Here is a 144,179-nt window from a genome sequence, read left to right on the forward strand (position 1 = left end):
CCCCCTGCCTGGCACCGTGCCATACACGACCTATCGACTGACCGATCCATCGGTGGGCGGGTAAGTAGCTATTCACTCATGTCCCTGGTTTAACCTTCACTGTGGCTCAGAGAACATCCACACCCTGTGCACCCAGGGCAGGCGGGGACCAGGATGCCTGATTCACTGCTCAAGATGCTCTCCCCCATCCCCCTGCCTTTTCTGTTTCTGGTCAGGGGACGGCTGGTTTGGCAGCCTGGTCTTTTCTTTAGAAAGCCTTCCCCTGTGAGGTGGCGTGTCGGATGTCCCAGGACAGCAGGTCAGGAATCCTTCTGCCCTAACTCTAGGGAAGAGCCTTGGTTCCGCACAGAGGAGAAGGGACTCAACAGCCACCGGCACAGTAACCACGCCACTTGGACACCAACTTGCTCCTCCACCTCTGACCCCGCCCTGAACTGATGCAGTTGTCAGACCTCCAGTGCCTCATCAGGTACAGGAGACGGCGGTGGGCGCGAGCCCCCTCTCTCCACTAGGGGTCAAGCGTGAGCAAAATGAATGCACCCCAGCCCAGATATCTGCTGGGGCTGCAGAGCCCAGCCTGAAAAGCATGCTGCAGCAGCGTTGGCGCTTTCTATGAGCAGTACTCATTCCAAATGAGTGAAATGCACGTCAGTGCTTCTGGGTACGGACACTGTTCCATGATGGGGCTTATCTGATCCACCAGTAATAAACACCTGGTCCGGGGCTTCCCTGGTGGTGCAGTGGTTAAGAATCTGCCCGCCAATGCAGGGGACACAGGTTCGAGCCCTGGTCCGGGAAGATCCCGCATGCCGCAGACCAACTAAGCCCGTGCGCCACAACTACTGAAGCCTGCGCACCTAGAGCCCATGCTCTGCAACAAGAGAGGCCACCACAGTGAAGAAGCCCGTGCACCACAATCAAGAGCAGCCCCCGCTCACCACAACTAGAGAAAGCCCGTGCGCAGCAACAAAGACCCGACGTGGCCAAAAATAAAATAAAAATAAAATAAAATAAAATAAACACCTGGTCCTAGGAGAGGGGACCAGGGCTCACAGGTGTGGTTAACACACGGGTGGCAGGAGCAAGGGGTGGTAAGCAGCCTGTTTCCCACCTATTACTTCCCTTCTGCTCGGTCCTGGGCTACTATTCTCCAAGCAGCAGCCGCACACCGTCTGTGTCAGCCGTGTCCCAATCCAACACGGCCAGCGGGTCACGCAGGTTCTCTCCTGCTTCCTCTCCCCTAGCCTCTCGGGTTTCCTCTTGTCTCTTCTTTCCCCAGCACGAGGAGAAGGCTACTGGTTGTTTGCTCTTATCACCCTATCACTTTCCAGCCAGCATCTCAGGCCCTGTCCTACCACGGCCTATGTGTCTAGGTGACGACACCAATGCACGTGGCCTTCGCAGCTCTGGGTGGGGCTAAAATCACTCGATTTGAATTCCTCGTCATAAATGTTCCCACGAGACCCTAGGAAATATTCCTTCAAATGTTGGTTGATAGTAAAAGCCCTTTGATCTTGAGTTTTAGGATTATGCCCAGAAATCCAGAATGATCAAGCAGTTTCCTCATTAATGTGTTGGTTACCCAACATTAGCTCAAGGGATAATTTAATGTAAGCTTTCATCTTCGTTAGAGCCGTGGTGGCATTTCATTCTAACACTTTTTTTCATAAAATTATTTCCATCACACTAGTCAACATCACTAGCTTGATTATGAAGCCCTGCCGCCTCCGAGAGAGATTTTAAAGCCTGACTTTGTGCAGGTACAACTTCTCCCGGCTAAGGAAAGAAGGAGGCTTTGTGAGAGAAGACATACGGTGAGCTTGGGATAGACTGGCATCCCAGGAGAAGCAGGTGCTCGGGCTGCAAAGCCTTCTCCCCAGAGGAAGCACCAGGCAGGACAACTGTGGGGTGAAGCCAGCGCCCAACGTGCAGGGTCCTTTTAGTGGCTGTAAATGGGCTTGTTCCTGTTCCTGAGCAGTGCGCATGGAAACAGACATATATCCAATAAATGTGGGCAGAGAGCGGATAACAGTGCCGTTCCTCTTTTTTACTGCCTTTGGCTCTTTTCCAGTTATTTGTCGAAAAGCTCCTTGGGCCCCATAAAAGGTGATACACTTAAGTCAACAACTAAGAAGTTACTGTTCTTATTCTGTTGAAAGTTCTGAACATACATCATCTGTACAACGTAGTTTAGAAACAGAGTCTGCTCCTTCCTCCATTCAGAGTAACCAGAGATCTTGATTCTCCATGAGACTCTTGAAACTTATATTCCCGAGTCAAGGGGATTTGTGCATTTATCCATTCATCCCGTAGTTATCGATGCCCCGGCTCCCAGCAGGCTAGGCTCTGGAGCGTCTCTGCAGGAGCAGAGTCTGGCTCTCCCCCGGCGGGGCTGGGTCTGCTCCTCGTGGCTTCTCATCTGGTCTGTTTCTGCTTTCGGAAGGAGACAGATGGTCCCGCAGGGAGGTGCATGTCCCTCTGCGTCTCCCCAAATCTGGGGGCCTGAGAGAGGAGCTCACACCTGAAGGAGGGGTGGTGGACGTCGTTCAGCCCTGGGTAACTTCCAACAGAGGCAGACGGGGCGGGTGGAACGCGGGTGGCCAGCAGCCCCCAGCGCCTGGGCTTGGGTAGGAGGCAGCAGCTCGGCGCCCTGACCTGGCAGAGGAGGAGAGGAATAAGCTCCTGGGTTCGGGTTGCGGATGGGAGGTGTCCTGGAAGGAGCGATCCTTCAGGACGGGCTTGATGAGTCCAGGTCCCAGGCAGGAGCTGTACCGGCAAGAACCCATCTCTGGGCGAGGACATGGGGTCACCTTCGCTGGAGCACTTTAAAGGCAGGATTCGTTTCCCCCGTCTGGGGCAGGTGAAATCGGTCCTTCCAAGGGGCAGGAGTGATGGTCAAGGTCCTTCCTAGCTCCGTAATTCCGCGGTTTCACCACTGCTTGAAGTAAGTAAGGAAGGTACAACTCTGAATGCATTTGGAAAACTGAAAAGTCTGGGCGGGCTTTGCCAGAGCTCGTATGTGATCTGTTTGCACGTGCAGAGGTGATTCAGATGAAGGGAAATGCTCTGTCTGGTCTCTTCTAGACACCGGTTTATGAGAACAGCCAAACTCTGTAGGTCATCCAAACAGGTACTGGAGGTAGATGTACAACTCCAGCATCCTCTAGGACAAAGCACGTTAACTCCACTCTAGAAATGCTGGGAAAAGCTCAGACACTACAGCCCGAGGCACAGAGGAAGCATGAGAAATACTGAGAGAAGACCAATAGCAGTAGTCACCTCTTGGGAAAAAGTAAGCTAGAAGGACAGAAATAGGAAGCCTTCAAGGGCAAGACTGAATTCTGTAAAACTGTGAGGGTCAGAGGCAGAGTGAAAAGACTGCTAAACCCAGATCCCAGAACACGGATGGGGGAAGCTTCCTTTAACTTGGAAGAGACAAATTTACTACTTTTCAAAGAAGGCATTAATTTTTCACAATAAGTAAATTCACGGAACTCCCGATCCTATAATTAACACTAGGAAGGTTTAGAAGGCTTAAAGAGATGAATTGGCGATCGAGACACACAGTTCCACAGAGGAAAGCGGGGTTTTCACCATCTGCTGGTAGCTGTGAGAACACTGGCATGGCCCACGATGTAGCCCTTGTGCCATGACTGTGAGGGCACAGCGTCCTGGGAGGGTGGACCCTGGGGTGCTGTGACGACGACTTTTAAGGGACCTTGTGGGGAGAGGCTGCCTCCTTCTCCAAGGAAACTGCATTCATTTGAGGCAGATTGAAGGCCTTGTTGATTTGAAGAAATACAATTTTCAAGTTATTGGTTATTTGCCAAAGTAATGAATATCAGACATCACTTCAGTCATCTCCCGAGGACACAATGAGGGGTAAAGTTGCCTTTTCTTAGGCTCCTGAAGTGCTTACATGTGCTTCCTACTTGCCATATAAATATTTATGATTCGCGAATGGTCTTTCCCCTAAGTGCCTTTTGAATCATATTGAATCAGCTTTCATTTATTTATTCATAGCAAATACTTATTGAAAGGCAATACATCGGTATTAGGACACAGGTATTAATAAAGCGTGGCCTCCTCCCTCCAGGAGCCCCCGGCGCGATGGATGAGCCACACATTGGGAGGTGAGGGTGCTGTGCAGAGGGCAGGCTCAGCCCCCGCTCCCTCAGCCCCGCGCTGACCGTTCCTGGCACCCGACACCCCTTCCCAAGGGCTCCTCTGACGCCCAGAAGCGCATCTCCAGCCCGGAGCTGGTGGATGGGGGAATGAACATACTCTGTATACATAGATCGTAAAAGCTACACATGGAGACAGGGTGAAAACCGGGGCGATCTACTCAGTAAGGGGTGGTGGGCGGGGCAGGAACCACCGCGGGAGGCGAGAGCAGGGATGCATGAGCTCCACGGACCGGGGTGGGAGGACAGCTGTCCTGACTCCAGGGAGACAGGGTAGTCCCACTGGGCGAGAACTGAACACGGCTGGTGACCTGGGCGGCTAGGAGGTGATGGAGGACCCGGACCAGGGTGCCAGAGCACAGGAGGAGCCCTGGGAAAGCATCGCACACGTGGACCCGTCCGTGACAAGCCGCCCTGAGGTCTGTCCGCGGGAGCGGTGGCTGCTACTCAGTGATTCAGCGTCTTAGCGCCTGGAAAGCGTTTTGCGGTGACTGTACGGACTACTCATCACAACCCCGTGAGGTAGACCAGGCAGCTATTCTTCTCCCCAGCTCCACAGAAGTGTCCACAGTACAAAAGAGTGCTGAGTTTTAAAAAATTGCGATCATTTCAGTTGCATTTGGCATTTGTTTTCCCAGTTAAATATCAACCATCTGCCTAGACACTGCAGGGTGAGGTGACGATGGTGTGACATTTGAGTCTGGCTTCAGTCATCCTGGGGAGGTGTGGGCCTCTGATAACTGGGGTGTCAGGGCTAAGGACTCGGGGTCAGGGGTGACATCTAGGGAGACCGCACAGCAGGTGCACGCAGACCAGAGGCAGGCAAGCTCTTCTTTAGAGAAACAGGAGTCAGAGATTAAAAAGAAGAATTGAGACCCGGAGGCAGTTAAGAGCAAAGCCCTGTGAAGAAGGAAAAGCAGGTGGCGCTGGGCCTCGGGGGAGGATGGGGCTCATCTCTGTGCTGCCCCAACGGGGAGGCCGTGGCTGCACACAAAACACCCATCCTGGGCCCAGGCCCCAGAGATCCTGACGGGGTTTCAGAGATTTCTTCATGCAATTGTGCAGCTGGGATTGGGAACCACAGACGGCGTTGGCTAGCATGTTCTCGGGCATTTCTGGGAAGGCAATTTACATCTACATAAAGCACCTGCACTTAGTAGGTACACGGTGAATTCCGGTTTCCTCTTGTCTCTTTTACCTCTTTCTACATCATTTAAAAATATGACAATGGCTTTTCTTTTCAACCATCTCCTACGTATTCTACAAGACTTGCAAGAAATGTGTCCTTGATTACAATGTTGTGACCTATGAGATCACTGCAGAAGAAAATCATTTTTTAACCATCATTTTATTTATTTTGCCAAAATTGCACTTTTGAGTCTGTTGTTGGCAGGGACCGCAGCACCATTTCTAAGCATTATCACACAGCCGACACTGGCGAATGGAAACCTGATATAAAACACCCCTTCTATCCTGCTTTGATATTGATTTAATATCAGAGTGCCATTTTCTCTTCATCTCTACCAGATGCTAAAAGGAACTTGAGGTGGATAGAAAGGACATTTCCTGAGCAAGGTAATGCTCATTAACTTAAAATAAAAGACAGCTTTTTTCCTTCCTTTGAAATATCTTGTCGCATTTTTTTTTTTTTTTTTTTTTTTTTTTTTTTGCGGTACGCGGGCCTCTCACTGCTGTGGCCTCTCCCACTGCGGAGCACAGGCTCCGGACGCGCAGGCTTAGCGGCCATGGCTCACGGGCCCAGCTGCTCCGCGGCATGTGGGATCTTTCTGAACCGGGGCGCGAACCCGTGTCCCCTGCATCGGCAGGCGGACTCTCAACCACTGCGCCACCAGGGAAGCCCCTTGTCGCATTTTTTATATATGTATATACAGAAAGGAGTTTGTAGCTGTGTGCTGAGACAGAAGGATTCTAAGTGATAAAAATAAACCAGAAGGACACAGTTTTGCCTCATTTTGCGTATCCTTCATTTTTTCCAGTTTTATTGAGCTATAATGGTCAATAACACTGTGTAAGTTTAGGGTGTACAACGTGATGAGATACATACATACATACATATATATATATAAATGTTTACCACATCGAGGTCAGTTAACACCTCCATCATGCCGCACAGTTACCTTTTTTGTGTGTATGTGGGGCAAGAACATTTAAGATCTGCCGTGTTAGCAAGTTCCAAATATCCGACACAGTGTCGTTAACTTTAGCCCCACGCCGTACATCACATCCGCAGAACTTATTCCTCTTACAACCGAAAGCTTGTATCCTTTGAGCACCACCACCTCCCCACCCCGCTTCCCCTGTCCCCCTGTCCCTGGCAACTACCATTCTGCTCTCTGTTTCCATGAGCTGCACTTTTTTTAGATTCCACAAATAAGTGGGATTATGCAATATATGTCTTTCTCTGTCTGACTTATTTCACTTAGCACAATGCCCTCAAGGTCCATCTATGCTGTGGGAAATGGCAGGATTGCCTTCTTTCTCTTGGCTGAAAAACATCGCTTGTCCATTCATTCATTGATGCAGACTTAGTCGTTTCCATGTCTTGGTTATTGTGAATGAGGCTGCATTGAACATGGGGTGCAATATCTCTTTGAGATCCTGATTTCATTTCCTTCGGATATATACCCAGAAGTGGGATTGCTGGATCACATGGTAGTTCTGTTTTTAATTGTTTAAGGAACCTCCATATTGTTTTCCATAGTGACTGTACCGATTTGCATTCCCACCGACAGTGTACAAGGGTTCCCTTTTTTTCTACATACCTGGCAACACTTGTTATTTCTTGTCTTTCTGATGATGGCCGTTCTGACAGGCATGAGGTGATCTCTCATTGTGGTGTTGACTTGCATTTCCCTGATGACTAGTGAGCAACTTTTCTTGTATTTGTTGGCCATTTGCATGTCTTCTTTGGGAAAACATCTATTCAGGTCCTTTGCCCACTTTAAAATCAGATTATTTGTGTGTTTTTGCTATTGAGTTGTAGGAGTTCCTTATATATTTTGGATGACATCTGGTTATACTGGGTTCACAAAACATTCCCTTCTCTGCTGTTTGCTAGAGGCAATTGTGTAATCATTCTTAAAATGTTTGGTGAAATTTTCTAGTGAAACCATCTGGATCTAGATCTGACTTTTTCAGAACATTTAGTGCCAGGTCAATTTTTTTAAAAAGGTTATATACCTATTCGACTTATCTATTTCATCTTGGCTGAATTTTGGTAGTTTGTGGTTTTCGAGGAATTGGTCCGTTTCTTCTGAGTTGTCACATGTACGAGTGTATGTTGTTCATAGAATTCCCTTTTTATTCTTTAGTGACCACAGGATCTGTAGTTATATTTATTGTTTTATACCTGATATTGCTGATTTGTGTATTCTATTTATCTTTCTCAGACTTTCTAGAGGTTATCAATTTTGTTGATTTTTTTGGGGAAAAACTGACTTTGTGTTTCATCGACTTTCTTGATGTTTTTATGTTTTTAATTGTATTGATTACTGCCTTTATCATTTTTTTCATTTTTCTGTCTTTGGATATATTTCGGCCTTCTTTTTCTAATTTGAGTTGAGAACTTACGTTATTGATTTGAAACTTTTCTTCTTTTCTGATTAAGCGCTTAGATGTCAGCACTGCTTTAGCTGCATTCCACAAATCTTGATATGCTGTATGTTCATCTTCCTAGAGTTTACATATTTTCAACGTTTCTTTTGAGACTTCCTCTTTGGTCCAAAGATTATGTATAAGTGTGTAGTTTAGTTTCCACATGTTGGAGATTTTCCTGTTGTCTTTCTATTATTGATTTCTAGTTTGAATCCATTTGGTCAGAGAACACACTCTGTATGATTCTATACTTTTAAATTTGTGACTTAGGTTAAGGTTATTGTTTATCTTGGTCCTTGAAAAACTGTGTATTCTGCTGTTATTGGGTGCAGTGTTCTAAAAATGTTAGATTCTGTTGGTTGAATGTATTTAGTTTTTCTATATCCTCACCGCCCACCCTCCCTATCCCACCCCTCTATGTCATCACAAAGCACCGAGCTGATCTCTCTGTGCTATAGCTGCTTCCCACTAGCTATCTATTTTACGTTTGGTAGTGTATATATGTCCATGCCACTCTCTTACTTCGTCCCAGCTTACCCTTCCCCCTCCCCGTGTCCTCAAGTCCATTCTCTATGTCTGCATCTTTGTTCCTGCCCCTAGGTTCATCAGAACCATTTTATTTTAGATTCCACATATATGTTAGCATGTGGTATTTGTTTTTCTCTTTCTGACTTACTTCACTCTGTATGACAGACTCCAGGTCCATCCACCTCACTACAAATATCTCAATTTCGTTTCTTTTTATGGCTGAGTAATATTCCATTGTATATATGTGCCACATCTTCTTTATCCATTCATCTGTCAATGGACACTTAGGTTGCTTCCATGTCCTGGCTATTGTAAATAGTGCTGCAGTGAACACTGTGGTACATGACTCTTTTTGAATTATGGTTTTCTCAGGGTATATGCCCAGTAGTGGGATTGCTGGGTCATATGGTAGTTCTATTTTAAGTTTTTTAAGGAACCTCCATACTGTTCTCCATAGTAATCATATCAATTTACATTCCCACCAACAGTGCAGGATGGTTCCCTTTTCTCCACACCCTCTCCAGCATTTATTGTTTCTAGATTTTTTGATAATGGCCATTCTGACCAGTGTGAGGTGATACCTCATTATAGTTTTGATTTGCATTTCTCTAATAATTAGTGATGTTGAGCATCTTTTTATATGCCTCTTGGCCATCTGTATGTCTTCTTTGGTGAAATGTCTCTTTAGGTCTTCTGCCCATTTTTTAATTGGGTTGTTTGTTTTTTTGATATTGAGCTCAATGAGCTGTTTGTATATTTTGGAAATTTATCATTTGTCTGTTGTTTCATTTGCAAATATTTTCTCCCATTCTGAGGGTTGTCTTTTCGTCTTGTTTATGGTTTCCTTTGCTGTGCAAAAGCTTTTAAGTTTAGTTAGGTCCCATTTGTTTATTTGGTTTCTTTTTGTTTTGTTTTGTTTTTTTGCGGTACGTGGGCCTCTCACTGTTGTGGCCTCTCCCATTGCAGAGCACAGGCTCCGGACACGCAGGCTCAGCAGCCATGGCTCACGGGCCCAGCCGCTTCGCGGCATGTGGGATCTTCCCAGACCAGGGCACGAACCCGTATCCCCTGCATCGGCAGGCGGACTCTCAGCCACTGCGCCACCAGGGAAGCCCAGTTTATTTGTTTTTATTTTCATTACTCTAGGAGGTGGTTCAAAAAAAGATCTGGTTCTGGTTTATGTCAAAGAGTGTTTTTCCTATGTTTTCCTCTAAGAGTTTTATAGTGTCTGGTCTTACATTTAGGTCTTTGAATCCATTTGGAGTTTATTTTGTGTTTGGTGTTAGGTAGTGTTTTAATTTCATTCTTTTACATGTAGCTGTCTAGTTTTCCCAGCACCACTTATTGAAGAGGCTGTCTGTTCTCCATTGTATGTTCTTGCCTCCTTTGTCATAAATTATGTGACTATATGTGTGTGGGTTTATCTCTGGGTTTTCTATCTTGTACCATTGATCTATATTTCTGTTTTTGTGCCAGTACCATATTGTCTTCATTACTGTAGCTTTGTAGTATAGTTTGAAGTCAGGGAGTCTGATTCCTCCAGCTCTGTTTTTCTTTCTCTAGATTGCTTTGGCTATTTGGGGTCTTTTGTGTTTCCATACGAATTGTAAAATTTTTTGTTCTAATTCTGTGAAGAATACCATTGGTAGTTTGATAGGGATTGCAGTGAATCTGTAGATTGCTTTGGGTAGTATAGTCATTTTCACAATATTTGTTCTTCCAGTCCAAGAACATGGTATATCTCTCCATCTGTTTGTGTCATCTTTGATTTCTTTTTTTAAAATATATTTTATCACCTAACATTCTTTTTAAAATTTTTTTAATTTTTAAATACATTTTATTTATTTATTTTTGGCTGCATTGGTTCTTTGTTGATGTGCGAGGGCTTTTCATTGAGGTGGCTTCTCTTGTTGCAGAGCACGGGCTCTAGGCACACGAACTTCAGTAGTTGTGGTGAGCGGGCTTCAGTAATTGTGGCACATGGGCTTCAGTAGTTGTGGCTCATGGGGTCTAGAGCGCAGGCTCAGTAGTTGTGATGCACGGGCTTAGTTGCTCCATGGCATGTGGGATCCTCCTGACCACAGCTCAAACCCGTGTCCCCTGCATTGGCAGGCGGATTCTTAACCACTGTGTCACCAGGGAAGCCCCTTGTCTTTGATTTCTTTCATCAGTATCTTATCTTGATCCTATTCAAGTCTCCTGTTTTATTAGGCAGTGCTTCTGGTTATGTTTCGTGTGTAAGGCCTAGCCTGCTTCTGAGATCTGTAATTCCAATGACAATGTAGTTTTCAGGGCCCTTTCAATGCTATTCTGGTCTGCTTATATTTCAACAAAGTTCAAAATTTTACTAAGCATGTATTAACTTTGTAATTAGAAAAGTGAAAATTCAATGTGGACATGTATTTTCTACCCCATGTATTAGCATGGAAGACACCAAGTCCAAGTTAACAAAGAGTCGAAGGAATGGCCGAGAGTCATGGCCAGGAAAAGAGGAAGCAGATGAGAAGTTCTGGGGTTGGAGGAGAGAGGGCAGTTTGACTGTATCCCAGGGAGCAATGGTTTGCTGGGGTGAGGTCTCTGTGGTCACTGGGTTAAGATATGTCCATCTCAGAGATGCTCTCCAGCATCTGGGAGGGGTTTGCCCAGTGGCCAGACTCAGATTCAAATTTAGGGCTTCAGGCTCTGAGGTCAGAATGCTTTCTTTCAGCAAGTAAGATGAAAGACAACACAATCTTAAGTAACTGACAAATTAGTTAATTTTCCACATTGAAAACATGGTTATAGGGATTCCACCTTATATATGTGATCTCATTTGTGTCTCACGTGACTCAAGTGGACAGCAGTGCTCTTGACAGTGACCAGTGTACCATGTAGATAAAGTCAATAATCTCTACAGACCAGACCTTTGCTCACTGGTTACGACTATTGAAATAATTTTATATATTTAGGCCTTTGGCTACTTTCAAATTATCTTTGATTAGTTTTTAATACATATGTGTAATGCTGAATTAGTTTCATTTTAAAATAGATTCAATGTGATAAAAACGAATCTCTTTGTTGGCCCTTTTAATGTAATCTTGAAAAAATTCAGATACTGAAATCTACTAGTAGACATTCCATAACCTCCCTTACAAACTGTAATTTTCAAATGTTTACCAGGTTGGGTTTTTTTTTTTAACATTAACTTGTTGAATCCTCTCAAAGTCTGGCAGGGTGAATATGTTCATTCTGTTTGGAAAATTAGAAAATTGAAGCTGGAAGAAATAAGTTGCTTGGAGTCACACACCTGGTGGTAGGGTTTGAGCCCCAGTCTTTCTGAAGAACTCTGCAGTACACTTTGATGTCTCCCATTTTCTCTTACTGAGGGCAGATGGAACAGTCTCAGAAGCATTCTGAAAATGAGACAGACTCTTCCAACATCATTTTTGAAGATAGCATTTAATTCGTTTGATGCAGAAAAAACACACTCCGGATTAGCTTTTTGCAGTAAGGCAAAGACTGTGGACCAGGATAGAAAAGTTAAGGATACAGTGCTTACTAGGTTTATTCTCTAAAACCAGTTGATGGGATTAAGCTGCAATTTGGCCCATCCGGCCAGCAGAGGGCAGCACTAGGCCGGCACTCGGAGGACGGTCCAGCAGTGACCAGCAACACCTGGCCTCGCTCTCCTGATTGATTACCTGGGTGTAGCCCATCCCAGGCCCCTTGCGGGGCACTGGTGACCTGGCGCTATTAAATCGTGAAGGGCCTAATGGCAGAAGAGGGGATTCCTCTCTGGTCCTCTGTGGGTTTACAGAATGGAGAGAAGAGCTGAGAAAATTCTAAACCAAATGCACATTTTCCCCACCTAGTGATCCTGTCAGATTTCTGCATCAAATGTATTGAGTGCTATCTTCCAAAACATTTCTGATTGTACTTCTTGCAGCAAGAGTTCCAAATGATTTCCCAGGAGCTAGATAACAAGATACAGAGAAACTTAAATTTCCATGTAATCCACCAGGGAATTTTGGGAAGGAAACAGGGTTCATTGGGAGGAAAAAAAAACCCCCAAAACGTTGCTTTTAAAAAGCGTACAGAGACAGCAGCTTTGACATGGTAGATGTCAACTGGCAAAGATTTTTTTTTTTGGCCACGCCGCACAGCTTGTGGGATTTTAGTTCCCTGACCAGGGATTGAACCTGGGCCATGGCAATGAAGGCACGGAGTCCTAACCACTGGCCTGCCAGGGAATTCCTGCAAAGGTTCTTTTAACACACGATTTTGTACTGAGTTTTTATCTCCAATTTTTTTAAAAATAAATTTTTATTTATTTATTTATTGTTGGCTGTGTTGGGTCTTTGTTGCTGTGCGTGGACTTCTCATTGCGGTCCCCCTAATTTTTAAAGTGTTAAAATAAGAAGTAATAATTCATTTTAGGGACTTCCCTGGTGGCCCAGTGGTTAAGACTGTGCTCTCAATGCAGGGGGCCCGGGTTCGATCCCTGGCCAGGGAACTAAATCCCACATGCATGCCTCAACTAAGAACTCACATGCCACAACTAAGGAGCCTGCCTGCCGCAACTAAGACCTGGTGCAACCAAATACATTTAAAAATTTAAAAAGAGAAGTATTAATGCATTTTATAGACCATCAATAATCAAATAGAGATTTAAAAATACATTCTAACTGGTAATCCAAATTTCTATTACAAAGTTACTATTAGGTAGTGTGCTAATAACAGAAACAGCCTCAGCCTGGAAGAGACATGAATCCTAGCCCCTGCTTGGCCATTTACTGCTGTGTGAGCTTAGGCAAAACACTCAACCTCTCTGAGCCTCAGTCTCCTTATTTCTAAAATAGGGATCATAACCTCCACATCAGGGAGGCTTGGTGAGGCAAACTGTCTTATCTGTAGCTCCTGGTTAGGAGCATAGGTATAATGAGAATTATCGCTCCGTGTCACGAAGAGGCTCAGTTTGCGTAGCATTTCGCAGTATGTTTACCTTCGCAGTGTGCCTGCCTCCTCAGTACGGACCAGGAAGCCGTGACTCGAGTGTGTCCGTGCCTTTGCGATGTCCACACGGACGGTTGACAGCGGAGCCAGGATGGGAAGCTCTCATCTGGCTCGAAATCCTGCTCCCTTTCTTCCTCGTGGCACTGCCTGGTCAAATCTGTGAAGGGCCAAGCAGAGGTGGAAAGGCCGGAATCATTCCCAACTCGCTCTAACTTCTGATGAGATGGCCTGAGAGAACGTCATCCTCGAGGAAACCGTTCTGCTGAAGACTTAGAGTGCTTGTCTACTCCAAACTGATGGCTTTACAAATGGACTTCAGCCAGTGTTTGGGGTCCAAAGCTGTTTTTATTGGTTTTAATGCTCTTTGCATATAATAACAAAACATTTGCAAACAAACAGGACATCCAGGATCATGAAGAGGGAGATTAATCACATAAATTGTGACACATCCATATGATGGGATATTATGTAGTCATTAATGATCAGGCTTTAGCCTATTTGATGACATAGAAAAACACAAGATGTGATATTGAGTGAAATTGGAGGTCACAAAATAGTACGAGTAGTACAATTGCATGTATATAGATGTGCACACACACAGAGGGAGACTGGGTGTATAGATGCTAAAATATTAACGGGGAAAAAAATTAATGGGGGCTGTCCCTATGGGTGCAATTATGCCTGATTTTTATCATTTAGGTATTTTTGTCTCTTCTCAATTTTTCCCATGTACATTTGTTATCTTGGGGGCAGAAAAAAGTTTATTTTTAAATAATTGTGTATATATAACACTGCCATTAAATAAAAACAATTTCATAAGTTAATATATGGAGGCCATTTCCCCAACTAAAAGATGCCAAAAGAAAACCTTAGAAAGATAAAATGAATGATAAATTGAAAATAAGAGGTCATAATGCCAAGACACTAAGGAAAATGCAGTAAAACTTAATAAGACCTGGTAGAAATTAGAACAAAGCATTTGTAATTGATTGGATTGTTTTCTCACAGGACAATAAGGGATCCGATCAGTTTACCACCAAAATCCTTTTCGGAATTCTGGAAATAGGGCTTAAGCAGTGACGTCTTTGCCCGGAGATCTGCTCTTAAGATCTCAGGGAGGAAAACTGATCTGAATAGAGAAGGTGGACAGTTAAAGATACAGTTACAGTTAAAACAAGAGAGTTGGAGTGTCGATTTGAAGCAGAGCCAGCATAACAAAATTATGGATATAAAGTGAGCAAAATCAATCTCTTGGGGCTTCCTTGGTGGCGCAGTGGTTAAGAATCTGCCTGCCAAGGCAGGGGACATGGGTTCGAGCCCTGGTCCAGGAAGATCCCACATGCCGCAGAGCAACTGAGCCCGTGCGCCACAACTACAAAGCCTGCGCTCTAGAGCCTGCGAGCCACAACTACTAAGCCCACATGCCACAACTACTGAAGCCCGCGCGCCTAGAGCCCGTGCTCTGCAACAAGATAAGCCACGACCATGAGAAGCCCGTTCATTGCAATGAAGAGGAGCCCCCGCTCGCCGCAACTAGAGAAAGCCTGCGTGCAGCAACGAAGACCCAACGCAGCCAAAAATAAATAAATAACTTTAAAAAATCTCTTTCCTTTCCTCCTTCCTTTGCTTTCCTTTATGTACTTGTTACCTTTGACCCCATTTTATAAACCAAAGATAAAAAATTAAGCACGATACGTTTGTGGATGTTATTAACATTTAAGATTGTTATACTGAATTCTTAATGGCTTCTGAGTTTAAGAACAAAGCAAAACAAAGCTACCAAACATAGAGAATTAATAATTAAGTAAAATTACCCCCAAAGAAGAAAGACCCGGTTTTAGGGGAGAAAATTCTGAAACAACCCCCTTATAATACAAAGAAAGCCTTGAAAGCTACAAAGATGTCGCAGCCGTTCTTGGGATGCAATTTCTGCGAAGGCTGATGGGGGACCCTGAGGTGTCACGGTCAGGCAAGGCCAGGGTGTACGGGGTGTGATCCACTCCGTTCTTTCAACAAGACTCTGAAATTAATAAAATGCTGCAGTTTTTGTTTTTCAGATCAGAAAGCAGGCAAGAAGAAGTTAGACGATCCGCCCGCATAAGGACCAGGGACGTCAGGTGATCCACCTCTGGTTTTGGTGTTCTTCCTGTGCTTTAGTGAGTCTGCTGCTTTTTTAAAAAAATTAATCAATTCTTTTTATTGAAGTATAGTTGATTTACAATTTGTGTTAAGTCTGTTGCTTCTAAACTGTAAATTGAGGTTGTGCACAGGGAGACTTTAGAATTGCAGACCTTGCCTTGGGAATATCTACACAGTAATTTTATATTTACATTATACACTGAATGTGAATGGCAGCGAGGGATTGTGGGAGAGTGAAATTGGTGTAAATTGAAGAGTTAATGTGTTAGCACAGGGAGATCAGCTCGCTGCTTGGTGACCACCTAGAGGGGTGGGATAGGGAGGGTGGGAGGGAGACGCAAGAGGGAGGAGATATGGGGTTATATGTATACATATAGCTGATTCACTTTGTTATAAAGCAGAAACTAACACACCATTGTAAAGCAATTATACTCCAATAAAGATGTTTAAAAAAGAGTTAATGTGTAAGACACAAGATGGGGGGATTTTCTCAGCTTTGATTCTGTGCTTCATATTATACAGACTCGCCTCGTGTTGATATATTCCAGCTGTGTCTTTAAAAATATATTCAAGCAAATTTTATGTAAAACGAACAAACAGTGTTAGTTGTGCATGATGGGTCATGGGTCCATCCCATTGTCTTCTGAGGCACAGCAAATATAAAAACGTGACAAACAGCAAATGTCTTTTTCCACTATGCAGAGATGAGCTGAATTCTGCCGCTGCCAAGGTAACATAGGATAGATATTTATAGAAATAAGCGAGCTGTCCAGTCATTCACGTGCTTCAAATCAATCCCTGAGCACAAAGCCCCAAGCCCGGCAGAAAGAGTGTTAGACCTCAGCGGCCACAACGGCTCCTTGAAGAGTTTGTGGCTCAAAGAGGCTCCCTATCTGCCCATTGTGAACTCCGCGAAGCATTTGTTCAAGCAAACGGGGACTAAGAGCTCTAATCATCTGGAAAACTAATTAACTTCTTTTTTCAAAGGCTTTATCAGATTTCTCCTTGCAGCGTTCCTCAAATTCCTCAGCACCGAAGGGCTGAAGACCCCGGAGAGCAGCTCTGAAATATACCAGTGATCAGGAGTGTCTGGAGGAGAGGCTGAAACGCACCGTCTCGGGGTCCTGTGACCCAGATTTGAATCATGGGTCTGACCCTGGCCGTGAACTTGGACAAGGGATTGAGAACTTCAGGTGGCAACGGGGAAAATCAGATCAGGCTTGTGATGATTAGAGATGGGCTAGTCCACTCTGCACACGAAGAGCTGGTCGTGGCACCTCTGTAACCCAGCAATGCTGGGCCAGGTGGCCGTGGTAGCCTGGTGGACATCGTGACCCCCGCAGCCCCTGCGGATGGGCCCTGAGGGCCCGGGAGTGATGAATGGACAAAGGCGGTCTGGGTCCCAGAAGCTTCACAGACTTTGGGGGCACAGGGTATATCCTGCCGTGGAATCGAACATTGTACTAGGGCCAGCCTGGGCCGGCGAGGGCTTTAACCCAGGTTTCTCAGCCCCTGGAGGAGAGGAAGCCTCAGCCAACCTCATGTGCCTGGGGTGATGAGCGGCAGGCGCAGGGCATGGAGGGACCCACGCAGGAGGCAGCCCAGCTGTCACCTTTAACCTGACTCGAAAAGGGCATCCAGTCCCTAGTCCTGGAGGCAGGTTCTATCTTCCAAAGATCAGACGCCAGCACCACGTGCCGAGCACTGCAGACGCGATGCACCAGCTACGCGGACAACCTGCCCCACTGTGCACCTTCTCTTTCTTTACTCCTCACAACGGCTCTACTTAGGCTTGAAGAATCTCTACAACTCTGTTCAGTCTTCTACCAAGAGAGTCCACCTATTCCCAGCCACCCCTAGACGACAGCATAAGAACATTCAACCAGATCATAAGTAAACTGGGAAGGTAAAGTTGGTAAATCCACGGTCAAAGGGGAGAGATGAGGGCAGGCTGGAAATACTAGTCACAGAATTTTGTACCCAAACAAGGATATTTCATTCCCATTATGAAAAGTCATTTGTATTCTTTTAAAATAGTGTTTTAAAAATTAATTTAAAATACTTTTAAAATCAAAGAAAGAACGTGCCGGTTGAACACCATACTAAAAAACGTGATATACTTCAAAAACTGTGAATATAGACCGGAGAAATAAGATAAAAGAACTCTGACAAAAACAATGTTAGAAGAGAGGAGAGTAGGGGCTCCTGCTTCCCAAGGCGGGGAGAAGGGCAAAGGTAACACTCAATCCTGGTGGTATTTATAGTAAGGCTCCGTCAGATGTCAGCCTTTGAAAACTGATTACAATTTTTTAAAAGTATGAGAAGAAACACTACATACTCACAAAACAAGATAACAGAAAGGACAGTGGCTCAAAAGACTTCTTGACTTCTAAAGTAATTCATCCATCCACTTACTAGGGTTAAATGACATGTTCCTGAAATATATGAGTTTTCAAAGTCTAATTGGAGTTTCTTTCTGTTGATCTGATGTCAGAACAGTAAATTATTATGGTCTCAAAAAAGAAAAGTGAATATCAATTTAAAAATTCATTGTAATTTGAAAGACTGTTCACTAGTTTTAGTCCATCAATCATTACCGATCTTTATAATCACTGAGTTGGGTGCTGAAAGCTCGTTAATCACAAAGCTTCCAACTGAGGCAACTTGAATGGGTTTTTTCCTACAATATCAAATGTGACATAAGAGATAGAATGTGAAAGAGTTTTCAATGTAGCCCATATCAAGGAGACCTGAGACAGAGCAGCAGATCACACGGGGGAGGAGGGGACGTGAAGAGCCAGATGTGGACACTCTCTACCGTGGTGTCCCACATGACTGCCTCACCGTCTTACAGAAAAGTGGAGACGGGGGCACCTGACCACAGAATTCGCTGTCTTACCACAATAACCCACCGCCCAGAAGCACTGGACTAACATAAACTACGGACTTTAGTTAATAACAACATGTCCATATTGGTTCATTAATTGTAGCAGATATACCACACTCATGCAAAATGTTAATAATAGGGGAACCTGTGCCTGGGGTGGATGGGTGTATGAGCCTTTCTGTACTATTTACTCAACTTTCTATAAATTTAAAATGATACTGGGCTTCCCTGGTGGCACAGTGGTTAAGAATCCGTCTGCCAGTGCAGGGGACACGGGTTCGAGCCCTGGTCCAGAAAGATCTCACCTGCCGCGGAGCAGCTAAACCCATGCACCATAATTACTGAGCCTGCACTCTAGAGCCCGTGTGCCTAGAGCCCATGCTCTGCAACAAGAGAAGCCACTGCAGTGAGAAGCCAACACACCACAGCAAAGAGTAGTCCCCACTCACTGCAACTAGAGAAAGCCCACACGCAGCAACAAAGACCCAGTGCAGCCAAAAAAAAAAAAAAAAAAAAAGAAAGATACTAAAACCCATTGTCTATTCACTATTTTTAAAGAACTCATAGCCATGAGGGAGTGTCCAAGGGATACAGGAGCCAGCTGAAACAGCTCCCAAGAGCCAAGGCTGGAACAATTTGAGTAAGAAAATAAGTGATGCATTATTGGATTATGACCCAAAGTATAAAAATAAATACCCACAAATGCATACTGATATAAGTAAATTGTTGAAAAACAAGTAAATGGGGGAGAATAAACAAATCTCCATGCAGAAAAATTTTACATAAATCTGTGTAGGTACCCCACACTTAGGGAAGGGGACCATAACTACCCACTCCCTAGGTGTGGGCTGCACAGTGACATTCTTCCAAAGAGCAAGAAAGGAAAGAGAAAAGGAGTAACTGTACGAACACCACTGGAGGGTAGTTGACCAAGGTCCACACCAGCAGTGAGATGTCCAGTCAATAGACTGCAGCCTTGATGGGATGTGATTAGAATTGTTCTTCACCTCTGTGGACTTACTGCGTTTATATTTAATGTACTTTGTGAGCTACTTTGGTTTCAGCATACCATCTTAATATGTTTTCTCTTGTCCCTCCTGTTCTATGTTCACTTTTATTTCTTTTTTTTCTTTAAGTGGATGAAAATTTTTTTATTGTTTTATATTCTACACTATCATCTATCTAGAGTGAGGGAAAGAGATTGAGTTATTTTAAGGGATTGGCTCACATGAGTGTGGGCATGGCAATTCCACAATCTGCAGGGTGAGCTGTCAGCTGGAGACCCAGGGAATAGTCGATGCTGCAGCTCAAGTCTGAAGGCCGCCTGCTGGCAGAGCTACCTCATCCTTGGGGAACTCAGTCTTTTGTTCTATTCAGGCCTTCAACTGATCGGATGAGGCCCACCCACGCTACGGAGGGCAATCTGCTTTACTCAAAGCCTACTATTTACATGTTAATCTCATCCCAAAACACACTCACAGAAACACCTAGAACAACGTTTGACCACACATCTGGGCACCATGGCCAGTCAAGGTGACAAAAGTCACCCTCGGCATTAAAATCCTGGTGGGGCTGCCACTTGTACCAAGTAGGCCCCCAATCTTGGGCTACTGTAGCTGCAGTGTCACCCTGTTCATTTCCTACCAAGCCCCTTTTAGCTGGTGAGCCATGGCTTTTCACCTCCTGCCCCAAATTGAGCCCACCCCTTCTGGGACCAAAGCTGATGGTCGGGCAGCCACTGTGCACTGGGAGTACCAGGGCTCTCCTGGGTCAAGCTGTGTGGTGGGGACTGGAGCAGCCCTGGCAAGAAGACCATAGATGCACGTTTTTCTCCCTAGAGGCTCCATCATTTTTTCAAGACTGAATGCTTTCCAATTTGTGGTCTATCTTTGGTTGATTTCCAGTGCCCTGGCTTGGTTCATCTTGGCAATTTGGTCCAGTTTTCTGATTTTTTTTTTTTTGGTGAAAAGGAGTTGCTTGCATTCTCACCCATCATCTCTGGAAGTCCCTCTGGCTTCATGTATTTTGAGGGTCTGTCATCAGGCACACATGCATTTACAGTTCTGTCTTCCTAAGGAAGTGACCCTTTTATCAGCACGAGATGTCCTTCTCTGTCTCTGGACACTCCCTGTCTCCGAGTCTATTTTACCTGATGTTAATGTGGCCACTCCAGCCTTGCTATACTCACTGTTTTTTTGGTATATCTTTTCTCCACCCATTTACTGTCTACCAACTTTTTATATTAAAATATGTCTTAACCTGTAATCAGGTCCTGCTTTTTTCCTTCACTCATTCTGGCAATTTTGGCCTTTTAATGGAGCGTTTCATCCATTAACACTTGTTGCAGTCATTAGAGTGGTTGGATTTAGGTACACTGTTTTAAAAGTTTGTTTTCTGTTGTCCTCTTTGATTTTTTGTTTCTCTGTCCACTCTTTCACTCCTTCTTTTGGATGACTTGAGTCCTTTGGAATTCTGCTTCACTTGCTGCTGAGAAGAGCCAAACTGATTCTTCAGAAAATGGAGGAAAGATCAGACTCTGCACACACACACGAGGAGGGGTTTCCTGCTGTGTTTCAGAAGGTTCAGGTGACTTGGGTTTTCACGTTTTACCCAAACGTCTCCATCTCAAACCGCAGGGTGCACTTCTTCTCAGTTAACCATCCACCCTTAACAGGAGAGACTTGGCAGGACTGTGTGTTGAACTTGCATCATAGCTGGAGTCTGGTCCTCAGTTCTGATGACTTTGCAGGTACAAGAATAAGAGATTTCCTTTAGGGCTGTTATAGACGCCCTCTGGTTCTGCCTATGGCTGAGCCTCTAGCTAGAAATGCAAGGACCCCAGGTTTCCACATGTACCCCAGCACAGTCCACCCCACCTTGTGCTCTCTGTAGCCATCATTACCCCCGACCGCAGCAGCTGCTTAATTTCCCCAAGTCTTGCCATCAGCCAGCCCTTTTCCCCAAGTAGCCACACGTGACCATGTAACACATTTTGGTGGTCGACCTTGCTCCCTTCTCTCGCTCTTGTCTGACTGACTAGTTACCTGGGGCTGGGGGTGGGGAGGTGCCAAACAACACTCTTATGAAAAGCTGGACAATGTGGCCGGTGTCGATGGTCAGCCACGTGTCGAAAATCATAAAACCCTTGTACTTCTATAAACAGACTTCTCCACCCAAAGTGTAAGTAGAACCAATGATCTTTTTAAAAAAATTATGGTCTGTGAAAGCGCTTCAGGGCACCCACCACTCTCACAGCAGGTCAGGGGCCGTCCTGACCCTCTGCTGGGGACGTCTGGGGGTCGGTGCCGTCCTGACCCTCGAGGACACCTAGGGACGTTTGTGGGTCTGAGCACCGCAAGCAGCAGCGGCTGGGGCGCCTGGTTCCGGAACTTTCCTGGCTGGGCCGCAGTTGTCGGGAGGAACCCTTAGGCCGGCGCACCCGCGGCCCCAAGCGCCCGGAAGAAGCGGGGCACTGTGGGAGGGGCCCGCATTTCGGCGGGTTCCGTCAAAATGGCGCCCTTCTTGTCGGCGCTGCCCGCGGCCCCTTAGCCTGTGGGGGACCCGGGAGCCCGCGGGACGCGGGGCGGACGCGGGCGGCCGGGCCTCCCGAGCACGCAGGGCTCGGGACGGGGCGGGCGAGCGCCGGGGGCTCCGCGGGGCCCCCGCGGGCAGCCCCGGGCTAGGATGGCGACCCCGGACCAGAAGTCGCCGAACGTCCTGCTGCAGAACCTGTGCTGCCGGATCCTGGGCAGGAGTGAAGGTAGCGGGGCTGGCCGGGCGGCTGGGAGGCGTCCCCGGGGCTGGCGAGGTCGGGGCTGGCGGGCCTGCGGGCGCTGCAGCCCCCTGGGCGGGGGAAGGAGACCGGTCCCGGGGCGGCTGAGTCACCGCTGCCCAGCGCGGTGCCGGGGTGCAGCCCGGAGGACGGTCAGCCGCCGCGCGTCAGCCTCCTCCGGCCGCAGGGCCGGGCGGGCGCTCCCGCCCTTATCCGGATGGAGAGAGCGGCGGGCTGGCCCGGGTCACACGCCCGTGACTGCGCGGGGGCGACGCCGCTGAAGGGGTCCGGGTGGTGGAGCCACACAGTTTCCCCTTAACGTTAGCAAAGGAGCGGATTTGAGGGTGATGCAAAGGTGCCTATGACGGTTACCTGCCACGTTTTCCTTCGATGAAGGGCTGAGGGTTGCTTTTGATGTAAAGCCATTTCTGCAGGGTTCACATGGCGAGTCCTGCTACCAGACCGGTCCCGTGCGGTAGGTCAAGCCATTGTGTAGTCCTGGAACCGTAAAAATACGGCACAGTTTGTCGTCTCTCGATGTTTGTTTTGGCGGGAGGTGGGGGGAAGAGGGGATGCACTACGAAGGGATCTTTTGGGTAATTGAAGCAACTGGGTTACTTATTCCTTGAGCACCATAATGTGGGAAAGAAAGTGTGCAGTTTTTGCAGGAAGACTTAAAACAAAATTAAAGAATTGAGACTGCATTTTAACCTCTCATGATTCCTGACAATTAGCGTACATAATTTATTTGATGGTCTTAGGAGCAAAAAGATGAATTTTATTTGGTCAGTCTGTTAAATGACACTGACTTTACACAGTTTTTGCTCCAGCTTTTGAAGTTTCATTCTTTTTCTTTGTTCATCTAAGAAATCTTTGGGCTCCCCCCACCTCCAGGCACTGTGCTAGGCGCTGGTGATGCAGAGGTAGAGAGACAGGTAATTCCTCTCATAGATCCTACATTCTAGTGGAGGATATGTGATAAAATCAGTAAACTTACGGGCTTCCCTGGCGGTCCAGTGGTTAAGACTCATGCTTCCAATGCAGGGGTGCAGGTTTGATCCCTGGTCGGGGAAACTAAGATCCCACATACCATGCGGCGCAGCCAAAAAGTTAAATAAATAAATAAAAATTAAAAACAAGAAGATTTTCTCTCATCGTTAGAGTGGAAGAAACGTTCCTTATTTTAAAAAAAATCAGTAAACTTATAATGTTGTTTAGTGGTGCTATGATGAAAAATAAAGTAGGGTAAAGGGATTTTTTTAAATTTACAAGTTATTAGACTAGATTTAATCTTTTTTTAAAAATTATTTTTGGCTGCGTTGGGTCTTAATTGCTGCAAGCGGGGCTACTCTTTGTTACGGTGCACGGGCTTCTCATTGCAGTGGCTTCTCTTGTTGAAGAGCACGGGCTTCAGTAGTTGTTGCACAGCACGGGCTTCAGTAGTTGTTGCACATGGGCTTCAGTAGTTGCAGCACGAAGGCTCAGTCGTTGTAGCTCACGGGCTCTAGAGTGCAAGCTCAGTAGTTGTGGCTCACGGGCTTCAGCGGGCTCAGTAGTTGTGGCTCGTGAGCTCTAGAGAACAGGCTTAGTAGTTGTGGCGCATGGGCTTAGTTGATCCACGGCATGTGGGATCTTCCTGGACCAGGGATCGAACCCGTGTCCCCTGCATTGGCAGGTGGATTCTTAACCACTGTGCCACCAGGGAAGCCCAGGGTAAAGGGATATTGAGGAAAAGCTGAGGATACCTAAACAGAGACCTGGGTGGAGAGAGGGAGGGGCCCTGGAAAACCTGTGCCAAGGTCTTGAGGAGGGCGGGGCCTGGCTGTTTTCTGTTTTTATCTCCAGCTCTTCTGTGTGTGTCTGAGTTACCTTTCTGATTTGATGTTCCTGATCATAGGAGGCACCAGGGAACTGAGATTGTTGGTCATGATTCACTCATGTTAAAGTCAGGGTTTGCGTTACACACGTGGGCCCTCAGTTTTCCTCTAGGAATAAACCACACATTCATCCGTTTCCATCGTCACAACTAGACTTTGAAGACCATTCATTCATTGCGAGGTGTCATCATGTTTCTCAAATTTTTTTTTAACATTTGAGGCTCCTTTTGATTGACTTAGTTTCACCCATTCCAGGAGGTTGAAAAACTTTTCAGAAAGTTCTGCACTGTCCTCTCTCTCCATGTAGAATTGTGTCTCAATTAAGAGTAAATTGGCTCCTGTACACCTTAAACTTATACAGTGATGTATATCAGTTATATCTCAATAAAACTGGAAGGAAAAAAAAGTAAATAAGCTGTCTGTGAGATCCTGAGGGGTCCTCTCAGAGTAAAATATATCATAAAATCCACTAAAATGATGCTCTCTTTATCCTGTTCTGGACAGCTAGGATTGCCAAACAGTTGTATTCATAATTCCAAATTATGCTACTACTTACTGAAGAATATATGTCTTTAATAGCTTGCTTTGTTCTGTTTTAATTTATTCTTCCTTAGTGAACAAAGGAGCAATGTTATTGCTGCCTTTACAGTGTTTGAGATTTTTAAAAAATTTCTTTTCGTTGGTGGGTATTTTATCTGTTAACTTAGTAGAACATTTGATTAACTACATTTTCTAGTGACCTTACAAACAATTGGCCTTATGCTTTTATAATATATTGCTTTTTTAATACTGTGAAATGGAGGCATAATAGACACTTGTTACTTTTAATGTGAATTTCATATGAATCAGTTTTTCATAAAGTTTTTTTTTAAATTTGTAGTTAGCTTCAAGGGACCTTCAGAAGCAAAGCACCTAGCTATAATGATGCTTGACACTTTTATAAAGTTAGTGTAACCATTATTTCCCACCTTTTCCAGCTTATAACACTTGTGAATTTGTTTGAAACACACAGTGCCCGTCAGTGAGAGGAGAATTCTCTCTCCACAGCCTTGAGCCTCTCCTGGAGAACATTTTACTTATTATTATATCTTTGGATAGTCATTATTTCTGTCTTTGGAAACAGTGTACTTGATGTTACAGTGTTTCAGCTCTGCCAGAGGCAACATTCCTTTTCATACTTTGTAATCCTCTTTCTAACTAGCGATTAAGAAGAAATACAGGAGTTTTTGTTAGGTAAGTGTTTTAGCACAAACGCTTAGGTAGGACTACAGTAGCCCACATACTGAGGTCAGACGATGGCCCTGACTGGGAACGGCCATGTGAGGGCAGCGTGAGCCATGGTGCAGGCAGGGAAAGGATGTCATCTTGGTGGTTTGTGGACCACAAGTGGTGTTGCTGTGGGTTTTATGGTTTTTTAAAATTGTGAAGCGTTCTTGATGAAGTTCCAAACAAAGTGTAGTCTTTATCTTGGGAAAATCAATGTGTATTAAATATACATCAAAACATATTATGTGGGGGAAAAAACTTATTATGTGTATGTTAAAATGTACACTAAATGTTTATTAATGTGTATATTGAAATTTTAAAAGTTTAGGCTTCATTTGAAAATTGTACTTAATGGGTTTATTATTGCTATTTTAAAATGAATTCATATTTTAAAATGATCATGGTTTATGTTTCTAATACAGTAAATATAGATTGATGTAACCCACATAAATAAAAAACTTTTAGGGGTCCTCAATCTTAAAAGTGTAAAAGGGGCTTGAGACCAAAAAGTTTGAGAACCACAAACTAGAGCAATGATTTTTATTTTGTTTTTGTTCAGAGCATTGCTTTTCAACTAGCGCTGGGATCAGAGTCATCTGTGATCTCACGAGAACCTGATAACACTGGCTGCTTTGGGGAGAGGAGCTGGTGGCCAGACAGCAGTGGAGGGGGAAGACTTTTTACTGTGTGCAGTGTTACGTCTTTTCATTTTGAATTCTCTAAATGTGGCACTTATTCACAACTAATATTGTGGGCCCCATCTCCAGAGATACTGGTCCTGGCGGTGTCTGTGGGAGCTTGGCGTCTGGAACACAGTCATTCCGACCTGTGTCTGGGGTGGGGATTGCTGGTTCAGGTTTCTGACCTGTTGGCCTGTCCTTTACAAAAGCAGCGTCACGTGTACACAAGCCCACAGGTAGAGGAGGCGCAGGAAGGCAGAATCTTACCACTTGGACAGTTTGTCCTCTGTCACTTTCTGAATCTCTGGGAAGCACACGCCTGTAGAGTTTTTGTAATTCCTGGGGACTCGCTTATTTTTGTGCACCTTGAAGTTCAGTGGTTGTCGTTCACCTGAACGTGTGGATAATAACCCTTCCAGGATGCAGAGGGGCCGTCTTCCATCTGAAACCTCTCGGGCCCACACCTGCGTGCTCTCTGGGCCTTCGCGTGTCGGATTGAGATCCTGTGGTCCCACGGTGTCGCCGACCCTGGCTTTGCACCTCCTCCCAGTTCTCCCACCCTGCAGCCAGAGGGTCATTTCTAGAAAACAGTTTAATCAGATCTGTTGAAGGCTGGTTTTGTTCCCTGTCTGTAACCTACAGGATGAAGACCCCATTATCTTGCTTAAAGTTAAAAACTAAGGGTGCTGTGTTGAGTTGTAGTTTTGATGGCTATGCTAGACAAAAGGTACATTTAAATGACATTTTCAGGTTAATAATAATAAAGATAGCTAACGTTTGTTGAGTCCTTGCTGTGTGCCAGACGCTCTGCTCGCCCTCTGAGAGGTTGCGGTGGTTCCTAGTGGCCTCGTTTTATAGCCGAGGCCCCTGAGACCTGGAGAGGTGACGAAGCCGGCTCGCTGTCCTCCGGCTGCGGCGGGCAGGGCCACGCCAGGAACCCAGGCCTCTGATCCCGGACGGAGCCTCTTGTCTTGTCTGAGTAGAGGCGGGAAAGCCGTGGCCCTGCCTGTGGGGTGGCCTCTCACCTGCGTGGTTGGAAGTGTGTGTGTGTCAGGGCACTGCAGCGGCTCTCTGGCGCTCGTCAGACAGCATGTCCTTGAAGTCACTGGTGCCATTGCTTCTCAAAGAAACGTCGTCAGAGGCTTGGCGGGGGGGTGTACCGCCCCTTCCCCGCTCCTGATAACCGCCCACCCATGGCACATACCCAGAGCAGATTGGAGGCGACAGTGCTCTGGTACTTTGTGGTCCAAAATTTGAATACTCCTATTTTTAGTCTTGGGTTAAGCCAGATCATCACAGAGCTACCGTGGGCCTCCTTGTCTGGGACTCTTGATGGAGTGAGTTTGGCTTTGATGATTTGGATTTTAGAATCCAGTGTCATTGGCCTCCTTTGAGGAACAGTGTCCCGAGTAGCCCTGTGCATCCCACTACTGTGTCCTTTCCACCTGGTTCTATGGCTTTTCACCTGGCAGCTCCTCCCTGTCTTAAAGGTCACTTCCTCAGAGGGGCCTTGCTTAGCCAGCCTGTTTCACGAAGTCTTCCCTGTTATTTGCCATCGTAATGTCCTGCTTATTTCCTAGTAGCTCTTGTCACAGTCTGATTACCTTGTGTATTATTTGCCTCATTTTTTTGTATTCTCACAAAGGCTGCCTTCTTAGCCACTATTTCTTGTCTATTCTATTCTTAAGGCCTGTACTGTTTGGCATGTAGTAGGTGCTTTGGAATTATTCATTGAATCACTGATTGAGTTTACTTATACTTTAAAAATTGAATGATGTTTTGGGAGTGTTACAGGAGAAATTCGTAGTTGACATTGTTTGATATTTTGCACTGTAATCTTTGATGATAGTCGTTATTCAATGATACTCATTGATATCATATTGATGATAGTCATTATTAAAGAAAGAACAACTGCCTCCGCTGATTTCTTTCATAGTTTGGATTCTATGCATCTACCTTTGAAGCACAGGATAGGTAGATTTGATTTAAGAAATAGCTGATGGGTTTTTCAAATACTTTATCATCAACAAGAAAGATAGACTGGAAATTTGGCTGGCAGGCAGATAGGGAAACTGCAGTGTGGCTGCAGAGGTGGGAGGGATGTGGTAGACGTACAGAGGTGTGGAGGTGTGAAGACAAGGAAGAGGAGAGTGTGTCTGGTACTGAGGAGGTTTGAATTTGGGGTGGGAGAAAATTCCAAAGTTTATGAAACTTTTAGAGTGGGGATTTTTCTGGGATGTCCTTGAGTTTGTTGTTAATGAACTGTTGTTTGTAGAACTCAGGGTCGTGGTAATCTAAAAATAATTTTTAACTAAAATAGTTATACAAGCACTCCTTTTAAATAAGTGATGTTCAGTGACATGTAATATTTATGAAATTAATGTATACTTGGTGTAGAAAATTTTTAAAGTGTGGGAAAACATGAGGAAGAAGATCTCCCCTCTAATCCTGTGACTCCACAGAAACAGTTTGAGTTACTTCTGTTTGCTCCTTTCCCCCATGTATACACTCACCTTCTGTGTTGTGGTGCAGTGGTGTTTAAGGAAGACTGCGCACGTGCGTGTGTGTGTGTGTGTGTGTGTGTACGTGTGCTGGAGGTGGGAAGGTGGTCTGAGGAGCTGGGGGTGTGTGTGTGTCAGGGTTCTCAGCTGGACGTGAGTGAGGCGTCCTCAAGGAAGGGCAGGACCGCAGGGCGTGGCTGGTGTGTCGTGAGCTGGGCCCGGAGATGTGGCAGGTGGCAAGGGGCCCAGTGTTGTCGGCCTTCCTCAGGATCAGCCTGACTGCGTGTGGGTAATTTACTCCAGGGGCAAAAGGAGGAGTAGGTTACCAGCTACTCAGGAGCCTTGTTGAGATGGGCTCGTGGCTATGGAGGGATCATAGTGGGACACACTTTTAGAAGTCGAGTCAGCAGGGTTTACTGATCTGCCTTGTTCTCTTTGCTCTTGTAGGTTTATGCCTTAGAAAAAAAAAGATCCCCTTTTCTCAGTTTAGTGGGGTTTTTGAAGGGCGTGGAGGCACATGTCTGTGTTTAAGCCATCTCTTTACCTGGAAGTGCACACAGGGTTCATAAGTTATTGCCCGTTTTGGTTGCTCGTGGCCACTCCTGCTGTGTGTGTGCACGTGAGCCCTGGCGCTCCTTGTAGGCTCTGCTGAGCAGGTGCCGTGGTTTGGGCTGGCACTTTTCCTGCTCCTGTTTTAATGTGTATCAGTCCAGTCTGTTTTCTGTCTCCTAGGAGTTTTCAGGCTTTCTGTTGCTGTCTCCCTCACTTTGTCTGTAAAACCGTCATTCTACTCATTTAGTCGTTCATTCTGCCTCTTTGTGGCTCTTCCGTCCTCTCAGTTAAGCCCTGGGGAAGGTGGACGGTAGATGCACGTGCCCAGTGCACTGTGTTGAACTGGAAGCTTCAGGGGATCACAACGTAACGTGATGGTGATAACTTGCATCCTTTTATCTACCTTTCAGCCGATGTGGCCCAGCAGTTCCAGTATGCTGTGCGAGTTATTGGCAGCAACTTTGCCCCAACTGTTGAAAGAGATGAATTTCTAGTAGCTGAAAAAATCAAGAAAGAACGTATGTATTTTTCTTAAGTGTTATCATGTGTTGCATTCTTAAACTTGTCAAAGCTTAAGTTTATATATATATACACACACACACACACACACACACACACGGATATATATACTTGTGTATCTCTTTATATATGTATGTATTTCTTTGTATGTGTATGTATATATGTAGCTCCCAAGCACATCTTAATTATAGGTACTATTACAAATATATAAAAATATATATTAAAAATAAGGACAAGAACATAGTGGAAGGGGGTTGTTTTAAATACTATTGTAACAACATAATCTGGGTTAAGAATGTGAGGAAGATAAAAGGACTTCATATAACTTGCTGCTTATCTTGTGATTTGCAGTATTTAATCTTATGCACCCTTTGACCAGATAACAGAGGGTATTATCTTGGCAGTTAAAACAACTCAGTGAGTTAACTTGCAGTACTTTAGAGCTTACTGTTGAATGTTTTAATTCTGAGATGGTCCTGAAAGCTTTCATACACAGTGTTTGTCACCTTAGAGAAGGAAGCTTTCCACGTATTAGCCCCCGGTTAGGAATGGTTGTCCGACTGTGCATCCCAGCAGCATCTGAGGGAGGGGCTCTGAGCACCAGGACCCACTTGAGAGAGCTGCCCCTGTCCCGGTCGGAGGGTGGTTCTTCTCCAGGGGCTGGGTCCCCTTTCCTCACAGTTCTCCAGACTCAAGAGCCTGGCCCCAGCCACCTAAGCAGCAGCCTGGCACCTAAGAAAGCAGGTGCGTCCTCCCTGCGGGCCCGGCTCTTAAGCCGCCCAGGTGAAACGGGCTGTCGCAAGTGGTAATGCCACCTTCTCCGAGGTAGTTCTCATGGCACCGTTTCCTACCTCAGCTGTTGCATTATTAACCGTTTGGCCAGGGCTCTGGGTGAATGTCCTGTTTCTGAGCTGGGTACCTGAGCTGGGTGGTGTGGCAGCTGGGGGTAGGGTTGAGACCCTGGCGTGTGAGTGGCTGGGTCTGGGGGAGGCTCGGTGAGCAGTGCAGGACTGGGATGATTCAGATCTTGGGGTTACCTGGCATGTAGCTACTGTGTAAGGTGGGGGGTGGACTGTTCATCATACTGTGGAGACTTATTTCCTTTCTTGTCTGTAAAAGTGAACCTGAGAACATTGTACTCGCTTCTTGGTCCCTGATGATGGTTACATTTTAGATTATTAGTGAGAACCCCAACTACCAGGCACTGTATGTAACAGACCAAGCCCTTTATGAGTGTACAGACCCAGGCCCGCTGGTGAGAGCACTACACATGCTTGGAGTAGCTGAAGATGGTTTGTCCTCAGATCTACAGGACTGGCAGCCACGTTGTTGAGTGGGTCCTGAAGGATCCTTTTTTAAGAAGAAAACTGTAACCGTGCGCAGTTTATTGTTCTGTGTAGTCCCTGTACCTTTGAAATGAGGCTTGCTGTGTAGACGCAGTGCGTCTCTTCTGCCCGTTATCACCTGGTGTCCGCGGCTGCTCCTGGGCCCCCAGCCCACGTCCCCAGCCCTGACGTGGCCCAGCTGTGGTTGAGGTGTCGGTGATGGTGCGTGGAGTGGTCACCAGTGGTCTATCATCTTTCATTCATTCTTAGACATAGTTTTTACATTTTAATATTTTTGAAATTTGGTAATTGTTTTTGGTATATTAGATTAGTTGAGTTATGGTAGTTCTGCCCTCTGGAATAGCACAGAAATGTTAACTTGCCATTTTATATGGCTGGCTTCAGATATAAAATGCTAGTATGTTTTATATTGACACAAATTGCAAAACTCATCGTGTGTGACAAAATTTCACACCTATTGGTTTCTTCATTTTTCACATTGGTAAGTGAGGTACATTGTAACTCAAGGCTTGTTTTCCTTTATTTAGCAGTGTATTAGATAAAACATCATTTTTGGGGTGAATATTCTTTTTTTTTTTTTTCCACGGCAGGGCTCCCACTGCCGTGGCCTCCCCCGTTGTGGAGCACAGGCTCCGGACGCGCAGGCTCAGCGGCCATGGCTCACGGGCCCAGCCGCTCCGCGGCATGTGGGATCTTCCCAGACCGGGGCACGAACCCGCGTCCCCTGCATGGGCAGGCGGACTCTCAACCACTGCGCCACCAGGGAAGCCCCTGGGGTGAATATTCTGTGTTCATTTTTATTAGTATCATTTACTATATTTTATTGTCCTGTGACTTTTATATCTGAGTTAGCATTAGTCCCATTCTGTAGAAATAACATGTAAAAGTAAATTATATTGAATTTTTAACTGCATTCATTTTGTTGAATGCATTTTGTAATAATGCATTTTAAAGAGAGCTTTACCATTCTGCACAGGAAGGCTTGGAGGTACAGCTTTGATTAGGATGAAGCGGTTTCTGGTATGTCCATACGAGACTTGCTGGTCCATACAATCAGTACATGATACGGGGACCCTTTCCTAGGTGATGAATATGAAAAGGTATTGGCTGTCAAGTCAGTCATTGTCTTTCTAGAGAAGAATTTGAACATTTAAACTAAGTGAGCTTGGCTGATGAGATTTTAAGAAAGCAGTCCTGCTACACTGGGGTAAACAGACGCAGAGATTCCTTGGAGAATAGTGAGGCTGTGGCGCTTTTATCTCGGCTGTAACGGGACTCCTTGGAGAGGCACCTGTGCACAGGTGGTCGTGCAGCGTGGTGGATGCGGGTGAGCGTCTCCTCCCAGGCCCACGTCCTCCTTCACGGAGCCGAGTGGCGAGTGAGCTTCTCATTGGTTCCCTTGGCTTCTAGAGAATGTGCTGTGGCCGTGAGCCCTGGGGACACGCAGGCATGGAACGAATTCCTGGGTGAAGATTAGCCCCTTAGCTGTTTCGATTTCGATTTTGAAACAGTAACTGACTATTACATCTTACACCAAAGCAAGATGAAGCACTGCATATATATTAACAAAAATGCTTAGAAGGTATGGTTTTTAAGTCACACTGTCATGAATGGAGCACTTCTTTGTTATTGCCTTTTGCAGTTAGGATCCCAAAGATGTTTTCACTTCCCATCCCTCCCTCCAGGTGGCCTCTTTACTAACTAGCTAAACTTGTGGTACTTTGCCTCACTGGGCCGTTTGTTACTATTTATAGATAGGATCTAAAAAAACCCATCATTTCTGTTACTTTAGCTAATTTTCACATAAACTCTTTGATTACAGCCTAATTTTGTCCATATTTTACAAATCTCAGATCCAGTGACCTGATGAAATATATGGAGCTGAAGTGACGTTGCCTGGTTATTTTGATTCTTAAGCTCAAGATTCGTTGCAGACGTCAGAGTTATCCATTACTGTGAATGGTTAAATAGTATCATAAGAATAAACTTTGGTGTGTGTCATTAACATGCTCATTTTCTGACTTTCCAGTTACCCGACAGAGAAGAGAAACAGATGCTGCATTATTTTCAGAACTCCACAGGAAACTTCACTCACAGGTATCACACACGTGTCTGAAAGCTGCTCTGCCATTGGCGAGACAGTTAGTGTGGCTGGGGGCACGTGGTACCTTCTCTGTGTTGGGTAGTGGCTTTCAACTCTAGATAGTGTTTGCTTTTCAAAGACGTTTGGTGTTAGAAGTAGGTTCTAGCTGGGTTGAATGTGAAATTGCTTATAAAGATGAATGAAGCTACAGTGAGAAAGTGATCAGACTTCCTGGGCAGTGAGCATGTCACCGAAGCCTTAGTTACGTCCCTGGGAGGAAGCACATCAGCAGAAGCTTTGACGTGTCTACACACAACAGCAGAGGCTTAGCTGGTTGGTGCATCTCATTGGTCATCAGGTGCAATTCCTGCTGTTACTGTGAAAAAATTACAGGAAATTACTGTCACAGTAAATAAATTAAAAATTGATTTGAACATTTTGTGCTTGGATGTTGATACTTGCACATGAGTGGTTTTTCTAACCTGTTATTTTTATAAAAGACTCTGCTGGCCTTTATACCAGTAAACTAACTGAATCCTAGGGGGAGATTTTTGTGATTCAGACCATAAAGGAAGCTAGACAGCTAGGTAGCTGTCTCCCTTCCCTTACAGAGAAGAAAGTGAAATCCTGAGAAGTTTACTGCTTTGCTCAACAAATACTGGGTTAGCCTCACGATGGTGAAATCACGGAGCAGTGCCTGATGCTGCCAGTAGTAGAACTCGTGATTCTTTCAAGTCTTCCTCTTTGTTTATCTGTTGTACCCCTAAAAAGAAGCCTAACCTATTTGCTGACCATTTTGATTCCTTAATTCAATTGGATTTACTTGGATTCACTGCTTTAAGTATGTTTTTCCATCTTTGATGATATTTATGAAATTAAGAAATGACCTTGCAAGAGATATGATTTAAAAAAAACCCTTTCAATATGAATATAATCTAACATTAAATTATAAAATCCAAAAAAAAAATGAGGAAACTTTTTTTGTACAGTCGTTTCCAGGCAGATAGTTTCAAACTGCTGGATTATTTGGTTTTCTTAATCTTTCTCTATTTTTAAAAACAACTTCACTTGTGCATTGAAAATTACCAAGATCTGCTTATCAGATGTCACATTCCTGAGATGCTCATTAGCCTTCCTGAGATCCCCAAAGGGAGATTTCATCAGTAAGAGCTGTTATGTCTGTTAACACTGGCCGTTAGGTGAAAACATATTTAAGGCGTTTCTAGTTTAAATGGCTGTTTTCCACAGTTCAGTTTGGAACACCAGATGCTTATTCCTAAAGCGGCGATGTTTCACAGAATAGCCGGCTTCCTAGGGCTGGAGGCTGAGCCTGATGGAAGATGGTAGCGAGCGGCCTGAGCCGTCCCTTCTTGTTGCTGAAACGTCTGCTTCTTTGGAACCACAGCCGTGGTCGGTGTTTTGTGCTCCCTCCCGCCCGTCAGGGCCTTCCGGCAGTGTGCCCGTGGGCACCAGGGCGGGTCCGAGGAGCCCTTTGCCGTTTGCCATTGTGTCCTTAGACCCCAGGCGGGAGTCAGGGAGCAGAGGTGTGGGCAGCGTGTCCTGGGCTAGAAGCTGGACCGTGGCTGGCGGGGCAGAGCTGAAGACGAGGAGGGGCTGCGGGCGGGGGAGGAAGGCGGGGCTGTGCGAGAGGAGCCGGGGCCTCGGGAGGGGTGGGCTGGGGTACGCGCCGGCGGAAATAACTGCACGTGCAACGCTTGTTCCGATGCTCCTCTAGAGCTTACGGGGCCCTGATACGTGCTTCCACATTTAAAATTCAGTGTGTGCACAGTGTTGAACGTCTTATGTCTGAATTGAGGTCCTTTCAGTTTCAAAGTCTAAGACAACAGGGTCTGAAGTAGTTTAGAATCATCTGAAACGTGTGCTGCTGGAGTTGTTGATTCTGGTGGTCCCACCAGCTCTGTTCTCTCCTCCTTTCTGCTGCTTCGGGCTCCGGGGGGCTGACGGGTGTGGATCGCAGCCCCTAGGCTCCCTTGCTTCTGGTTGGCTTCCCCTGGAACAGGCGGAGTAGGAAAGAGTGAGCCCCTCCTGCCGCGCTGCAGGGACACACGTCTCTGTTTCTGAGAGATGCACGTCTCCTTGGGGGGTCCTTTCGAGAGCCTGGACCACTGAGCGATCCTCCTGTGTCTGGAAGGGCACTTCATGATACCAAAGTGTATTTGCCCGAACGTCTGCTTACCACTGGGCTGAGGCCTCGGCCAGGGCTGGCCTCTTTCTTCCTTGCTGTTGTCCCAGCTGGGGAGTTTGCTGTTTCTGAAAAATTCTGTGTGAATCAATTAAATACCTGGAATGAGCTTATTCTTTAAAGAAACTTTCTAGGAATATTTTATACATATAATGAAGAACTTGTGCAACGTGAGTAGCTGTCCCATAATTTGTTTTGTAGATAAAGTATTTATAGTTTCTAGCCTATGCATAGGAAAGGTAGGAATACAGGAATAGAGTGGAATGCGCTGTAGATTTGGGATAAAGCGTATCGAGGGCGGGCTGCTTGCTGTTAACGGTTGTGAATCGGGGGGGGAGTGATACATGCTTGGAAATTAATGAAACCGTTATGATTACCTTACATAGAAACCTAGGGGTAGTTATCCTGGCATCTAAGTGCTTCAGAACCTTGAGTTTCCCAAGAATGCATGATGCCGAGACCTACGTCTTATACTTTGGAATTATTTTCTTTTTTCCTAATACTCTTTTTTTATGGCTTAAATTGGACTTAAGGCAGGGAAAGCATTCACACATTTTGTGATGGCATTATTCTTATAATCACTGTGTTTGGGAAGTTGGTTATTATAAGAATTATTTCAGGGAGGAAATACCATTAGACAGGAATAGGGTAATTGAAAAAATGTTCGCGTTGGGACTTTGGAGTTAGGTTTCAGGGGGTTAAAGGTTCCAAGGGTCTTGACCTCTTGAGAACGTTCTCTTGCCTTCTTCTCATGGATAGCACTATGGTAGTGCCTGAAAAATCGACAAATTTAGGTTTGATGTTACCAGGTGAATTTTAAAATGCTTTTCTATTTTGGAAATAAGGGTAATTTAGGAGAGAGGAAGATAAAATTGGGAACTAGTACCAAGTTGTTCTTTTAATGTTTTCTTTCTAAACAGGGAGTTTTGAAAAATAAATGGTCAATTCTCTACCTCTTGCTAAGCCTTAGTGAAGATCCACGCAAGCAGCCTAACAAGGTGAGAGGCTCTATTTTCACAGCTCGATGCCTTTTTAAAGCACAGTGTCTTTTGCTGGAACAGTTATACCAAATTTTGATAGGAATTAGTGTCCATACTTAAGAAAATAGTAGGAGAAAAGGAAAAAAATTTGTATAGTTTTCTGGGCAGTCATGAGGGTCAAGAGATTTCTTTTTCTTTCTTTCTTTTTTTGTTTTTGTTTTGTTTTTAAGGGCATTTTTAGTCAGTATGCTGTGTTTCCTTAAGATGTTTTTGAGAATCATGTTATTACTTCAAATATAACAATGTCTGGTTAAATAGAGCATAAACTATCAGTTTTCAGATTTTCTGTAAAGTTATTAATATTAGCACAGCTTCATTATTCTTTGGGTTAGAAGACCTTTTAAGGTTTTCTTGGGTTTTCAGATATCATGATGAACATTAATTACTCTTATACCATGAAAAGCTTGTTGTCAGTGGGTTCAGTTTTTGACCCGTGTGGTGGTCGAAAGAGCCATTGGGCTGCCGCCCGGAGCCCCAGAGAGTCTGGTGTAATAAGATGCTCGACCACAGAAATTTGAGTGTTTAGAGAGTTGAAGAATGTGGGTGAAAGAGTCATATTTACCTTTAAAGCCTTAGTCTGAGTAATGAGCATTCTTTCATTACATAATAATGCCAGACTTTTAAAAATATTTGAGTAATTACTTGAGTTTCAGTTTGCTTGGTTTCTGAGTAAAGTGTTTAGTTATCAGACCATGTGGGAGTTTTGAGATTCAGAAAACTTGCCAGAACTTTATCAGTTCAGGCATATTTCAAAACTATAATTGATTTATCGTTTAATAAATACAGGCACATCTCGTTTTATTGTGCTTCACAGATACTGCATTTTTTACAAGTTGAAGGTGTGTGGCAACTTTATTGTCAGACGATGGTTAGCATTTTTAAGCAATAAGGTATTTTTAAATTAAGGTGTGTATATTGCTTTTTAGACATAATGCTATTGCATACTCAATAGACTACGGTATAGTGTACACATAACTTTTATATGCACTGGGAAGCCAGAAAATTCATGTGACTTGCTTTGTTTTACTACTCATTTTATTGCGGTGGTCTGGAACTGAACCCACAATATTTCTGAGGTCTGCCTGCACAAAATCCAGTTACAGAAATAGAACCAAAGTCTGAATGTAAATTATCTTTGCTGGTGTGGGAAAGCATTCTGTAATTTTGTACCCATATTCGTGACACCTTTATTTTCAGGTTTCTAGCTACGCCACGTTATTTGCTCAAGCGCTACCCCGAGATGCTCACTCCACGCCCTACTACTACGCCAGGCCTCAGACCCTGCCCCTGAACTACCAGGACCGCAGCGCCCAGCCGGCCCAGAGCTCTGGCAGCCTGGGGAGCAGCGGCATCAGCAGCATCAGCGTGTGCGCCCTCGGCGGCCCGACCCCGACGCCTCAGGGGTAATCCAGCTCGCGCGGGAGGCCTCACACTGTAGGAGCAGGGGGATGCTCGGCCTTTAGTCAGGCATTTCGTCTTCACCGAAACTGTCTCCAGAGCCTCGTATGTGCCAGGGATGTTCTAGGCACTGAGGTGCTGATGTCTGAGGTGCTTCATCTAGGAGGTTCCCTTTCAAGCACTCCCTCTGTTTCAGACCGGAGCTCTTCCCACGTTTAGTCCTAGCTGCCTGTGAAGGGTTGGGCCACTCCTGCCTGTTACGGCGCAGGCCCGTCAGCAGGGGCCCTGCTCACGCGGCGGTGTGCAGAGCCTTCTCTGGCCGTGCCTGAGCGACGGGCTCTTGCTGGGCTCTCGCACTTCTCTCAGTGCACGTTGTCCCCTTCACGGGTGTGCTGTTCTTCTCAGTTATTTAAAACGTCAGGAACGTAAGATAAAGCTGTCTCATCCTCAGGTGCTGAGGTCTGCAGACTGAGGAGTGTGGCACCTTACGGTGCTTTCATCAACGTGCTGTCACATCCGGTTACGCGCAGAGCTCATGGCTGAGAATAAAGCAAGTGCCAGTGCCAGAATGGCCTTGGGACTTGATCTCCTGTGTGTTTTTCCATACACATTCCTAGAAACCACATTAAAGCAGACTATGCTTTAAAATATCAAAAAGTGGATATTTTTCCAGGAGAACAAGTGACCAAGGATTTACCATCAAATGATGTTTTCCATATGAGCGTAATACAGTTATAAGTTATTGTGAGACTTAATCAAATTTCGTTAAAGTTATTAGAAGATAGAATGTGTGTACCATACATGTGGAATAAATGGGGTCTAGTATTTTAGACAGACAGCACAATACATCCCAAAATTTAATCTTAAACTCATATTCTGGCTAAAAGAATAAACAGATGTTCTTATTTTCACCTTTAAAATAACTATTTGAAATAATTAGTGTCATGATATAAAAAAAAGCTGTATAGAGAACTTTGAACTGAAGTGGTCTTTTAGAATTTTTTCTTAAATTTAGGACTATTCAAAAACATAGTTTTAATTTAGTGTTGTTGATGACTTTTCCCCCCGTCAAAAATAGGAAAAAGTCAGGGCCATTTCAGGTTTTTCTTTCCTCTCTTACTTGACCAGTTAAAACCAGAGCTCACCACTGGAAGCAGTAGTGCCACTGAGATCCTCGTTTCTGTATTTTGCGGTCCCAGGAAGCGCTATTTTTGTTGTGGTTGTCAAAACATGTCATTAGAAATCAGCTGTCAGCGTCCTACATCTTCAGGGAGCAGCTTTTGCACGTTCTCCAAATTATTAGAGGCTGTCTTGACCTTGGATGTGCCTTTGCCTTATATTTTATGTTTGTGCATTTTTAAAACTAATTGCAGATTACGATATTTCTTTTCGTATCAAGTGCTGTGAAGACGGAGGGACAGGGAGGACAGGGAAGGGGGGCAGTGTTTCGGGTTTTTTAACTCAGCAAATGTTGACTGGTTGAAAGGTGTTAACTTTCAGGGTAAAACCAGTCGTGAATCTCAAAGTGGTTTTAGCTGCGTGGTGTGTGTTATGTATTTGTAAAGAAAAGTCCAGTAGCTTGTGACTTGTGTGTTGAGAAGTCTGGGGGGGTGGCCGGAAGAGCCCGAGAGCCACCGCGGGAGCCCAGGAGGCCTTGGGCGTCATCACTGGGACACGGGGGTGCGGTGGTGGTGTGGCCGCTCGGGCGTCTCAGGTTCTCAGGATTAAGTCACTCAGTATAGCACCTCAAGCAGTGTGTCTGCGGCTGTCTCAGCGTCCTCCGTGAATAGCCGGGCATTTGAAGACACAGACGGTCCCTTCCTCTTTCAGACAGTCTCACCCAGCTCCGGGCGTGGGAGATTGTCTTCGACAGCAGCTGGGCTCACGTCTTGCGTGGACTTTAACTGCAAACCAGCCTTCTTTACAAACCACTACCTCGAAAGGTGTCCCCAGCGCTGTTTCTCGCAACGTGACGAGGCCACGGAGAGAAGGGGATGCAGGTGGTGAGTAGGGATGCACCCCTTGTTTTAAACGCCCACAACCTTGGCCTGGTTTCTCATTCTCGTGACGGGGTTCAGGAGCCTCAGTCCTCCCGGCTGGCCTTGTCACCCTGTCACCCTGACCGTGCCTCCCCAGAGCCGCCCACTCCTCAGGTCCTTGCCGAGTGCTTTCCTGGGTCTGCTCTCCCTTCCCCAGTGACGATGGGCCCGGTTTGCTGCAATCTGATATTTATAGACCATTATCGCCACAACTGAATGCAGCCCTGGAGTGGGAGCCTGACCCCGCTGGGCTCTGACTGTGTCTCCTCCCACTGAGACCTTGGATCTGTGGGCTTTGCCTCTCGTCGTGACGTTGGGTGATACCTAAATTCTGAGTTAGCTTTTGTTCCAAGGTTTGTGGAAGTCATAAATCCCTTTCTGCTGTGTTAACTCCTTTCGTCATGGTGATGGAGATGGAACCAGGTTTGCGTGCTTGCTGTGTAGCCAGTTTTCTAAACATCGTATGAAATAATTATCCATCCTTTTGTGACTGATTTGTGCTGCTCCTTGATCATATATTAAACTCCCACATATTGCTTTGTCTTTTTAAAAGACTTTTGGAAGAGAAGTTGTATGATCTCCATATCCTTTTCAGAAAATCCTTTTTTCATATAACTTCATATTCTTTCTCATCTTAAACTCATTTATTTAGTTTTTAAATTTTGTTCTGGTTGCAAATATGTTACCTGAAGTGAATTGTGTTGTGCGATTTATTTCACCTTGTAAAAACCGTGTTACAGGTGCTGTGGAAGTTGCCGAGGCAGCCCTAGTCAGAGATATTCTGTACGTCTTCCAGGGCATAGACGGCAGAAATGTCAAGATGAGCAACACTGACAACTGTTACAAAGTGGAGGGAAAGGTACGGTCACTGAAACCCTGTCTGAAGCGTTCAGAAGTCAAGACAGATGGCATCAGGACCAGGCAGGCACGGTTGGTTTGTGAGGCAGTACTAGGGTCACGGGGGCTGGTGTGCAGATTCGGGAGTCCTGGTCAGCCTGCACCATGGAACCCTGGTTTGCTCCCTGGTTTGATCCTCAGCGCGTTGCCTCCCTTTCCTCCTGTGGCGGTGGTGCCCGAGTTACCTGACGGCCAGGTATCCTGGCATCTTTGCTTCTGTCTTCCAGAACCTGCCTTTCCCACAGTCCTTCTTGTTGACCCTCTGTCCTTTTGTGACTCTTAGCCGAGTCATGAGGCCACTGACGTCACAGACTGTCCCAGCCATAGCCACGCCGGCACCCCGGCCAGTCACTCCTGGGGCGGTGGGATCCAAGCCTAACACTTGCTCAGAGGTGTCTTACTTCCCTGCCTGCTCTGTGATGCTTTTTGTTCCCTAGAGTCTCACTGCTTTCACTTTAGTGATGGTGTATTAGTTATCTTTAAGTTTCTTATGTTGAAGCCTAAGAATTATAAAAGTACAAATGGTTAAAAAAATAATAATAATTAAAATCCTAGTGTTAAAAATTTTTTTTATTTTAAACTCTGGATATATTTACTTTTTAGGCAAACCTAAATAAATCTTTGAGGGATACGACAGTCAGACTTGCTGAGTTGGGATGGTTACATAATAAAATCAGAAAATACACTGACCAGAGGAGCCTAGACCGTTCGTTTGGACTTGTAGGCCAGGTATGTTCTTTGTTACGGAGACACGTGGGGTTTTGGGGTGACATTCACCTCGGGAAATGCTTAATCCCTTTAGAATCTTATAAGAAAGTCATTCTGAAGAGGGTTCTTTTTACATAAAGAAGGTTTGAAAATGGACTGTGTCAGTCACGGTCAACTCAAGAAAAGAGAAAACATAGTGGATAGTGACAAAGATAATCAAATATAGCGATCTTTAAAAATGTTTAATGAATACTTAGGAACACTGACCATGTATGAGTCACTTTACATATTTTAGTGTGTTTTCCCTTTGACTTGATTCAATTAAAAAAAATTTTTTTAAATTGAAGGATAGTTGATTTACAGTGTTGTGTTTCAGGTGTATATCAGAGTGATTTGGTTATACGTATATATGTATATATGTGTGTATTTTTATTACCTTCCATTGTAGTTACAAATATTGAATATCGTTGCCTGTGCTATACAGTAAATCCCTGTTTATCTATTTTACTATAGTAGTGTGCATCTGTTAATCCCATACTCCCAGTTTACCCCTCCCTCCCTTCCCTCCCTTTCTCCTTTGGTAACCATAAGTTTGTTTTCTATGTCTGTGAGTCTGTTTCTGTTTTGTAAGTAGGTTCATTTGTATTATTTTTAGATTCCACATTGAAGTGGTATCATATGGTATTTGTCATTGTCTGACTTACTTCGCTTTGTATGGTAATCTCTAGGTCCATCCATGCTTCTGCAAGTGGCATTATTTCATTCTTTTTTACAGCTGAGTAATATTCCATTGCATATATATGTGTGTGTGTGTGTGTGTGTGTATGTATGTGCACACCCCCCCCACACCACATCTTCTTTATCCAGTCACCTGTTGATAGACACTTAATGTTTCTTTTACGTTCTCTAACGTTCTTCACTAGCGATATTTTTAAATTGGCAACTCCATGCCAGTTCCCCCCATCTTCGTGAGGGGAGTTGTACCATCCACATTATTAAAAACTGCCTTGTACCTTTTCAATCTGAAATTCTGAAAAGGTATCAGAAGGACCTTCACATACTCCTGTGACTCTGGAATGAACTCTGGGCGTAAGCCTGAGGACATGCAGGAGGAGAGCCTGTGACAGAACCTGCAAAGGACAGACAGGTTTCTCAAGGACATAGAGAACATACTCATGGTTACCAAAGGGAAGGTGGTGGGAGGGATAAGTTAGGAGTTTGGAATTAGCAGATACACGGTACTATGTAAAATAGGTAAACAACAAGGACCTACTGTATAGCACAGGGAACTATATTCAGTATCCTGTAATAACCTATAACAGAAAAGAGTCCAAAGAAAAGAATATAGATGTATATATATATATATGTATAACTGAATCACTTTGCTGTACACCTGAAACTAACAGAATATTGTAAATCAACTATACTTCAATGAAAAAAATTAGAAGGAACGTAATCTGAAAATAAAGCATCAGTGTCTAAAGTGAATGCCCTTTAGCTTATGAAAAATGCACTGTGTTTCTCCCCTTCTCTCCTGCAAAGCTCATGCTGAGGGACAGCCCTTTCTGGATGCTATTAAATGCGTATATTGTTGTGGGTACACCTGCATGGGGACTGTGGACAGAAGCAGACTTTCATCTCGCGGACACCCGAACTTTGTCTCAAGGCGTCGTCCTGCGAGGTCCCCGTGTGTTGTGGTGTAGTGACCGTCGTGTGCAGTGACCGTGTCCTGCTTTAATTGTGCTCTGTCCTTTCTCCACAGAGCTTTTGTGCTGCGTTGCACCAGGAACTCAAAGAATACTACCGATTACTCTCTGTTTTACATTCCCAGGTAAATACCTTATTTTTAATTTCTTCAGGATTTGAAGTGTTAGGAAATGCCATTATACAGAATTTTTAAGTTTCTTCATACATTACTTTTAAAAGGTAAAAATCTGATAATCCTGTAGGGAAGGATTGGGTATCCGTAAAGTTTCAGTGTGTCCTAGAGCCCGGTCATTGCTAATTTTCAGGGTCCTGTCTGCCACTGAAACAGACCTCCTTTGTAGCTTGAAGGAACTGTCGCTGTCTCAGAGGGACCTTCTGTTTCATTTTTATGAGGATAATCCTTTCCCCGTGTCTACTTCACATGGATTAAGACATGCTTGGCCTGTTTGGTGACCTGTACTTAACACATTCTGTCTTTCCTGTTTTTCAGCTACAGTTAGAAGATGATCAGGGTGTGAATTTGGGACTTGAGAGTAGCTTAACGCTCCGGCGTCTCCTGGTTTGGACCTATGACCCCAAGATAAGACTGAAGACCCTGGCAGCCCTGGTGGACTACTGCCAAGGTCATTTTGCTTTATTTCAAAGCAGGTTTTAGGGAGTGTCACCGAGGTTTACTTTTGTGCCTGCCCTTTTGTATGCTCAATAGCCAGAAGGATGCTGATTAAATACAAATTAATAGACGTGAAATTATAGGGGAGAATAACCAGCTGCCCGCATAGGCCAGTTTATGCTTCAGAGGCTCAGGACTTCCTTGAGGAGAAGGGGGCGGAGTCTAGTTTTCAGAGATTTTGCCTTTTCCTGTGGCCCACGATGTTCCAGCTGCTTATCTCTGTTCCTCTTTTATTTGTCTTTCAATTAGCACCCTCTTCTAGCGCTTCACTCCCCCCAGGTTCTGGCCCACGTCTGGGCTCAGCAGCTGTGTCACAAGTTCCCTTGTTTGCGCGTCTGGGTGGGGCCTCCCCTGGGCTCTCGGCCTGTGTTTCTAGTTGCTTCTCAGCATCTTTCTCACTGTGTGTGCTCCCTTGGCCAGGAAGCCCTTTGTCTATCCTCATCTGTAACCGTGGGCACTGGGCGTCCCTGCCCCCTTGGGGTGGGAGGGCCAGGTGAGGTGTGGGGGCTGGTGACCACTCTGCCCTCCTGGCTGCGCGTGCGCTGCCCCCCTCCCGTGGGATGGTTCTCAGGGTCACTGATTCCAAGGGCACGGTGTGGGGGGCACCTTCCTCAAAAGAAGAAAGAAGTCGAATACAGTGAGTAAATGCCTCCTTTCTCTCCAGCTACCGGCAGCCCCCCAACTGTCTTCCTGCCGACCCCCATCCCTTTCATGGTCCTGGCGCCTCCAGCTCCTCCCTAGGCCCCCAGGCTTTGCCCTCCCGGGGATGCTGGGGTCCCCGCTCCGGGCCTTCTTCATGCCCTGTCCTCATAACCTGCCAACTGGCTCTGTCTCTGTTTGTGCACACATGCCAAGAGGGATCTTACTAAAGTCAGAGCACATCAGTCCTTTCCTTAAAATCTGTCTGCAATCCGAAGACGCAGACGTAGAGAATGGATGTGAGGACACGGGGAGGGGGAAGGGGAGGCTGGGCTGAAGTGAGAGAGTGGCTTGGACATATATACACTCCCTAATGTAAAATAGATAGCTAGTGGGAAGCAGCCGCATAGCACAGGGAGATCAGCTCCGTGACCACCTAGAGGGGTGGGAAAGGGAGGGTGGGAGGGAGGGAGAAGCAAGAGGGAGGAGATATGGGGATGTATGTATATGTACAGCTGATTCACCTTGTTATACAGCAGAAAATAACACACCACTGTAAAGAAATTATACTCCAATAAAGCTGTTAAAAAAAAAAAACTTTCTGCAATCTAATGAACTCCAGAATTATTCACATGGGAAACTCTTCGTGTGCTTATACTATTGGATCTGGTTTTTGTCACTCCCGATATTTTATGCTGAGCTGTGCTCCTGGGACACCAGGCACTGTTAACACAGGGCCATGTTTTCAAACTGTAGGGCCACCAGTTAGTTAATGGGTTATGACATCAGTCTAATGAGTTGAGACCAGCGTATTATACCAAAAGAGAAAAAGGAAAAAATAGAAAATCTTAAATTGTAAATATTGTTTGTAAAACTCTTGTTTTCTATATATGCTTATTTGTGTATTGGATTGCGGTATAAAGTGTGAGTCTCGATGTGGGTCTCAGTCAAGAAAAGGTGAAGAATTGTGTTCTCGATCGTATCTCGAGTCACGTTTTCCATAGAGGTCGTGGAGAGTCACGTGAAGCCCAGGTAGAGCCTAGGCCTCTGGGCTCCTGGTCCGTCACATGTTGACTGCTGCTTCTACGTCCAAACTGTCCTAAGAGAGCAGCCACACTTTATCTCCGTGACTTGGCCGTTTGCATTAGTGTTCAGTTGTTGGTTTCTGCTGTGAGTATCAATGTGGATGTTTTGCTGTGTTCCCAGGAAGGAAGGGAGGTGAGCTGGCTTCAGCCGTCCATGCCTACACCAAGACGGGGGACCCCTCCATGAGGTCCCTGGTGCAGCACATCCTCAGCCTGGTGTCGCACCCTGTCCTGAGCTTCCTTTACCGGTGGATCTACGATGGGGAGCTTGAGGACACGTACCACGAAGTAAGGGACGCGGCCCCTTCTCAGGCGTGGCTTTGAGGAGCATGGGAGCAGTTACTCTCTATTGACTTGTTTCCAAAAACGATTTCCTCTTCACGGTGATGCCACCACACTTCATGTGCATGCCTGGCCTATTTTGCCAGTTACCTCATTGATCAGAGCCGTATTTGGTTAGTAAGAAATTGTTAACCTCGTTTTGAACAGTGGGAAGCTCAGCAAGGTCGGATCGCTTGTCCCTGTTTATCAGCAAGTTGGCGGCAAAGCTAGGACTAGGTGTCCCCAGTCTTAGTCCGGTTTTTCTGGCAGGGTGGTGTTACATGTTCTGATGCTTTGCACCATTATTGTATGAACTAAACTCATTCTGGTTAACTGTGGTGCTGACAATTTTAATGACACAAGTTATTTGTATACGTGTATATGTATATGTACCTATTGAAATACAGTTAGTTCCGCCAGAATGTAACATATTTGTCCCTAAAAATCACTGCCATGCAAAATCATACAGTAAAAACCAGACTTCTGACAAAAAGTAGAGTGAGGGGCACCACACTCAAAAACCTTGTCATTATGTTACATTAAAAAAGGATAGGAATTAAATGGAAGCTGTAGCACAGTTTTTAACACATATTAAATGGTTAAGAAATGGGTAAATTCTAGAGTAAATATGGCATTGACCTTGACAAAGCCCTGGTATTAGCTTGTGGGCAGAGGCAGGACGGACGGTCGTGGCTGCTGGAATGCATGGGTGAAGGCGGCAGGGCAGTTTCAGGTGCGTCTGTGGGGATGTTCGTGTGGCCCGTGTGGCTGGGCTCCTGTTTTCACCTAGTTTTTCGCAGGTGAAATTGCACGTAAGCAATCATGGCAGCAGATCTGACCGTAGGTGGTACTGTTTTGTGCTTTGGGGACACACACGGCATCCACATGTGCGTGTGTGCTGTGGAGGCCCCCAGAGTGCCCTGTAGGCCTCCCGTGCAGTGTTGGGCTTGTAACCTGCTGCCTGGACACAGCCCTTTTGCCCAACAGCTCTCCTGTCCGAGCAGATTATGTTCTTTTAGTTTTAAATCTTACCCACGTTATTAAAGTGAACACCACTTTATGTGCCTCCCTGGGAGTGTTTATGAGCTTCTCTGAAGTCAGTCCTGGGAGATGGGCTGGCTCGGCTGTGGGGAGGGCACAGCTGTAGGTTTGACTCCGTCTCGAGCGCTGGGTGGCTTTCCCGGTCCCCACACCCCATGCGCCCCTGTCGGCTTATTCCTCCTTCCTGTGTGCACTTCGTGTTACCCAACCTGAGTAAAAGTGTTTTTAATCTAATGTATGAGATGTGATGTCTCCTATGGTATTTATGTATTTGTGTTTCACTGGTTACTACTGAGATTGACTGGCTTTTCATGTGTATTGGTTATTTTTATTTGTCGTACTAATTGCTGTTTGTATTGTTTCCCCATTTGTCCTGTGGATTTGTCTGACTTTTTAAGAGTTGAATCATGGGATGGGTTTATACATTTGGATATCTTGTATCTGTAATTGCACTTTTTCCCTTTAATTATTTTTCTTCAACCATTTGTTTTCACATTATTTCAGTCTTAGGTGAAAGAATAGTACCGAGAATCATAGGCTTGACAGATGCTTTCCAAATGTTGGTTTTGCCATGTTTTATTGTATACTGAATTCCCATTTACACCCGAGTCTCCTGGACTATTTTTTTCTTTTTTTTTTTTGGTTTGCTATTTCTTTGTCAGTAATACTTAAACATAGCTTTAAAGTTTGATATCTGGTAGGAGCAGCTCTTTTCACAATCGTCCTTGTTGTTTCTGCACATTTCTACTTACATATAGATTTAGAATTAGCTTGTCGATTCTGCCAGATAAAACCTGAGAGAGTTCCTAGAAACACAAACTATCAAACTGACTCATGGCAAATAGAAAATCTAAATAGACCTATAACAAGTAAAGAGAATAAATGAGTGCTCTGAAAACCTTTCCAGTAAAGAAAAGCCTGGGCCAGATGGCTTCACTGGCGGATGTGACTGGAGTGGGGCCGGGGCCGTGTCTGCCCCTGTCTGCCCGGCGGGGCTCCTGGACCTGCTTCTCTGGCCCGCCGTCCACTCCTCCCCAGTGACTTCCCTGCCTGCAGCTCCTGGCGGTCTTTGTCGGCGGCTCTGCAGAGCTCACTTCCTGTGTAACGTGGCTTCGTCCTGTGCTCCTTCTGGGAAGCTCTTTCAAACGCCATGTTTACCTGGTTCCCGGGAGGCTTTTCTCTCCCCGCCTGCTGCAGAGCGACGCTCAGTGTCCCACCTTGGCTGCCTCTGGGTTTGACTGACTTGCAACCCAAGGATGAGTTTCCAGTCCTTTTATCTGAAAGAAAGACTTCCAGGTGGCCTCTGAGCTTTGCTATTTCTGTGGCGTCATTAAAACTGCCTCTGGGTCCACCAGTTGGGATTTTACTTTTATTTTATTTATTTATTTTTAATTACTTAATTAAGTTTTGGCTGTGTTGGGTCTTCGTTGCTGTGTGCAGGCTTTCTCTAGTTGCGGTGAACGGGGGGCTACTCTTCGTTGCGGTGCATGGGCTTCTCATTGTGGTGGCTTCTCTTGTTGCGGAGCACGAGCTCTAGGGTGTGTGGGCTTCAGTAGTGTGTCACATGGGCTCAGTAGTTGTGGCTCACGGGCTTAGTTGCTCCGTGGCATGTGGGATCTTCCCGGACCAGGGCTTGCACCCGTGTCCCCTGCATTGGCAGGCGGATTCTTAACTACTGCACCACCAGGGAAGACTGGACTTTTCTTTTAATTGTTAAAAAGATATGATCCTTTAGTCCAGTGGTGCAGGGATTAGTATCCAGCTTTTATTTTGTTTATCTTGTATTAGGATTAAGTGCAAAGGCAGGCAAGACTAGAGCCCTGTAAGAATTTACAGATGTCCTCTGAATAGACATTTTTCCAAAGAAGACATACAGATGGTCAACAGACACATGAAAGGATGCTCAACATCACTGATTATTAGAGAAATGCAAATCAAAACCACAATGAAATATTATCTCACACCTGTCAGAAGTGGCCATCATCAAAAAGACAAGAAATAACAAACGTTGGCGAGGACGTGGAGGAAAGGGAGCCCCGTACACTGTTGCTGGGAGTGTGAATTGGTGCAGCCACTGTGGAGGGCTCTCAAAATAATTAACAATAGAACTACCATAGGAGCCAGCAATTCCGCTCCTGGGTATATACCTGAACAAACGTAAACACTGATTTGAAAAGATACATGCACCCCGATGTTCATAGCAGCATTATTTCCAATTGCCAAGATATGGAAGCAACCTAAGTATCCATCAACAGATGAATTAATAAAGAAGATTAGGTACATATACACACAATGGAACACGACTCTGCCATAAAAAGAATGGAATTTTGCCATTTGCAACAACGTGGATGGACTTGGAGGACATTATGCCAAGTGAGATAAGTCAGAGAAAGACAAATACTGTATGCTATCACTAATATGTGGAACTTAAAAAATACAACAAACTAGTGAATGTAACAAAAGAGAAGCAGACTCAGATGTAGAGAACAAACCAGTGGTTACAAGTGGGGAGAGGGAAGGGGGAGGCAAGATAGAAGTGGATGATTAAGAGGTACAAACGGTCATGTATAAAACAAGCTAGGGCTTCCCTGGTGGCGCAGTGGTTGAGAGTCCGCCTGCCGATGCAGGGGACGCGGGTTCGTGCCCCGGTCTGGGAGGATCCCACATGCCTCGGAGCGACTGGGCCCGTGAGCCATGGCCGCTGAGCCTGCGCGTCCGGAGCCTGTGCTCCGCAACTCGAGAGGCCACAGCAGTGAGAGGCCCGCGTACAGCCAAAAAAAAAAAAAAAAAAAAAAGCTATAAAACAAGCTACAAGGATATACTGTACAGCACAGGGACTATAGCCAGTATTTTATAATAAGTGTAAATGGACTTTTAATCATTGTGATTCAATATGTTGTACACCTGAACTTATATAATAATGTACATCAACTATAGCTCAGTTAAAAAAAAAGATTTTACAGATGCACTGAATGATTAGTGTAGAAAGCAGTTTCAGTGTTTGGGGAGAAGTTTCTAATTATTTTTGGTTCTTACAAAGTAGTAACTGTATACATATGTTCCCATATCCCCTCCCTTTTGCGTCTCCCTCCCACCCTCCCTATCTTGTGATAAAGCAAAAAATAAAAATAAAAAAAAAAAAATTAGAAACTTGAAAAAAAAAAACAAAAACAAAAAAAAAAAAAAAAAAAAAACAAAGTAGTAACTGTAAAAGGAAACCAGAGTTTTTCATTTTGCTCCAAGGACTATCTAGGGAAACTCTATCATGAGGCATTTAGTGGCTCACATGGGTTCTCTCCCCGGTAAGCTGAGAGAGGTAAACAAATTATGCCAGTGTGTTCAAGGTAAGAACATGATAGCTCAGTGTTCATTTGTTTTATATTTTTGCCTTTTGGATAAACCTGTCAGAGCTATAAAGGATTGGGGCCTTCAACTAGGAACAGGAAAATAAGGGAAAAGTTAAAAGTCAGCACTCTTGCTTTCAAAATTAGAAAAATTTCAGACAGCAATCAAATGTTAGCTGAAATGCTCTGATGATGCTCCCAAATCTGCGTCCTTGGATCGGAAGGTCAGTGCACTAACTAGAGAGAATGCAGGGGCTGCTTTTTGGACTATCTCTGTGGATGCCTTCAGCACTCTCCTTATTTTGTTTCTCTTACACTTTTGCTAGGAATTATTGGATTTAAAGGTTGACCATATACCTGTCTTACACTTTGGCACTTTCACGTCCACCCCTGAAAGCTGTCGTCTGCCAGTCTGCCTGGTCAGCTCCCTCTGTCCTTCCCCTGGTCCAGAGCCTCCGGCTTCTCTCCGCGTGGCCAGTGGGGGGGTCTCTTGGTGGCGGCCTGCCTGTTGACCTGTTGAAGTTGGGGTCCTTTGTGGTCTGAATGAATGGATCTGGTCTAGAAAATAAGTCGCTTGCTGAGGAAATTACCCTCTTCATTTCTGTTTTTAGCAGGAAGGCCTTGGCATTTGTCCAGCACTTCATGAGAAATCATGGTTCAATTATGCTTTATATTTTCCCTCACTTCTTTCTGTGTTTGACGTAGTGGTGAAAATTAAAGAGCCTTGAGTGGAAAGTGCATCAGTAGAATAAAAGCATGTTGCACTTATATTCTGACCTTGATTCTTCTCCTCTGTAACTACATGTTTTGCAAGATTAATTATGCCCAGGCCTCTCGGTGTTTGCTTCTAGGTGTTTGCTAGTAGGGTGATTGAGTGCTACTTTGCCCTTAGATGAAGCGATGCTTTCATAACTTCTAAAGATGACTGAATGCCTGAGTTCTTTATCTTTTAAATTAAATTTTCTTATTGTTCATACTGATAAAAATCCAGCTGTACTCCAACTATCAGGATAAATTAGTGTGTTGTCTGTAGAAACTAGCTCTTCTGTTTAAGTGAATAACAGATAAATAACAATTTATATGCAGTTAATCTAATCTGTTGAATGGCAAGCCACAGAGCGGACCTACTGTGGTGACCGGGTAACCTCTTAGATTGTTCATGGTGAGCTTTAATTTCTATCAGGGCTGATTTGAGTTGATGTTAAAGTGGTGATAGCCTCATTATAATAGTACTGAAAGCAGTTGTTAGTTATGTGTTTAAAATTAGAAAGGGAATATAAATCAAAAAAAGTCTAAAAAGAATATCAATAAATACTTTCATAATTTAAATTGATATCTAAAGATAAGAATATGAGTTGGAAATAAATGTAGCAATCTCATCCTCATGGTCATAAAAATGTTGGCATTTGTTCAGATGCCTACTTAAAGGAAACTGGCTGTATTTGATCCTAGATGGCTCGATACCATCTAGGATCAAATACAAGGATCAAATATAAGACCTTAACATTATTAGAAATTTTGTTTCCTTAAATAGTTACCCTTGGGAGCAGATTTCCGTGAACAGGAAAAAAAAATCTTTTTTAGTTGATCGCCTTGGGAAAACTGTTTCTAAAAAAATTCTTACTTGTACCATATGTTCACTCATTGGCTTGAATTACTCAGTTCTTTTGAACAGTATTTTTTTCTGATTTACAAATGTGCAATTAAAACGTTTTTGAGTATGTAAGCACAGAGGGGAAAATTAAAATTTATTGAATCTCATCATGAACCTATAACCTCTGTTAATATTTTTGTATATCCCTTTTTTACAGTGTATTCTTATATATTTTTATGTGTGTGTATATCATACCACGCATAGTATTTTGTAACCTCTATTTTTTAAAAATAAATTTATTTATTTATTTTTGGCTGCGTTGGGTCTTCGTTGCTGCTCACGGGCTTTCTCTAGTTGCGACGAGCGGGGGCTACTCTTCGTTGCAGCGCGTGGGCTTCTCATTGCGGCGGCTTCTCTTGTTGCGGAGCATGGGCCTGCGGCACGTGGGCTCAGTAGTTGTGGCTTGCGGTCTCTAGAGCGCAGGCTCAGTAGTTGTGGCACATAGGCTTAGTTGCTCCACGGCATGTGGGATCTTCTGGACCAGGGCTCAAACCTGTGTCCCCTGCTTGGCAGGCGGATTCTTAACTACTGCGCCACCAGGGAAGTCCTGTAACCTCTATTTTTATTTGAAGTAAATAAAGAAAATAATTTCATGCCATTAAACATTATTCTTCTATACCAAGACTTCTTAAAATGTGATCTCTGAAACTCCTGAATAGCACATAAAACTGTGTATTTTGTGGATATAAGCATTTTTTTCCTGGGAATAAAATCTGTAGTTTTCATCAGATTCTCAGAATGCCTTCTAATAGTTAACAAACTTCATTTTAATTAATTAATTAATTTTTTTCCAGCCATGACACATGGCTTGCAGGATCTTAGTTCCCCGGCTAGGGATTGAACCCAGGCCATGCAGTGAAAGTGCTGAATCCTAACCACTGAACTGCCAGGGAATTCCCAGACTTCATTTTTAATGACTGCATGATAATATTCTGTAATTCATTTTTACACATTTAGTGTGTATTAGAAGTATGTTGTGCCCCAAAATACTTTATTCCAGTAACGCAAGGATAATGTTTCACTCAGACTTTCTTCACAAATGAAAGTGGTCTGTAGTTTCCATTTGGGGCATTATTTTTATCAGGATTAGCTTGTGTTAAACGAGATTCATTAAATAAACAGGTACCACACATTCTTCTGTGGTCTATAATAATATAAGAAAGATACCTTTTTTTACAGTTTAGTAGGCCCCATGTCTTTACATTTCTGATTTCTTCTACAGATACTGCTCTTTTTAGAGCCTTCTCTCTCCCTCCCTCCTCTGTTTCTCAAGCCCCTTCCTTAGGTTTATTTTGGTTATTTACTTTTTGCTAGGAAACTATTAATTTTATATTGCTATATATTTGCTAAAAATATTTTTAAAATTCTTTAAATCCATTTTGTATCTACAGACACACCTTTGTAGCCAGGGTTGTGTGTTATTCACCAATTGGTGATTTGGAATTTATGTAAAAATCAACAAAAAGGCATTTAGGTATGTTAGGACTTAAATGGATTTTACAGTCCAGTGGGAGGACCAAGCTGCCATGTGTAACGAGGCCAGTGCTGCGTCTCAGACATCCAGCTGCTGACTTAAAGTACTGCCAAGTACTCAGGCTGTGGTCCAAATGCCATTTCTCCTAAAAGGGACTGGGGCTCCTTGGAGAAGCAGCTGATTCTAGGTCGGGGGAGAAATGAACGCTTAGGAACCTAGAGCCTGGATCAGGCCAGCAGCAGGGAAGGCACCTTGCGTGGAGTCTGAAGGACGCAGCGTCAGCTCAAGGCACTCCACCCTCCCAGGATGGGCAACGGGACGCTGGGAGGGATAGTAACCGAGATGGATCGAAGCACCAGATGCGCTCCAGTCCATCTAACTAGTCGCCGTGGACGGGTGTAAACATACTATCAGACACTCCTCAGCGTCTCTTGGTGGAGTCAGTTTTTCCCCTTTTAATCTTTCGATGTAAGTGACTGTAATGATCGCTCCTGGTGAGCATGCTAGCTCAGAGGAAAGGGTGCTGTATTACATAAGAGGTGCTGGCCTGGCCAGTAAAGAGAAAATGCAGCCCAGAAGGAAACAGACCCCAGTGTCTACTGTGTGCAGGGACGGAAGATCTAAGGAACGAGAACAGCGCAGCGGGAATACAGCTGCCCCTCGGTATCCATGGGGCATTGTTCCCAGGACCCTCGCAGATAAACGTCTGCAGATGCTCAAGTCCCTTGTGTAAGATGGTGTGGTGCCCACCCTACCTGCATCCCTGGGTTCTGCATCCGTGGACTCACCCAACCATGGATACAGAGGGCCCAGTGTGCTTACTAAAATTGTGGAGAATATTTCTGTAATCTAGGATGGGGAGCTCTTAGGAAGACAGGAAACCCAGAAGCCATAAAGGAAGGCAGTCACCAATATGACCCAGAAAGAAAAAGACAAAACATGGAGCAGACCGTAAACAGTGGCAGATCATTAATTTGGAAACATTTGTAATTCTTAATGATTCACAAATGGTCGCTCTCCCTTATATAACAAAGAGCCTCTGTGTATTGGTAAGAAAAAGACAGTAGAAAGATGGGATGAAGATATGAAAAGACAATTCACAGGAGAAAATCATGTGGTAATCAGCATTATGAAAATAGGCCCAACTTCCTTTGTTGTCAGTAAAAGAACAGTACAAGCAACCATGATTTTGCCTGATTGGCAAAATTCAAACCGAGCAAGGATGCAGAAATGTAGAGCTTCCTTTGGTGGGAGGGTCAGTTGACAGGGCCATTTGGAAGGGAGATCTGGCGTTGTTTATAAAAATTAGAAATTACTTTGACTCAGCAGTTCTGCTCTTAGAGATCGAGTTTATAGAAATAAAAGCACAAGTCTGTTAGGACTATGCCTGGGAAGGGGGAGTGGCCTCTGTAGTAGCAAATGAGCTGGACACAACAGCAGCCTAGTTTTCTCCTTAACACCCGTATGTACCCTTTTGGATGTCAGGGAACAGGCCGGTGGGCGGGGTTAGGGAAGGTGAGGAAGTGAACAGGGGAAGCTTCTGAGCGCAATGGTTCTCGGGAGAGCGCCACGCGAAGGTCGCTTCCTGCAGTGCTGCGGGTGGACCTGGGGCCTCTGCAGGCGGCGGCGCAGCGGCAGGAGGAGATGCAGCTGATTGGTGGAAGCAGGAGAGGAAGACTCTGAATTGGCTTGATCTGAATATTCAAACAGCCCCAGAGGCTCGTGTGCCTTTCCTGAGGTGGTGGGAAGAGTCTGTGTGCATTAGGCAGGCCTCACACTCAGATCCGTGATGTACGCAGCAGAGGCTGTGATTGATATTATATTTACAAGGGTGACCACATGTCTTCAAGAAAAAGCTTATCTTATTTTCAGTATATTTTGGTTTTAAAAAGTGGGGAATAAGTGATTCCATTTAGGGAGATCTATCAAAATGCCTCTTAAAATAAGATTCATTGTATAAATGGTAAGCCTCCCAATATCTGGAGAATTTTGCTTCCTAGAATTACTTATTTCTTGATGTTGCTGTTAGCTAATATTTTGCCATAAATACCACTTTTTAATGTTTCACTGCCTCTTTCCTTTCAGTTTTTCGTAGCATCAGATCCAACAGTGAAGACAGACCGGCTGTGGCACGACAAGTACACCCTGAGGAAGTCGATGATCCCGTCCTTCATGACGATGGACCAGTCCAGGAAGGTGGGGTGGGACTGCTGTGACTGTGATGTGCTAATGCTGTATTAACCTGCAGCCGGTGACAAAACCATTCGTCAGTTAAACACAGTTTTGTGGCATTTTAGGATTTACATTCTTGAGGTGAAGTATATGTTAATTGACTGCCTCAACGTATTAATACGTGTTTGTTAATAACAATTTTTTCAGTTCCTGGAATTCACTTGATACTATCCCAGATGTTCTTATATTTAGTTTTTAATCAATAGAATAATTTGTTCCTTATGAATATTTGTAGTGCTTGGATGTTTGATCGTTTTAATTTTGAATAAAGGTAACTCTAGAATATTTTCCTTTTTTTAGGTCCTTTTGATAGGAAAATCAATAAATTTCCTGCACCAGGTTTGTCATGACCAGACGCCCACTACAAAGATGATAGCTGTGACCAAGTCTGCAGAATCACCCCAGGACGGTATGATGACGATGATGGTGGTGATAGTGGTGGTGGTGATAATGTGATGGCACGATGGTGGTGATGGTGACAGTGGTGGTCGGGGTGACGTTGGGGATGGTGCTGGTGACAGTGCTATATATTTGCTTGAAGTATGTTTCGTTCAATAGGACTGACAGATTTTCTGAATTATTTTCCAAGATACCTTAATACACAGTGTGATATATATAAAATATCTATTACTGTGTAAATTTTGAATTTCCTTTCTTATACAGTTAAACAATAACTAGGTGTAGCTATTTTACTCTCCTTGGTAACTTGTGTTACTTTTTTTATGATGCAGTGACAGTATGCCAGAGTAAGGAAATAAAGGAAGCACTTGCTAATGAACTCAGAGGCTTGGTCAGAAATCAGCACGATTCCCAGCGTTTATGTATTCAGAATGCCGCACTGTGTTACCCGTTCTGTGGTTTTCCCTCATTTACTAGTGTCCTCTCTGCCGTTTTCCCCATTTGCTGCCTGCCGCATCCTCAGTAATTTCATGTATTCTCTGTGTGGCTGACTTACACGGACAGCTGTCCGGTCTTGGCTACATTTGTTACTTATACTGTTGTCTTGACTCATTCAAGTTTATTTTGTGTGAGGCATTGTGGTAGCTATAGGGAAGACGGTATGAATTCACCATGATGATACTTTTCATGAACTATGATCTAGGAATGGAGATTAAATGTACAATAAAGTGAAATAATCAATAAGTAGTAAATGGTAGAAAGTGATATATGAAATGAGGTGTACAGATAACGTGCTTGAAGTACACAGTGCAGTACTGCCAGCTGTAGGCGCTGTGCCATCTGGTATATACAGGTCTCCAGAGCTTGTGCATCTTGTATAATCAAAACTTGGTACCCTTGGACCTTCACCTTCCCGTTTCCCCCTCCCCACCGTCCCTGGCAGCCACCATTCTACGCTCTGATTCTATGAGTTTGACTATTTTAGATTCCACATGTAAGTGAGATCATACAGTATTTCTTTTCTCTGTCTGGCTTACTTCACTCAGCATGATGTCATCCAGGTCCATCCATGTTGTCACCAATGGCAGAAGTACCTTCTTTTTTAAGGCTGAATTATGTTCCATTGGATATGTACACTGTATCTTCTTTATCCTTTCATATGTCCGTGGACACTTTGGTTGTTTCCATGTCTTGGCTTTTGTCAGTAATGCTGCAGTGAACACGGAGTGCAGAGATTCCTTTGAAATCCTGACTTCATTTCCTTTTTGGATATGAATTGCTGGGTCATATGGTAGTTCTATTCTTAATGTTTTGAGGAACTGCCATACTGTTCTCCGCAGTGGCTGCATCAGTTTACATTCCCGCTGATGCCGTACTAGGGTTTCCTTTTCTCCATGTCCTCATCAACACTTGTAATTTCCTGACTTTGATGGTGGCCCTTCTGAGAGGCATGAGGTGATAATCTCACTGTGGTTTTGATTTGCATTTCCCTGATGATTAGTGATGTTGAGCACCTTTTTGTGTTCCTTTTGGCCCAGCTTGATTTTCAGCATCTGAGAGGACTCACTAGGGGAGATTCCAGAATGTGCTGGAGTTGTACTGAAAATCCAGATCAAGGTCAGGGCTGATGGGAGATGTGGTCGCACCTGTATTGCCATGCAGTTAAGGCCAGGGCTCCAGGGCAAGGCGGCGGCTGCAGCCACGGGCCAGACACGTCTCTCTCTCGCCCCTCTGGCTCCCCGTCTCAGGTGTGTTTGACACGCACTATTCTGCGTAAACGTTTTAGGGATTCAGAGGTGCCAGGTTAGTTCTTAGGATATGGAGGTCCCCTACAGAAGTTTTGGAAACACCTGTGTTGAAAAGGTAGAAGAAGGAGGGAGAGCCAGGTGAAGAGTTGTTTTGATGCCTTTTGACGCTTCCCTCGTGGCCGGAGAAGATAGCACTTAGGGAGGACAAGTGCCCTGCCTGCTGTGGAGGCCTGTGGGGGAGGCCAGCACCACTGAGCGCCCAGCGCCCGGCACGTGGCGGCTGTGCAGGAGACCGCTGGGCCTCAGTCGGCGACTCTCCCCCTCCACTGCTCCCCTCTGTGGAGCAAGGTTGTTTTGGCTGTCAGTACCGCTGGGAGGATGGGAGACGCGGACTCGGAAGGACTGCTGGTAATGATACAAAAAGCAGTGGGAAAAGTCACATTTATATTTCTCATATGTGAAAAATTTTGGAAATTTAAAAGTGAGCCTAGAGAGTTAAGGGTAAATGTTTTCCTGTGGGAGCTGTTGTTTCCAGGAACAGAGACTGGCCAGCAGGCTCTGGGTCGTGTGTCTTCTGAGGCGCTTTGGCTGCCGTTGGTTGGCATCAGACCTTTTCTTTGGCGTGAAAACCCTTCATGAATCAAGCACTGGTACAGTAAGAACACTTCCGGGGGAGGATATTGACATTTTTAAAGTGACGTAGATCAACAGAAATGTATGTTGCCCCTCCCCATCCCCCATCCCCGCAATATGACCGTGGTCAGCTCGGCGCCGGGCGTCCTCACATTACTGCACCATCAGACCTCCCCTTCTACAGAAAACTACGTTTTCCTCACTGTGGACACCTTAGTTTCTCCGCAGTAGTGTATAATTAGAATAGCAGCAGTACTAAAATAGGTTTTTCTTAATGGGACCGTTATTCCGAAGAACAAACAAGCCCTCCTGACTGCGCCCTCGGGCTGTCAGCGAAGCTGTGAGCGGGTGTGGGGTGACTTCTGTGTGTGTGAGTCTCTCATTCCTCCTTCGTAAAATGCAGATTATGTACGTATGTGTACTTTTCCCTTTTGTTCTTTACAGCTGCAGATTTTTTCACAGATTTGGAAAATGCATTTCAGGGGAAAATTGACGCGGCTTATTTTGAGACCAGCAAGTACCTACTGGACGTTCTGAACAAGAAGTACAGCCTGCTGGACCACATGCAGGCCATGCGGCGGTACTTGCTGCTCGGTCAAGGAGACTTTATCAGGCACTTGATGGATTTGCTCAAGTAAGAAGGCTCTTGAGGTTTTTTTGTAAACGTGCAGTAGATTTCAGCATGATAAAGAGCTTTACAGTTTCTCTTTAAAAGAATAAGCGACATTAGAGGAAATGTGTTGAATTCTCATAGAACGTTGGGAAGATGAAATCCGAGGAGAGAAAATTGTTGCATCGTCAAGCCGATGTCCCTTTAGTTCTGCTTGTCCTGTGCTTCGCTCGCGGGGCTTGAGCACTTCTTGAGCGCTGGCACCGACCGGCAGGGGTGTGAGGGGTGCGTGGTGTGGTCGGTTAGCTTAGCTTCAGTTTGAGAGTAGTCTAAGAAATAAAATGTATGTTTTAAAATGGAACTTTTTCTTGCATGTTTTTAGTTTACATTATTTCTTGCTAAAAAAACCAAAAAACAAAACAACTTTATAGAACAAATACAACTACTCCTTCCACTTAGTTCCATGACGTTCCTCCTGGCACCGTCCTTTCTAGAAGGAAGTGTGCGTCCCTCCTTCCTGCCATAGAGACAGGAGAGCCAGCTCTGTAGCAGACAGCCGGGCCCCGGGCAGCCGAGGGTGGGCACAGCGTGGACTTGTGCGCCTAGGACTGGACATGTGGCTTCTTGGCGCTGCCTTTGGGACACTTCAGTCATGCCTGTGTGAGTCCAGCAGTGTCTCAGGCCTTTGTTCCCCAGACTCCGTGTGTGTCGGAATCCCCTCCAGGGCTTGTTGGACTGGACGGCCGGGCCTGCCCGCAGAGCCCGGCTCCGTGGCTCTGGGCTGGAGCCAGGACAGTGCATCCCTAAGAGGGTCCCGGCCGAGGGGAAGCTGCTGTCATGGGGACTGCACTTGAGAGGCCGCTTCAGCCACGGAAGCTCCATAGTTACACCCCTAACCAGAAGGCCATCTTCAGTACGAAAGATGATTGAGTTTTGGGGGCACACGTAGCAGGCTCAGGGGTAACCTTGTTTGAGGAATTAGCTCATGAAAGACTTGATCTGCTGAACATGAATTTTTGGTGGTTATACTTCCTGAAGGAGCCTTTCTGCTCTCTGTAAGGAAGGGGGTCGCTGGTGACTTAGGTACTGGTCCCAGGGCAGCACCTGTGGGGAGTGGGTGGAGATGAGTTTTTAGGGGGAGATGTTCTTTCAGTGGCCCAGGGGGTGGGGGGCAAGTGTGCAGGTTTGGGGTGGAGGAGAGCAGGCGTTTCGTGAACGTTTGGAGGCCGTGGCCATGTTGCAGATCGCATCATTTAGCTGACGTATCCGTGTTTGCCTTATGCTGCGTTTTAATAATTAGAGTGTCTCATCCTTGATAGTAAATGAAAACTTTATTTCTTCTCAAAAGCCTGTTTTAAGTTTCCAGTTTTAAAAGGGGAATGTCATCAGTCTCTAGCTTGCCTCAGATTTATTTGAGCGACACTGACGTTGCCCCGTTTTCACCCTGTGCACACCTGGGGCAGATCTCGGAAATATTAGCTTCATATTTAGGAATGCAGATGTCAGTAACCCTTAAATGTTTGCTGGTAATGCAGTCGTTTTTAGCCTTTAGAATCATGGTGTCCACACAGCCAATTGTTTTGATTTAATCTAGTCCTTTCTGCCCATTGGATCTGTACAGGAAGTTACAGTAGTTCATGCTACTGTAGGCCAGGCTTAAGTTTGAAAACTGTATTTGTTAACATGTGTGGCTCACTTAAGGATTTTCAGTTTTAAGCTGAATCAAAATTAATTTTAAAGAAGTGTTTTTCTCCCCAAAATACTTGATGAAATCTTATTTGTAGTTAATTCTGTAGCATTCAAATTTTATAGTCATTTTGTTACCATGTTGTATTGGTTCCATTTGTCCTTTTAGGTTTTGTAATTTGAACTCTTTATGATTTTAAGTTTTTAGGAAGTGCATTAAGAAGTCAAGTAACATTCTCTTTTACTTTTACAAAAATCTGTTAAGACCAGAACTTGTCCGTCCGGCTACGACTTTGTACCAACACAACTTGACTGGAATTCTTGAAACAGCTGTCAGAGCCACCAACGCCCAGTTTGACAGCCCTGAGGCCCTCAGAAGACTGGATGTGAGGCTGCTGGAGGTACCGCAGCTCTGGTCCCACCCGGGGCTCCTCGCTGGCGCCCTCCGTGTGGCCTGAGGCCCCGCTGCTCCGCTCCGCTCTCTTCTCCTCTCTCTTTTTCTCTTCTCTTCTCTGTGCTGCTCTATGCTGCTCTGCTCTGGTGGGAGGGAGCTGGCCACCGTGCATCGGAATCTCCATCCGGTGGCCTGGCGTGTTGTGGCCTCAGACAGGTCCCCGTACCTCAGTGTGTTCTCCTGACAGAGGGCCCCCAGGGCTGCGGGCAGGGGACATGCAGCTCTGTCCTGGGGCCTGGCCACGTGGACGCTTAGTCACCACCGCTGCTGCTGCTGCTGGTGACGATACCGGGCATAGAGGTGACAGATCGCAGTAGCATCGATCACAAACAGAGGTGTTTAGTTTTAGTTGATAGAAGATGACTTTTTTTAGGGGAATGAGTATTTCATAAACATAATACACTGTTTGCTTACTTATGATGAAGGACCATTAGCAGAACCTGTGGGTTTTAAAAAAATGTTTACTTTTAAGGATTAGGAACACAAAAGGCAGTGGGTTTTTGTCATTTAAGAAAATGCTGATGAATGTTAAAACTGATTTTACAATATTCATGAAAAATATGCTCTTTATTCCAGAATATTTGCAGGGCACCTCCTACGTGCCTGTCACTGTCTAGGTGCTGAGGGCACAGGAGTGGACAAAAGGTGCCCTCCTCTGCTTTCATGCAGCTCACGCTCAAAACTGCTGAGTGGTTTTTAAGAACTGGGCTTTATTTTAATGCCTTTCCTTTGAGGACTCGACAGCCTCACGGTGGGAAGCCCTGCAGTTGTGTGTCTGTTTTTGCTCTCAGGTCTCTCCAGGTGACACCGGCTGGGATGTCTTCAGCCTGGATTACCACGTCGATGGGCCCATCGCGACCGTAAGATCCCGCTGGGCGCCGTCGTAGCTGTTTGGGTGGCTGCACGTCCTGTCGCTTCAGAGTCGGTTTCCCTCTAGAGCGCCTCGTGAAGTGCCCGCTCGCATCCCGGATGCATCCATTGAATGAATGCTCGAGCCAGAGTCGCGTGTGTGTGCGTGTGTGTGTGCGTGTGTGTGTGCAACAGTCACTAATGAGTGCTGGATTATTTGAAGAACTCTTAGTATCATTTGTTCTCATCATAGGTTCCAGCAAGTACTTAATAAACGGCTTATTCCTTTTGTTCCAGTATTCTTAGCCTGTAGTGACTAATTTAGGGTAATTTGAAGGGAACTATAAAGTATTTTAGTGGCGTTGTATTTTTACTACTTGGATAAATTTGATATTTAGTATTCATTTAAACTGATGAGAAAATAGCTGTCCTATTGTTCATAGTGCTTTCACTGTGTTTAAAGAAAAGTACTATTTCCTTGAATGGTTCCCAGATCATAAAGGATTGACCAGCACAGCTCTCTTCTGTGTGTCTGCAATTAACATGCCCTCTTTAGTGCTCAGTTTTTCTTTACTCAGGCTTGAGTGAACTCTCCTTGACCAAGGTATCTCTTTGAACTTATCTCAGTCATTTTCATATCTGAAATCTTGAAGAAGGACATGCATTTCTTCTAATTCTTGGGAAAATATTTTGTTAAGAAGTAGTGTAACTGGGCTCTACAGTGTCTCCCTAGTGGTCTTTGCAGAGTTGGAGTCCGTGGCTGTCCTTCCTCTCCAGGTGTGCTGTGGGCCCGTCTCCTGCTGGAGAGCTTGCACCGAAGCCGGGCCCTCCTCCATTCCCTTTGGGCCGACAGCTTTGCTCTGGCAGGTGGCTCCGTCTCCCTCCTGTGAGCCGGTAGCTACTGGGGCAGGCGTTTTACACATAAACTCCCAGCGTTTAAAGTTTACCAGATCAAAGCTACTACATTTTCAATATATCACTGTGCTGAAACTTAATTTTTGGTCATATTCAAATTAGTTTTTTCTCCTTTGATGTATGTCATAAATAGTTTTAAGTAATTATAACGTACAAAACAGGATATTTTAACAAATGATTTGTTAGAAACTTTCCTATTATCTACCTTGTTAATATTGCATATATTAAATATTATTTTTTTCGTAGTGTAAATGATACCATCGTGAAGGCAGCTGCATCGATTATTTCACAAAATGTAGGTGCCTGGAGTAATAGATACACTGAACATGGTCTATATACACGGTTACTTAATTATTGTATGATATTGCACATCTTACTGAGAGTGTTGACGTTATGCATTGCATACCTTGTGCATAAGCAATTGATCACGCAATGTTATATTTTCAAGATTTTAGATTTTTAAAAGCTCTAGTAGAGTCAAGAAAAGAAGTTTATATCATAGATGTATTTAAAAAGAAATTTAAGATAGATCCCTGCCTATGGCTAATAGGTGTCAATTTCCTTGCCGACTCCAGTGGGTTGATGGTCCGACGGGAGAGGCTGGATTGGAAGGAGAAGAGGTCGTGTAATTGGTTGGTGGAGTCTGCCCAGGACTCACACAGGGAGTGGCCTCTTACCTGTCCGGTCTTTGCCCTCCAGTCCCAGGGTCGGCGTATGTCCTGGCTTGGCATGTTCTCAGTGGAGTGGCTGTACCTGTAGCCATTTTATTATACAACTGCAGATAATCAGACTAATGTTAGAAATTGAGATGATTTTTAACTATCACATTAAATTCTGTGCAGTTGGATACAGAAGTTACATTTTATTTAAAAATTTATGGTTTTAGAATCAGATTTTAGAAGCAAATGGATTTCCTGATTTTTCCCTGTTTAATTTACCATATTAATCTCTATTTCCTTTCTATTCTCATTGAGATTGTCATTTTTTGTATAGATTTAATTAGAATGGGTACATATCTTAGTTACATAGTTATATCTTCTATAACACGGCATTATTTTAGATTCTTACAAATTCTGTGAAGAAGGATTTGGAAAGACAAATGTCATTTTGACAATGGGCAGGATAAAATCCATTTATTTCTACCCTTGATCTCCAGGGTATTACATGAGGTGTCAGGAGCTTATTTGTTGAATGTTCCTCCAAACTTTATTCTGCAGTAAGTGATGGACTGAGGGACCACGTCCTGTGGGTGCTGTTTCCCTGTGTGAATGCAGTGGGATGTGAATGTCCCCCCTCAAGACAGTTCATAGTTGTAAGGAATTTCGGTCACACTGAACTTTTGTACATCAGGTCCGTTGAATGTGCTCTGACACATAAACGATCAGCGTGGTTGCTGTGTGATGACGCTTTCCTGAAGTGTGCTGTGTTGGTTGCTTACATACTACTTAGAACGTGTTAGAGTTGGTTGTGTGTTCTCTGGCTTTTTGTTTAAGGGAAAAAAAAAGACTGAGCCCTGCCCTGGGAGGACCCTCACCTCACAGGATCCTGTCAGCCTGTGTTCTGCTCTTTCCAGGTGTTCACTCGAGAGTGTATGAGCCACTACCTGAGAGTGTTTAACTTCCTTTGGAGGGCCAAGCGGATGGAGTACATCCTCACTGACATCCGGAAGGGGCACATGTGCAACGCCAAGCTCCTGAGAAATATGCCAGGTAAACCCCGGCAGAGGGCGTGTCCCCGCCTGGCCCTTGGTTTCTAGCAGCTTCGCAAAAACAAAAGTGTTCTTAAAGTAATTGAAAAGTGGTTTCTTGGGCTTTTGGATTTGTCTTTTGTGAAGAGGCTCATTTGTAATATGCTTATCTTGACTTCAGTGCAAATCAGGAAAAGAAATTGAGTCAAGTTAGGTTTTTTTAGACATTGAAGTTTCTTTTAGAATCATGTAGTGTTCATATATGTACTTTAATTTTTTTAAAAAACAGAATTTTTAAGGAAAGAAAGCCGTTTAATAAATCACTGGCTCACTTAAAATTCACTAGGTGTTTTAATTAACAAGTGGTCGTGATGCTCTTAGGCTCCTGGCCGAGCTTCCTCTGGACTCACTTCGAGAAGATTAACGGTAGGGTCCCTCTGAAGTAGCTGAGAAGGAGGCAAGAGGGGGCGTTTTCTTTGAAAGCCTCTCGTGGTTGTGGACGGTAAATAGCCTTCAGTGTCCACTTTCTAGTCGATGAGGGCGGAGGCGCTGGCTCCTGCCTCTGCCGCCCTCCCCGGGAGTCACAGGTCGGAAGTCACACGGTCGGAAGTCACAGGTCGGAAGTCACACGGTCGGTGCGCCCGCCAGGTGTCCACTGGGCCTGCCCTGTCCCCCTCCCTGTGAGCAGAGGGGTCTCATCTTCCTCAGTGTCTGATCGAGATCATTTCAGCGCGGTGCAGATATTTGTCATTGTATCACTCTTCTCCTTTCGAAATAAACAGCTGTATTATTTTTAGCTGTGGGAAATCTGAGCTCTGTAACAGTTCTAAGTATTAGCTGGTTCTGATACGTTTTTCTGATTTGAATATCAGCAGTGTCTATGCGAATTGGCTTTTCTCTTATTTTGAATAGTCAGCAATGAGTTTTGTTTTCTACTTGAAGATAACTAATGCATTTACTTGATCAGTTTTCTGTGTAATTTTAACATAACTTGATCCTATTATATCATGTTCAGTTTCAGCTTCTTTCATTGAGCCTTTTCCCTTGTCATTAAAACTTCTTCTAAAATATTTTTAATAGCATAATACTGCCTCCTGTGGACATATCATTTTATCTTTTTGGTTGGACATATAGCTTTTTGGGGATTTTTTTTTTACTATTTTTCCACTAATATAAATAATGCCATAAGCTTTGTGTAAATATATATTTATATGCCTCTGAATATTTCTTTAGAATAGGTGTATTGGAAATGGAATTGCTGGGTTAACAGATACGAATCTTAGTTTTACTTTACATTTACTAATACTTATATTTCTTAGTATTTATATTTTAACTCTGTTGATACATATTGTCAGATTACTTTTCAGGAAAGTTTGTACCTGAAAAGTTTGTACCAATTTAATTTACATCCCCGTAAGCACAGCTGTCACTGGTTGATAATTGTCTGTGTTGCTGTTTTCTTTCATCTTTCTTCTTTTTTTTTTTTTGACTAACATTGGATATTATGTTCAAACAAACTGTCAATTTGTTAGGTGAAAATGAAGTTCATTTTATTTATTTATTTGTTTTCTATGAATTAAAAAAATTTTTTTGGCCACACCCCATGGCATGCGAGATCTTAGTTCCTCTGACCAGGGATCAAACCCGTGCCCCCTGCAGTGGAAGCGCGGAGTCCTAACCACTGGACCACCAGGGAGTTTCCCCACTGGACCACCAGGGAATTCCCTGGAAGTTCATTTTAATTCCTTTTAATGCTTTTTAAATTATCTTTGAATGTAAACACTTTCCTTTCTTTCTTTCTTTCTTTTGTCCTTTGTGTTTGTTTTTTCAGGAAATTGTTTTTTTGCTCATGTTTCTGTTGGAGTGCAGCGTTCTTACCTTTAACTTATAAGGAAGTGTTTTAGTTATTAATGGCCAGGCAACTTGATGAACAGAGATCAACCAGGTAGTTAGTCTTTTTAACACAGCAGATTTAGAAATGTCCCACCAACCATAAATCTGAGGCAAAAATATGGAAAATGCTTCTGAAAGCAGAAAATGCTTCTGAAAGCAGCCCGTGGAGTCCTTCACATATGCACGTGTGTGTTTGGTCATGTGCACAGTATCCATGATTATCATCCCAGATATAATTTTAATAATATTCATCAAAATAAGTTGTTTGGAGTAAATAGTTACGCCTGAAAATGATTTGCTTAGAGCAAGAGTTTTTGATAATGGTATGCCAAGCCGATTAAACCCATTTTTATATATATTTGCCATTTAGCTAGACAGAAAAGATTGTTGATCTGAAATGGTTTAAAGATTTTTTTCCTTTAAAAAGAAATGGAAGTTCTTTTGTTAGATTCAGTTAATCTAAAAACCGTTGCTATTAGTGGCAACTAAATGTGTATTTCAAATAACATTTAGCCAGATGAAATAGACAAATACAGAACTACAGGTAAATGAGCTTGCTGCGTTCTTTCTCAGCCTTTGTGTCCTGGGGGGAGGGAGTGCATGGAGCTTCCCCTCCCCAAAGAATGGTGTTAAAATAGTCTCCTTTTTGGTCCTCGTTGGAAATAAAACTGAACGAGGAGGAGGTAGGGGAAGTGGTCGGCTCCCCTGCTGGCACGGGACTTGTTTTCCTTTCTTGGTGATTAGTATGATAATGATTCATCTTACAGTTGGCATTCTAGACTTAGTGGAATGGTGGCTCAAAGATGAGTAGATGTTTTTCTCTTTGAAAGTTCCTTTTAGTGTCTGTCGTTTTTGTCTACGTGGGTGAGTAGGTAGTCCTCAGTGATTACACGCCTGTGAAGTGTTCTCTTCTTGTTTGCCAGACTGCTAAGCCAAGTGGTTCGTGCTCTGCCCAGATGCTGGGCTGTGCTGCCAGGTCGGGCTGTGGCCTCGAGCTGATTCTTAGTCTTCTGCCTCAGAGTCCTCCTCTGGGTCGGGGCTGGTTGGCAGCACTTGCCTTCAAGGGTTGCCAGGATGCAATCTGTGCAGCGCTCAGCCCAGCACCCCTCGGGGAGCCCCACGTGGACAGGTGTCCTCACACTTGCCTGGTAGACAGAGGACGCCAGATGGTGGCTGCAGGAGGCCCTGACCGGTGACCAGAGGTCTTGTACCCAGGAGACAGGAAAGACCCAGGATCTTAACAACATCCTTTGACTCCATAGCCTTGAGAAATGAATCTCATGGGTAATTTGGTGAAGTCACTTTTAAATATCATCCCCTCAGCTGTAGATAAAAGTTGAAGGAGGTGATTTTGAAATTGTGAGTAAGTTGTTTTAGGGTATTTTTTAGAAAGAAACTTCTGTAATTTTTAACAACACTCGAGTCTATTTCCAGTGCATCTCCAATTGGTCAGAAGCTTCTGGGAAAGATGTTCAAACCACACGGTCAAGCCTGTGAGAGCTGCTGGTGCATTTTAAAGCCCTGAAGTCCCTGCCGCAGCCTTGAGGGGCAGTAGAGGATTACAGACGGGTCTAACGTCTCACGCCTAAGTCCGCCAGAGGGGAGATGGTCATTCTTGGTGTCTGTGTAAAGCTATCTGCCGCCCCGTTAGTCCAGCGGGAGATGTACTGTATTTATGTATTTATTGGACCTCAGGGTGAATGTTGCTTTGCTTTGGGGATTTTTAGAATTATATGGTTATTTGTGGTTCAATTATAAAAACTCAAGTACTTTTTTTTTTTTTTTTTTTTTGCGATACACGGGCCTCTCACTGTTGTGGCCTCTCCCGTTGCGGAGCACAGGCTCCGGACGCGCAGGCTCAGCGGCCACGGCTCACGGGCCCAGCCGCTCCGCGGCATGTGGGATCTTCCCGGACTGGGGAATGAGCCCACATCCCCTGCATCGGCAGGCGGACTCTCAACCACTGTGCCACCAGGGAAGCCCACAAGTACTTTTATTTTAAGTATGTTTTAAGTATATTTTCAAGGTTCTGGGTAAAGCGATTCAAGGGCTGTTTCAGGTGTAAGTTGTATTTTTTAGGAGTTAAAGGACCAAAGTATACCTTGTGAATTCAGTCTCTGTATGAATGGGGTTCATAGTCGTTAGAGCCTTAACTGGGCAGTGAGCAGTTCCGAAACGCTTCAGCTCAGAGCGCTTGCGCTCCCCCGTGGGGAAGGGAAGCACTGAGGTGTTAGAGGGATTGCAGACTTTACCGTGTGGGTTATTTTACCAGATCCCTTTTCAGGAGGCAGTGCCCTCAGGTCCCTTCACTCGCAGAGGCTTTATCTTAGAAGGAGGGTGCATTAAAGATGCTGTCCTCTGTGCTCCCTTCAGACTCGAGAACAGATGACTTTTCTAGAGTGAAAATACATTTGGTAGTACTTGAAGACTATAAAGAAAATAACACATATTTTAACATTGTTGCCAGATTTGCCTTGGTCATGGAAACCTTTTGAAGGGGATGTGAATGAAATAGTCAAGACATAGATGATGCAGATTGTCTCCTTAAATTTTGAGGATCAAAATGATTCACTCGGTGAATAATGATTGGCCTACTCGGTGCTGCCCCTTCTTGGTATCCAGCGGTGGGTGTGACAGAAAGGTCCCTGTGGTCAGGAAGCGTCTTGTCTCACAGGCAAGCTGGACGTGTCAGCAGGCACTCAGGGCACTTTGATCGTCATTTGAAGTGGGAAAGACCAGGTGCTGTGGGCGTAGGGGAGGGAGACCCCCACCAGGTGGCGTCATAGGATGGAGGGGCTCCCGGGCTGGCATCTGGAGGTGAGTGCGTTAGACGGGAAGAGTGGGGAGTGGGGGAGGGCCGGGGGCCCGGCAGAAGAGCGTGTTCAGAAGGGGAGCTGGGCCAGGTGCAGGGGCCTGGAGGCCGAGAGAGCCGGTGTGACTTCAGTGCAGCGGGGGCCAGGGAGGGTCCGCCCCGAGGGGTGAGCTTGGAGGCCAGCAGACCGGTCCACCATGACGGTGTGCAAGGGTTACACAGCCCGGGGAGCCTGCAGCATTGGGGCTGAGGGCCGTGGGGTGGGAGGTGTGGCCAGGGTGGACCCCTGGGCCTCTGCTTCCGGGCACTGCGGGAGGAGCGGGGCCGGGCTGCCAGGTCAGGCGCACCCATGTGAGATGTTTTTAAGGGTAAATGGATCTGCAGCCCAAGACAGATCTGGGCAGGAGGAAAAGACTTCAGCTTAGGTGATACTTAGAGGAGACCCAGACTACACACAGCAGTGAAACCTGGAGTCGCGCTTCTTCCCTGATGTGTGTGGAAGATGGTCCTGGAGCCGGAGCTGGCGAGTGGCCGCAGATGTGTTCTGGCCTCTGCACCGACCCAGGGCCCGGGCAGCGCGCGGTGTTCTCATGTCATCCGCCCGGAGCCGGCGTGAGACCTGCCGTTCTGCCTGCGATCTTGAACCTTCTTTGGTGGGAAAATGTCAGGCTGGGTTAGTGTAAACTGCAGACCCGCCTCACGAGGCTGGGAAACAGGCTGCCCCCGTTTGCTGTGAGTGCGGGCAGAGCCATGCCCTCGGAATTGGTGAGGTTGTGCTGGACGAGGCCTCAGAGACACTGGGCTTCCGGGAAAGGTCCACCCGAGGTCTGTGATGACACGAAGAACACTAAAGAAACAGACCCTTCCACAAGGGGTTTCTAGACTATTGCATATCACAGACCGTTTCATGGAACTTTGCCGCTCTACGAAGAAATCATATCACACCGAGAAAGATCTGGAGAATCGGATTGGCACGTGCCCGCATGCCTGTGGGATGTTTGAATGTACACGGACGGCTCTCCAGGGGGACTGCCTGGCGTCGGGGGAGGACAGCCCGCCGTTCCAGCGCTGGTTAAACCCCAGATGGAGTTGCACACTGCGGTTACTTCTCTGAGAAGCTTACCTAAACCATAATGCAGATGAATATGGCTGAAAACAGCGTGTTCTCACGCCTTTTTACATTGAAAAGTAATTTTAGTTAAATAGACTTTGAGTGCTAGACTAGAAGTCTTAGCCCCTCTGATGGTTTTAGTAGGAAAATTACATCCTTCACTCTGGACTTCCAAGTGAAATAGGAAGCTTATAGCTGTCTTTCAGAAGAATGTTTGCTGTATTCATGGATTGCAGATTCCTGATGGTACGGGGGACGTCAGGCTTTGGAGCCTGTGCCGCTCTTCTGAGGTGGCCGTGCTGCTTCTTCCCTGGCCGAGGAGGCCCTGCTAGACGAGCCAGAATCCCCACAGGTGTCGCTCGGTCCTTAGCTTGTAGAAAGCAGTGTTTTTTCAAGCACCACTGTTGTTTTTTTCACACCTGTTTATACGTCACTCCGTCATTACTCTTTGAGGAAGGGACAAGAATGATTTCTCAAATAACCGCATGCAGACAAGTGAGTTATCCAGGTAGCTAATTGAAGGCCCTTGGAGCGGTAACAGAAATATGTCCGGTCTGACCCATATTAAAGGCATTCCCCCAATGGAGGCTTCAGGGACAGTAGCATCCCATAATAGTCCAACAGAGTCTCTGAACAAAAATGAAAAGTCCAAGCAGAGAATGGCTGCTCCCTGGTGACCTTCCAGCCTTTTCCTGGTTTTATAATCTCAAAGAACAGGAGTGGAGTCTGGGCCCTGCCCACCCCCCTCCAAGTTCATGTTTCTCTCAGGTGACAAGGTCACATTTGGTACTTAAGGAAATGTCATTTTTGTCGCCAAATAGCTAGGGAATAGTAAAAGTCTCACGCACAGTAGGCAGACTGACTGACTGTAAAGAAACCATAAAATTGAGCTTATATTTATTCAAGATATTGCATTATTGTAAAACAGAATTTCTCTAATTTTCAAATACAGTTATTTCATTTTATGCCATTTCTCGTTAGATCCTTCTATTCCGTAAAGTAATCTGTCACTGCATGATTAGGTGGCTAAATACGTGTTTAAATAGCACAGAGATGGACTCTGGAAAGGCTGTTTCCTGCTTTAGGGGTCGAGAGCGAAAGTGAGGGAGTTTTGGGGAAGACAGCTTGCAGGTGGCCAGGAGGGCGGGCTGTGCTGGTGTCTAACGGCGGTGTCTGGCTCTCTTGCAGAATTCTCTGGGGTGCTGCACCACTGTCACATTCTGGCTTCCGAGATGGTCCATTTCATCCATCAGATGCAGTATTACATTACATTTGAGGTACGTTCGAATCGGCCCTTGATTCTGGTTGAGATCATCTTGTCTCAGGCCTTCGTGCTGTGCTTCGTAGAAGGTGCTGCGCCAGCGTGGCGCCAGCCCCTCTCTCAGGCTCTCGTCATTTCCAGGTGCTTGAGTGCTCTTGGGATGAACTTTGGAAGAAAGTGCAGCAGGCCCAGGACCTGGACCACATCATCGCCGCCCATGAGGCCTTCCTGGACACCGTCATCTCCCGCTGTCTGCTGGACGCCGACTCCAGGGTAAGACGAGAACGGACGGTCAGCCAGTCCTTCCCTTGGGCTCGTCCCCTGGTGCAGCCACAGCCCTGGTAGTCGGGACAGTCTTGCTGTTAGTGTGATGTTTCCCATCAGGGTTGGAGCAGTAGTGCTCAGGGGAGAACGTGCCTTGAACTGGGCATGAAAGGATGAAGACTGGTAGCGCCCATCCACCTCCTGGGGGTGGCAGCGATGTCCTCGCGTGCTGCTGGGGGGGGAGTTGTCCTGAGGGATGGCAGTGCGAGAACAAGCATTCAGAGCCCGCTCCTCAGTTCAGGGGGTGTGGGCGGAGGCCAGGCCTTCCGGAGCCTCTGCGGCAGAGTCAGGACAGGCTGTCTCTCTGGATAAGCCCCTGCTTGTTTGCTGACACTCCTTCCTGTAGGCCCTGCTGAAAGTTGCGTGTTCCATGTGGCAAGTCTTCCCAGAGCTTAGATTTTATTCAGAGATCTGGGAAAATAAGGAACACTTTGCTTTCACGTGAGACAAGTGTGAAGTAGGAAGCAAAATTTCAAGTACATTTTTGACATTAAATGTGTGACTTTAAAGACGTTTCGGGATTGCAGAGGGCTACTTCCCACTGCACCTCCACCCACTGCAGGGGTCCTTCTGTGGGAACACGCTGCTTGAAAGGGCTTCTGTTTTGTCTGTTTTTTTTTTAAGTAGATAGCTTTATTAGATATTGCCAGAATCCCTGCCAGAAGCGTTGTATGCATTTGCATTCCCAACAGCAGGTGCATGAGAGTGTGTTTTCCTACAGCCTTGCCAACAGAACATGTTGTCATACTTTTAAATTTTTGCCAGTGTGATAGATAGGTGAGAAATTATATCTTAGTGCTGTTTTTTTTTATCTTTTTTTTTTTTTTTTTTTTTTTTTGCGGTATGTGGGCCTCTCACTGTTGTGGCCTCTCCCGTTGCGGAGCACAGGCTCCGGACGCGCAGGCTCAACAGCCATGGCTCACGGGCCCAGCCGCTCCGCGGCATGTGGGATCCTCCCAGACCGGGGCACGAACCCGTGTCCCCTGCATCGGCAGGCGGACTCTCATCCACTGCACCACCAGGGAAGCCCTTTTTTATCATTTTTATAACATCTTTATTGGAGTATAATTGCTTTACAATGGTATGTTAGTTTCTGCTGTATAACAAAGTGAATCAGCTATACTTGTCTGATTTTTTTTAGTATATCTGGTTAGCCATCCATGGCTGGGAAAACAGGTATTTTGATATGCCAGATTTCATTATTAGAGAATTATTGATCATATGTACCTCTTTATAGATGCTTCAGATCAAAGATGCTTCTATATAGAATGTTTTATAAATATATTGAAACAGTGGCACAGGAGTAATTTAAAATACTTGGAGTGTAAGGAGAACTTAAGAAGCACACACCTCAGGGCTTTCAGCCTTGATCAGTGCACCTCGTCTATATCAGGCTGGCGCTGTGGGCAGGTCCTGTGAGGGGTCTGCCTGCTGAGCCGCTTATGTTCAGTCCGGGTAGATGAGTGTCCAGGGCCCGACCTGATGGGCTGCGGGCGTTCGCTGCCACCGTGACCTTGTCCACTCGCACAGCGTGGGGCACTGTGGGCAGGTGGACCTGAGGCTCCGTCCTGCTTCTCAGCTTTTGAGCCCGGTGTTCCCTTGTTTTGAAAGAGCACGACACGCCTCTCTCTTCCCTGCGTTTGTGAGGATTAAATTGTGTGCTGCTCGTAAGCCGTCACCGTAGTGCCTGGCACGTGTGAGTTGCTACTGTTTTTAAACAATTAAAAGTCATCTTGTGTGTGCGTGTTCTGCAGGGAGATTTACGATCGTTAGATCTAATGCTTTTTAGAAAACGTGTGAAGGGCTGAGGGTTGTCCCCAGGCTGGTGATGAGGAGCCCGTGCACCTCAGGGGCGTCTCTGCCGGTTTTGCACGTGTGGAGATTCCCTTGTAAACAGCTAGAGGCCACGCTGCTCACTGCCGAAGATGTCTGCAGGGGTGAACAGAATCCAAGGGAGAAAATATTTCTGCCTGTAACGTGATTTTCTCATGATAGTAAATGTTTACGTGTGAGTTGGTCCTGGCTATATTCATGGAAGGAGTCGTTTGCTGAGGCTTTAATGATCTTTCCTGAGATGGTCCGTCTACTGAGGGTTTTACTTTTAATTTGATGGTTTATTTAACGTAATCACTAGAGGTTTTTTTTTTTTTAAGAAACCCAATATATAAAACAAATTAAGGCAGTCTGTTATTGACATAAATTAAATGTATTTTTCTTACGTCACTTAGTAAGAAAAACAAGGCTGTTTGATACATGTAATTTTGAAATTGGAGGTTGTGACAGGTGTGTGTATACATTTTTGTAATTTCTGTTTGTGCTTTCTTGTGAAAAATCCTGAGTCACACTGTAAATTGTTGCAAACCAGTATCAGCACAGAAGGCACTTTTGTAGTCACCCTGTCTGAACAGATTGCTGATAACAGAAGCACATATTGCACTCTTAGCTTGGAGTAAACAGCAGTAAGTCACCCCAGCTCCAAAAATAGTAAATTTTTATTTGACTACAATAAAGAAACAAACTAGAAGAAATAAATCCTTGTTAAAAAGTCGTCTCCAGTTTTTGTTTTGATTTTGTGTTACGGCTGAGACCCCACCAGGAACAGGCAGCTCTGAGCCGAGCGCGCTGCTTGCTGCCCACGAAAGACCCCGTGGGTGTTGGCTCTCACGTTACCTTTCAGTCCCCTGACCCTCCCCTCCGCTGGCGCCGGTGTCGTGGTGCTCACCGTACAGCCTTGGGTTAGATGTGTATGGTGCGTGGATATCGTTTGGTGTACATACAAGACTGTGTGCTGTGGTCTCCTCCTTTCCGTGCCACACTAGAGAAAGGGTGCATGACCTGCGGTAGGTATGTGCCCTGAGGAACCCCGTGAATTAGGGAGACGCACTGTCCCCCTTGATTTAAAACCATCCTTTCATTCCTGGTGTAAAGCATGATACCTTTTTCTAAAAAACCTTGCAGAATTTGTTTTTTATACTTTTTAAAGAATTTCCTCTCTCATATTCTCCATGTCTGGTTTTGGTATGTGCCACCAAAAAAAAAAAGTGTTTTCCCATCCCTTTCTAATCCTCGAGCAGTCCCACTGCGGATGCAGCTACGTGCTCCACACTTTTGGAGTTGGGCAGCACCTTGGGTGGCCAGGTCTCGGTGAGGGTGGGAGGTGGTTTGGCCGTGAGCCTGGGCTCTGTCCGCTTGCTGTTGCTATGGTGATTCAGAATTCGCGTGTTTGCCAGGACCGGGTCGGTGTTCAGTCAGTGTCTGCTGATGCATGAATGAACAGCTAAAGAGCGCCTTGAGAATTTCACTAAGTGTCAATATTTTATTTGAAAAACTTAGTAATAAGCGTGTTGGGGGCTCTGTTCATAAAAAGAAAAAACTTGTCTTCTCTCCCCAGGCACTTTTAAACCAGCTGAGGGCCGTGTTTGATCAAATCATCGAGCTTCAGAACACTCAGGATGCCATCTACAGAGCCGCCCTGGAAGAGCTACAGAGACGCCTGCAGTTTGAGGAGAAGAAGCAGCAGCGTGAAGCCGAGGTACGGTTTTGGTGCTGGTGGGCTTGTCGGTTTAGATAGTAAACTGTTGCCGCAATAATTACCAGTGCAGCAGAGACTCTGCCGCTGAAACGTCGCTGGGGCTGTGTTCGTATCCACGTCCGGCTGGGGTCCTGAGCGGCTGTGGACTCTTCTACAGGGGGCGGGGGCACCGTCACCATCCTCAGCTTTACAAATAGATGAAGGCAGCGTTCACGGGAAGCGCTGGCCTCTGGCCAGTGTTCCTCAGTAAGTGTTGAGACGTTCGTCTGCATCAGTGTCTCCGCTGGGTGGGGCCCGACTCTGCATCGCTCTCCTCTGGAGCTGGTGGACACATGTATACCCGTGGGAACCGGATTTCTGCACGTCGGCTATTTTCAGTGACCTTACTGAAGTAGTTCATGTCCTTCATGACCTTGAAGTTCATGTCCTTCTTGACCTTGAAGTACAGAGATTTACTGAATGAGTTTGAGTCTTTATGGGATTTCTTGTATTGGATATAATCTGTACAGTCACTTTTTCAAGATGCTTATTCTTGGGGTGGTGACAGACAGATTGTTCAGTTGATGCGGTTGGATTAGTTTTATTTTTGAGTGTTCCCTTACAGTCTGTTAGAGGATCGTTAACTTGGAAGGGTCACAGCGCTTCGTGTATGTGTCGTGCCTTCAGGGTGTTTTAGAGATGGGTGTACTGCTCACTTCGTTTGCATTGCCAGGAGCAGGGGTTTGTGGCTGAAATGTCAGAGTTGGCGACCCCTGCCCCCCGGGGCCTCCTGGCCGGGCCCGGGAAGCCTGCACACCAGACGGACTGAAGGCCCACGACCCCGTTACTGGCTTTGTGCCTTTGCTGACTTGACCTCTCTGAGACCAGTTTCCTGGTTTGTAGAATGGGAGTGATAATAAACAAACAGACTCCCCTGGAGCTCCTTATTTTCATGTGCTGGTGTACGTCAGCTGCTAAGTGTCCAGTGAATCCAGCCACGGCTGTGGTTTCTCAAACTGCCCACTTGCCCAGAGCTCTGCCCTTCTGGGGAATCACTGAGCTGTGAGTCTGTGCTCTGGGGGCACCCAGGCTCACTCTCCAGACTGTTACCCGTCAGCGCCTCGGAGCAGATCTGCCTGATGAGGCAGGTTATTCAGCGCGTTTGTTCAGATGTGCTCGGGCTACGCGGGAGAGGGTAGGGCTGCGGGTGCCCGGGGAATGGTTAACGTTCGTGAGGCGGCGTGATCTGCGCGCTGCCGTCAGGCCTGAGGCCCCCGCGGGCTGGAGGGGCTGTGCAGGACGGCTCGGAGGGCCCGGGGCGCCGGGTCGGGGCTTCTGCCCGCCCCCGCCGCAGCGTCCCGCACTCTGCTGCTGGGCAAGGGCTCCCGGGGCCTCTTCCTCCTTCAGGCCCTGCCCTCGGTTTCCTGCTTTCCTTCCACTTCTCAAAGCCGTGTGTGATAATATGTCCACTTCACAGTTAGGGCTAAAGGCCTTTTCTTTCCTCTTTTTTCTGTCTCACAATTGGAAATCTTGTTTTCTAGCAGGAGTTCACCCAGCGCTTTGTTCTCTGACTCCACCTGCCCCCCACACACCTGTACACACCACGGTCTCAGAACAGGCATCCTGACCCTCCCCCACAGTGCAGCAGCCATGCGATTTCCCAGCTACGTGTCCGCTAACGCAAGGTGACCTCCCTGAAATAGCTATTTCCGTAAGGTTTTGCCACCAGCTCAGTACCCAGTTAGATTAATTGGTTTCATTTTTGCTTTTAATTATTAGGGATAGCTTTTATTTATAAAACAAAATTGAATTTAACTATGTAAAATCGTTACCTGGCTGCAAGTACAAGACAAAGTGTTTGGACGCAGCCGCCGTGCTGCTGACGTGAATGTGCGTGTCAGCCCAGCTGTGAGGCGTATACCGCATTGTGACGCTGCACCATGCTATCTCCACTTAGAATTCTTGTGCTTTTTTGTATGTACTGTACTACAGTAAAATAGAATATTTACAAAATGTGTTTGAAAAGACAAAAGGTGGTAGGGGAAGAAAAGATAGAAAGTAATATAAGTTAGTAATTACTTCACCGTTTAAAACCCAGCATCGAAAGATATTTTTTAAAGCTCATGAAGTAGGTAAAACAGGTATACATATATTAAAAGATACAGACACGAACATAATGTCTTCTGAAATCAGGCAGCAAGATGGGGGCGCTCATCATTCGCGCTCAGGTTGGTTGTTAACGCTGTCTGAAGAAATAGAGCACAGGGATGGCCCGTATTGTGAAGGTATCCTTTAAAGGCAACCACTGGAACAAACTTAGAAGTCTTCTGGTTATCAGAAGAAACACAGACCATATGGTAAAAGATGACCACCGTCAGGGAGACCAGAAGGCGTCTCACTGATACAATGACAGTGAAACCAGACGTGTCTGTCCTATCAACAGAGGGAGCGGGGCTAAACCCACCTCATCAAAGGAAAGGCCTCTGGGTAACCTCTGGTCTGGGGCTGCCCTCTGGACCCGTCGCCTGCTCGCCCACGGCTGAGGGCTCGTCTGGGCAGACCTGCTTGGTCGGTAGGTTCTGGGACAGAAGAGACAGGACATAGTGGAAAGGACGGATGACGCACCGGGCACTGAAGTTGTCCAGAGGGAAGCAGCTTGCCGTCGAGGGCACAAGGCAGTAGAGAGGACAGGGCCAGCTTGTGATGGAAGGAAGGGGTTGCGGTGAGGACCTGCCACGGCGGGAGGGCCGGAGGGGCGCTAGAGGTGACCCGTGTCTCTCAGGCCGCGGAGCCCCAGGACGCGATTCTGAAAATGCACAACCCTCATGCCGACGGAAATAAACGGGGAGAGAGTCACCCAGACGCCCTCTGAAGCCGCTAGGGAAGCAGCGAAACCCAGAGGCGGCCGGGCAGCAGGAGGAGGGCCCCGGTGAGATGAGGGTGAGCATGGACGGAGGGCGTCCCAGGCCCAGGGGGAGCAGAACAAGCCGGGCACCCGCCCAGGAGGCCGTGGGGGGAAGACAGACACACCGAGGCGGTGAGGAAATGCCGCCTGCAGTCTTGCTCGGATCCGTGAAGTCAGTCTGCACACGGGAGGGAGATGAAGGGCTTTCTCTGGACTTGCTAGAGTTGACCCCAGGACAGAGGGCAAATTCTAGGCAGAACAGCGGCTCAGCAAGGAGCAAAGTCGCTTATCAGCAGCTCTGCCACCGGAGGGGGAGCGGCCGGACCTCTGGGCGGCGTGGAGAGCGCTGTGCTCGTGCGCCAGTTCAGTCACAGGGAGGGAAGCGTCCAGAGCCTGCTTGGGAAGCTCTGTGAAGTTGACACCAGATGCAAGAATCTTTATACCAGACCTAGGTTGTACATGTTGATGGGAAAAGTCTTACAGAAGATACAGTGGAAACATTTAACAGAATATTGAGAGAATAATTCACCAAGACTGGGGTTTATTTAAGGAATGCAGGGGTTCAAGAGATCTATTCATGTAATTTACCATGTTAATTGATAAGAAATGATCCTGTGATAATTCCTGCGTGTGCTGGCTGGAAAGCAGCCAGTCAGCTTCCCCAGTGACTGAGAACAGTCTTTTACATGCATCCTGGCTAAGGGAAATGGTAAGAAACGTTCCCGTTCAAGTCAGGACTTAATGCGGCGTGTGAGGGTGCCAGTGCTTTGAACCGTCGGGTTCAGTTTACAGACACGTAAACTATCTGCACTGAAATATGTACAAAATGACAGACAGATACAAGGCTGTTTATTACAGCCTTGTTTCTAATAGCAGAAGACTGGTGAGCTGTGACACGTCATCTGAATTGTTGGACGTCACAGGATGTAACACTGTGGCCGAGGACCATTATTAAGGACAGTGCGGGAGCTCTCCGTGTGCTCATGTGTGTTGATGTGAAGTACTTGCGAGGTAGGTTACTAATTGAAAAGAGTAACTAGAGAGCAGATCGGCACCAGGAAACGGTCACAGACGTTTCCAGCAGCACAGAGGGTGGAAGCCAGCCCCCCGCCGCTAACACCCACCCCAGCCCCACCCCCCAGCGTCTTCCATCCAGAGTCTAACCCGTTTGCTTCCCTCTGACTCTCAGGGCCAGTGGGGGGTGACGGCCGCAGAGGAAGAGCAGGAGAACCAGAGGGTCCGGGAGTTCCAGGAGTCGATACCCAGGCTGTGCTCGCAGCTGCGCATACTGACGCATTTCTACCAGGTGCGTGTCCGGTGACGGGGCCGCCCACGTCCCACTGCTGTCCTCCCGTAACTGACGCTCGATGCCAGATGACGGAAGGGGCGTCGTTCCAGCCGGTCCAGCCTTTGCTGCTGGGTGGGAGTCCTGCCCTCGGTGCTGTGCGGCCTCCGGTGGCCCTCCCGTGGCCGCTCTGGTGGGCGCGGCTCTGCGGCCCCCTCCTTTGCGGACACGCGGGGAGCGTGCGGGGAGCTGCTGTGGGCCGGGCCTCAGGCTGCTGGGCCGCGGAGGCCACACGCTCTGCGTTGTCTGTCTCTTTTGAGGGTTTGGTTTCTGATTTCATGTTTCTCAAGGTGATTTTAGTGATGGAAATAGAGATGAAAAGATTTTATGAAGAGTTTTTCCACTCAGTTGCTGGTAACTAATTAGACAAATCAAGCGTTGAACCCCAGACCTTTAAAAATTATGTTTTTGTGCTATGTATTCATTGGTTCAGAATTCTAAATGAAACGTCGCGACCCTGTTCCCTAGGCATCTCGTTTGCTTCCCAAGGTCCTCATACTTTTTAATTTTGAATTTTTCTTCAGCATAACTAAGGGGTAAATTTGTCCCTTTTGTAAGTGGCCTCACTTTGGCATTGGCCTCCTGTTACCTTTTTGTTGAAAACATGTTTCATAAATGGTGGTAATGACTGGTTTATGTCCAATGCAAAAATATCTGTTGGGCAGGTGTTTTGATGATGAAGCACTGTCTTGACCCAGGTCATATATGTGGTGTGGGTTCATAATTCTCAGAAATGGGTGCCTCATGGTTAGGTTCGTGCTGTTAATTAAGATAGTTGCCCAGCTGCAGAGGAGTACTCAGTAACTTAAAACGTGTCCAAGTGCTGATTTCTAAAAGGACGGTGGTGGTTACATGTTTTCCCGGTAGAGTTAGTACAGTTTTTAAAAAGTAATCTTAATGTAATCCCAGCATCACTTAACATTACAGCCTTGGGCTTCCCTGGTGGCGCAGTGGTTGAAAGGCCGCCTGCCGATGCAGGGGACACGGGTTCGTGCCCCGGTCCGGGAAGATCCCACATGCCGCGGAGCGGCTGGGCCCGTGAGCCATGGCCGCTGGGCCTGCGCGTCCGGAGCCTGTGCTCCGCAACGGGAGAGGCCACAACAGTGAGAGGCCCGCGTACCGCAAAAAAAAACAACAAAAAAAAACCATTACAGCCTTGATCTTTGTAAATCATTACCGTTCAGACTTCTTTTCTTGAACACGTAAGTCCTTTGCTGTCTTCTTTGTGTCGGTGGCTGAAACACTGTAGGGTCTTAACAGCCATCCGTGCTTTGCTGCTTGTGAGCGGCCCTGGGCGCGGCCCCGCGGGAAGGCATGTCCTCATGTGTCCTGGTGGAGGCATCCTTCGTCGGCGTGTTTCAGTTTCACGCTCGCGAGAAGCCCTGGCAGTGTTTTGAGCAGATGGTTCCTTAGGGACTTTCTCCCAAGTCCTCCTCACCAGAGATGGTGACGCACACACACGCACGCAGGCAGTGTGTTCGCTCAGTGTAAAGTGACTCGTGTCACATATACGCGTCTGCACGCGTCCCAGCTCCCAGGAGCTCCACCAGAAGCAAGGGTGGGGGGCAGCGTCCACCCCGACAGTTCAGGAAGATGGGCAACGGTGTGTCGGTGACCTTTTCTCTGCCGATCAGAGCTTTCCCAAGCGCTTCCCCTGAGCAGGTGACGGTCAGCTGACGTGAGACGTGCGGGGGGTTGGCAGGGATGGGGGTGTTCTCACTCAGCGACTCAGCCCAGACAGAAGCAGTTGGGGATTCTGTTCTGATAAGTTGAGTGAACGCCTCTCACACCCTGTCGTCGTCTTTGCAAACCCCCCGATGAGGAGGTGATGCGGCCGCACTCCGCCTGCCCTCGGGGGCGGTCGCAGCCCGACACCCCCCAAGGCACCGGGACCCCGAGGCCGTGGTTTACATCACGTGTCCGTTCCTGGTGTTCTCGGTTTGTCCTCCCGTCAGGGCTTTATGGTTAAATACTCTTTCATAACTCATGTGAAAGATGAAAAGTGTCACACTGAAGTTATCTATTCAAAATTTAAAAAATAGGATGTTTTCCCACCAGTTGCTTTGCTGTTTTGCTAATTCTTGTAGAACTTAGGGGCAAAAAGGAAAAATCTGTTGGTTAGTTCTTTTCCATGAAATTACTGTTGTGAATTTGCATTTGTGGAAATGGGCATCTGTTCCCCATGGGCTGCCCTTGGCTGGGTGAACTCTGGTCCCAGGGACAACCGCTAGGGTGGGTGTTGGTGGAAATAACCCCGGAGGGGGTTAAAGGCGGGGCGGTTGTGTGGGCAGCTCCTTCCTGGACCTGAGATGGGCGTGTGTCCCCTGCGTCTCTCTAGGGCATCGTGCAGCAGTTCCTGGTGTTGCTGACGACCAGCCCCGATGAGAGCCTGCGCTTCCTGAGCTTCAGGCTGGATTTCAACGAGCATTACCGTGCCCGGGAGCCTCGGCTCCGCGTGTCCCTGGGCGCCAGGGGCCGGCGCAGCTCCCACACGTGAGGCCCCGGCCCTGCCTCAGGGCGGCAGGTACCGCTGGAGGCGTCGTCATGGAAACACTGGCATCGCATCCTCGGGGACCGCCTGCTGCCCTCGATCCCGGCAACCTCGACAGCCCGGCGTCGGGCGGCAGGGTCGTGCTTTCCTAGGTTGGAGTTGAATATATTTGTAATATCACTACGTTAAAGAGGCTGGCTTGCACTATTCAAATTTATTTTTCAAAGTCTTCATATTTAAAAGATACCACACTTTGATGAGGCTTTTAAGCTCTCTGTGATGTAATTCATATTTGTCACTTTTTGAAAAAAACCACAGTTTCTTTTAGAGAGAATTAGGGTGATGGATATTCATCAGTTAGGATGGTAACATCGTTGCTGGATGGTTTTTTGGCATCCTCTTTAGAGACAATTTTTGTTAATATAATCAAATTAAATTGAAACCAAATGTCCCTACTAAAGAAATATATAGAGCATTTTATTTTGGTTTTTAGTGTTGTAAAATATTAACCTCTGTAAGGACCTTTCTATCAGTGCATTTACACGTGTTCTTTTTTTCTCTTCCTTCAAAGTTTACATTTTTATATTTAATTTACTCTCAGATAACTTGGAAAATAGTGTAGAAAAAGAGCAGGAGTGATGTAGAACAAAACGTCCTTAAGCCTAGATTTCTTGAACCATCAGCTGAATCAACATGTAAATACGGGTGACTAAGAAAGGTAATGAAGTATTTTATTTTCAAGATTCTGATAAGCATTGGAAAGAAATTGTCTTGAACAATGAAGATTTCCTTTTTCCTTGCCTATTTTTTCATTGTAAATATTTATATACTACTGCCCAGATGCTGGGGGGACATTTTTTGTAAAAATGTCATATCGAGTCACATAAATCTGCCTTTATCATGTTGCGTAAGTGAAAACTTAGAAAATTAAAAGCAATTATCTTTCAGATGTGTTGGTTCTTTCTTGATTGTCTATGAAGACACATAGTTCACTTGCCAGGTTCGGGGGCTGGGGGTTGGCAGAGTTTGTGCTTCAGTATATGAATTATTGAATCAGTGAAACCAAGAAATCAGACCGTGTGCAACTTCCAGTGCCGATCCAGAGGGAACGCCCCCCTTGCTGCTTGCGTGATGCATCCTTTCAGTTTTTACCCACATGCGATTTCTTTGGGTACAGAGTCCCTTTAGAAGAAAAGGGGCATCAGGGGTGCTGGCTGTGCAGAGATGGACCCAGGGCGAAGGTCAGAACTTCTTAGGATATACGTTTAATTTCAGTTTAAAAATTCATACAGTCAGAAATTTGAAGCAGGTTTCTCTACTGCAGAGCTTCCCAGAAATGATGATGTATTGTGTATCTCCCGGAGAAACTGCCCGAAGCTTTTTGACCTTGGACACTGCTTTTAATTTATCTGAAGCATTTCTCCAGAGATGACTGCTCAGTAGAAGCCACTCTAGAAAACGCCACTCTAGATTTGGGGACAGAAATGCCCTTTGACTTAGGAGCCGTCAGGTAATCAGGCTGAGTCGTGGGTTGTGGAGTCGCTCCGACAGGAGCCCGGGCCGGGCCGGGTCCAGGGGCTCACTCAGGAGGGGCTGCGGGCCTGGAAGACGGAGGCGCTGACTGCAGAGGGTCAGGCAGCCTGTCACCCCCGAGCAGGGTCTCACCAACCAGAGTCGGCAGCGGCTTTGGGGAGCGGGGGGCTCCGTGCTGGGGTGGGGAGGGGAGAGCCCACTGCAGGCTGAGCCATCTCTGGAGGCAGGTGCCCCGCGCGGCCCCGGGAGGACAGGGCTGTCGTTTCACCCAGAAGGTGGTAATCATTCTGAGCTTTAGGTAGCCGCGGCTGGGGAGCTGCGTGCAGGGCCCGGCGCACGAGGTCCGTGGTCCTGGGGCCGTGCGCTCAGTGGAGAGAAGCCCCTGCCCGGGACCCCGCAGGCCCAGCCCTCCCCCCGCGCAGGAGGCCACTTGCCGAGGCTGAAGCCCGAAGGCCGTCCTAGGGCTCGAAGGACCTGCCACCCTCCCGCCTTATGGCTTAGCCTTGGACCATGTCGCCAGCAGAACTCCCAGCGTGTGATTCTCTGTCACTGGGGAGGATGTGTCCTGCAGGCTTTGCAGGGCAGAAGGGCACAGCCAAGCTGGAAATCCCACTTGGTGGGAAAAGAGCCCTTTGATCAAATAGCCACCGTTACACTCAAATTGGGTCACGAGGCACCACAGCCACGGGAGCGGGGGACGCGACAGAAACGGCAGCGGCAGCAGGGGCGTGGGGCGGGAAGGCTGGGACGGACCCCGGGGCTACCGGGCAGTGCCCGCGCTCTCCCTCCCCTCCAGCTGCCCCAGAGGTGTCTCCATTGCTGCGGTTTTGCGGGGTGACCCAGGTTCAGGGGCTGAGGTGGCTGAGGTCGCCAGGCCCGGCCAGAGCGGGCCGCCAGGTGCTAAAGCTGCGCGCTGGGACCTGGGCCCCCGGCGACACTGGGTCAGGTCCCGCCGCCTGCCTGGAGAAGGCGCTCGGGGCCGGGGCACTGCCACCGCAGCCTCCCCGCCGGCCTCGCCCAGCTCCGCGGGGGCTTGGGGCGCAGGGGGGCGTGAATCACACACGGATCTCTCTGCACTGAAAATATGCCTCTGCTTTCCAGAAAATTGAGTCAAATGGTATGGAAATTTGACTAAGTGATTATGGATATTGTTCTGTGGACGTGTTGCCAGGTGTCTCTTCAAGAAGAGAAATAAATTTGTATCTCTCTGCCTTTATTCCGGTTTAAGGTTTTAATAAAAATGCAGCCAGGGAAAATCGCATAGCAACTTGCCTGGAGCCCAGATTCATGCTGCTGACAAGCGCTTTCGACTGGCTTTCTCATATGTTCTCCGGTTTCCACCGGAAATCGAACCCCGTCCCCCCGAGGGACGCCAGAGAGCCCGGCAGCCTGCATCTGTCCCCGCCGGACGTGCGGACCAGCCTCTGCCGTCAGAGCATCCCTCTGCTCGTCCTCCTCTCACAAAGCTGGGCTCGTGCCGTTGGAAGGCCTGCTTGGGCCAGGGTGGCCTGTCTCAGCCTCCGCCCACACCTGACGGGCCGCCCTGTCTTGCAGCCTGTGCTGCCCACCCTACCTGGCAGAGAGCTGCGGTCCTTCCCTTAGATGCCCTGACGTGAAGCGTGGGGCTGGGGGAAGGCCGCTTCGTTTTGTGGGCTGCAGGCCTGGGCCGGCTGGGGTCACCCCACCAGCCTGGGCTCCCAGAGCAGCTGCGCCTGACCCCTGGGCCCCTCAAGGGAGCGCCAAGCCCTTTGAGGGCATCCTGAAGCCTGACGTGGTCCACCCAAGGCTCCAGGGCAGATTCCAGAAGGGCTGAGCCGTGTGCTCCAGCCCTGGGGGCCCCGGTGACCCCGGCACCACAGGCGGGAGCTGGGAGCCCCTGATGGGGCCGGAGGGGTCACAGGCTGGGGCTGCGGAGGAGGAGGACGGATGCTCAGAAACATGGGAATGCAAAGCTTTCCGAACCCTGAGAGCACTGCCGGAGGGCGCGGCACGATGCCACCCGTGTGTCGGGGACGCCAGCCGTACGTGGGGGAAGGGGTCCCCCCGGACAAGCCTCCGCCCTGCGGTCGGCAGGTGAGGGGGCCTGCTTCCTGCGTGTCCCCAGCAGGGGCACAGAGGACCCCACACGCCGGCCCCCAGGGGAGTGACGGCCCCAGCGTTTCTCTCGGGGTCTCCAGGCCGCTCTTCCTGCGTCTCAGCTGCCCCGCGGGGGTCTGCGGGGCACGGCTCCTCCAGGACCACAGGCCTCGCATCGTCTCGGATGTGCCCCCTCCTCGCTGCCCCCCTTCCTGGGACATCACAGCACATGGGCCCCTGAGATGGCCCTGCCTGGGAAGGAGCTGGGCCGCCCCCGTTTCCACTTGACCTTCACAGCCCAAGCGGGAGCAGAAGCATCAGTTGACCCTTTAAGTAGTGGAATCTTCACAGTACTTTGCCAGGAGATGGGAAGAGGCCCCGGAAGTCCTCTGTGATGCCCTGTGACCTCAGGGCTGAGCCCTCACAGTCAGATGTTCGATGTTACTGAACAATAAATGTCCAAATTTGCGGGTCCTCCCTTGAGGAGAAGTGGCCACTGAACGAACACTTCCAACAGCATTCAGACGCGCAGCCGGCCGCGAGGGGAACCTCCCGAGTGACAGGTGAGGAAGCAGCTAGTTTTCAAAAGAAATGTGTTTTATATAACATGACATAACATGATATAACAGGGCGGCGTCCTCACGTTGCTGCTGGAAGACACAGAGGCTGAGGGTCTCCAGCTGCAGGGGGAGGGGGTCCTGGGAGGGCTGTTGGATCGCGAGCGTTCAGGCTGAAGGTGTGGGAAGAAAAGGGCGTCTTTGTCGCGGCTCCAGCCAGGCTCCCGGCCGCCCGTGCTGAGCTGGGTGCCCGTCGGTATGACCGTTCTGCAGAGAAAACATTTTGAAAATGAACGCTCAGAAATGTTATATAATCGTTACGGGATTTTATTGTGAAGACTGATATGTATCCCTTATTTTCTTGTAAGTTGGGCTTAAACACTTAAAAAACTTGGGAATCCACTTTTTAAACTTGTTTTAAGGTATTCCAAGCGGAGGGTTTCAGTTGGTGGGGCCCATTTATTAGAGTTGTTAAAATGCAACACATTCTAAGTGGTCTGGAGCAGCTACTGGTGGTGGTCGTGGAGCACAGAGATTTACTGCCCAGACTTTTAACAAAATCCCCTGTAGAATCGGTCTAACCCCCAACGCGATGAAGAAGTCCAGCCAGTGATGCACTTCTCATTCTGATCTACGTGTCCTGGTGAGGAATCTTTTCCAGACGTGATAGTCATTAAAACCAAGTATCAAGGCTTCCCTGGTGGCGCAGTGGTTAGGAATCCGCCTGCCAGTTCAGGGGACACGAGTTCGAGCCCTGGTCCGGGAGGGTCCCACATGCCGCAGAGCAACTAAGCTCGTGCACCACAACTACTGAGCCTGTGCTCTAGAGCCCGCGAGCGACAACTACTGAAGCCCACGTGCCACAACTACTGCAGCCTGTGCACCTAGAGCCCGTGCTCCGCAACAAGAGAAGCCACCGCAATGAGAAGCCAGCGCACCACAACGAAGAGTAGCCCCTGCTCGCTGCAACTAGAGAAAGCCCGCGCGCAGCAACGAAGACCCAACACAGCCAAGAATAAATAAATAAATAATTTATTTATTTTTTTTAAAAAGTGGGGTTTTAGAACCAACACCAATCAATTGCCAAGTGTGCACCTCGGAACAGAAGTTCTCGCTCCGTGGTTATTTCTAAGGCAGGATTCACGACCTTCTCCAGACCCGCCTTTCTGGAGAAATGGGACAACCCCACTTTGTCCTAAGGAACTCTTTCCACGAGTCAGGCAGAGGTACAACCTCCCCACAGTCAGAATGGGTTTGGATAAAAATAACCTGCCAAAAGCTGTGCTCTAGTCGCCCCGCCAAGAAAGCACTATAGGTCGGAAACCCCACTTGGAGCACGGCTTCACCTCCCACACCAGAGAGACCCAGTTTGCATTTCCCCAGCCCGGCAAACGCGAGGACACAGTGGCATCGTGTGTGCGTCCACGTCTGTGTGTGTGTCTGCGTGCATGTTGTACACGCGTGTGCACTTTGCTGCCTGAGAAGGGGAGGTCGGAGGGCTGCCGTTCAGGCCTTCAGGCTCTGATTCTTCACAGACAGAATTCTCAGAGGATCTCAAACCTTATCCTGTTCGAAAGGAGGAACATTTCAATGCTCTTCCTTTCAAATGGAATTATTTTTGGTTCCATGTTTCTTTACCAAAACAAAAACAGAAAGAAAAGCACATACCCTCTAGCTTAACATTTAAATAAACGAACTCTCCTTAAGGTCACATGAACAGAACGACTTTCTGCCTGCGGAGGGCTCACGGCCCGCCTGTGTGTGCACACGTGAGCTCTTTATTGCTAAGGGCAGGGGCCGCTCCGCGCAGTCTGGACTCGCTGCTCTGGGGGCTCCCTCAGCAGACGGCCTCCCGCACCGTCTCCGCGACTCTGGGACCCCCTCCTCCTCTTGCACTTACTGGAAAGAGTTTCCTGTTCGGAGAGAGATTTCCTTGAGAAATTCTAAGAGTTCCACGCACTGCCGTGAGCCTGCACTTCAGAACCTCCCGTGGGGTCCCATCTGGAGACGCCGGAGACCCCTCCCAGGGCCCCTGGTGTGTGGATAGCAAGCGGAAGGGCTGTGAGGCTGGAAGGACACGGGGGAGGCGGGCGTCCAGTGGGGGACGGAGGCCGGCCGGGGCGTTCTGAGTTTAAGGTGCTGGGCGTCACCCCGGTAGGCTCAGAGGATGTTAAAGACGCAGGACAGAGCCGCAGGCGACCCAGGCGTGTTTGCACGGAGGGAAGTGGGGAGCGTGGGCTGAGGGGAGACGTTCAGTGAGCCAGGAGGGGAGAGAGCCGGCAGCTCTGGGGGAAGAAGAGGCCTCGGCCAAGGTCAGGGGGGGAGCCCCGGACCAGCTCTGGCCCCAAAGTCCAAGGCGGGGAGGCCCCACTTCAGAGCAGCTGGGCCTGTGCCTGGCGACACCTTGAGCCCCTGGGAGGTCCCAGCGCCGAGCCTGGAACCCTGCCCTCAGGGGCGTTGAACCCAGGACAGGATGGAGGCCCTGCCGTCTGAGGATGATGGGGGCCTGGGGGAGCAGCCGATAGGAAGCGCCGGGACCCAGAGGCTCCCACAGGCTGGGCCGCCGAGGCCCCTGAGCCTCCCCCACGCCCTAGGACGTGAGCTCGGCGAGGGCGGGGCCCTGGGTCGGGCTTGGAGGTGGTGAATGCCGGGACCTGAGACAGTGCCTGGCGTGAGGCAGGTGCTCGTGGCTCGTCAGGTGAGGCCGGTCGTGGGTGACAGGTGCGCTCGAGGAGTGGCCTGGAGCCTTCACGCGGCTGCCAAGTCTACCTCGGAGAGGCCGGGAGGACAGGAGGCCAGCCTAGGGAAGAGGCTCAGAGGAAGGCTCCGGTGACAAGCGCAGGCCCAGAACAGGAGGCGCGGGGCAGTGCGGGGACCGACTTCAGCGGTGAGGGGGTCGTAGCTGGAGAGGCCTGGGGTGGGGGGAAGCGGGGTCCCAGGCGCGGTGGGGGGCGCCTGCAGAGGAGGGCACATCCGACAGGCCACGCGGGGCCTCCCTGGGCCCGGTCACGGGGGCAGGAGACCGCCGCACGTGGCTGTGTCACGGGGCCCCGCATCGCACTTGTTCCTGGGAAAGAGGCACGGCCTCGCTCGGCTCAGCGGGAAGGGAGGCGACGCCCGCAGGTGGCCCGGGACTCCTGCAACGTGCACGTGGTGGGCCAGGAGACCCCTGCGCGCCCACGCTGGTGCCCCCGGGACGGCGCCACCTGCTCCTCCAGAGCTGCTCTCAGGGCCGGGGCCCTCGAGTGGACGCCTTACGTCCCTTCTCACCAGGAAAGAGAATCCCTATTAGAGCCAAACTGTTGTTCCCATTTACCTGGAGATTTTCCAATATTTTGAAGGATTGTGTCCAGAACCGATTGTTTCGCGTGTTGATCATCGTCTGAGTTCTTCTTTCCTGGAGAAAAAATAAGTATAACGATCAAGCTTTGGTGAAGAGTTAAGGCAGGATTCCAAACATCTTTTCAGCTTTAGAGAACCGTGAGCTCTGAGAAAGCAGTATTCCGCAGAGCACGTGACGTGACATGGCCTCGGGTGAGGCTGTCGAAACATCCTTCCTTGCAGGAGCCCAGAGCCGAGAGTGCGTGCTGGGCACTCAGGCACGGGGTGGAGGCCACGTCTACATGCTTCCCGTGCGCCTCTCCTGGCTCTGAGCACACGCTAGCGTCATCTGTGTCGTCTACTGTGCGTGCTGGCACTGCTTCCTTCTATGGAGATGCTCCTGACCGCTTGGCTGCTGTCCTTGGTCCTGGACACACATTTTATAAGATGCTTCACTCCTCAAAAGGGCGATTCTCCACCCTCCCTCCTGTCCACCCCTTTGCACGCATAATTGTGTGGGACTCACTGGTCCCGCTGCCAAGGAAGAGAGCGGCATGAGGGCCGGGGGCCACTTCAGGCAGCTTTTGCCCGTGAGGGTCCCTGTGGTCGGGGGACGACCTCCCCTGCAGGAAGCGGCCCTTCCCACCCGCCCTACTCACAAAGCTCACCAAGAAGACCTGCTTCCGTTCGGTTTTCCCAAAACTTCATATAAGTACAGCCTGGAACACTTAAGAAAAACCTTCAGGTTTGGACCTTTATATTTGTTGAACCCATGAGAAATAACTAGTCGTTGGCTACTCTGTGGGTTGTTGGAAAAGAACCCCTTGTTCTGAGCAGATGCTCAGTAGATAGTTACTGAGTGAGTGAATGAATGTTTTGTTAAAGCTAATGTTAATAGGAAAGTAATGATTATGGCATAAAATTATATCTATCCCGTGGGACACTTCGATCTCAACAGAGCCCCACGTCTAAACTGGGCATTTAGGCACAGTCAGGATGTCAGGGACAGTGTCGGGGACCAAGAGGACTTTTCAGACACCCCGGAAATCACAGAGGCAGAGCTGGCTGTGCTGGCAACAAGGAAGGGAAGGTGTCTGCAGTTCCAGTGTCCTTCAGGATGCTTCAGGCTTTAAAAATACTAAGCTAAATTTTATTAAGTACCACATTTGTATTTTTAATGGTACAATTTTTATATTGAAAAAGTCTGTCCGTGATAAGTCAGGCCATTCCAGTCATTGACTCTAGTTTCCTCTTGGAGCCACAGCTGTCATGCCCTCCCTGTGTCCCTGTCCTTCCAGGGATTTTCCACATCGTAGAGATTATTACCAACATCATCCTCTCACTGAATATTTAAAACCACACCTGTATTTTTAAGAGGAAATCGTATAGGAAATTTTGACAGATAATTCAGGCAGGGAATTTATGGAAAAACATACAATTCATCAATAAATATAAAAGTTTACATCTTAAATTTGCTTATTTGTGGAGTTGGGAGTCCCAAGGGAGCACATATCATGACAACATTCACATGGTCCCTATGCAGGTGGGGTTCCATTTGACCGTCAATGCACCTGACGAAGCTCGGGAATGATATTTACTTTCCTTTTACAGGTGAGACCCCAGAGAGGCAGATTTTGCTTAAGGTCACTGGGGCCGCAGGTGACCTAGTTGGGAAAGAACCCAGGGGGCGAGGGTCTCTGGCCTCTGCTCTTTCCAGGCCACCTGAATCTTCTCTCTGGGTTAAAATGCAGAGATTTTCATAGCTACAGGATTCCCAATGGAACCACATCAGTATAACCTAGTATTTGAATTTTTATGACTGGAAAAGATGGAATAACAAGGAACAGATTTATCCTCCCAAGTTAATTTAAAAACTAGAGAAAAAAATATATGAAATAATGATTTTGCATACACCAGACAGGCAGCAAAGGATAGAAATCCCTGAGAGGGGAAACTAATGAAGGGTTTCCTATGGTTCCTCCAGTTTACTGCCTGGAGACTTTCCAGGCTAGACAGCGATGAGGGACACAGCCGAGCCCAGAGGTCTCAATGTGCGGAGGAGATGGGGTTGGGGGCAGGGAGAGGCCAAAGCAGCTGGAGTTCAAAGACGGGGTCAGAAGAGAATTCCAGAGGTGTGTGTGTGTGTGTGTGTGTGTACACCAGACATTTTAGGTAGGAATAATTTCCATCTCATAGAGACATATCAAGAAGAGGGAATACTTCTCAACTCATTCTAGGCGGCCATTATTGCCTTGAAACCAAAACTAGACAAAAACATCAGAAGGAGAAAAAACCAGAGGCCAATATCACTCATGAACATAGATGCAAAAATTGTTAAGTAAATTTTAGCAGATTGAATCTCAAAAATATAGAAAAGAAACTATGTCATGACCAAATGGGTTTATCCTGGGAATACAGGACTGGTTCAGCACTCAAAATCAATCACATGTGACTCATCATATGAACAGGATTAAAAAAACCCAGCTGATGATTTCAAAAGATCAGGGTTGGCAAATGATGGCTTATGGGCCATAAGATATAATAGGATCAACACCTGTTTTAGTAAATAAAGTTTTATTGACATACAGCCACACCCATTCTTTTATGTATTGTCTCTGGCTGCTTCTGTGCTACAATGGCAGAGTTAAGTAGTTACAACAGGGACCATATTGCCCTCAAAGACTAAAATATTTACTATCTGACTTTTTACCAAAAAGTTCACTATGCCTACAATAGATAACAGAAAAAAACTTTGACAAATTTCAACATCTATTTGTGATCAAAAGGCTCAGCGAACTAGGAGTAGAAAGAAGGTAACTTCTTCAACTTAATAAAAGGATTCTATTAAAAATGCCCACAACTAACATCAGCTTTAGTAAAAGCATCCTTAATGTTTTCACTCTAAGTTATGAAAGGATGTCTGTTCTAACCACTCCTATTTAACATTCAACATTGTATTGGAGCTGGTGAAATAAGGCAAGAAAAATAAATAGAAGGTGTATATATTGGAAAGGAAAAACAAAACTGTTCACAGATAATATAATTTTGTAGAAAATCCTGAAGAATCCACAGGAAGACTGCTGGAACTGAAGGCAGGTTGATCAGGGTGGTGGGTTACAGAGTCCGTGTGTGAAACAATCACATTTCGATATGCTAGAAACAGACAGTTGGAAATGAAAAATAAGTACCATTTGTAGTAGCACCAAGAAACAGGAAATATTTATGTATAATCTAATCATGCAGGGTTTTGTTGCTGATGAGGGGAGTCACAGGAGACCTAAAGAGATGAAGTCATTGCAAGGTCAGAAGACTGGATATGTCAAGATGTCAGCGTCTTGCAAAGTGATCTACAGATCTGTAGCAACCCCAATCAAAATCCCACCCAATTTTTTTTGTTGAAATTAACAAGCTGTTTCTTAAATTTATATGGGAAGACAAAGGAACCAGAATAGCTAAATCAATTTAGAAAATCAAGACCAAAGTGGGAGGATTCACGCTACCTGATTTCAAATCTTGTTGTAAACATACAGTGACCAACACAATGTGAAATCTGAAAAAGAATAGATCTTATGTCAGTGGGACAAAAGAAAGAATCCAGAAATAGACCCACACATATGTGATCAACTGATTGTCACCATCTGGCAATTCAAAGAGCAAAGTGTCAGCAAAAGCAACTCAACAGAGAAAGCTGAGTTTGTTTAACAAATGGTGTTGAAACAATGGAGCATCAGTATGCAAGAAATCAAACCAAAACAAAATATCTATACCTTTCATCACGGACACAGATTAACTCAACATAAATCGTAGTCCTAAATGTAAAATCTACAACTGTAAAATTTCTAGAAAAGAACATAGAAAATCTTTCTGACATTGAATTAGGCAAAGATTTCTGATATTTGACACCAAAAGCATGATCCATAAAATGAAAATGGATAAATTGGACTTGATCAATATTAAGAATTTCTGATCTTTGAAAAACAATGTTATGCAAATGAAAATGCAGACCACAGATTGGTAGAAAATATTGTCCAATCACATATCTGGTGAAGGACTTGTATCCAAAATATACAAATACCTCTCAAAATGCAATAATAAGAAAACAAACTAATAAATCATGGGCAAAATATTTGAACAGACATCTGACCAAAGAAGATATACAGATGGCAAATGAACAGGACAAGACGCTCCACATTGCTAGTTACTAGGGAAATGCAAATTAGCAGTACAATAACATACCACTGCAGGCTCATTAGATTGGTTAAACAATAGAAAATATCAGATGTTGAGGAGGACCCAGGGCAACTCGAATCCTTCTAGTCAATGCAAAAATCTGTTTTGACAGTTTCTTATAAAGTAAAACATAGTTACCATATCTCTAGATATTTACCTGAGTGAAAAGAAAATCTGTATCCACCCCAAAACTACTATGCAGATGGTTACAGTGGCTTTATTTGTAGTTCCCAAACCTGGAAACAGGTTGGATGTCATTCTGCTGGTGAGGAATAAACAAACTGTGGTTCCAGCGGAGCATCACTCACTGAGAAGGAGGCAATGGCAGATACACACTCGACATGGCAATTTGCTGACGGAGGAAACCAGACTCACGGTCTACACAGTGAACGACACCGCGTGGACGGCATTCCGGAAAGGGCAGCGCTAGAGGCACAGGAAACAGGTCCGTCCTTTTTAGGGCTGGGGGTGGTGGAAGGAATTGACTACAATGGAGGTGTGGAATTTGGGGTGATGGACCTGTTCTGTCTTGTTCGTTGCAATGGCGACATGACCCTATGTATTTGTCAAAACTTGCAGGACTGGACGGTAAAAAGGATGGATTTCACTGTATGTAAATTATACCTTAATAAAAACCAAAAAGTCTTGTAATAATGCCTGACATTTCTTATGAACCAGACTCTGTCTGCCCCAAGTTGTTTACCTCTGTCAATTCGTTTAATCCTCACAGTAACTCCGTAGCTTACAGACGATGACACAGGTTCAGAGAGGTGAAGTAACTTAACCAAGGTTGCACAGCTAATAAGAGGCAGAACCAGGATCTGGCCAGCTCCTGGCCTCCACCCTGCACTGGTTCCCACGCCCCCACGTCTCACAGAAACTTCTCCATTTCCGCTCCTGTTCAGCAGAGAAAGACGAAGGAGGGTAGGTGGGATTCCTCTGGACTATGACAGGTGCCAATAAGAATCTAAGACGAGGGCTTCCCTGGTGGCGCAGTGGTTGAGAGTCCGCCTGCCGATGCAGGGGACACGGGTTCGTGCCCCGGTCCGGGAAGATCCCACATGCCGCGGAGCAGCTGGGCCCGTGAGCCATGGCCGCTGAGCCTGCGCGTCCGGAGCCTGTGCTCCGCAACGGGAGAGGCCACGACAGTGAGAGGCCCGCGTACCGCAAAAAAAAAAAAAAGGAAAAAGGGGAAATTTAGCTGCAGACACAGACGTGCACGGGGACGGAGGCCAGGTGACGGCAGGGACAGAGATGGAGTGATGTCTCTACAAGCCGAGGACCGTGCAAACCACCAGAACTGGGGTCAGGGGGCATGGAGCAGATTAAGGACCCTGTCCCCCTTGGTCTGGACTCTGCCTGCATAGCCGACAGGCGGGTGGTTCCTAGTGTTTCGGCGCCGGGTCTGCAGTATTTTGTTCCAGACACAGGCGGATGGACTGGCCGCAGGTGCCAGCGATGGGCCTCATTCTTGCTCAGGATGAGAAGCTGAAAGCAAGCAGTTCCCTCAAGCACCGACATCTGCCGGGGAAGGGGGGCCCGAGTGTAGACAGAATACACCCGCAGGTTCCCCAGCAGGAGGTGGGTCCTGGCTCCAACCAGGGCAGCGAGGAGACCCGTGATGCACACACGGCCCAGATCTCAGACTCACAGAAGGGTGAGCGCATCCCCCTAAGCTGTGGCTTTCACAGTCTTTGAATCTTCCCACACAGCTAGGAAGGCGCTTTGTACCGTGACCAGTGACCACATCCTGTCTCTCAAAACAAAAGTTTCATCAACACATGCATTGTTTTTATTCTGTTTTTCTCTTCTAGATGTTGGTGCCAACCCAATGAATTGATTTCAGGACCCACTCAGTGGCTTGGAAACCACTGGCCTGGTGGAGCTCCCCTTCCCGTGGAAAGGTGTCAGCCCACCAGGTGGGGCTGAAGGGACCAGCTGTGTCCTAACCCCCAGCAAGAAGACGGGTTCCTCTCCAGCTATAGCCGTGCTGTTGTCTGATGTTCCCTCTGTTTCTGCCAGACTTTATCTTTGCCCTTTGCCTTCAGTGAACACGGAGGAGTATTCCTTTAACTTTTTCCCCACTGTTTTTCCAGTCCAGTTCCTCCGTGACCACAGGGTCTTTCTCTGGCACAGTTTCCTGGCCTGATCCCGACAGGACAGTGAGCACGTCGGCGAGGCCCTCAGTGGGTTTGCCTGCGGACCCCAGAACCCGCCCCTTCTGCCACAGCAGAAACTCTGTCAGGTTGCATCTGAGCTACTTGTGAAGTTACTAGATCACGATGGGACTTCGCCTTTTCTCCATGTTAATGAAACACATGCCTGTAGAAGCCGGTCCTCTGCTCAGATGAGCTCCAGGGCTCAGTGTTCACTTCCAGCTGGGACACTTCAGTCATTCATCTGCCTGTTCATTCATTCAGAGTCTTCAGACACCTACCCTGCAGGTTTGGGCTTCATGACGCCGTTTCCCTTTAATTAAATGGGCTGAACCTCTAACAGGATGTCACCAGCCACTGACTGGCTGTGTAGCCCTTCTGCCAATCCATTCTTCCCTGGAAACTAGCAGGTCCTGGTGGGTCATCCCGACCCCTCCTGGCCCTGGTATCCCGTCATCCTAGATGCCCTGCAAAATCAGAAATGGACGCCTGCAGAGCAAAAGGAGGGGGAATCAATGCCTGATCAGGAAATAGGAAACATTACATTCATGCAGTGAAAAAGACTGAACAAGTATCAACGTGGTGGCAGTGGAGATGGGGGAGTATTTCACACCAACTCCTCATCACGCAGAGGCAGTGAAACGTGCCTGGATGATTTGGCTGGGGAGGAGGAACGTCTGTTTGAGGCTGGGGGTCGACCAGCACCTGAAAGAGGGGTCACCAGCACTCATGGCTGCATGATCATGATGAGTCAGGAATTGCCTCATGGTTGTTGTTTTACCCAGGAATCCTTGTTTGGATTTACCCCATAGTTATCAGTTTGTTTTAAAACAAAATTCTATCAGTGTGAAACTCTTAGGCTTTTACAGTGTATGTAGGCTTAACTCATGCATTAAATTTTTTTTTTGCAATACTCCTTAGAAAGCAAGATCCAAGTATATGTAGTATGCTGTATACTTAAAGTGATGCTGAATGATTGAAAATAAAGGAAAGGAGGTGAAAGACATATGTTGAGCCTATGAAACATTGATAAAGGAAACTGAAGCCGATTCAAAGAAATGGAAAGATATCGCATGCTCTTGGATTGGAAGAATTAATATAGTTAAAATGGCCATACTACCCAAAGCAATCTACAGATTTAACTCAATCCCTACCAAATTACCCATGACATTTTTTCACAGAACTAGAACAAATAACCCTAAAATTTATATGGAACTACAAAAGACCCAGAATTGCCAAAGCAATCCTGAGGAAAAAGAACAAAGCTGGAGGCATAATCCTCCCAGACTTCAGACTATACTACAAAGCTACAGTAATCAAAGCAGTGTGGTATTGGCATGAAAACAGGCACATAGATCAATGGAAGAGAGGACAGAGCCCAGAAATAAACCCTCACAGCTATGGTCAGTTATCTACAACAAAGCAGGCAAGAATACACAATGGAGAAAAGACAGTGTCTTTAATAAGTGGTGCTGGGAAGACTGGACAGCTACATGGAAAAGAATGAAATCAGAACATTCTCTCACTGTCAGGATTTAAACACCTAGATCCTTGCTTCTCCTGGGCACTTACTTTACATGAATGCCAGCAGGGGTTATTGAGGATGATGACTACCTGTAGAAGTATTGCCAACCTAGAGGCATTCAAGTCCAAAGGTTTATAAATATTACAGCAGCCACTGTGGAGAATAGTATGGAGGTTCCTTGAAAAACTAAAAATAGAGCTACCAAATGATCCAGCAATCCCACACCTGGGCATATATTCGGAGAAAACTCTAATTTGAGAAGGCACATGCACCCCTATATTCATTGCAGCACTATTGACAATAGCCAAGACATGGAAGCAACCTAAATGTCCACTGATAGAGGAATGGATAAAGAAGATGTGGTACATATATACAATGGAATATTACTCAGCCATAAAAAAGAATGAAATAATGCCATTTGCAGCAACATGGATGGACCTAGAAATTATCATACTGAGTGAAGTAAGTCAGACAGAGAAAAATATCATCTGATATCGCTTATATGTGGAATCTAAAAAAATGATACAAACGAACTTATTTACACAACAGAAACAGACTCCCAGACATAGAAGACAAACTTATGGTTAACCAAGGGGAAAGGGAGGGGGAGGGATAAATAAGGAGTTTGTGATTAACAGATATACACCACTGTGTATAAAATAGATAAACAACAAGGACCTACTGTATAGCACAGGGAGCTATATTCAATATCTTGTAATAACCTATAATGGAAAAGAATCTGAAAATGAATATATATATGTATATCTATCTATCTATCTATCTACCTACCTATCTGTCTATCTATCTAAGTGAATCACTTTGCTGTACACCATAAACTAACACAACATTGTAAATCAACTATACTTCAATAATAAGAAAAAAGAAATAGTTGAGGAAGATTAAGAGGTAGAAACTTCCAGTTGCAAACTAAATGAGTAACAGGTATAAAATGTACAGTGTGGGGAATATAGTCAACGATTATGTAATACCTTTGTGTGGTGACAGATCATAACTAGACTTATTGCAATGATCATTTTGAAATGTATAGAAATATTGATTCACTATGTTGTGTAACAGGAACTAACGTAATGTTGTAAGTCAATTATAGTTCAAAAACAAACAAACAAACTCATAGATAAAGAGATCAGACCTGTGGTTACCAGGGCTCAGGAGGAGGGGAATGGGGTGAAGGTGGTCAAATGGTAAAAACTTTCAGTCATAAGATAAATTAGTACTAGGGATGTAATGTACAACATGATAAATGTAATTAACCCTGCTGCATGTTATATATGAAAGTTGTGAAGACAGTAAATCCTGAGTCCTCATCACAAGGAAAATTATTTTTTCCTATTTCTTTAATTTTGTATCTAAATGAGATGATGTTCAGTGAACTTATTGTGATCATTATTTCATGATGTATGTAAAACAAATCATCATGCTGTACACCTTAAACTTACACAGTGCTGTGTATCAATTCTATCTCAATAAAACTGGAAGAAAAAAAGAAAATCATGATCATATTACATAAAGAAGCAAGATACAGAATTTATATTGTATGTTTCCAACTATATTTTAAAAATAAGCCTTGAAAAAAGACTGAAGGGAAAGGGTAAAAGGAAAGATTTTGAAATGATAAAAAAAAAATGGTCTTTAAAATATGAGATGTTCAAACTTGCTCATAATTAGAAAATTGCAAATTAAAACAAGACAGAAACACCCTCCTCCCCCATCAGATTGGTGATAATTTACGAGTGTGAGCACACACTGATGGTGAGGCTGCTGTGCTAGCCATGCTCGATGCCCACGCCCCGTCCCTCCACTGCACGCGGGATGCCAGCCAGGGTAGTCACCAGGTTACACTTACCATTGTTGCGAGACCTGTCTTCAAGGCCAGAGGAGAGCTGCGATTCATGGTAAACCTCGGGACCACCGACTTGGTAACTCTCCTCAATTTTGGGTTCTTGGATGAAGAACATGGAAAAAATGGGGGAGCATTTCCTTGATTACATACTTATGAACATTTTGGCTCACACTTCATTTTAAAAGGCTGGGTTGAAACACTCATGTTATTTTCAAATTTTACTGGAAAGCATTTTGGAAAGTTATTGTGTAAATATAGAATCAGGCATTATCTGACTATTCAGATTACATAGTCACTCATTTTTTGATCCCGCCATCCCAGTTCTAAGAATTTACCCTGGAGATACATCTCCAACAATAGGAAACTACTTATGCACCAGGCTGTTCATTGCAGCAGTATTTGTAACTGCAGAAGGTTGGAACCAAGTGAAAAGACTGTACACAGATAGCAGGGCGCTAAGTATGGTTCACACATGTTGTGGAATATTTTGCAGCTGTGAAAAATAGAGGGAGATCTATATTAACTGATGTGGAGTGATTTTCAGTTTTCATTGTTAAGTGGAAAAAAAGACTAGAGGAGATTTATGGTGTGTACCCCTCACGCAATAAAGGAGGGATGCACGAATATCCCTCATCTCCTCATTTGTGCAAAAGGAGACACAGGAAGATGGAACTAAGGAGACTGGTCCCCTATACAGGTGGGATGATGGGCTACGGGGAGCTTTGTGTGTTCCTTTTTCTAGAGTGTGACTTTCAAAACCATGGTGATGCTTCACAGAGTCAAATGTAAATAAGTATTTATAATTAACAGGATGAGGGGACCGACAAGGGAAAGCAAACAATAACAAGAAGCCTTATGCATGAGAAATGAGCCACATGCAGGGTGCCCGGTGGGCAGGGAGGATGGCCCTGGCGACACCGGAAAACAATGACACTTAGAGATGAAAGGACCGGTGAAAAATATTGTTCTCTTGTGGGGTGACTGGATTTTCTCAGGGGTGGGGATAGCAATTCTGAACTCCAGTACTAAGCAAACAGTTAAATCTGTGTGGAAAGTGGGAGCCAAGTTCCTAACAAAGTGGTACCGAGAAGGAGCTTCGAGAAGGGCCCCTGAAATTGATACTGGAGTGGAACCAGAGGTGCCAGTGTGAACTCATGGTTTATACAGAGAAACAAAGAAAGCAGGGAGGGAGACTGAGAAGTCAGCACAGAGGTGTCTGTGCGTGTCTGCGTGCGAGTGTGCATCTGTGTCTGTGTGTGCATGTGTCTCAGTCTGCATCTGCGTGTGTGTTTGTGTGTCTTCATATGTTTTCCAGCTCTGTCTGCTGAGAGAGACTGGAAGCAATGCTATTCCACTGAATTTACCTGGCACCCACCTTTGCTTTCTAAGTTCAGTTCTCCAGTAAAAGAAACCAGATTCTTAGGCTGGGGCAGGTGCTGTACAGGAGGCCCAGGACCTCTTGTGGTGCCAGAAAGTAAGGAAGCGCCCCAAAGGGATGAGGCATTAGAAGGACAGAAGAACCAAATGGAAGGATTTCCCAAAGCAAATTCGGGGCAATTTGGACAAGACAGTAATGACATTAATGAGCTAAAATCGACAGAATAAATATTTATGAGCGCGAATGGATATGAATAAACATTTAAATACGCACGTACATACATACGTATAAAGGGCAAGCTCTTCCTTAAACCAGAATCCCGATTAATATCAGAGAAGGATGATAGAAATAAACAATTGCCATTCAGCAAACACCACGCTGGCCATCGGGCAATCTGCACAGGTCAATGTGTGGGACGCACCCAGAGGTGTTAGAAATATTAACTGTTAACTGCAACCCTATTCCTGTTCAATCTTCCAAACACCAGACACCCGCCGGCTCACTGGAAAGACTGTTTGGGGAATGGGCTGAAATGCAGATTCCCGGGCTCCACCTGCAGAGACGTTCGATGGGCCCGGGAATGTGTCTTGGAGTCAGCTCTTGTCTTCTCCGTCCCCAGGAGGGGGGAAATCTGCCTGATCAGGGAGGTGTCACGGTGGCGGAGCAGCATCGCTCTCCAACCCTCCAACCACGCTGTTCATCCCCCACGAAGGAGGCGTCTCTGCCTACATCCTCCCGTCCTCCCACCTCGTCTGAGTTCGGGCTGGGACCTGCCAGGCTGCATTTACCGTTATTGACAATTTTGTCCTCAGGGTCCAGAGATAATGATGAAATATCTGAGAGCTCTTGGTAATCCTCAGGACGACCAACTTGATAGTTCTCATCAAGGCTGGCATCTTTGATGAAAAGCATGGAAAAAAATGATGGAAAACATAAATGTACACTCCCGTGAATGTTTTGATCCATACTGTACTTTAAAACATTAGCTTGGGATGCTAACACAGTTTTCAACTTCTACTGAAAACGTGCTCTGGCAACTTAGTACGTAAACAGTCAGGCATCATCTAACCTCCTGAACCCAGCTGTTTGGCAGATGTTCCATGAGCTATTGGAACTTACATCTGGATGCAAAATTTCAAGAAAATGCTGAACTTCCCTGCTGCTGAATGCATTTTCACACGCTGCATGTAGATTTCTGTCACGTGGCCCTCTCCTTAGTGAGGGTCAACCAAATGTTCCGTCTTGGGTCTCAGGGTGCTATTTTACGTATCTGTACGCATTTGGACCACATGCAGCTGCACTTTGGGAAAGCACATGGTTTTGTTCACTACTAGCTCTGGGGCCTTGGGCCAGTCCTCCTCCAGACCTTAGTTTTATCCTGTCGGATGGGGTCGTAGTCACTGCCCTGCTCTCAGAGGTTTAGGTGAGCATCAAACGTGCCGGGTGGTCGAAAGCTCCTATTTCTGTGCGCCCCGGGTTCCTGCAGTGGCTAAACCCCACCTGCATCCCAAGCACAAGGCCCTTCTTGCACGTGCACCCAGAGACCAGCCAGGATAAAGGAACTTGTCTCTGCCAGTCTAGGTGTGACCTCCCCAATCTTGGGAAGAGTATAAGAAGTGTTTGGGACTACTGTTTCATCCACATCTCCATCTGCTTTTGCCCCAGAAGTAGTTGGCCTCAAAGAATGCGACCATGATGGGATTGTGCGTATATACCACAGACCTCTAGGAACACATGCAATTAGGCTTTAAAAAATGTGTACTTGTGGGCTTCCCTGGTGGCGCAGCGGTTGAGAGTCTGCCTGCTGATGCACGGGACACGGGTTCGTGCCCTGGTCCGGGAAGATCCCACGTGCCGTGGAGCAGCTGGGCCCATGAGCCATGGCCGCTGAGCCTGTGCTCCGCAAGGGGAGAGGCCACAACAGTGAGAGGCCCTCGTACCGCAAAAAAAAAATGTGTACTTGCTTTTTTCCTTGAATAATCTTGTTGATAACGTTGTTCCACCCTTTTGCATTTTAGACAATGCTGATTTATTTGGCTCCAACATCTCTTGGACCGGAATTTCACCTTGGAAAAAGCACAGAAGGACAGTTAAACCAGCAATGCAAGACCTTACATCCTTCTGCTCTACGCAGACCTAAGGCAGGCGGCGAATGCTGGACTGGACACAGGGACTCAAGGAGCTCCGTGGAGATGAACCTGGTTTCTAAAGAAACTTGTCTCGGGGGGAGACCACCACCTCCCTAAATAACTTCTGAAAACCTGAGATCATCCAGGTACCCCGGAGATACGATGCTGGAAACCCGGCCCGGCCGTCGTCGTAATTCTCCTTCCTGCCCCTGATGCCGTTCTGTCTGCTCTCTGAGACTTCTCCCTCTAGCTGTCCCCCGGCAGGCAGGCACGAGCACCTTTCCTGATTTCTACCTAATGCGGCAGGGTTTCCTTCCTGTACATCCTCTGACCTCTGCCAGGGAGCTTCTAACACAGGCGTCCTGGACTGTGTGTTGGGCAGCCCCGGACCACACTCTGGTTCTGCTCTCACTGGCTGTGCTCTTACACGTTTCTCTTGAAACTTGGGTTTTCACGTCTGTAAAATGGGGTCTGTGCTTATCTCATCGGGATTTTTACGAGGTTCAAATGAGGCAGGGCATGTAGGGAGCACTTGACACAGACTGGGATGGGGCTGAGGCTAAATGAATACACGGCAGCGCTGAGCCCCAGCTGTGAGCCCGGTGGTCATGTGACCGGCCATCCACGCGCTGGGTTTGTATTGACTCGAGCCCTGATTTTCCTGGTTCAGCATGAAAGTCCCAAGTCCCGGGAGCCCCTCAGTCCCAGGGAAGTTGAAGCTGTCGGCTGGTGCCCCGGTTCCAGCTCACGTGGAGACACACGGAAAGGGGAGAAGCCCGCAAGCATCACGGGCAGCAGAGACTTCGCCCCACACACGGGGCCAGGCTCTCCCAGTTCTGTGGCTCCCTACCCCCAGAGCCTGAGCCTGGCCAGGGCCTGGCTGTGTGCACCCAGGGGCGCTCTGAGACCCCTGCAGCCGGGGTGGGGGGTACAGGACGTGCGGAGCGTCTGGACCTGCAGCCCTGCTTCTTTCTGACGACCTGGCGGCGGCCCTGACGTCTAGAGCTGTGGACGCCCCCCGGGGCCCCGGGGCACAAGCTGGAGGGCCGGCCAGGGTGACCTCAGGGGCGCGGCCTCCTGGTGGGGCTGCTGGGGACACAGGACAGGACCCCGCGGGGCAGGGCTGCCCCACCCCCGGGGCTCCGCTCGCGCGGCCTCTGCAGCGGCTCCGCAGCACCTCCCCCACCTCGAGCCGGCCTCGGCCCCTTTGCTGGGAGCTACTGTGCAGAAGGACCACCACTAAGTCCCGAAAACGTCGTGGCGTCAGGCTAGACTGGGGGTCACGGGGAAGAGTGGACACTCATGGGAACCACAAGCATTTACTGAGCACCTACTGTGTACCAGACGCGGTCCGGGTGCCGGAGGGTCAGGGACGGCCCAGCCCTGGTCCCTGGTCTCTGTCGCGAGGCATCCAGCCGTGTGTGAGGGCAGGACGAGGCGTGCACAGCCCTCCGGCTGTCACAGGGCCCCTACCCGGGGCTGGCGTGGCAGCCAGGCAGGGGATACGGCTCGGCCGACCAGCGCAGAGAAGCGAGGCCTCCTGGGGTCAGTGTGACGCGCAGGACGCTGGGGTGGCCTCCGGGGACCCCCCGCGCCATGACCCGCAGACATCCTGACAGGTCCCCGAGCGGGTGGTGACAGCCCAGCTGCAGCAGGACACACTCCCTGCTGGCGGGCAGGGACAACCTCGGGTGAGAGGGGCCGAAGTCACCCTCGGGGCTGGGGGCTGGGGACGCCCCAAAGGTGGGCAAACCAAAACCAAAAGCTGCCGGAAACTTCCACACCTCTGTATGTTGTGCGTATAATCGTGGCTGGAAAAACCCTCAAGTAGACATGAGCCGACCAGGTGTGCAAGGTGAGAAAGCTCTGTGTTTTTAAACCTTGTCCTTTTTCTACTTAAAATTTTCCTTTTTGAGAAATGAGATATTGAACGTGCAAATGGACAATGACCAGACCTACATAACACAGAAAACACTCTGACCCACTGTGTGAGCGCCCTGCAGGGCAGCGAGCTGGCCACCCAGACATCACAGGAAGCTGACGCCGGAGGCCAAACACCCTCCTGCAGGGATCGATGCCCCCCTGACGGGCCGGGCCTGATCAGTGACTGGTGGCTTCCGGTGCTCCTCCCTGCTTCCAACTCAGGACGCGAGAGAGTCAGACGTGCTCCCCTAACCCATCACACGGACTGTCCCCCCAGCACCTCCCCCAGGACACCCCTGAGCTGTCCCCCAGCACCTCCCCCAGGACACCCCTGAACCCCTTTTCCCACCATGAGCTCTCCCCTCCCCACCTGCCTGAGTCTCTGCCACACGCCAGTGACAGTGGCTGACGCTGCACAGCGAGCTCTGAATCAGCACCTCTGCTGTTCTCATGTGGGTCGCCTTGGCTTATTTCCAGACACAAGGATTTTTCACTTCTAACGCTCTCCACTTTCTAGTTGGGAGGTGAGGGCAGGGCAGGGGCTGCAGTTCCCCTGCAGGGTTAGCTTGCTGAGCCCAGAAAATCATCAGAAATCCCGGTGACTCCATTGTTTCTGACCTTTTCCCAAAGGTTGTCTGGGGCTCTGGGTGGTGGGCCGCCCGGGCGGAGCGGGTGCTGGTGTCGGGACTATAATTCTCCGCTACAGTAACTGTCACAGGCAAGTGTGAGACCTCGTCCCAGCCACTCCCTGACCTGGTGGCGCCGGATTCTCCCCGAGCGCTCAGCTGACCACCGGCCGGCCCCAGAGCGGCGCGTCCTAACCAGCAGCATCCTGAAGGGGGTCTCACTCCCCACAGCTCAGGCCTGCGCGGGCCGTGGGAACGTGACCCTAGCCTCAGACCAAGTCACCTCCCTCCACCCTGTGCGGCTGCCCCAACTTATCTGGGACACACCCACCCCCTCCAGGCATGGACCAGATGTGCGATAAGAGGAGGCTGCTTACCAGATACTCCGGGTATTTCCTCCTGACTTTTTGAAGTGGTTCGCACTTCAGCGGTTGGACCTGGAGGGGAGATAAAAACCCCAATAGTTTAACAACGTTCCCTGAATTTGCACCGACTTGTCCGTCGGCAGACTGGCTTTTGCGGGGCCGACCACCTGCTCGAGGGGGAGGGGCCCTGCACGGGGCTCCTGGGACTCGGGGCCCGTCGGCAGGGAGGGGTGAGGACGGGCGGCGCGCCGGGCGCTGGAGCTGACACCCGCGCTCCCGGGCAGCGCTCACTGGCGCCGCCCCTCGGGGGGGAAGGAGCGCCGGGCGGGTGAAGAGGGACCCGCACGTCTTCCGTAAAACGCCCACGCTGCTCCCGTATGGCCGGCGGGCTGAGGATGTGACGTGCAGGAAGGGACACCGTCACGGCCACCTGCCCTGTGCCTCTCTGGGTGGTGGTGGCAGAGACACTGGCCCTGCCGGCTCCTCTTCCGTAAGCGAGCGATTCCGGGTGGCCCGAGTCCCCTGGGGGAGCTGACCGCCGGAAGCCAGTCCTCCGTGGGGCCCCTGGGCTCCTGGCCGCCGGCCTCCCCGGCCTGGCCGACCTGAAGCAGCCTCGCGGGCCGGGCAGTGGGCGGGGACTCTGAGTGTCGGCCCCCCCTGGCAGCACCACCCAGGGCCCCTCCCCCTCCTCTTAGAGCTGGGTGTCCGGCTCCACGTCCTCCATTCAAGGTCAGGGTCAGCCTCTTCCTCCAGCCTCTGGGGAGAGCAGAGAGCAGAGAGCCGCCCCCAGGGGCCGGCCGGGCAGGGCCACCTTCCCCTCGGGACACACAGAGCGCTCAGGTGGCGCCTGCAGACGCTCAAGTTCCAGCACGAAAGCAGTGACGACGCTGATTTTCAAACAGTTTTAATGATGGACAATCTGCATACCAATCGGCTCATCTGCGCGCCCGCGGCTTAGAACAATACAGGAAACCGGCATAAAGCGGGCCGTGCTGTGATGACAATGGCTTCCCAGTGTGCTGACCTCCGTAAACGCAGCGAACAAAAGTACAGTCCACTTTGGATGCAACACTAACGAGTCATTACGAACGAGTACAGCTGCTCGTGCAAGCACTTTGTTAAAAATATTCTTCTCATTTTGTGTCTGTCCCCAATTATAATGCAGCCATTGTGCCAGCCAGCCAGTGAGCGCATGCAGAAGAATATTTACGTTCTGTGGTCTTGGCCGGTTTGCGGAGTGCACTGTCAAGTGTAGCCGCCTCGCCGTGTTTTGCCTGTTGACGCCTCCTTCTCTCCCTGACATTCTCAGTTTTCCACCCGCCCTGTGCCCGCGTTAGGATAACCGAGCTGGCAAGCCCTTGACGGTCACCTGCGGACGTCTCTGTCTGCATGAGGACACGGCCCGACTTGGGGCTGCGTCAGGAGCGCTTGGGTCAAGCCTGTGTGGGAGCAGCTCCCGGGGCCCTGGGGGCCCGACAGTCGTGAAAGGAACGGGCAGCCAGGGCAACCCAGCTGTGTGGGGTGACCGCACGTCCCTACCTGTCACAGACCCTTCGACACCCCAGCACCCAGAGGATGCCGTCCTTGGTAGGCGCCTCAAAACTCAAAGCTTCTTGCAGGAAAGCAGCTGGAAACAGTAGCTTCTTCGTGACAAGGTCAGGCAGGGTGACCTCCAGAGCCAGGCTGGGCTGGGCCGACCCCCCGGTAACTCTGGGCCCGGCCTGGGCCACGTCCTGCTCTCAGGGGAGCCGCATGGGCCCTGTGCTGACTCTCCAGGGCCTGCTCGTCCGGCCTGGGAGCTGGGCCGGGAGCCTGTCAGGGCCCCTTTCCTCGAGCTCGCCCTTGGTGACCTCTGGGGGGGACAGGAAGGGGAGGGGGGAGCAGGGGGCCTGGGCTTGCAGCCTCCTGCCAGGAAGAGGGGGTCGGGGGCCCCCACCCCTGTCTGCACCTTCGGCCTCCTCGGCCAGCGAGCCACATCCCAGCAAGGGGGGCGCGTCCACTGTCCCCTTCCTCAACTCAGAGGTCAGGACACAACAGCCGGAGCCAAGTGGGGCCTGCTTGGGTGGGATTCGAACCAGCCGCCTGTAAAGGACATTCTGAGACCTGGGGGGAGGCTGGAGTGTGGGCCGGTACTAGCCCTGCACGGGATTTTTGTTAATTTTGTTAGTGTTTCAACGACACTGTAGGTGTGTACGAGAAAAATGCCTTTATCTTAGCAAGAAGGCGTTTGCGACATCTTGGACGATGCTGAAATGCTCCAGTAACAACTAAAGTGTGTGTGTGTGTGTGTGTGTGTGTGTGTGTGTGTGTGTGTGTAAAACAAGATGGCAAAACGTATACGACTGAAACCGGGTGATGGAGTTTCCATGATTCCCCCACTTTTGGGTAAGCTAGAAATTTTCCATAATTAAAAGTTAAAATATATAATGTATGCTACTCTCCCATGGAGTATTGGATCTGAAAAAAGCTTCAAATATAGAACAAGACTTCAACCTGCTCCATTCACACGGGAATAAGTGGTAAATCTGGGGAGGCATGAAGGGGAGGGACCCCTAGGAGAAGGCCACGGCCCGCCTGACCCAGCCCGGGGAGGCGCCCGTTTTCTCCCGGCCACAGCAATGCCCCGTGACCGTACCTGTAAACATCCTTATCGGCCGGAGCTCAGCTCCCTGACTGCAGTAAAGCAGCAGGACGAAGACGGCCACTCCTGTATTCGCTGCCATGTTCCTCCAGCTGCGGAAGGAAGACGCTCTTCTGAGGTCCCCTCGGATTCTCCCGCGTGGTCTCCAGGACACTGTGGAATGTCCAGGGTGTGTGACATCACGGCAGGAAGTGAGCAGGGTCCTGCCTGTGTGGGTGGCAGAGACAGGAAGATGTGGGAGACCCCTGGGGCCTGGGGGGACGGGGATCCCTTCTCCTTACTTCTGTTGCCCGTTCCGGTTGTCCCTCAGTCCTGCAGGCCCTGAGACCTGGCAGAACCCAACAAAGCCAGCTTCGGGGAAAAGAGGCGCGTTGGAAGGAGGCTGGGAGCTCAGCGAGTTACAGGGCAGGTGCTGGAGCCAGCAGGAGGGCAGGGGCTGATGCCTAAGTCTCCCCACCATCCCCAGTCCCCCCTCCATCTCAGCAGGAACAAGGCTGCTTGTCCCCCCGCGCCACCTCCCAGCTCCATCCCTCAGAGATTCTTGCTCCATTCACACCAGTGAGAAAATCCCACAGGATTTTGGTTGGCTTGCCTGGACCATACCGCATCCCATATCCCAATCCTGGACCTATTCCTATGTCTGGGGCTCAGAATGGGGTAGCTGGTCCACCCCAGGGCAGGGCTGGGTCCCAGGTGGACAGTCCTCCAACCACAGGGGGGTGGTCCTGGATGCACAACAACGGTGCCCCCTAAACCCGGGGAGGACCCAAAGGTGGCAGGCCCACCAGGGATCTTTTGGCTTTTATGTTTTTATTGCTGTTATGGGGAACTACTGCAGATGTTTTAAAGATTTTCTTCCGGTAGATGTAGTGGTAAGCAGTCTACCTTGAGGGATAGCCACGGAGGAGACTGCAAACGTTTGCAGTGTCCATGGACATGCTGAATTTAAGCACAGCTTACATTTGCAGGTGGCATGGTGGGTTCTGTGTCCCATCTGAGTTAATTAATGGTCTGATGACACACAGAGCAGTGGTTTGGACACTTTCCATTCAAGTGTGGTCCTTTGACCAGCAGCTTCAAATGGAAAACAGCACTATGAAGGGATGTAGAACTTTGACCCACCATCTGCAGTGACCAGGCCGGGAAGGGAAACCAGTGTCCGTGGTGACCATCCAGGAGCAAAAATTGCCATCCACAGAAGCCGTCCAGGTAGTTCCAGGTAGGTAAACAACAGCCCCTGCCGGGATCTGATCAGTAACTGACAGTTTTCCTAATTTTTGTCTCCACTTCCAATTTAGACCAAGCAGAGAGAGCTGGGCTCTCACGAATGAAGCTCTGGACGTTTCCCTGGAAGGGTGTGGACAGCAAAGCCGGAGAGACCCACCCTGGGCAGGTGTGTTGTACACGCTCACTTCAAACAATATAAAGTTATAATCTTACTGGTTCTGGAGACCAGACGCCCCAGCCGGGCGTCCCTGGCCTAAAATCGTGGTGTCAGCAGTGCCGTGTGCCTTCTGGAAGCTCCATGGCATTTGTTTCCTTGCCTTTTCCCACTCCCAGGAGCCACCACATTCTGGGACTGTGGCTCTTCTCTTCCATCTTCAAAGCCTGTCCTGTCTCTGATTCTCTCTGCTGCGACATCTATAGACCCCTGTGATTACAATGGCCGCTCTAGCTGGGCCACAGTGCCTACATGTACTGAATACTATTCTGGCTGTTTCTGTGAGGGTGTCTTGAGTGAGATTTAGGTTTAAATTGGCGGGCTCTGCAGTCACAATAAGACATGTACTGTCTGATTGCACTTCTATGAGATACTTAGAGTTGTCAAAATCACAGAGATAGAAAGTAGATGGGCAGGTGCAAGGAGCAGAGTGAGGGCAGAATGTATAGACTTTATGTTTCACAAGATAAACAGAGTTATGGGACTATTTCTGTAAAATTGTTTAACTAGATTGTGTAAAATAACTTCACTGCTTAATATGAAATCATGAAGTTAAAGCTTGGGGGAACTGGGCTTTTTAGAAGCAAACAATTCTAAGTATATTCTGTTCTTTGAATAAATGTCTTTTTTTTTCTAAAAAAGATTTATGGGGATAGATGGGGGTGATGATTGAACAACAATATGAATGCCCGTAATATCACTGAACTATACCCTTAAAAATTGTTACAATGGTAAATTTTATGTTATGTTGTTTTTCAAATTGGAAGGGAAAAAATATTAAAAATATAAAGTGCATGGAAGAGTCCGTGGCATGTATTAAGTACTCAATAAATGTTAGCTATCAAAGGAAATAAAAAATAAATTGGTGGGCTTTGAGTAAAGCAGATTGTGGGTGGGCCTCATCCAATCAGTTGAAGGCCGGGATAGAAAAAAAAGACTGACGTCTCCTGAGCAAGAGGGACTTGTGCCAGCAGATGGTAGGATCACCTCTTCCCTGGGTTTCCAGCCCGCCCTCCTGCCCTGCTGATTTTGGCTCTGCCGGTCACTACAATTGTGTGAGCCAATTCCTTAAAATATATCTCTCTCTATATATATATACCTACACCACCTCCACCTATATATATACCTACATCCCCTACTACATCATCTCTGCTTCCTGGAGAACCCTAACACAGCCCATGTGGATGATCCAGGATAATCTCCGTCTTCAACTTCAGTTTACTAGCATCTTAACTCCATCTGCAATCTTAGTTATCCTTTGCCATAAAACTCAAGATATTCTCAGGTTCTAGAGATTACAGGCCTGAGAATATGGGTATCTTTGGGGCACCGTTATTCTGCAGACAACATCTTTTGCACATTATCCAACTGGATTGTTTGGGGGTTTTCACTGTTACATCTTGAGAGCTCTTTATGTATTCTAACTATGAGTGCTTTGTTAGACACTTGGTCTGCAAAAAATTTCTCTCAGTCCATAGTTTGCCTTTTATTCTTCTTTACAAGGTCTTCTGTAGAACGACAGCTGTTTTTAATTGTGCTAAGCCCAATGTATTACTTTTTTCCTTTTATGGATTGTGCTTTTGGTGTCACGTCTGAGAACTCTTCACCAAGCCTTAGGTCCTGAAGCTTCTCTCCTGTCTTCTAAAAATTTTATAATTTTACGTTTAAATTTATGATCAACTTTGAGTTACTTTTTGATAAGTTGTGGGTTTTGTTCAAGGTTCATTATCTTGCCGTAAGATTTAAAATTGCTCTAGCACCATTTTTTGAAATGGCTATTCTTCTTCCATTGAACTGCTTTTGCCTTTTTTAGAGAATCAGTTGGCCGTCATTGTGTGGGGCTCTTTCCGGGTTCTCTATTCTGTTTCTTTTGTATTATTGATCTATGTGTTTATGCCCCAACCAATACCACACTGCCCTGATTATTGAAGCTACATAAAAGGTCTGGAAAACAGGTAGAGTAATTCCACTTTAGTTTTCTTTTTCAAAATTGTTTTAGCTATTCTAGTTCCTTTGCCTTTCCATATAGGTTTTAGGATAATCTTGTCTATATCTGCAAAATATTTTGCTGGGATTTTGATGGAATTTGTGTGAAACCTGTACATCAATTTGAGGAGAATTGTTAAATATTTTTTCTGCATGAATTGATATGATTGTGTGACTCTTTCTTCATCAGCTTGCTAAAATGGTCAATTACACTGAGGAATGTCTATTGTTTTACCTTTTTTCACTGATTTTTTTCTGTTTTTTCCATTTTGCTGTTGAGCCAACCTTGTGGGTCAGATACAATATTTGTATCTGATACTGTTTCATATACAATATTGGTTAGTTCTGAAATGTCTAGATAGTTCTGCTTTGTATTTTCTATTTATTTGCTGAAACCTCATGTCTTTGTTGAGACTTTCTATTTCTTCATTTGTTTCAAGTGTGTTTGTAAATGCTTGTTGAAGGATTTTTACCATCACTGCTTTCACGTCCTTATCAGATAATTCTAACATCTGTTATTTCAGTGTTGGCATCTACTGAGCTTCTTTTCTTGTTCCATATGACGTTTTCCTGGTTCTTGGTGTGGCGGATGGTCTTTGATGGAAACGTGGGTGGTGTGTGTGTTATAAGACTCTGGATCTCATTTAAACCTGTCCTCGAGCAGGCAGGCTCCTGACCCTGCACCAGTGCACCGTGTTATTGTCGGCTGGGGTGGAAGCCCATGTTCCCCCCTCAGCCTGCTCCACCACGACCCCAAACTTGGGCTGGCCGCCTTTTGTCATCCCCGCGATGGTGCAGGTGTTGACTCGCCACTGAACTTCTGCCGGCAGGCTGGGGACAGGGCCTGAATTTCTTCTGTGCTGTTTGGCTGGGGTGGAGCCATTACTGTGGAAACACTGCTGGTCTTGGGAGGCCGACTGATCTCCTGGTCCTTAGGCTGGAGAGCAGGCTTTCTTGTATGGATCTGAGGGTGTCTCCAGGTTTGCCAAGTTTCTCCAGCACCTGGTGGGAGCCACAAGCCAAACCGCAAACTAGGGGCTCCCGGCCAAGCTGGGCCTCGGGGTCCTTGTCCCTCTGCTGCCTCTGCACCTTTCAGAGGCTTCCCGTGTTTGCTGTGTCCGTGACGACCAGGGCTTTTCGTGGTGCTTAGTGGGAAGAACAGGGAAAAAGATGTCTGCTCCAATGTTCATGCAGTAGAAGAGCGTGCAGGCTCCCTGTGAAACGTGGGGGGCACATGTCCAGCTGGGTTAAGCTTTGCAGCAGCCATGGGCACCACGGTTAAGAGGTCGGCTCCAGTCGCAGGGGCTGGTTGACTTCCCAGCTTAGCCACTGTGCAGGGTGGTGACTTCGGACAAGCCTCTTACACTGACCCCACTAGGACGGCCCTCCCCTGGGGCTGGGTCACTTGTCTCTGGCTAATGCTGAGATCACTGGGCTGGGTCTGGCCTCGGGGGTCATGTCCCAACCCCCCCTCCCATGCCCCCTCCACCCCCCACTGGATGTGCCATTTCCTGTCCCTGAAGGAGCTCCTCAAGGCCCCGCTCTCACCCCGGGGGCATTTGATCTCTGGGCCTCTGCTGTTTGCTGCCGCGCCTTGGCTTCTGAGATGTTTAGGACTCTTGGGAAGATTCCCTGCTGGCCGGGGGCTGAGCCGGTGGGGTTGGCAGGATTTTGAGGTTCCGGGAAGATTTGTTTGAGGCATTTTCGGCCACAGAATGAACGCGTGGAGTCACCAGCGTGTGGCCCTCCGATGCAGTGTGACAGTCTGCAAGGGCTGGGGTCTGCGGGGCAGAGACCCCAGGGCGGGGGGCAGGGGCTGTAGCTCACGGGCTTCCCGCTGCCAAGTCCACAGAGCAGCCCGCTGCTCCCAGAAAACTTGAGAGGAAAGAGGAGATGTTTCAACCCCCGGGAGGCCTCGGAATAGGGGCACCAGGACCCTTAGGCCGTGCCTCTGTGTGTCACCAGACTCCCCATTTAAAGGTCATTTTCAAAGCACATTTGCAGTTGTTTTCACTTATGAAAATATCCAGTGGATCCATAATTTGGCAATAGCCATATAATCAATTGTTTTAAAACAGAAGTGATGCTGGCTATTATAATGTAAACTGTTTTCTAAATGAAAGAATTAAAGGACTGTAGTTGAAGTACACAAGCAGCGGTTAATGTGCTGCTTCTTGCAAAGACATATCCCAACTTACAGTCTTCTTCCCGGATGTGTGTTGTGGTGTTTAATCAGGCGTGTGCATGTGCTCAGGTGCTGGGCCGTCGTCCTATCAGCTGGGACGCTGCCCTGTTATTTGCTGAGCTGTGCACTTTCCACTGTGGTTGTCTCTCCGAGCTTCTCTTGCTCCTGCTCTTTCTCTGGTCTCTGCAATCTGTATAATTGTCTCCTTACTTTTGTCCTCAGAAAGTTTTAAACAGAGTTGCTGGGAAAGATGAACTGTGTCAGAGTCACCAAGTTCTGATGCTTCACGGATTAACTGTAGGGACTGGTTATGTGGACGCTGTGAAGGCAGTACGGGACCTGGGTCTCGCACAGAGGCCACGTGGGCTGTGGCCAGTGGCCCTTCCTACCTGGGGGGTGGTCCACGGGAGGTGAGTCCGAGCAGACCAGCCCTGCGACTGCCCAGCCCGAGGCTGCTGGTGGTGCCGGGCGCTGCGTTCGGGGACCCCAACCTTGACCTCAATGGGCCAAAATAGCTCTGCATTTCCAGGACCCCTCTACTGGGAATTCTAAGTGTGGGCGAGAAAAGTGAAATACCCAGGGGAAATGCCACCTCTGCTGAGGTAGCAGCAGGGAGGATTCGCCTGAGTAAGGGGACCCCTGAGAACACCTCTGTATTCATTCATCAATTTATCCATTCATCTCTTCATTCATCCATCCAACCGTCTTTTCATCCATTCATCCATCCATTCATCCGTTCATCCATCCATTCATCCTTTCATCCATCCACCCATCCATCTCTCCATCCATCTGTTCATCCATCCGTTCATCCATCCATCTATCCACTCATCCGTTCATTCTTTCATCCTCTTTGTCTCCACATGGGCTGTGTTTTCTGAGAAGACTGTGTTTCAATGTTGCTGTTACAGGAAATCAGATTATTTACACATTTCTACATGTAATAAAATCCCATCTCTTGGCAATGGCTGGTCAGTGTAGCTGCTCAGCTGTGAGCGCCTCAGGATGGCAAAGACTGGCCTAGAACATCTGGGCAGACGTGCTCCCTGAGACCACTTCCGTTTTCAGCTTCTGTTTTGTATCATTCTCTTGAATTCAGATAAAGAATCCAATATTGCTTTAAGAAATAATTTTGGCAAAATCCAATATATTATACAAAACACACTGTTGTTTGAGGATGGGCTCACCTTACAATTAAAGGGGAAAAAAAGTTGCTTACATAGAATTAAGTATTAATTGGAAAATTCAAAGAAAAAGCAATCAGGGCTTAGATATAAAATTGTGCCAGAAAAGTTTATCGAGACCCACTCCTTGCAAAACATACCACTATGGAGTAGGACCTCTGTTAGCTGAGCTTAAATGCAGGGGTTTTTTTCCCCAAAGGACATCATTAACTAGAGAGAGACAAAAAGGGAAACAGGGTAAAGAAACTTTAAAGATGCTTTTAAACCAGCAACACTCCCACTAATACGTGTGCTTCAGCCTAACTGCTGTTTTTCCCCATCACTGTGGAAAAGCAGACAACAGTTAATACCCCTGGGTGCATTCACAAATCCACAGTTGTCTGTCCTACAATTGTTGGGATTAAGTGACTAAGAATTAAAACTGGGCATCCTCTATGTCTGGGTCTCATGACCGCCTTTAAGATTCTAAACTCATGACTTGAAATAAAATCACTCTGTTCCCACCCATGGCTCTAACTGCGGTGCGGATTGAGTAGCAGGGAAAGAAGTTTTTTTCTGATACTTGACCATTTCAGTTACTCATCGCTGTGACCAACAGACCTGAGTGGTGAACTTCTAAGATTGTGGCAATGGAAATAAAGTCCAGAGGGCTCTACATGAACAGAGCTGAACCAGGGCTTGCTCTGGGCATCTCATCACCAAGAGGCTTGCTCCGTAAAAGCGAGGGGAGTGTTGGCTCATGACAGGGAAGAGAAAATTGGTGCCACACCCCGTAGTTAATGTGACAACACGCAGCTAATGAGACTTAATTGTCCCCAGTCTGTTCATTTTTGTCACCCATTTGAGAATGTCACTTGTTTTATACTTAGTCCCCCGGTGTAGGATTAGCTTCACGCTAAAGTGAATTAGTCAAGGTTCTTTAAAAATCAGAACAAAAGTACTAGAAGATGTGTACAGATATGAAGAGACTGAACGTGTATACACTTGTTCAGATCATGTATAATTAACTTAAAGGAATTTTGGGCTGAATGTGTGAACTGGCAGTAAAATTTTACATTTGGTGAGAACTTCACCTTAACATGGAACATATTATTTAACCTGAAATCAGTCTTGGAGAAAAATATCAAAGGTCATCAATCACCGCTCATTGTCTGGGTACTGAAAGAACCTCACTTTCAAAATAGAATTGAGTTCTATTTCAAAACATGCAGATTCCATCAGGTATTTATTTATTACATATATATATATATATACACACACACACACACACACACACATTCACTTTTTTTTCTTTTTTAGCACCAATTTTTCATGTTTTGTTTCCATTCTCCCATAGAAATTCTCTCTTCTATTCTTCATGTCGGTAAGTGCATCCCAGAACTCAGAGATTCCAGAAAAGAGGTAGAATTTTTCAGTTTAAAAAAAGTGCAAAGATCTCTTTCTGTCATTCTAGTGTTCTACAGGTAAGATCAACTTTAGCAGAAAAGTTCACTCTGCCTGCTGTTAAATTTTGCAGTGAATGAGTGAAAAATAGTTTTCTCATTTGCTGATTTTCTTTTTATTTATTAACATCTTTATCGGAGTATAATTGCTTTACAATGGTGTGTTAGTTTCTGCTTCATAACAAAGGGAATCAGTTATACATATACATATGTCCCCATATCTCCTCCCTCTTGCATCTCCCTCCTTCTCACCCTCCCTATCCCACCCCTCTAGGCGGTCACAAACCACCTAGCTGATCTCCCTGTGCTATGCGGCTGCTTCCCACTAGCTATCTACCTTAGTTTGGTAGTGTATATAAGTCCATGCCACTCTCTCACTTTGTCACAGCTTACCCTTCCCCCTCCCCATATCCTCAAGTCCATTCTCTAGTAGGTCTGCGTCTTTATTCACGTCTTGCCCCTAGGTTCTTCATGACCTTTTTTTTTTCTTAGATTCCGTATATATGTGTTAGCATACGGTATTTGTTTTTCTCTTTCTGACTTACTTCACTCTGTATGACAGACTCTAGGTGCTGATTTTCTTAAGATAACACCACAGCCTTGAGACAGCTGGGTCTGCTGTTTCCTTTCACCCTGAAATCACACATCCCAACACCCGCTCATCGGAGTTTACGCTTCATTGTGAGTGAGAACTCATGTTTCTTATAACAATGCAGAGTAAATAAAAGTTTCCATGCTTTGGAACTAGAAGGAAGGGTGGAAGTGAAATGGTTCTCTTGACTAATAAACGTTCAGAATAGAACAGTTAGTTCTGCTATGTTTTACGGCTCGGTTGCCCACTGTGGAAATACAACAGGGATCTGCAGTTCACAGATCCAACCATAGATGGCGACACAGTACGCAGCTCCTTCAAACCATAAAGGCACAAACTTGTCTTCTCATTGGCTCAGACGGCTGAGTTTTCACCATTAGAGAGTTCTTCCTTTGCTTAAAATATTATGTTATTGGGGGTACCATGTAAGATGAAATACTTTTGGAAGGGATAACATGTTAATAATTGACCAGCCATTGGTAGCCAAGAGCTGATTAGCTTGGAAAATCACTTTCCTAATGTGATAAAGGGTTGGCAAATCTGAAGGCACAGGACCAGGGTGGGCCAGCAGAGATGGATGAAGGTCCCTAGCTGGTGTGCCCTGTTGGAGGAAGACCAGAGCTCTGGGGGAGGTTGTCTTGGAGGGAGGATGATAACTTCCTCTCAATTCTAAATGAGCCTGAAGGGCTTCCTCATATCTCTGCCTGTTGAATCAAGGAAACAATGCATCTTAAATTCACAAGAGAGTGAAATTCTGTGGAAATCTGAGTCAGGAACCATGGAGAGACAGCTGAAACCCTTGCAAATGCATCGTCTCTTTCAATTTGGAATCAAACACTTGGAATTCTGAATTTTCTAATTTTGTTATCTAGTAGATCTTGGAGGTGAATGGGCCAGGTATATAATCCCATTTTAATGGACATTGTCTTTAATGGCTGCTCATAAAACTTGCTTCATTACATTAGTGGCCTGAAGCGGGAATGCAGAGTTGTTCTGGAGTCTCCAGGTGGCCTGGAGGTTCAATGCAAAGTTGTTTTGCACAAAGCGAGCTGCAAAAATAATTCTGGCCTTTTAGTTTTGATTTCCTTTCTATTGATTTACGCTCGGTACATCTAATTCCAAATCTTATTGATGGCCGACTTGGCCATTCAATTGAGGCTTTGTAATGAAGGAGCCATTAAGAAAGTGGAGAGGGTAGGCCATACAATTTCCACTGGGATGAGGAATCGAGGGCTAATTTTATTCCGAGATCAAATTCATGCCAAACGCTTAGCAGGTCACAGGCCAATGCCATGGCTGAAGTACAGAAAATCTGGCGGTTGGGGCACAAGTAGGTGAATGCACCCTCTGAATCTTTATTCGTGGGCACACACAACTAAGGAAGCGTAATTCTGTGGACAACAGGAGGCGGGTTTGGGAGATTCCTGCCAAAAGCACTGTCCTGATCTATCACAAGTTCAACAACCAGTGATTTTGTGGCACTTCTCTTCAGATTTTTATCTGAAATAATTGAGGGAGATTTTAAAAATTAATTTTGATCTTAAAAAGAAAGATGCCTTTTCCTTAGCCTGGGAAGCCAAGTGGACCGAAACCTGGCCCTGGCCCAGTGACTGTTCTGCTTCAGAGCCACGTCCCTTCATGTGTAGGGACACCAGGCTGGATGCTTACAGGTTCTTTTTTTTTAAAATATTTATTTATTTTATTTGGTTGCATTGGGTCTTCGTTGCAGCATGCAGGCTCCTTAGTTGAGGCTCAAGGGTTCCTTAGTTGGGCATGTGAAGTCTTAATTGCAGCATGCATGTGGGATCTAATTCCCTGACCAGGAATCGAACCCAGGCCCCCTGCCTTGGGAATGTGGAGTCTTAACCACTGCACCACCTGGGAGTCCCGGCAGGTCCTTTCTTTGCAAATGATGACTTTATGGACTCAGTGGGTAGGTGGCGCCAGAGGTGGAAAACCTAGACTTAGCCAAACAAGGCAACGTCTAAATTAAAAACCTGAACAACAGGGTTGTTTTGAACTTGAACATTTCAAATTTTATCTCACTCTGAAGGGAAGGAAATCAAAGCTGGGTCTTGTTTTGTGTTTGGATGCATTTCTCTGCAGCCAAATTTCACATCAGGACACAGCATCAAGGGCGATTGCTCAGGTGCCCTATGGCCCCGGGGGGCCCAGGGCTGCCGTGCTGAGCCCGCTGGCTTTGGGGGACCTCTGAGTCACCATGCCAGCTCCGGGGGGCGGGGGCTCCTTGTGCACCTGGGACCTGAGGCCGGGCTATTCCATCCCCAGAGGGCCAGCCCCGCTCTAGGCCTGTCAGCTGCTTTGTCCAGGGCTGGGCTCCCCTCTCTGGTGCAGCAGGAGGTGAAGGTAGGAGAGACGGCAGGAGGGGACCTGAGTGTTAGCTTGGGTGTTTTCACCGGGTGGCCAAGTGGTAGGGGCAATGGAGGGGTCAGAGGTCGCGGTCACTTCCCCGGGTGCCATTCTTGGAAGCTCAGGGAGCATGAGCTCCTTCACCAAGGCCCCTCCGAGGTGGGCACCTGGCACCGCTCCCCCCGGAGTTTTGGGGTCAGGGTCCGACTCTGCCATCCCCTCCGCCTCTCCGCCACAGTCCCTGACCCTCACCGACCCCGGGCTCCAGTGGGGTCCCGCCGTGGCTGGCTCCCCGTCCCTCCCATGCTGGGCCCAGCAGGACGGGCTCCTTCAGGTGGACAGACCTCCTCCTGGCCCAGCTCCCAGCGCCTCCTGACTCTGAAGTGTTCAGAGCTGTGGAAGGGCAATGCCACCTGCTTCTCAGTCTCGAGAGAGCCGGTGTGCCCCCCACTGGCACAGAAGCCGTCACCTCCGCCAAGTACTTGAAAGACTTTTGGATATTTGGTGACCTGTCCATCCTACTGGGATTTAACTGAACTCATCTCTCCTTCACCCACTGTCCTCACTCTCCTCTTGGCCTCTCGTTTTATTCCAGCCTGTTGCCCACTGATTGGACTTTGGGAAGCGTTTTAAGATTTCCTCCTCTGAAAACACCACCCAGAATCCACCCACTGCACCCTTGAGCTCTGGCAGCCAGGCAAGGTCCCTGGCTCCTTGGGAGTGTCTGAGAGACTGAAAGTCAAGGGAAGTTTCTGAGATGAAGTGTCCTCAAGAGATGAGGCTAATAAGAAACTTCTGAAATAACTTTGGTTGTCATTTGGTCGAAAACAATGAATGTTTTGGGAAGATGGATCGTCCTTAGTCAGCTCTCCCCACGAACGCCTGGCAGATGCGTGGTTCCAAGGATGAGAGCCACTGGGGCCCGCTTAGCTACGAGGCTCCAAGAGCTCCTTGTTCTGAAAAAGCTAGTATTAAATTCAGAGCTCCAGCTATTTGCTGGCTTTGTGTGGTTGGGTCAGAATGCAAAAACTCTGGTGGCTTCATGACTCTAGCAGCTTCTGGGTGTGGGCAGACGCAGACTGTAGACGGCCCTCTTGCTTTACCAAAAGTGTTACTTATTTATTTATCATAGAAAGCAGGTGTGTTTTCCACTGAGCGCCTACAGAGCTGCCTGCCTGAGCCCAGTCTGTCAGCTGATGATTTGAACGTGCTCCCAAGCAGGCCACATGTCCACACCGCAGTTTACAACCGCATCGAACCAATGCCACCATTCTTATAACAAACAGGTTGTAACCTCCCTTTCCCTGGAATGAGAGTCTTCGCTAATGTAGTAATCTATGCGCCTGAAAAACAATATCATGCTTAACGGGAAATTAATCAAAACAAACTGTAATAAAAGGAAGTTAGTTTATAATAGTTTCTATTTCAACATGTAAATCCTGGAGCAAAATGAAATGGACCAAGACTTGCACTTCTTTTGAATGAATCCGTTTGAGTTTAAGAAGTGAAGCGACATTCAGATTGTTCTGGGTGAAAGCCTGTGGCCCCAGGTGCTGCCGAGGAGACGCAGAGTTTGTAGAGGCTCATCCACCTGAAGTAAGCGAGACGATCCCTGCTCCCTCCAGAGCTGTTAGAACATTCACAACCATGGACAACCTTATACAACCACTGCAGCTGATCACAACAACATACAACTGTCCACAAACAAAGACAACCATTCACAACCATGGGCAGCCATCTCTAACCATGGGCAACCTCCCACAAGCATTACAACCATCCAGAACCTTTCACAACTATATACAACCATCCACACCACTGCAACATTCCACAACCATGTACAACCATCTAAACCACATAGAACCATCCATAACCATCCGCGACCATATAGAACCGTTCACGACCATATAGAACCATCCACAGTCAAGGACCACCGTCCACAACCGTCCAGGACCATATAGAACCATCCACGACCATATAGAACCATCCACAGTCAAGGACCACCGTCCACAACCATCCGCGACCATATAGAACCATCCACGACCATATAGAACCATCCACAATCAAGGACCACCATCCATAACCATCCGCGACCATATAGAACCATCCACGACCATATAGAACCATCCACAATCAAGGACCACTGTCTACAACCATCCACGACCATATAGAACCATCCACAATCAAGGACCACCGTCCACAGCCATCCACGACCATATAGAACCATCCACAATCAAGGACCACCATCCATAACCATCCGCGACCATATAGAACCATCCACGACCATATAGAACCATCCACAATCAAGGACCACTGTCTACAACCGTCCACGACCATATAGAACCATCCACAATCAAGGACCACCGTCCACAACCGTCCACGACCATAGAGAACCATCCACAATCAAGGACCACCATCCATAACCATCCGCGACCATATAGAACCATCCACGACCCTATAGAACCATCCACAATTAAGGACCACTGTCTACAACCGTCCACGACCATACAGAACCATCCACAATCAAGGACCACTGTCTACAACCGTCCACGACCATATAGAACCATCCGCAATCAAGGACCACCGTCCACAACCATCCACGACCATATAGAACCATCCACAATCAAGGACCACCGTCCACAACCACGCACAACACCTGAACACAGAGCTGCTATTGAGCCACATGTGACGGTGCTGCCACCTGTGGTGAAAGGGACTGGGAAACAGTGAGACAGTGACAGCGTCTCATGATAGAATGTAGGTGCCGGAGGAGGTTTTTGGAGCTTCTCACCTGCAGATTTGAAGACCGATGCTGTTCTGGCCCGTACAGCCGGTGCTCCTCCCTCGGTTCTGGCGGCGTCATGGGACAGCTGGGTGGGTGCTTCCTGCCCCTGGGCGTTGAGCAGGCCTGGCCCGCGGGTGGGAGCCACACGGAGGAGGGGGTTCTGCACGTGGGGCGGCTGTGAGGGGCAGGTGGGCAGCCCATCAGGAAAGCCGGCCCTGCCCTTGGGGGCCCGTGAAGCTGCGCTGAGTTGCAGGGCCACGACGGGGCCCAGAGACAAGGGGGCCACAGGCTCCCTCCGCAGCCAGCAGACGGGCTCAGGTGCGGCGGTGGGCAGAAGGGGGCTGAGGGGCTGGGTCCTCACGTCGGGTTCCCGAGCCCACAGGGGGGGCGTCAGCAGCAGGGGTGAGCACCGAGTCTTTGCTGATGTGAATAATCCAAACCTCCCTCTGGTTTGTCCTCATGTGGGGCCCAAGGGGCATGTTGTCCTGGGTCGTCCTGAATTCAGTAATGTTAGAAAGACGGGACAGGAACAGAACAGCATTAGTGAGAGACAGCCCCAGTCCTGCACCAGTGTGCGTGCACCAGCGAGACAAGCACACACGGCCTCGGCCTGTGGCCCTCCAGTGTGGGGTGCACGTGGGTAACAAGCTGTCCAGGCTCTCTGGGCCCATGGCCACCATTCCTGGCATCTTCCATATGACGCACTAGGAAACATGCAAAGTCGGGGCCCAGACGGAGGCTCCCGAGGGCCTGTGATGAAGGTTCCTCTCTGTCCCTGAGCACAGCTCTCAGCGGCATGAATGCCAGGCTCGTATGGGTGACATGAAACGCTTCTCAGCCCTGTCCGGCGAGGGGAGCCCGGTCCTCTGGAAACCTGGTGAATGGAAGTCCCAGCTGCGATTCAGTCCCCAGTGCAGTGGTCAGCTGAAAGGCAGGAATTGCTAATTTTGGCCAGTTTCCTTAATTTCAGCCCACCGCACCCCCATCTGAGAATTCTGGAGTAGGTGCAGCTCACTTTTTAAATTTATCTGAGTGTAGGTTTAATTAGTTTGCTTAAAAAAGATCAGGCCCAGCACTGTCACTACTCACCACCTCCCTCTCAGCCACCACCTGTACTCACTGAGCACCCAGAGGGCCTGTTCGTGGTGTCTTAAACTTTCAAGTGCTCACATGGGCCTGGGGATCCCGGGACGAAGCAGGCTCTGACCCAGCGGATCCCAGCAGGGGCATGAGACGGCATTTCTAACACGTGGTGGCCATGCCACCAGCCCTCGGGCCGCGCTTTGAAGAGCAGGTGCTAATGGCCATGGTCTCTGCCCACTGAAGCCCACCTGGGCTTGGAAAGACACACCAAGCAGAGGGTCCGGTGGGAGACGCCCACCCTGGATGTTTCGTGAGTCCGGGGCCAGGCAGGGAGGGCGGGGTGGGTGGTGATGTGCTCTGAGCAGAGGCCCTGGTGATGCCAGCGGGGGGCCTGAGGACTTGTAGCTCCGTGTGGTCGGGCCCGATGTTTGAGAGAGGTCTTGCAGCTGCATTTTACGTAGAATTTGCCACCTTAAGTACTTAGCAGGCCCAACAGAACAAGCCAATGGCCCCCTCAGCTCCTGTGGCCACCCGTGAGGGCTGAGAAGCCTCTCGAAATTTGGGCGTCAACGTCATGCTCGTCTCTGTATTGAAGCTGTCAACTGAAAAAAATGCACAACCTAAAAGTTGATAAAATTATGTTTTATTTGGCAAACAAAACTGAGGACTCCAGCCCGGGACGCAGCCTCTCAGACGGCTCGGAGGGACCCCTCTGAAGAGGTCAGGGGGGAGCCAGGATATGCAGGAGTTTCTGCAACAAAGACCAGGTAGTCGGAACATCAAAAGATGACTGTTAATGAAAGAAAACCAGACATCTCCAGTTAAGGAATGTAGCGCTTCTCTATGTGTGGTGAGGCACGGGAGTTGGGGCTCCCTGGAGTCGTCCCTTTGATCTGCACCTCAGCTCTCTGGGGCCAGCGTCCTGCGCTTTCCCATCTGGAGTTCCCTCAGGGGCACTGTGGGGGCAGCTGGAATGTGACGGCTTGATGGATGCACCACCCTCAGTTTACTGATACGGCAGCAGCATTTTTCATTCACAGAAACCAAGAATGACCATCAAGGGCCCTGTGTGCCCACGGGCACTCCAGTGGCCAGGAGGGGGGAGCAAGAACCAGGAGAGCAGGGTGCCCGGGAGCAGGACTGCGAACCTGTGCCCTGTCTGTCCCCTCCATCAGCAGAGCCAGCAGCCGGGCGGGCGGGGTCTCCGTGCCAGTGCACCGCCACTGACCTCCCCAGAAGGAAGGCACCTGCTCGCCTGCAAGCTGAAACCATGCCCGTTTACTTAGTTCAAAAATTAGGGTCCAATTTAACAAAAGAATGCGTGTACCCCCAGAAAACTGATGGAAATTCAATAGTTCAGAGTTTGTCCTTTGTTTCCCACATAAATGGCTAATGGCAGGTCCATGGATTGTTTTTCTGAATTAGATTTTTTAGGTAAATGATTCAGATTCTTTAATGATCCCAGGGGCTTCCCTGGTGGCGCAGTGGTTAAGAATCCTCCTGCCAATGCAGGGGACACCGGTTCAAGTCCTGGTCTGGGAAGATCCCACATGCCACGAAGCAACTAAGCCCGTGCAGCACAACTTCTGAGCCTGCGTTCTAGAGCCCACGAGCCACAGCTACTGAGCCTGTGTGCCACAATTACTGAAGCCCGCGTGCCTAGAGCCCATGCTCCACAACAAGAGAAGCCATCTCAATGAGAAATCCGCTCACCGCAGTGAAGACCCAATGCAGCCAAAAATTTAAAATTAAAAAAATAAAACTTTATTAAATAAAATTTAATTAAAAATTTAAAAGAATGATCCCATTTCATAAGTTACTGAAACAGACTATTCTCTGACATTTCTGGTCAAGGTCCTTGCAGATCACCTGAGTAAAGATACAGTTAGAATATGTTAAATAAAATTATGATTTGTACTTGTTGTCCCTGTTATTGTAAATCGTACAGTTCAATTGGATAGAAATGTTCTGTGAACACCTTGTCCTGGAGCCAGAGAAAATGACACAAATTGTGGGTCTGCTCACGTAAGATCTGCAGGTGTTGAATCTGCTTGGAATTCCTTGCCGTGGCAGAGAGAGAGAGGTCTACAGAATGCTGGTCCCACGATAAAAGAAATAAAAAGCGCGTTTCCCTTGAACACCTATAGTAAAATATAATTGTGTTCTGTAAGAGAGAAAGTATACCTAGATAGCGGTGACTTAGTCTTAAAATTCTTAGTTTTGTAACATTAGGAACCAGAGCAGTACCTATTATACAATAATTATATCTGCTGGTGCTGTTTTGCATTGCTTCCATCTGAATAAGAACGAAAGAATGCTTTTTACTATGTCAACACATTTTAAATCATGACATATTACCTTTAATTCTCCCATTTGAATTTAAAGTTTTCTTTTGATCAACACTGATTTGTCACTTATTTCTACATGCAACTTTTACTAAAATATACAGCAATTTCTGAAATCGTTTCCCGACCCCAGCTTAGCTGTCACCAGTGTCATACCTGTCAGTAATGGCCAGGAAATGCACGGGGTCTGTCTTTGCACCTTAGTTTTATTTATAAATTCCACTTCATTACGGCAACAAGACGCCACGGGCTGTACATTTGTATGGAGTTACTGCCCCCGTTTCTGGTTAAAGCGTCTGAGCCTTTAGCCCCAGAGCACATAATGCACCCCGATGAGTTCAGTCATCACCAGAACTGCACGCACGCTGGGACTTACGCCTGCCATTTAGTTACTGGCATCATTTTAGGGGAAAAGGACTATAATGAAGATTATGTGCAGGAAAAAAAAAAAACTCCTAAAAGAATTAACTGTGAAATAATGTCATTGCCCACAGGGTCTTGAACTTCTGTTTTTCATTTGTGGGAACATTTAACCAGGTATTTTTATCTAATTGCCTGTGCTCCCCCGGGAGATATTAAACACTAACTTTGAACGCATTTTGGCTTGTTGCATTGTAGCGACCTGGGGCTAATTTCTTAAAAGGGTTAAGCTGGCATGTCCCGCATTGAATTACCACTGTCACTCAATTCATTAGAAGAGTTTACGGACTTACAATATGTCTGTAATTTATAGCCTGCTTAGTGACAAAGCCTAATGCTAACATATGCCTGATTTGCCAAGGTTATCTCAAGTTCCATTCATCTCTCCACTAACAATACGCCTCTGATTCCCTGCTTCATGGATGGGGTACATGCGGTTTCATATTTAGCGCTATCAATCTCAGGGAATTGCCTCCCCCCACTCCGTGCAAAGTGATTTTCCCGCAGCCTCTGATGAGTGCTGACAGGGCAGCTGGGCCAGCAGAGGGTGTTGTCCTCCAGCGTCCCCGGAGGGGACCCTGGCCTGCCGAGAGCCCTGGACTGGTCTGAGCCTGAGCCTGCTGACATCTACTCCCCGGAGCCCCTAGAGGGGACGGCTGAGGCCAGGTGTCCCCAGGATGGCACGGAGGAGGTCTGGTCCCAGATGGCATCTGGCCGGCACACATTTCGCTCCGGGATGCCGGGTGCCCGCTCCCGGCGCAGGTGGGGTTCCGGAGGCCTGTGTGTGAGGCTTTGGCCCTGCTAGCCTTCCTGCTGCGTGCGAATGCCTCTGCTGGGGACACTGGCCTGAGTGATGCTGGGCGTCCACCTAGAGCACCGCTCCCCTGGCCTCGGGCTCTCCCTTCAGGAGCGACCTTGTCACAGTGTCCCATCACCTTGAGGGTTTCTTGGTGAGAAGATCAGTGTGAGAACCACACAATGAATACGGTTGCTGGGTTCTTGGTGTGTGGAAAGGACACGAACGGCATTGCGTGAGCTCCATAAAGAGCCACGTCTGTGATGTAAGTTGCGGATGTGCCGGGACATTTGGGTCCCCTCCCTGGTGGCCGGCTGTGCCCGTGCTGGGACTGAGGGCCACCTCCACCGCAGAGGCAGGGTCACAGGCAGGGGCGTGGGCTTGCAAACTCGATTCCCCAAATGCCAAAGGTTTAAAGTGTCCCCCTGGGGCCTGCGAGTGCTGGGGAGCAATCTGCCCGCAGAAGCAGAGGGTTCTAGCAAGTTTCAGAACTGCCGGGCGCAGCAACGTAACCTCATGGAGAGCGAGATTGACGAGGATTGGCACCTTTCATGCAGGAGGTGAGCAGCAACAGTCGTGAAAGACAGGCGCACGGGGGCAGACGCTCTCAAGTCCGGGAAGCCGTGCACGTCGGTCACACAGCTATGGCTCCGACGTCACGCAGACCCCGGGACCTGGCGCCGGGCCTCCCCCCATTCCAGAGACACCCTCGATCTTTCTCACGGCCCCCAGTTCCTTTGGTCAGAATTTCCTTTCTTTCCATATTTTTCTATCAGATCCTTGTTGATAGTTTCCAAAGCCGAAAGCTGATGTGTGGCCAGGGCTGGTGGGAGGGAAAGGGGAGATGCTCTGGGGTGAGGAGGCGAAGCCCCACGTCAGCCTGTGCACAGCTGGCAGCGCTTAGTCACGGTAAGGGTGGTACATGGCATGCTGTGTGGTTTTCACCACAATTAAAAAACAAGCAAACAAACAAACCTGAAGCTTTGGTTATCAGACCACAGGATGTGTTAATGACGTCACTGCAACGACTCTCTCCAGAAAACAAATGGACCTGCAGTCCGTTATCTTCAGGGTCCTGTGTTGTGAGCTTGGCCCTCCTGCAGCGCCTTGCTCTGGGTGGACCCCTGGGACACCTCTTCTCTTGGTCACAGAAGGCACAGCACAGCCCAACCCTCTTCAATGAGCAGCTCATCCCTGGAGAACTTAATGAGAGTGGGACCCTGAATACACACTGGTGGTGTCACCTTACACTTCTCTAACAGGATGTTGAGAAACGGTCTCCTGTTGTACATTTGTTTGCTGGGGACAGCAGAGGGACAGGTGTCCTTAAGGACCCTCTGATTCTTGATGAGACCCTGGTCCAGGGCTCTTGTCCCTGGAAGCAAGTATGGAGAAGGTTCATGCGTATCTCGTCTTGCCCATGTTATGGATGTCTTAGGATCTAAAGAAGAGAAAAAAAGGAATGCTTTGCAGGTGGCCTGTATGGCGATAGGTCCTATTCTTCCTGAATCCTAAACTAGAGAAATTTTTAGTAAAATGTGTAAAATAAAAATGCACATTCAGCAAGAAGGAAAACTATGGCAAGTTGCATGGGAGAAAGAAAGCCTTTAGAAAGTTTACTCCTATTAACCCATGTACAAATTCAATAGCTTTTGAGATAGATGATAAATAGATAGATAATAGATAGACAGATAGATAGATGCCTAGGTGTATGTCCAGATACTGTACTAGTCAAGGTTCTCCAGAGAAAGAGAACTGGTAGGATATACAGAGATGCACAGAAAGAGATTTATTACGAGGAATCGGCTGACATGATGATGGAGGCTGAGAAGTCCCTTTAACTGCTGTCTGCAGGCTGGAGGCCCAGGAAAGTCGGTTCCAGTCCAAACCCGAAGGCCTGAGAACCAGTGGTGTGGGTCCCAGTCAGAGTCCAAGGCTGGAGGACGCCTGCCGGCCCTGTGAGGGCGATCTCTACTCAGCACGCAGATTCAAACGTGCATCACTTCCAGAAGCTCCCTTGCAGAAGCACCCAGAACGATATTTTACCAGCCATCTGGGGGGCTGGGCATCCGTTAGCCCGGTCAAGTTGACACGTAAAATTAACCATCACAGGGGTGGACACAGTTATTTATTTGTACGTGCCCGCCCCCCGCCCCGCCCCCATGAACACCCACGTGCGAAGCTCTTTTTCACAGCGCTCTGATCAATATCGTGGTTCTAATCACGAGGGAAATGGGCCAATTTTAACGTCTTCTGTCTCGTCACTGGACTCAGGGCCAGAGAGTCCCAGATAATCTCATCTGAGATCCTTGGTCACATGTGCAAAGACCCCCCTTTCCAGACAAGGTCACTGTCACAGGTTCCGGGCGCCGGGATGTGGACACACCTTCCTGGGCACCGCCATCCACCCCCTCATGGTTTTCACCCTGACAAGCACCAAGCAAGGCTGGGACCATCTCCATCCTGCAGACGAGGCAACAAGACTCCACAAGGTCCAGAAATGACGTGCGGCAGCTGGGGTTGACGCCAGGCCTCAGTGCCCACATCCTATGGCCGTGTCACCTGCTGTTTCTTTGGCTTCCAGTCAACAGTGAGATTTTAAGAGGTTCTTGAATTCAGAAAACTAGACAAAGGTCTGGCATTCACTCCAGAGCATCGGTCGCCTGGCTGCACGCTAGAGTGAAATGTGACATTAGATTTCAGACAGACTGACAGACGGACAGATGCCTGGACCCGGGGAGCCTGCGGCCGGTACTGCCCAGGCAGCAGGAATTTCGGGAGCCCCTGGGGGTTCTAACCTGCAGCCACGCTTGAGAACAAGCACCCAGGAAACCACCAAAGAGTAGATTTCCCAGCCCTCCGTCTGCACATCACTACAGTTCTTTAAAAGTATTAAAGCTCCCTCACATTTCAGGACAGGAAGAAAACCTACCGACTTTGAGTATTTCTTACTTCTTAGTAAGCAGAGGGGCTGTGGAGAACCATTGGATTAGAGCAGATACGCTGCATTTGGCTTTTGGATTCTTTTTTTTTTTACAAAACAAATGTTTATTAACGGACAAATAGTTGAATAAATAGTGGTTCATGCATACTGTAAAATACTCTGCAGCCAAGAGAAATAATTATACACATGCACATTAGAAAGATGTCCACTTTATACTGTTAAATAAAAAAGCAAGTTGCAGAATACTATACAAAGTATGATTCCCTATTAACCTACTATATATATATATATATATATATATATATATATATATATATATATATATATATATAAACGTATATTTATGTTTCTATAGGCACAGAAAAGAGTACACAGCAAACTGTTAATGGTGTTTACTTCATCAATGAAAAGAGGAAGGGAAAACTATCATTTTTAATATACATACTTTCTTATTTTTTAAAATTTTACTTCTTTTGTTTGTATGCAATTTTTTCCATGTTTTTATTTTTATTTTTTTTAATTTTTGTTTTATATTGGAGTATGGTTGATTTACAATGTTGTGTTAGTTTCAGGTGTACAGCAAAGTGATTCAGTTATACATTTACATATATCTATTCTTTTTCAGATTCTTTTTCCATATAGGTTATTACAGTGTATTGAGTAGCGTTCCCTGTGCTATATAATATGTTTATCTCTTCTATATATAGTGGTGTGTATCTGTTAATCCCAAACTCTGAATTTACCCTTCCCCCTCACCTTTCCCCTTTGGTAACCATCAGTTTGTTTTCTAACCAGTGAGTCTGTTGCTGTTTTATAAATAAGTTCATTTGTGTCATATTTTAGATTTCACATATAACTGATATCATATGATATTTGTATTTCTCTGTCTGACTGACTTCATGTAGTATGATAATCTCTAGGTCCATTCATGTTACTGCAAATGGCATTATTTCATTCCTTTTTATGGCTGAGTAGTATTCCATGGTATATATGTACCACATCTTCTTTATCCACTCATCTGTCGATGGACGTTTAGGTTGCTTCCATGTCTTGTCTGTTGTAAATAGTGCTGCTATGAGCATTGGGGTGCATGTATCTTTTCAAATTAGAGTTTTCTTCAGACATATACCCAGTAGAGGGATTTCTGGGTCATATGTTTGCTCTGTTTTTAGTTTTTTAAGAAACCTCCATTCTGTTCTCCATAGTGGCTGCACCAATTTACATTCCCACCAACAGTGCAGGAGGGCTCTCTTTTCTCCACACCCTCTCCAGCGTTTATTGTTGGCTTTCGAATTCTTACTCCACTTTACAAGGGGCTGTGGAGGTTGCCTGATTGTCTCACTGTGTGCAGGGCAGGAGGTGGCGTCTCCTCAGCTGGCTTCCGCAGGGCTCAGAGGGATGTGTCCTCCCCCAACCTGTCCCACTCCCAGCTGACGTCCCAGTGGCCGCCCTGTGAGTTCCCCCTTCCATCCTCACTGAGTTTTCTCTTTTGAAATTTTCTGCAATCCTTGAATTATTTCATTTTTTATTTGATACAATTCTTTTATGCATTTTGTTTTGGTGTCATTTTACCAGTTCAAGTGAAGTATAGAAACTTTCTTTAGGTCTCCCTATCCTCCTCCATTTGAGCTTTCCTCCACATACATTGAAAACCACAGTGTTGTCATTTGCGCTTCAGCCGACAAACATGAGTCACACGACTCGGGAGGAGAAGGAAAGTCTATTGTATTTACCCGTATTTTCATTCTTTCTGTTCTTCCCTTCTCATGTTCCAAGATTCCTTCTTTCAACTCTTCTTGTCTGTTTAGAGAACTCCCTCTATCTACTCTTCTGATGGCAATAAATGTCTTCATTTTCCCTGAGAGTGTCTTGATTTCCCCTTAATTCCTGAAGAAATAAGATCCTAGGTTGATGGCTCTTTTCTTTCAGCACTTGTGACACTTCCTTCTGGTCTCCAGTGTTTTTGATGAGCAATTTGCTGTCTTTGCCTTGTGTTTTTCCCCTTGTAAATGGGCATCGTTTCTCTCTGGCTGTTTCAAGACTTAGTCTTTGCCTTCAGTTTTCTGAAGGTTGACTATTGCGTGGACTTCTTTGCATTTATCCTGTTTGCACTTTGCTTGGTTTCTTGATTCTGAAGGTTTCTTCATTTATCACCAGATTTCAGTCATTATTTCTTGAAATACTGTCCGCCTTCTCCTCCTCCTTGTCTTCTGAGGCTCCAGTGACAGAAACATTAGATTTCTGTTTCGGGCCCACAGGAGGCTTTGCTCATCCTCTTTGCAGCCTCTCTCTGCCGCTCAGACTTGGTGATTTCCACGGCTCTGTCTTCACTGATTCTTTCCTCATCCCCTGCCTGGTTCACACTCAGGCGCCCGCAGTCTGCACCCCATCTCTCTGGGCCGTCACCGCCTGTGTCCACCCAGTGAAAAAGGCAAGGGTGCATCTTAGCGTTGTGACAGAAAGGGTTTTGACCTCACCGACTCCCTGAAAGGGTGTTGGAGGCCCTGCACGTCTGACAGCCACATTTTGGGGACGGTGGGTGTGGAGCTCGGCTGTGACAGAACAGGGATGCTGGAAAGAGGGTGGAGGTGAGGTCGTTGGGGAGAAGACAGGTCAGGAGCCGCAGGCTTGTGAGGTCTAGGGCAGAAAAGTTGGGGGACAGGAGAATAGACAGACACGTCAAGTCTGAGAAGGATAAAGGCTTGGGAAGAAAACGCAGGGCCCCAGCTACTTGAGGAGTCAGGCAGAGGCCGGGGGGATCAGGAGTCAGGTCCTATCCTGCATCCACTCTGCAAGTAACTAGTGAGCATCTCCTAACCTCCAGGCATGGGGGCACCACGGTGACTGGACCACGTCTGCCTCTGGAGCATCCAGTCGCATTGGCTCTGGACAAGGGTCGACAGGGGTGTGGGTTTGGTCTGGTTCCAGGGCGTGTGGGAGAGGCCACCCTTCCCATCACCTTCTGCAGGGACTCAGAGTCCAGGCCGGCCCCTGAGCAGGAACTCAGCAGAGGAAATCGGGGACGTGGAAGGAACCCCCGTCTTCTGCTTCCCACAAGCCCTTTGCATATTGAGTTCCAGAACCAGCCGTGCCCTCCACGGAACGCATGGAAACCAGACCTGAGTGATGACTCTGTGGCTTCCAGAAGATTCTGGTCACCCCAGCTCCTCCTCTGCTTGTTAGAACAGCCCTGGGTAGAATAGTCCTCCTGATGCCAGATGCCCGCTTCCCCACCAGGCACCACACCGGTCACCCTGGGCTCCAGGGAGAGGGAGGCTAAGAGAAGGGAAAGCGGGGACGGAAACACGCAAGGCAAAGCGTCTCACTTTATTGGTTTTATGTTTGTGTTTCCCTCAGAATCCTTGTCTTTAAGTGTATGACACTTGATTTCACTTTATTTTTTCATGAAGGACCAACGGAAGCTGTGGAGAATGATCACCTCGTCAGCACCCTCGGCTGGAATGAAATTACTGTCTTCTCCCTTGCAGGCTGCCTGGTGACGGAGTCTGAGATCACAGCACCCGCACGGCAGCTCCATCCAAATTTCCATCTTGTACTGTTTTTATATCCAAAGCAGTTGAGGCCACTCTGAGCACGTATTTCTAACCCGGGACCGCTTCATCCTGAAGCCGCAAGGAGGACAGTGATGAATGGGGAGGCGTGTTCTCAGGAGATGATGTCAGGAAGCCTGGCGTGGGCTGTGCTGATACCGGGAGGCTCGGGAGCCACATCTTGGGGGCTTGAACTGGTTAAGGACTTTCCCAGCAGCAGATCACAGCGTCTGGCCTGGGAGCCCTTCAACCCAGCAACGACCTCTAAGAACGAGGGAGGAAAACCCCAACCTCCCCACCAAAGAAAAGCCTACCCAACCTCTCCCACTTGTGCTGGAGCAGGGGGAAGCTTCATTAAAAAGAAAAGAAGAAAAAAGAAACCCGCATCCAGTGCCTTTGTCCAAGCGCCCTTCAGGACAAAAGGCGCCTGGCGTTTCTCTCCCCCGGGGGTTGGGACCCAGTGGAGGCCTGGAGGCCGGCTGCTGGGCACGGCTGCCAACTTTGCAGAAATACAGCCGCTTAATTACCGCTGGATTTCCCTGCTCGGCGGCGCGTTCTTTGGCAGCCCTGCGAGGCACCTGTGCTCTCAGACCTGGGGCCCGGACGCCCCCGCAGATGTCACGGCTCTTTTGTTGATTTCCTATTAGTGGCACTTAATAGGCAGGGCCGGAGGCTTGGCTAAGCACCCGGCGATGGACAGCAAACATTGTTCCCGCCGTGGGCAAAGGGTCAAACAGTTTCTCCAGCCTCTAAAGCCCAGCCAGAAAATTGCTGGTGATTAGCAATTTTAATTACCAGGTGCGGGGGTCGGGACCCCTCCTGTAATTGGCCAGGTCGTTACCCATCCCCACGATGTGCCCCGAGAGGCTGTTTACCAATATGCTGCGGGTTTTTTAAAGTTAATTAAATTAAAGCAACGAAAATCACCAGAGGTGGCCTGGAATCTGATGAGCCAGATAGGACAAGTTTTTGGTACCACTCGTGCTGTGAATGAGTCCGACACAACACTGCGCAGCAACTCAGAAGGCCCTGGAGGCTCCGTGTCTGGTGTGTGTGGCCTCGGTGGCTGGAGGGGGGGTGACGAGCGCTCTTTCCTGCTGCCTGGGTCCTGATGGAACAGCTCACTGGGTTTTGTTTTTTGTTTTTTGTTTTGGCCGCACTGTGCATCACGCGGGATCTTAGTTCCTGAACCAGGGATCAAACCCGTGCCCCCTGCAGCAGAAGCATGGAGTCTTAACCATTGGACCGCCAGGGACGTCCCACTTGCCGGTTTTTGTCGCCGACTCTTAGGGGGTTCACAGGACCATGCCGAGCAGAGCACGAATGTCTCCTTGTCCAGCCATGGAAAGTGGACATGATCTCACAGCCCCTGAGGGCCCCTTTCTGCCACGTGGCCCATGGTCCCGTTAACGCCCAACCAAAGCCATTGTCGACCTGAGGTTGATAAATGTCCCCAGGTCCTTTTGCAGAGGGCTCGAAGCCTGTTAATGTTTCAGAGTCTCTCACTAATAACCAGAAGAACTGGCTGCAGTTTTCTGGGGTCACCTTGGCCCCAAACGCCACCTGAAGCACACACCCCTCTCCGGGGACACCAGGCCTTGAAGGAGGAGGAGAAACTGCAGCCGCACAGGTGCTCAGGGTGACCGTGGGCCGAGCAGTTCCTCCACGCTGGGGTCTGGGCAGGTGGCGCCCCAGGTCAAAGCAGGTCCTGAGTGAAGATCCCAAGAAACAGCCATTCGTCAGCAGCCTTACTTTAGCTTTTAACTTTCATTCTGAGATAATGCAGACTTCCAAAATAGTTACCACAGTACTTCTGGGTGGTCTCACCATCAAACGCAAGCATCTTGCAGAATTACAGTGCAGAATCGACCTCAGACTGTTGACACCAGTACATTGATCAGTGATCGGATGTCACCGATTTTCCCACTAATGTCCTTTCTCTGGTCCGAGAGCCAATCTCGGACTCCCTGTTGCACCTCGCTGCGTCGGGGGCGGTTCCTCACTGTGCGTTCCTCCAGTGTCCTTGGCGGTTTGCAGAGTGCTGGCTGGAATTCTCTAGAACGCCTCTCAGCTGGGGTTCGCCTGGGGCTTCCCCATGAATAAGCTGAGGTTACGCATTTTTGGTGAGAATGCTGAGGAAGTGGTGCTGGGTCCTTCCCAGGCCCCTGGGGGTCACGTCCCGTCACTCCTGGGGAAGGCGGCTGTGGTCCGTCATCAGGGTCCCGCCCACCAGCCCCTCTGTTGTGAGCTGGTGGCTTTTCCTTTTGTAATTCCTACGTGTTTCATGGGAAGATATTTGGAAAGACCTAGATAGCCTGTTTCTCATTATGTTCTCACTGATCTTAGCACCACTGACACTTCAGCCTCCGACAGTTATTACTGCGCTGCTTGCTGATGGGGCTTCTGTTTCTGTCCTTCCATCTGCGTTTACTCATTGGAATTCCACTGGAAGAAAGAGCCTCCTTTCCCCTTCATTTATGCAATGATTCATCTGTACCAGTATAAGCTTTGGGTATCTGTTTTCTCCCATGGGATATAATACCCCATTATTGTTATTATGAGTTTACATTGTCCGGGATTTGGCCATTGGGTGCTCCGTCAGGTTGAGACCCATACTTAAAGTCACATGTTGTGGATATTCGTCCTGAATCAGATTTCCTAACCTCCCACAGCGATGGCTGAGGCTGTGGAAACGCCCCAGGCGGCGGGGGCGGCCCTGCTCAGAGGCTGTACAGTCTCATCTGTTCTCTTTGGATGTGACCCCGGCCTCCCCGCCCCTCACGTCAGGAGCCAGTAGAGGGCGTTGGGGGTCAGTCACTGGCAGAAGGAGCTCATGAGTGGACCCCCCCTTACAGCTGCCACCCCACGTCCAGCTCTGTCCCCGGACCCCGCAGCCCTGTCCCGTGGGTGGACAGCCTGCAAGTAGCCACCGGGGCAGCCCTTGTGAGTACGCGCCTTGGAAAAAACCCAAGGGAGCTTGCACTTTAAAGAGGCGTCTTTGGAGAGAAAAAGCTCCAGTGGGTGGACGCCATGCGTCCATGGGGATGGAGTGGGTGGGAGGGAGTGCGGGGTTCAGAGGGCGTCTCCCTGCCCCTGGAGTCACATCGCAGAACGAAAGCAGCCCCGGGGCTGGGCGGGTCCGGGCGTGGCTGCTCTGGAGAGGGGTCCCCCCAGGGCCCCATCACGGGTGGAACCGCCCCGCACTTGTCCTGAGTCAGAGTCTGTGCCCTCGAGCAGGGGAGTCAGGCAGAACAGCCTGTAGGAGCCACATGGCCTCTGTGCACCTGCAGACACAGCCTGAGCCAGTGGCCGCTGTCCCACGGGGCAGAGGATGGTCTCCAAGGTTTAAACAGAGAGCAGCTTTTACGTCTTTCTTCGAACGTTACACCGAGTTCCCTTCATACAAGGAGCACAGGTTTATTTGCACAGCACAGGCCAGGTCCTGCAAGGAATTAAACTTCGGCACCGAGACGAAGGAATTTTCCTGAAGAAGCAGGAGCCCAGCCGGGCAGGACATCACGGGTCTGGATGGACCCAGAGGGGAATGGCCAGTGAGCACCACCCAGAAGGTACTGTGAGGTCACATCTGCACCCAGCATCGAGCAAGCACCCGCAAGGGGGGGCTGCAGGGGACCCGAGGCCCTGCTGACTCCGCGTGCGGGTGGGATCCAGGCCCAGAGAGGCCCACCCAGAGCCACCAGCAGCAACAAGACGCAGACACCGGGCCGGGAAGGTCCACTCACAGCCGGTGTGGACGTCGGAGCGAGACCCCAGACGTTCAGGGCGCTGGATGTGGCAGGGGGCCTGGACCCTTGGAAGCGAGCTGGAAACCAGAGCCCACACTCCCAGGGGTTTCTGAATCCCCTGGAGTGATGGAAACACACTCCCTGACCCACTTCTGAACCTCAACCCCTCCGCACCCCGACCCCAGGAGGAGGCTGGGTCCTCAGAGGGTGCGGGGCCAGAGGTCGGCTCAGGGGTGGGTGAGAAATGGGCAGCGGGCGGGAGGCAGGCTGGAGCCGTAGCACGTGAACACCTGGAAGCGCTCGGGTGTCGGGGTGACGGCACTGGTGTGGACGGTGCCGGGCGTGAGGCTCGCCGTTTGCCCCCTGGTCAGCCCTCACCCACCGTGGGTGCCAGGCCCGGGGCGGTCGCACAAAGACTTGGGATGGAGCTGCATCCAGACTGTCTGGTCCCTAACGGGTCCAGGCACTGCCACATCCGGCCATGCTGCGTCGCCAGCCCTGGGCCCCCAGGGATCAGGTGAGTGGGTGCCGGGCCCCGCCAAGGCCCCAGCCTTGCCACCCCATGGGCTGTCTGGGGGCTTGGAGTCGCCACCCTGTGGCTCTGGGTGACCTGCACCCACCTGCTCATGGGCCAAGCACCGTGGCTGCGACCCCCGTGCCACTGGCCCCGGGGCAGGCGGTGGGTTTGAGGCTCAGCCTGGTGCCGGGCTGGGCGGGGTCCGTGTGCAGTCACCCTCAGGACCGAGACGGTCTTTTCAGGGAACATTATGATGACTCACATATCTGAAAATAGCGTCTTGGTGTCCTAAAAGTAAACCCAAACTCTCATAACCTTCCTCTGCGCAGAGATCTGGGTCGTGGCCTTCTCTGGGTGACACCCTGGGGCTGCCACCTGTCACCTCGGTGGCCCTGTGTGGTCCAGGTCAGGATTAGCTCACACCCGTGCGCGTGAACACAGCGCTCTTTTTGCTCTGAAAGTCAGCCGGGCAAACTCGAACCCCTAAAATGTTCTATATTTAGGGTCTGCTCTTGACTCATTGAAGGAAACTCTGCATGTAGTTTAAGTTCTAGAGCCAGACTCTGGAAGCCAAATGAGACACAACATTTACATTCAAATTATACGTATATTCAGTACCTTCAGAAGTGAGCTTAAATACTGTAAAGTATTGCTTTCCTTGAGTGTGATTGAGGTCTATTCTATTTTGTTATAAGATTGTTTCTGGAACAGAGAACATCGCCAGGCAGAGAGACCTGGGCACAGAGAAGGCCAATGAAGAGGGGAGGGAGTGTCAGGTCATGGGTGGGCAGCCAGGATGCGTGGGGTGAGAGCTGCAGAGAGACAGGGTGCCCACGCACCCGCGCACGGAGGTGCCCGTGCCCAGTCACCCGTCCTGCTCCGGTCACCGTTGGTGGACCTGCCTCTGCCCCTAACCCAGTCCTGGGCTTTCTGTGGTGGAGCCTTGGAGGAGATGCAGGATGTATCCCCACGTGGCAGCTTCTCCCCGAGACGTGAGGTGGTTTAGGGAGACTTTGGCCTTAGGTCGGCTTTTCGCCACTTTTGTGGGTTGCAGTTTGACCCTTTCTCTGTTGTTGGAACTCGAATCTGGGCTACTTTATTGATATTAGTTACCTGCTGTGCCTCTGAGCACCTGCTCGCTTCCTTACTGGGCTCTGAAAATGCAGGTTTTGTGCACCTGAGTTACAATCTTGCTGTGATAATATGCCTGTATTGCTTTAACAAAATGAGTTGTCTATTTTGTTTTCGCTTTGACATCTCTAAGAAGGAAAGGCTGACAATCAGGAACATAAATATTTTGGACTTTGCATCTTGTGGCATGAAGATTTTTTTAAAAAGTGGAATAATTGCAAACTAAAATTTTACCAGGAAATTCAGTCTATTTGAACCTGGAGGATGAACTTCTCACAAAAGCACTTATTCCAGAGCAGTGTTAAAATGTTACCATCACCTAAGCACCTAAAAGGCAGAAAATAAATATGCAAAAAGCGCTGTCTGGGGTCAGGATTGTCTCTATGCTTTACTTAAAGTACACAAAAGGTTTGTTTCCATCCCGCTTTATTCTGGAGATTGTCTTTGGGCTCCGAGGGGCTTCTCCCCTGTACTCGGTCCTGTTTTGAGTGATACCACTGCAGGGACTGCAGAAGATTCCAACCCCACATTTTACACCAGTTGGATGTTTTCTTATGTGTTTGGATCCATTTAAAGGGCTTGGTTTTGGTTGGATTTCAGTGCTTAATCACAATTACTGTATGTCACTGAACACTTTGATAAAATTACCTCGTTGACCACGTCCATTTCCATTTTTGCAGAAAATAAGTGCTTTTGTAAACAAATAGGAAGATAGTTTTCTTCAAAAAGAATATGACCGTTTTCCTAACCCATGAGGCCCCAGTGCTGGTTTGAATTGTGCTTTAGCACGATTTCATTAATCCCGAGACCATTTGGGCTGGAATTGCAGATTTTTTTTTACCTCTGGTGATCGTGGTCTGATGGCTTTTGCTTAGTAGACCAGGAGCAGTGAAGCACACAGACCACTTGGGTAGAGTTTCGTGGCGGGTGACAACACCGTGTCCCCTCCTTTTGACAACAGAACCCAGCCTCCCTCTGCGAAGCCACCCCTCTTCCTGGCCAGCCATGTGGGTTGGTGAGGCTGAACCCCATGCAGGCTCTGGGCAGGAGGGGCGGGAGGCCGGCAGAACCCTGCATGCAGGGGGTGGGAGGGACATCAACTCCTGCTGCCCTCGAGCCTTGCCCGGCGCTTGGAGCTGTCGGGGAAGAGGCAGCTTTAACATCGTCTCGGTCTCACTGAAACTTTGCAAGAGGGGTGCAAGCTAGTCCAGAAATGTTCCACCCAGACCACCCGGATTCCCCAGGTAACTCGGCCACGTCCTCCTGGTCCTTCTCCCGCCCTCTACTCATGTTTATACACCACATGACACACACATATGTGTCCTGGGATCCCCAGCATCCAGCCTTGACCAGAAAGGACGTTTCACAGCTCGTGAGTCAGTGTGTGTTTCCCAGACAAGCAACTGCAACACGCCCATCCCCACCACGACCCAGCACGGAGACCTTCACAAGATGCATTCAAGGGCTTTCCTCTCCACTAAGACATTTGGACGAGGCAGGAATCATCTTCCGGACAGGTATGACTGGCTCCCCCGCCTCCGGCTGGCTCACGTGTCACATGGTCGTGTCAGCAAGAGCCCCACCCACCCACGCTCTGCTTTCTGCTCCCGACCTGGGCGAGGTGCTGCCCCCGGGCGGGGACCAGCCTTGTCCCCCTCTCTGAGGCCGTACGAGGGGTGGCAAGGTGGCTCTGGCAGCATCTCCTTCCGGAGGCCACGCCGCAGTGGGTGGCGAGGGCACCTCGTCTGGGTGGAAGGGGTGACACCACGCTTCCAGACACACCCGACTTCTCTGTTTAATTTCTAGGCAATTGCTACACTTCTAAAATTTCCCTGTGTGAGGTCACACCCCCGCTGTAGTTCATCCAAAACATGGACTATTTAAGAAGGGTAGAAGGGAAAAGAGAAAGAAAACATCTCCAGCTTCAAAATGGAAAGTACTATATTTATCCTTTAAGGAAGCTTTGAAACTGAAGATCTGTAAACTCTGTGGGCTCTCGTGATGGTGATTATCCCGTTCCCCCAGTGTGAGTGGTCACCTTATCGGTCACTCCACAGCTCGGGGATGGACGTCCACTCACACGTGCCTGTGTACAGATGCCGTGGATAAGATGGGATGAGGAAGAAATGCCAGAAATCACAAGACAAGGGGCTTCCAGCGGCCGGATCCTTGGGTGGAGATTGGTTTACGATCAGCGTCTTCTCTCTCCTTGCCCACATCCCTACAAGGTGACAACCAGGCACGCACCCTGTGGAGGATCTTATTGAAGATCTTCCTGGCCTCTGCTTGCTCTTCCACAGGCTGACCCTCCGCTGTCTAGTTGTGCCGTCGGCTCCAGGCACCTGGGCTGTTCTGGGAGATGGAGCTTTTCCACCTTTTCCTGCTGAGAACAGCCGAAGAGAATGTGGTTCACCGTGTTTCTCCATCTTTGCTTTGGTCGTGGTTCCTATCTCTTCTTTGTGAGAAGAGCCCACAACACAGCTAATTCTCAGGCGCAGATCAGGTCTAACTCAAGGCTTTCAGTGAATTAACAGCTAAGACACAAGCCAATAGTTTTGGTTTGTTTGTTGTTTTGTTTTGTGTTGTTTTGTTTGAGGAAGGGGGTTATTTGGGACGAGAACACGTTGGCTGGTCCAGTCAGTGGACGGAATAAGGAGTGTGAACCCTGTGGTTGAAGCACCATCTGTGTGTGTGTGAGTGTGTGTGCAGTGTGTATATGTGAGTGTGTGTGTGTGCAGCCCAGGCCTTCAGTAAGCGACGAAAAGTCGGGCAGGTGTGTTAAAGGTGAGTTAAGTGTTGGAGGCGTGCAGGCCCCGCCCCCCAGACACCCCCCCCACCAACGCGATGCACGTCTTTGAAAAGAAAAAGACGGTTCTGGGTCTACAAAAATGGAAACAACGCCGAAATGTATGTGTAGGAGCTTCCTAAAGACTAGCCTGGACTTGCTAAAGGAATAATAAAATTCCTTTAGATACTTTTTTGTTTCTTGCATTTTAATGAAAAGATTGATTTCTAGTCATTATTTATCTATTGTCAAATTTTCACAAACAGCTGTAGTGACAATTGCTGAGTTTCTACTCTATGTTTAGAGGAAACTGTCAATTCACAAACATGGAATTGTGCTATTATCTATGTCGAAGGCGTTTTTCTGTAAATATACAGATTTAGTGCTGGTTTTCAATAAATATACAAAGATGCTAATTATCACTAGAACTATTTGTTAACACTCAAAAATACATAAAAAATAAATAAAAGAAATGCCATTTTTCCATTAGAAATTCAAAAATATTTGTCTCGAGGCTGCTTCTCACATAGTATTTGGAAATTGTGCCATCATTACGCTGCTAACTTTACCTTTTGTTTTCCAGTCCTTCCAAGCGATTTCTTCACCCGGCCTCTCTGGGACCTTCTTCTCACTTTCTCAGGGGGGATTTCTCTCTGCCGGCGGGGCTCCCCCAAGCCTGCCCACGTCTCTGGAGAAAGGCAGGTCCTGTGGGCCCCACGTGCCCAGTGGACTTGAAGCTCTCCAGATGCATGAACTTTGTAATGAACTTCTCAGTAATGAACTTCTCAGCAGCCTTCCGACCAGGACTCAGCTCAGAGGAAATGCTGAATTCCTCATCATGCGAGTTTGCCCCCGGGCGGGGGGCAGGGTCCCCCTGGTCAGGATGGGCAGCTGGGCTGAGAGAGGGCTCAGGACATGAAAGTGACATTTTTTACGGGTTTACATCTTTTCCTTGTCTCTGCCATGTCACCAGAGCTAATCCACCTGGGTGTGTGGGCCACGAGCACTTTGCGTGGCTCCATCCCACGGGGTGGCCCATGCTTACCTGAAGGCTCATCTGGGGAGGCAAGTGGTTGGTCCTCTGGGGCTCTTTGCCATGGGCTCCTCTGAGCTCATGACTGAAGTGTTAATGCATCCGTTGGTTGGCTGGTTGAGGATATGACCCTGACCATGAAGGACAGTTTCTGCACTTTGTACTTAGATTCTAGTGGGGGACCCAAGTCTGTATTTGTCAGGATTCTCCGGAGAAACAGAACTGATATATATACATGGGGAGAGAGAGAGGGAGAGAAAGACTGATTTATTAGAAGGAATTGGCTCACATGCTTATGGAGGCTGGCAAGTCCCCAGATGTGCAGGGTGACCCCGCTGGAGACCCAGGAGAGCTGATGGTGCAGTTTGACCCCAAAGGCAGGAAAAACCCAATGTCCCAGTTCAAAGGCAGTCAGGCAGGAGGAGTTCCCTCTTTCTCATGGAAAGTTCAGCCTTTTTGTTCTATTCATGCCTTCAACTAATTGGACGAGGCCCACCCACACTGGGTAGGGCAATCTGCTTTACTCAGCCCACTGATTTAGATGTTGGACTCACCCAGAATCATCTGCACAGAAACACCCAGAATAATGTTTGAGCAAATACCTGGGCATCCCTTGGCCCTGTCAAGTTGACACATAAAATTAACCACTGTAAGTCCACCCCTTATCAACTCAGCATCCACACACACCTGCTTAAACCATCTTTAACCACCAAGTAAAGACAGAAACAAGGCCATAAATCTGCCTAACATGATTCTGCATCCTGCATACAACTGAAAACACATGGGCCCTTTCTCCAGAAGACATGTATAATGCTCTGTTTGATATCCTGTAATTTAAATACTATGATGTAAAGTTAGCAATACTTAAACACTATGATATGAAGTCAATACATCTTATGTTACGTGATAATAGGATAAGAAAAGGGGACAAAATAAAGACATTTGCTATATATAATATATAAAACACAAATGTATGATTTATTTATATATACAAGTATATTCATAAAGTAAGGAGGAAATACTCATGACAATTATGGTCCCCGTTTCTGTAAATGGCCCCCTGGAAACAAACACAGAAGATAATTTCAGGTAATGATCAGAGCCGTGAAGACAGGAAGCCAGGTTAAAGGGATATAATGAGCTGGTTGCTGTGCCACCAGCAGGACAGAGACTCGGGGCCTCACAGGGTCCCTTCAAAGGCCAGGAAGTGGGGTCTTGACCCTGAGCCTTCTGCCCATGGGCACAATAGCTCCTCTGGCCCCCAGCGTTCCAGGGTGCTCCATGCAGTCTGAGTGAGTCCTCCTGGCCTTGGAAGAAGTCCAGAGGCAGAGAAGTGGAGATTGTGAGCTGGGCACTTGGGGTAGGATCCTGGCAGCAAATGGGGAAATTGTCCACTGGACCCACAACTAAAACTTGAGGGGACAAGGATATGGGGCACGGGGCTCACAAGACGCCTATGCCCTCAGTTACCCTGACAACAACAAGGCACAGGGGTTATCCC

At 47.7% G+C, this 144,179-nt stretch overlaps 1 protein-coding gene across 2 annotated transcripts; it reads left to right on the forward strand.

Annotated features, from left to right (window-relative positions):
- Positions 1 to 22,029: 22,029 nt before the first annotated feature.
- On the forward strand, positions 22,030 to 82,033 carry TUBGCP3 (tubulin gamma complex component 3; the record flags this gene model as incomplete). Of its 2 annotated transcripts, none has more annotated exons than XM_079721959.1 (22): positions 22,030 to 22,105; positions 29,404 to 29,511; positions 32,888 to 32,955; positions 36,065 to 36,142; positions 37,382 to 37,587; positions 39,413 to 39,585; positions 40,362 to 40,480; positions 41,122 to 41,247; positions 42,989 to 43,057; positions 43,424 to 43,556; positions 45,449 to 45,615; positions 55,247 to 55,357; positions 55,694 to 55,802; positions 58,618 to 58,807; positions 60,735 to 60,870; positions 61,715 to 61,783; positions 64,261 to 64,396; positions 71,379 to 71,467; positions 71,593 to 71,724; positions 75,167 to 75,307; positions 79,381 to 79,497; positions 81,875 to 82,033. In XM_079721959.1, 22 exons carry the CDS (start codon positions 22,030 to 22,032, stop codon positions 82,031 to 82,033), a joined length of 2,712 nt encoding a protein of 903 aa, XP_079578085.1. The 2 variants fall into 2 exon arrangements, with proteins under 2 accessions (XP_079578085.1, XP_079578086.1); XM_079721960.1 differs by having other exon boundaries at positions 37,412 to 37,587.
- Positions 82,034 to 144,179: the final 62,146 nt, after the last annotated feature.

This window comes from Hyperoodon ampullatus (assembly GCF_949752795.1).
Source record: "Hyperoodon ampullatus genome assembly, chromosome: 16".
Taxonomy (NCBI): domain Eukaryota; kingdom Metazoa; phylum Chordata; class Mammalia; order Artiodactyla; family Ziphiidae; genus Hyperoodon; species Hyperoodon ampullatus.